Source organism: Eublepharis macularius, chromosome 13 (genome assembly GCF_028583425.1).
Source record: "Eublepharis macularius isolate TG4126 chromosome 13, MPM_Emac_v1.0, whole genome shotgun sequence".
Taxonomy (NCBI): Eukaryota; Metazoa; Chordata; class Lepidosauria; order Squamata; family Eublepharidae; genus Eublepharis; species Eublepharis macularius.
Genome location: NC_072802.1, coordinates 21600296 through 21725842, shown reverse-complemented (window position 1 = coordinate 21725842; position 125547 = coordinate 21600296). Strand labels below are relative to the sequence as shown.

General features: G+C 45.4%; 4 protein-coding genes across 10 annotated transcripts; 1 reads left to right on the top strand and 3 right to left on the bottom strand.

Annotated features, from left to right (window-relative positions):
• Positions 1-6279: 6279 nt before the first annotated feature.
• On the bottom strand, positions 6280-12808 carry LOC129341591 (DNA-directed RNA polymerases I and III subunit RPAC2-like). The gene is made up of 5 exons (XM_054996865.1): positions 12706-12808; positions 9240-9337; positions 7773-7849; positions 7079-7161; positions 6280-6435 (listed from the first exon to the last, which is right to left on the bottom strand). The coding sequence occupies exons 1-5, from the start codon at positions 12748-12750 to the stop codon at positions 6388-6390; spliced, it is 351 nt and encodes a 116-aa protein (XP_054852840.1). The 5' UTR covers positions 12751-12808; the 3' UTR covers positions 6280-6387.
• A 310-nt stretch (positions 12809-13118) lies between these two features.
• Positions 13119-25537, top strand: VAMP7 (vesicle associated membrane protein 7). Its single transcript, XM_054996959.1, has 8 exons — positions 13119-13225; positions 18086-18244; positions 19014-19071; positions 19499-19636; positions 20294-20384; positions 20907-20974; positions 23133-23225; positions 23808-25537. Exons 2-8 carry the CDS (start codon positions 18099-18101, stop codon positions 23874-23876), a joined length of 663 nt encoding a protein of 220 aa, XP_054852934.1. The 5' UTR covers positions 13119-13225; positions 18086-18098; the 3' UTR covers positions 23877-25537.
• Positions 25538-26944: 1407 nt separating this feature from the next.
• LOC129341364 (SLAIN motif-containing protein-like) lies at positions 26945-44298 on the bottom strand. Of its 3 annotated transcripts, none has more exons than XM_054996519.1 (9): positions 44162-44298; positions 39821-40547; positions 37692-37825; positions 33973-34122; positions 30636-30776; positions 29457-29771; positions 29180-29317; positions 28772-29090; positions 26945-27992 (listed from the first exon to the last, which is right to left on the bottom strand). In XM_054996519.1, exons 2-9 carry the CDS (start codon positions 40519-40521, stop codon positions 27938-27940), a joined length of 1953 nt encoding a protein of 650 aa, XP_054852494.1. In that variant the 5' UTR covers positions 40522-40547; positions 44162-44298; the 3' UTR covers positions 26945-27937. The 3 variants fall into 3 exon arrangements, with proteins under 3 accessions (XP_054852494.1, XP_054852495.1, XP_054852496.1); XM_054996520.1 differs by lacking the exon at positions 44162-44298 and adding an exon at positions 42972-43032; XM_054996521.1 differs by lacking the exon at positions 33973-34122.
• A 4332-nt stretch (positions 44299-48630) lies between these two features.
• ZNF185 (zinc finger protein 185 with LIM domain) lies at positions 48631-122406 on the bottom strand. 5 transcript variants are annotated; one of them, XM_054997051.1, is made up of 31 exons: positions 122235-122406; positions 97616-97725; positions 96743-96824; positions 94376-94511; positions 91693-91767; positions 90820-90888; positions 89263-89301; positions 89094-89162; positions 87284-87352; positions 84031-84108; positions 81791-81874; positions 80360-80398; positions 78566-78649; positions 76138-76215; positions 75363-75449; positions 73911-73994; positions 73107-73178; positions 70405-70509; positions 69860-69955; positions 68787-68885; positions 68541-68636; positions 66407-66508; positions 65757-65834; positions 60943-61203; positions 57652-57747; positions 56579-56692; positions 55550-55618; positions 53618-53698; positions 52037-52139; positions 51348-51446; positions 48631-50516 (listed from the first exon to the last, which is right to left on the bottom strand). In XM_054997051.1, exons 3-30 carry the CDS (start codon positions 96765-96767, stop codon positions 51348-51350), a joined length of 2487 nt encoding a protein of 828 aa, XP_054853026.1. In that variant the 5' UTR covers positions 96768-96824; positions 97616-97725; positions 122235-122406; the 3' UTR covers positions 48631-50516. The 5 variants fall into 5 exon arrangements, with proteins under 5 accessions (XP_054853026.1, XP_054853025.1, XP_054853027.1 ...); XM_054997050.1 differs by lacking the exon at positions 97616-97725; XM_054997052.1 differs by lacking the exon at positions 97616-97725 and having other exon boundaries at positions 48631-50258.
• Between the last annotated feature and the right edge of the window lie 3141 nt (positions 122407-125547).

Here is a 125547-nt window from a genome sequence, read left to right as displayed (position 1 = left end):
CCACAGAGCCCAGCAAGTCATACGGCTTGTTTCCATGATATTTGGTTTGGCTTTAGGCAGAGGAGACCAGAGGGAGTCTTTATCAGGGGCAGCCAGAAATGGTCACCTTAGCAGTAGATTGTGTGGTAATAAAGTTATGGCAGACAACAGGAGGGAACGTCCAGTGTCAGTCGCTTTCTCTCCTTTCCAGCACTCACACTCACAGGCCCTTCTTTCCTGGATTTCCATCCACTGTATGCATGATGTTTTTCACCACTTTGTGGAGAGGTCTAATCTAGACTGTTCCCCCCTCCCCAGTTTATACTAATTTTTTAATTAGAAAGTAACAGATCCCAAATGATGCAATCCTTTTGCAGACTGTGAGGTGGATCCCACAAAGCCTTCCTGTAGATGAAAGGATTTCTACCTATGGAGTGCAATTTCTTTTCTCCACCCTCTAACAAATTCCCCCCCCCCAACAAAAATGGGAGGGAGCCTTTTGGGCTGCCGCAGAAGGAGAAACAAGGGGACTGTTACACACCACAGGCAGAAATCCTTCCATCTGTGAGAATGCTCCGTGGTAGCCACACCTATATTCCACCCTTCCCCAAAACTTAAATTCTGTTTTCTAAAGCTAGCTTAACCAATTCTGCTTTCTGGTTCCTGGGGCTGAGGAACTCAACAGAAGACATATCAGCCTTTAATTTGCATTGAAACTCTGCTTTTGCTAGGTTGACGTGAAGATTATTTCTCTCTCTTGTCCCTTTGGGAGACATTCACTCTGTATAGCTCATGCCTGTTAGAGGGCGACATTGTTCTCCTGCACAGTCTTGTAAAGGTCTGGTTCAGAGCCATCTCTGCATTTTTCAAACTCCTATCTACCTTCCCACGAATTTTCAGTTGTGACTATCAAGGAATGTTTTTAAAAATGGAAGTAAACTGAAAGGAATAGCTCCTGGGGGGACACCGTTTTCCCACTTTCATCACTGTCAAGTAGTGACTGATACTGCTGGATCAAGGCTCCAGAGCCCAAGATCAGAAGTGGGGGTCATTCTATGAGTGCATAGAGTGCAGGGAGGGGGAGCAGAAGTCTTGGAAGGGGGGGGAGTCAGAGTAATCCGGGGGCCAACGATGGTGTCTTTCGATAAAACTTCGCTCAGACAGCTTTGGAAAGAATTAGTTCATAGAACAGTGACTGTAAGTCACAATAGCTTAGTGGAGCCTCCAAGTCCAGAGGCAGTATGCCACTAAATACCAAATGTACCAGGGAAGAGGCCTCCTTGTTCCCCTTGCAAACTTTCCAGAGGCACCAGGAGGCCTGGTGTTCAAAACAGATTCATTCGGGGCACCATTTTCCCCTCTCCTCCACCAGGTCACTTAATTCCCCAAGGCATCTCCTTCTGTCCCTGACCAGCAACCTAAGCTCTCAAGTGGGGGGACAAGAGCATGAATCCTGCCTGAGCAGCTTCTCCTTTGCCCATTTTTCTTTCTCCAGTCCCTAGATGTCTCTGAGTAGGGCCGAATTCTGCAAGGACAAGCCTTGCAGAGGAAAGGTGGGTCGAAACAGGGAAACCAGTCACTTTCTTTTTATCCTGTCCTTGCAGGGCAAGGGCAGCACGCATTGTATTAGCCTTCCTAATATCAGGGCAGTATTGTGTGTTGTGAACTTCCAGCAGTTCTCCAGGGTGTCTGGGAGGGAAGGCACTTTCCGCACACTTTCAGTGGAGATGTTGAGAACTGAACCCGAGACTCTCTGCACGCAGTGTTAGCCCCCCCCACCCCGCTCCCACTTCCAAGGGCAACCAGTAAGCTGATCCGGTGGAGGGGATGACATTGGAGGCAGCATCTGCTGCTTCGTCTCCCTCACTGTCCAGACTACCTGGCCCAGTCCCACATGTGTGTATATATATTGTACAGAAAGTCACTTAAGCTGGAGTGTCATTGAATTAATAACTGGAGGGGGGAGACAATAGAACAGTTTGACGTACACCATGCATTCGGAGTAGTCAGCTCTAAACCTTTGCTAGGCAAGGGAATGCTAGGGCCAGCCCGGGAAAGTGGTTGTTACTTGCTTGGCTGGCACAATGGACCTGGTCCTTCTTTCACAGCAGGCAGGTGGCCAGTTGGAGACCCAATAAAATTTGAACCCATGACATCTGTGAATGTAATCACGACCCCAACTAGATGGTCATTCTCATTCCAACATGCCTGCAAAGCCTTTTAAAAGTCTTATTTAAGGGGGGGGCATTATAAAGTACATGTAACAGAATCAATTTATTGTGATTTTGCCTTTCTGGTAGGTTGTATACCATATGTAGACTTGCTATCTTTGGATTAAAGTTCATTGACTGTATCACAGGCTTGCTCCATACAAAATGCTGGTTCAAGGATGCAAAGATTAATGGGAGTGGCAAAAGGCGTGCCAAGCCAACCGCTCACTTAGGAAGGGCTTCTTTTCAGCCTGCCGTCTTTCAAGGTGGATCTCTGCGGGCATCACTGGGGAGGGTTGGTCTCTTCCTGGAATGGCCTTCTACTTTCCTAAAGGACCAGCCCTTACCTGAGTGAAAAATCTAAAGTCGGTGCATGGTCCCACATTAACAGAGGGGGCTGATGCACCAGCCATTCAACCAGCACCTTGGGATACATGAAATAACAGACAAGCGCCTGTGCCTTTTCAGAATTTGACAAGCAAAGAAGGAATGCATTTCATTCTCTTAACATTCACACCAGCCCTCCCTACAGCTCTCACTTTTCTAATTTCCTTAAATACTAGTAATTGGTAATAAAAGCAGACCAGGTCTGTGTGCTGAAAAGCAGGTGGCAAAAAAAAGAAACAAAAAAAGGACGCTGTACTAAGCACATAGCTCACTGAGGAAATAAGTTTTCATTTGTGGGGTGGGGTGGGGGGGAAGCAAGCTTTCAGTCCTTATGGCAACAAAGATAAGCTCGAAGTCGTATGAGTCCTGCAGGCCAAAATCCCAGAATGCAGAAGTGTTACTGAATTAATTTTTTCCTAGGAGAAAAGGTGGCTTTCCATGGCTACTAAAACAGTACTGCAAAATAAGTAAAAATTTGGAAATCAGTGTGTATAATTAACAGAGCCTCGGAAATACATTCGCAGAAATTACTAGCTGGCAAACGTAACGATTAACTTGCCCATGTTTATGCTGGTAATTTGTAGCCCAAACAGGAAACACGACGGAGGATCAAAGATTGTGAGGTTTCTCTAGCTAGTTATCTGCTTGCAACCTTACAAAGGGGTGAGCAGGCAAGGGGCTATTTACAAGCCTGAAGGGATACACATTTCAGGTTCTCAGTGCCATCCTAAGCAGAGTTACTCCAGTCTAAGCCCACTGAAATCAAGTACAGATCTTTAGGTTTTCATTACGGAGACCTGATTACAAAAACAGCACATCAGGATCTTTTTCATCTCCTTCCTTCTTTTCCCCTGAAAATGTATTTGTATCCTGCTTTCAACTACAGTTCCTGAAGCAGCTACATTATTAGTAAAAGGTAAGTTTCTACTTCAAAAAATAAGTACACTTTTCAGTTTAAAAACCGTAACATAAATGAATCTGTGAGAAATGGGATGAGGAAAGAGAGAGGAACAGGTTAAAAAAGAAAATCTTGCACTCAAGCAGGGCTTTTTTTCTGGGAAAAGAGGTGGTGGAACTCAGGACCGCACAATGACGTCACTTTGGGTCAGCTGGAACAAGGGGGGAGTCTTTTAAAGTTTAAATCACCCTTGGCAATAATGGTCACTTTGCCAGTGGTCCCACCCCCTGATCTCCAGACAGAGGGGAGTGTAGATTGCCCTCCAGCAATCTAAACTCCCCTCTGTCTGGAGATCAGGGGGCGGGGCCTCCGGCCATGTGACTATTTTCAAGAGGTGCCGGAACTCTGTTCCACCGTGTTCCCGCTGAAAAAATGCCCTGCACTCAAGTATAAAACATCCAGAAAAATGCCCATAAATTGAAAACATTGGAGAGGGGGAAAGGGAGAAGCGGAAGAGGCAAGCCTTGAGCCTCAGCAACAGGTGCACATGGGTGTCTTTATTCCCCGCTCTCTGCTGGCTGCAGTCACAGGGCAGTTGGTCTTATAGAGCAGCTTGGACGACCGCTAAGGAGATGTCACTGGGGGGATGTAGAGAGGAGAAACTGCTGGGAAGGGTTAAACGGCCCTCTTCCCAACACCGCCCTGCAGACCCCCCCCTACTGTGCCTGAATCCACCTCCAGATGTTTTACATGGTAAAATAAAACCCATGGGGAGAATAGTCACAGAACTGCACGTAGCAGGCAGTTGCACCTTAATTTTTAAGGAGAGTCACCCAAACTACATTGTCTGCCCTGGTGACTAATGGTGTAAGAATTAGGAAGGAGCTTTACTGAGAAACTCGGGGATTCGCATACTCCCTGACTGGAGGCCAGCAAAAGCCACTGACCACTGACCCATCGCTGGGAGCGTGCCTGTCAAATTTGTAGGGGAAGGAACCGACTCCTGGCAAACGGCAACATTGGAGACCTTTGCTTTCCACCCAGCTTGGCGTTAATAAAACATGTCCACATCCCGAATGCTCAATGCTCTTCTTATTCTAAAGGGGCCTGCTAAATACTTAATACTGCTGCCCATTCATCTCACATACGACTCCAAAGAACACAGGCAATCCCACGAGTCCATGCAGCTGAAATATGCGGGGACAGAGCCAATTGGAAGCCCCTCTGTGAAGGTACCATCATGTGGCAGAACATTAGTGAAACTGCCTTGCCCTGAACCAGGCCACTGGGCTATCTGAGCCAGTACAGCCAGCTCTGGCTGGTAGCAGCTCCCAGAGGTCTCCAGCTTGGGTATTTCCCAGCCAAGATTACTAGCAGATGCTGGGGACTGAACCTGGGACCTTTCACACAGGAAGCAGGAGCTCTGCCACCGAGCTACAAATCTTTCTCCCTACTAGTGGACGATTATACAGCAGCGTATGGTCTGTTCTGCTCATTCGGATGCAACAATGCCATCAAGGCAGTGAATATCTAGTGTGTATGTTTCGGCCCATCTTAGCCATTCCTTGCAATGTTTTCAGCTACTCACAGGGAGAGCTCTGCTTTCCCTATCCATTCAACCCCCAAAGTAGACTGAACTCTATTTAGAGACATATATCCTGTTTTTTCTCCCCAGTGGGGACCCAAAGTATCTTACAACATTGTTCTCCCCTCCTCCATTTTCCCTAACAACCACCCTGTGAGGTAGGTTAGGTTGAAATGGACTGGCCCAAAGTCATCCTCAGGCTTCCATGGCAGAGTGAGGATCTGAACCTGGGTTTCCCAAATCCTAGTCGGATGCTCTAACCAATATACTAGCTGGCTGTCATTTCTGGGATTTGTCTCAGTTAAGTATTATATTTGCTTATTTTGCAGAACAGCAAATGGGTTGGGGGGGAACAAAAAGGCATTTAGAGGGATAACCTGCTCTCCTCCCCTCCTCCCGCTCTACTACCACTTCCCAGCTTGCAAGATTCCACAAGATGCTGCTGGGGGGAGGGTGCAGCTGATACTCTCAGGATGCTACATGTGTTATGCCCCAGTTCAAAATCCCACTTCTGTTCAGTGCGGCCATTTACATAAGCTCAGAGAGCTAATAAAACCATTACACACCTGAGGTCATTGCACCATAAAGCACCATCCTTCAGTCTGATGAAAAGTTGTGATGAAGCTGAATGCTTGCGCACTGTTTTGCGTCATTCTGGTTAGTCCTAACAAAAGGTATTGGGTGGATAATGACTCGGTTTTTGATTTTGGATCAGCACAGCTGCAAACTACTTTTGACCATCATTCGATGTCGGAGTTAACCCCTGACTTGACCACTGCTGCCTTAAAAATATCCCCCCTCCCAATTTAAAACTACTCAACACCCCCATACAAAGATTATACAATTTTTTTTAAAAATCATGTATTTTGTGTTACTTTGTTAACAAACAGAGCTTCTACTTTCTGATATTGATTCACCACAAAAAAACGATAATCAACAGCGAATGTCAGCAATCACTGAAAAAAGGTTTGTTGAAATTTACTGGTGAATGTCAACGATCAGCGGCAAAAGGAAGATCAGCATTTACTGTTGAATGTCAACAATCTTCTGTTTCCAAATGACTACAATGTGTAAAAGTTCTCTTAACGTACATCTGCTACCTAACTCATAATTATTTGATACAGAATATGCTATTTTAACATATAACTTCCCTATACAAGCTATTTTTAACATGGGCTGAGAAAGAACAAAGAATGCAGATTAGATGATTTAGTATTTATTAGAAAAATCCACCTCCAGTCCATAAAAAAATAAAAAACTGCCCCCAAGTCACAACCCAAAGACAGCCATTATGTACAGCGGTGCGTGCCACGTTGCCCTCACCAGGGCTACTCCATGCTCACATCCTTCTGTGTCTTGTACTCCTCCACGCTTGCCTACAAAAACAGACAGCCTGAATTGAGAACACACGATCTACTCTCTGTTGACAAGTACCCTCGGTCTCTCCTCCTAGAGGGGAACGAGGAGATCGCTGCATAGGAAAACCAGAGTACAGAATTTGCAAAGATGACCCTGGATTTGAAAAGGGCACCTTCTGTGATCAGGATTAAAGAGACATTCTGGATCAGACTAAAGTCCAGCGCTCTACTGATGCAGTAGGCTATGAAGCCCACAAGCCTGATGCCTGAAACAGCACCCGCCTCTTTTCCCCACATGTTCCTCAGCAACTGATTATAAAGAGGCGTATGGCCTCAGGTACTGGAGGAAATCCAACATGAGTAGTAGCTAGCCACTGATAGCCCTGTCCTCCAGGAATATATCCCCTTCTTTTTTAAAGCCTTCCGAGTTAGAAGCCATCACCACATCCCGTGTTAGCAAGTCCCACAATTTAACTGAGAAAATTTCACTAAGAAAAGGATCGGAAATATGCTTGCCACAGCCCTCCCACACAGAAAGGGCTGTTGTTCTTCTAGTCAATGCAAGCTCTTGGATTCCAAGGATAGTGAAACCAATGCCCACTTCTGACAGAGAAGAACCGTATTTAGCCTACCTCAAGGGGGAGACTATGGCGCAACTCACCTCGAATTTGCTAAGCACATGCTGGCAGACAGCTGTGAGTTCTTCCAGCCCCTTCTGAAATGACTCGACAGCAGGGAGGCCTCCTGCGAAGAAGGGGGAGAAGCATTCAGCCTGGAGATCTGAGATCTAATCACACTCTTCAGAGTAATTTACATTGTTCCCGCACTCTGTCCTCACAAAAAACCTTGAGAACTAGAGTGACTACCCCCAAGGCTACCCAGTAAGCTGAGTGGTGCTTTCAACCCCGATCTCCCAGCTCCCAGCCCCATGCTCTAACCACTACACCATGCTTTCTAACTCAGTCCTGATAAGTTGCAATCCAAAGCTACCCCCAAGCAGAAGTTCACAACGATACCTCCCCTAACCCAGTGGCACTTCAAATGTCTAGAGGTTAGTCATCTTCTGCACAAAAACGCGTTCACCCCAATGGTCAGTGATTTCTGAGGGTTGTAGGAGCCCCATTACGGCAAGCTGCCAAAAGGCAGCTCTCCAGAAAGCGATGGACTTCCTAGTGAGAGCACTGATTGGGCGTGGAGAGACATATGAAATGGCCTTGACCCCCCAAGTCAGACCAGCGGCCCTCGAGCTCAGTGCTGTCTACTCTGTCTGGCCTCGAGCTGAGAAAAGCCTTTCTGTAAAATATCCAGCAAGCCGGTTCCACGGTCCCTCCAGCGAGTAGGCCCATAGGCTTCACCTTTGGTCTGGATCCGGAAGTTGATTTTGCTTTCAGAAGGATGAGTGATGCTGTAGCCACAGAACTCCACGTCGGGACTGCAGAGAAGCAGGTGCCCAAAGGAAGAGAGAGAGGCAGAGAGAATCAGCAACGTGAGCTCATGGGAGCCAGGGAGACCAAGGTCTAAGATGGAACAGGCAACTTCCACGCAAGTTGGGTTTCATGCACAGAAGCTTTGCGTCCACTTTCTACAACAAAAAAAGCACCCATCTGTATAGATGATGCAGAAAAACCTCCATACAGCAGTCCAAATTGTGCAACAGCCAAGTCCATAAAAGTCAGCATTTTCAGAAGCGTGCTTACCCAGGCCACAAGAGCCCTGCTGGATCAAGTCCACCATGCAGTTACTGTCGCCAATCAAACACCTTCCTTGCTCCTAGAGAAGCCGCACAAGCAGGGTAGGAAAGTAACAGCCACCCCCTACTGTTGCTCCCCCACCCAGCAACTGGTACTGAGAGGTACACTGCCTCTGCACCTGGAGGTTCCATTTGACCACATGTCTAATAGCCATTGAAAGACTTCTCCTCCAAGAATCTGTTCAATCTCTTTTTAAAGCCATCTCAGGCCCAGGCTGCATGTGCAGACAGCAGGATGGGATGTATCACTTCAGAACCCAGGAGGCTCTTAATGTTCCATATAAAAACTCCCAGCAAATTAAAAACAAAACAGCACAGAAGGTTTCTATCTTAGACCTTTGTATGCTGGACTAGTTCTCCATTTAACGTAGGAGACCGTTGCAAAACGCGATCTCTCATCTGCAGTGATCCAGTCCACCTAGGGGGCCGGTCTGCTGCATATTCAGTTTATTTCCTTTACTTATAGCCCTCCTTTCTCATTACGGCTCAAGACACAGGACAAGATTAGAAAAACATTGCAATAAAAAGTAGAAGACATCGCATAAACAATTCAACAACTGGATTATTAGACAACAGTGCACTAAAAACCAAAAGAATACATACAATGAAGTGTGCAATAAACTACAACTCCATTCTCTTTATAAAAGCAGCCTATTGACCATATAGGCTAGGCTTATAGTGGCTACTACAACGACATCCCTAGTAGTGAATTTCATAAATTAGATTTCATAAAAACATACTCACATAATAGCCAAATGTCTCCCCTTCCAAAGAATAAGCATTTCACCTAAGCTTTCCTGCCTGGCCATATACAGAAGATTCTTGTATTTCCCCAGGCAACTTGCTATTTGCAAGCTTAGCATATAAGAGGTTTGGTGGCCTTGTTCTGAGCCTGGCTCAATGCCAGTGATTCAGAATGAATATGATCCCTCCGCCAAGGGGTTCCTGAGCTACCGGCACCACATGCAGAAGGTACATGTTCTCTGCAAATGCTGGTAATTCTACCAAGCACTCTGCATTCCCGCCCTCATGTCCACCACCCCATCATTTAGGCAAACAGGAACCAACTTACTCTTTCATTATCATGTACCGGAGGGAATTGCCCAGGGTGTGGTCCTCATTGTGGAGCACGAATGTGACACAGCTTTTATCTGCCCCATCAGCTCGTACCTGCCAGGTGGGATAAAATATACCCAGTCAGATCCCTGAAGGTCTTCAAACCTGCCCTATCACAAGAGTCGAGAGGCTGGTTCTGATGGTCAACTTGGCTTTTGAACATATGAAGCTGACCCTTGGTCCCTCAAGCTCAGGACTGGCTGCTCTGATGGGCAGGGGTCCATCCACCTGCTCTGACGGGCAGGTCTCAAGTCTTTCCCAATACTTGCAACCTGGAAATGCTGTGGATTGAACCAGGTACCTCCTTATTGCAAGCAGATTTTTCTGCCACTGAGCTGCAGCCCTACATTAGGTCAATAGCAGAGCTGTACAGAGCCACTCAGACCCCATCACTCCACATCCTTGGGAAATGCACCACACCACAGATCACAGCCATGTTTACAGGGTCATTTAGGGCTTAGCAAGATTCGTGGCCAGTGGCACCTTGAAGACCAACAAAATATTCAGGGCATACGCTTCCAAGAGTTAAAGATCCCTTTGTCAGTTTAGGACTTGGGACCCAGGAGATCCAGCTCATGTCATAATTGAGAGCCGGCATGGTGGTCAGAGCGCAGGGAACAGGATTTGGGAGAAACAGGTTCGAATTCCCATTCTGCCATGGAAGCTCTCTAGGTGACGTTGGGCCCATCACACTCTTTCAGCTTAATTCACTTCATCGGGTTGTGGTTGTTAGGATAAAAGGAAAGGTGAGTTGGGCGCTGTAAGCCACTTTGGGTCCCCATTGTGGGGGGAAAGCAGGATATAAATATCTATGTAAATACAGCACTTGTTCCTTGTCGATCCTGAACCCTCCAGCTTTCTGAAAAATTGAAATAAAGAGGAGGATCTGGAGCAACAATGGGCAAATGAGAGCCAATGTGGTGGAGTAGTTACCGAGTCAGACTAGGATCTGGGAGACCCAAGTCTGAATCCTTGCTCTGCCAGGGAAGTTTTCTGGATGACCGTGGGCCAGTCGTACCCTCAGCCTAGCCTACCTCACAGGGTTGTTGTGAGGATAAAACAGAGAACAGAAGAATGATGAAAGCTGCTTTGGGTCCTCACTGGGGAGAAAAGATAGGGAGTAAATAAAGAAAATAAAGTAAAGCCAGGGATCTCAGCTCCTTAAAGAGATGGCTTCAACAATGTAGAGCTAGCAATACATCTATTTCACAAGCAAACATGGCAGAGATTCTCATAGGCTGGGGAAATCTGGGACTGATTCCTTGCTTGGTTCATGACAATCTCTGGGTGACTTTGGGCCAGCCACTTTCCCCCAGTGCAACCTCAGTCACTAGGCTATTGTGGGGAAAAAATAGGATGGCTGCATCCATGTACACTGCTCTGAGCTCCTTGGAGAAATGCACAAATATTAAGCTTGCAGCAACAATGGCAGAGGCAAAAGCAGCCCCTGTTTGAATTGTTGCCTTTCATATTGCTGGAAAAAATGCAGCTGTGTGTGTGTGGGGGGGGGGGGGGGACAACAACTTTACCATTGGGCTGAATTTGTATATTACGGAATTTCTTGATGCTGACATCTAAATTGTGGAACTGTGAAATCTAATTCTCAGATGCAAGACTTGAGCCTTTTAACAGGGACATACTTATGCAGGCAAGCGTTTTGCAGTCAATGGTCCCATTTGTATTTATAGGTAGCTGGATTTGTTGTGGCTGCCTTTTAGTCTCTGCTGCATAGAGGGCACCCCTTTCCTGCATGAGGACGAGTAATCCAAGAGCCCCCCACCCTTGAAGTCCTGGACAAGGGAACAGAGTCACTACCCTCCACCCCCAATTTTGGATCAAAAGGGATACAGAATTGGCCATGCATTGGGGGATAAAATGCCAATCAAGCCCTGGAGAACCTTGGGGTGCTTGTTGGCAGGAGTTTATCTTAGATGCCTAGTAATCCCTTCAGATCCACCCAGCTGATGCCTGTGAATGCTGCACTTCGGGCTCCTAGATACCTAAACTGATCAGTGTCACAAAAATGAAAGCAGGTAGGGAATCTGGACCTTAACTATATCAGCCCAGTCCTATCCAATCAAGTCCTTTGTCTCCTTGATTTTAACAGAATCAAGCACCCTCCACACCCACCCAGCCTCTCAGCAGCCCCTGGTAGCCCAACCCAAAACTGGATTTTTCCAGCCCCAAATTCAAACCCTAACGGTCCAGAGGACCAATAGTATAAAAAGGGCTCTTCTGCCCAGCAATTCAGATTTACGTACCCTCGGGAAAACTACTCTGCCTGTCCCAAGGACTGTCTCCCCTCTCCACGATCTTCAAAGGATTCTAGACCACATCACAGGTGAGACAAAGTATATTTTATATTCTTCCTTTTATTTTCCTCTAGACTGCAGTTATTTCCACCCACCCCATCTTACCTAAGTCTAGATTGTGCACTAGCTTTCTCTGATGTATTTGATACTTGGTTGGACCAAATGCTTAGTTCTGCATTCTCTCCCCCCATATAAGTAAAAGTATATGATTTAAATGACTTTCGCCTCTTTCCATTTTTGGGAAACAGTGCCATGCTTGACCCATATCTACAATGGTGTATACAAAAAGCCAGTTCTAATGCTCTATCTCAGTTCCATCTTTTTGTGCTCCACTTTGAGAAGTGTTATGTTTCCAACAGCGCAGTTCTAAGAGAAGTTACACCCTTCTAAGTCTACTGAAGCCCATTGGCTTAGAATTGTGTAACTCTCTTTGGACCACACTGTAATTTTTGCAAACAACCAGGTACGGCAACAGTGGCCTAATTGTGTGTCCCTCCCCACAACCCACTTGCCCGTCAGTCAGCATTTGGCAGTCTTGCACACAGACAGCACGTGAACCATGCAGTCGTTTCTGGCAGGAATATGAGCAGCTCCAACAGAAACTTAGGGAATTCCCGGAGATTTGGGGGCGGTGTCTGGGAAGGAATGTGAGTCTCCCCCTCTGAAGCCGTCCTTTTCTCCAGAGGATCTGGAGATCAGTTGTAATTCCAGCAGCCCCCCCCCACCCGCTCCAGATCTCACTTGGAGGGTGGCAACGCTAGCAACCCACCAGGCCAGAGTGATTATTTTATTTCTAAAGCTGCCATTTTCCCCAGGGAAAGGCTGGGGATCAGTTGGAGATCAGCTGTAATTGTGGCCTGGAGATCAGCTGTAATTCTAGAAAATCTCCCGCCGCCACGTGGAGGCTGACAACCCCACTTTCACAGGAAGGATTGCTCCCCCTTTTTGCTAGCTTAAGCGGAATCCCCAAAGGGGCGTGCAATGAATCTCCACGTGTAAAAAGCATGGCCAGGCAGAGCTTCGCCGGTTGAACCTCAGCCTGCCATGCACGCCATTCTGCACCATCACCATTACCAGCTACTATCACGACCACTCTCAACCCTCACCCACCATCTGCAGCACCCGCGGCTTGGTCGCCCCCTCCTCGTCGCCCATCTCGCCGGCCGGCCTTCCACGCGCAAAGGCTCTTGGGAGTCGTAGTTTGCAAAGCCAGGAATGGTAGGTCCCGCCTACCACTGCGTATGGGTCCGGAAATGCGCGCAAAGGGCCTTGGCTATTGTAGTCCTACCTTGGACTACCAAAAGGGCTTCTGAAGCAAGAGGGGGGAAACCTGACAAGAGAGAGCCGCTACCAAGCAATACAGAAATGCTTGTGAAGAGAAGGAAACGGAAAGAGTGGCAGGGAAAGTGGTGGGGGGCTCTACTTCCTTGGTCGTCCAATCCGGCCTCCTCTCAAAGGCTCTTCCGGTCGGAGGTTCGGCGGGCGCTTACAATCTGCGGCCGCCGAACTCCATTTCCCAGACGCCCTTCGCGCTCGGGGGCGGAAGTTCACGTGCTCTTTGCTTATCCTGTGAGAGACGCGACGCCGCTGAAGGAGATTGAAAGTGGGGTTCGGGCGGGCGCCCAGCCAGGTAGGGAGGGCCCGCCGGGGGAAGGGGCGCTCGCCTGCCCGCTGAGCCCGCCCGTAGGCCGGGGGAAGTGGACGGTGAACCTTAATACCTTCAGTATTGATCACGGTTACTGTTCTTTGCCACTGCAGCTCTCACTTGAGAAAGGGCCTTCTGGTAGTGGGGGTTGTTGGCGTTGCCAACTTCCAGGTGGGGCCTCGTGGATTAAGGGGGGGTGTTCTTGAAGGGAAGAATCCTCCCCCCTCCCCACGGAGGCTCGGGTCAACTCCTAGGCCAAGGAAGTTCAATTTCCTCGGTTGTAGCCATAGCAACGCTCTGGGGTGGGGCTTTCCTCCCTCTCTACACCCCCCCCCACCCCCCTGGCAAGGCTAGTCGTTGCAGTGGGAAGGCATGTGCCTCTAACGCACGCCCCCTTTCTTGGGGCTGTGGCTTTCTCTAGAGAAGGTCCCTGCTTCCATTTCTGTTCTAAAGTATTGGGGGAAATAGACTTTTCTTTGCTCGAGAGTTGTGGTTGCTTGCTCGTTAGAGTAAACAGTGCTGAGGTGTTAGCTTTGGGAGAGGGAGCCGTAATCCAGTAGGGGAGCAAATAGTTTGCATTCAAAAGGCCCCTGTTCAGCCGTTGGCATCTCCAGTTAGAGCAGTGTTTCCCAGCCTTTTTGATATGGTGACCTACTTTGAAGTGAGAGCGTACACAGATCAGTAAAACAGCAAAAAGTCCGCAGACCCACTTTCACAGGCTTTGCAGCCCCCTTTTGGTTAAGGACCTACAGGTTAGGAACACACTAGTTAGGTAATTGGGGGGCGGGGTCTGCAGGTCTGGAGAGCAGCTGCGATAAGAGTACACAGGACAGAGCTGGATGGGGTCTGGCTTGGCTTGTGTTTGGCTGACGCTGTTGCCAGTTCCCTGCTCAATTTTCACCACTCAAAAAGCTGCCAAAGGGCCAGTGTGGGGTGTCTGGGCAGGAACTAGAGCTGCCATCTTAATATAAGAGTGGCTGTATGGCTGAAGGAATAAAGGGAGAGGAAAGGGAAGCTGGCAAGAGGGTTTTCTGTGGCTTGATTGAGAGTAACCTTTGGCAGCTCTCTGTAAATCTACACTCTACAGGGCCGAGGGCTGGCTTGACTTTAGGGTGGGAGGAGAGTTGTGTTGTTTGTTGGGAGTGATGTTGCAAGTGCTGCCTAACAGGTGGCCATTAGGGCCCTTGTGTTACTGTGTTCATCAGGTCATGGTGGCCCTGCTGGACTATCCTTACAAGCACAAACATCCTACGAACTCTTAAGAGAACCTCCAGCAAGAAATGAGCAATGTCTTTTCTGAATAAGAGGTTATATGGAAAGTCTCTTGTACGTGAATGTGCACCTCATGAAAGGAAAGTCCTCAGCAGCGCCCTGTTGGGCAACAGGTCTTTAGCAATTTGGGAGATGAGGGGGAAACAAAAGACAGTTAATGTGGTATATTTTCTGTGGGTCTCTGTGTAAAAAGCAAAGCTTAATGGGAGCCAAGGTTGTAGACCCTGCACTGTGGACTTTTGTTCAGTGCAAGTGCTACATTTGGGAATACCTGGAATAGTAATCATAAATAGGATTGTGTGTGTGCGTGTGTGTTCCTTTTTGCCATATCTAAGGACTGGGGAAGGGCTTTCAGTTCATGACCTCAGACCAAACATCCAAAAGCTGAAGTTGTGGTTTGCATACGCACAGCGCTTCAAATTTTGAAATCAAGCAGGGGAAAATTCATAGAAAGCAGCTGTGAAAGCTGCAGAGTGAAGACACTTGTAATGTTTTAAAAGTGGTGGAGGCAGTTTCATGGTACCTCCCCTGCCCTCAAAGAAAATGCACATTTTCCCCAGTTCTGCTCTTTATTTCCTTCATTGAAGCAAATTATATTATGACTGTAAAAGGTTCCTGTTGGCTACTGCAGATGCTATTGCCAATTGATCCTTTTGTGGAGCTGTCTTACCAATCCAATATTCAACTTCTTGGTATGTTTAAATCACTACAGGTGAGGTGAGGTACTAAAATAGCATAGGACTATCTTGAAGAAGCTGTTGAACAGGGTGGTGTGCACTTTTGGTAATAAGTGTGTGAAGAAAGCTGTTTACACTTTATCTTCATCCTTCTAAAGATAGGAAAGAAGGAAGCACGTGCTGATTACCCCATTCAAAACTGGTGTGTGGGTGTGGGTGTGGGTGTGTGTGTGTGTGTGTGTAGGAGGGCACTGTGCTGTCTCAAGGTTTTTGTGATGGTGTTTCTAAAGCCACCAGTCTGGAATACGATACGTAGGTAGGCTGTGTAGGGATGCTCTTTCTGTGGATCTCTTCTCCCTCCAGCCCCAGTTAAGAGACCCAATGGAGCATCTACATATTAGAAATTTACATTAGTTGGACTGGATTTCAGGGGTTGGGGCAACACGGGGGTGTGTTTTGGATGGCTGGGAGTGGGGAAGTTACATACTTAAATAATGCTGTGATTGAAACAGCACTCTAGGAGATGGAGTAACAGGAGTGGGGGGGGGGCTTGACTGCTAAACCTTGTTCCCCAGTGATGGACTTCCTGCTACTTTTGTGACTGGCGCTTTGTTTAAGCTTCACTTGCATGGGTGGCTGTGCAAGTATATTGAGCAGTCAGGTGATCAGCTGGCCTGAATCATGTGCTCCCTCCGTGCTCCATAGATGGTGGTGTTTTTGTTGTGTTGAGGGACTCTGCTGTTTTATGAGGCTGGAATGGCACTGCATCACATTCATCTTTGTCATGAGGTATAATTGCTTGTAAACTGTAACTTCCTTTGCAATACGGTAAGCTTATTGTAGTGCCTCAGATACTTGGGCTCTTGAAAACAGTATTACACTCAGACTAGTACAAAGTAAATGGTTTGTGGGCTGGTGCTACAGCCAGCCAGTGCTGGTTTTTGAAAAGGCGGCTTTTAAGGACAGACCGTGCTAGATCATCCAATGTGAGTGTGTGCAAATAAAAGCACAGGAGCCCAAACAGTCCTCAGCGGTGGCCTCGCTAGTAAATGGGTGTATTATGCAGAATGTACCACTCAGGGGACTGGTGCCTCTTCTTTCCTGTAAATTCACATTCTTCTGGGTGCACATCAAGCCCAGAGGAATCTTTTGGCAAGCGGATGCATTGGGGGATGTGAGGGTACAGGGAACTACAAACTTTGCGTCTTTCTGGCAAAGGCTTTCCCCTTTCTGACTGGTCTTGCCAAACAGCCAAGATGGGTGACAGGGCGCAGGGTAGCTCAACCAGTTGGTCACTTCGCCAGAATAATCATAGGTATACTTGAGCTTACTGAGCCCAACGGGTACTGCCCTTGAGGTGGCTTCTTACCACAATTGCTCTGTGGGCTGGGGTCTGTCCATAGAGTCCTGCGGGAGTGAAGCATCATGTCTTTACCTTGGCTCCAGTCGTTTGGCCAGCGTCAGGAGCACTTATGTATGTCACAGCTGCCAAATGAACGCAGCTTCAGGTTGCCCTGACTGTTAAACTGTCAATTTGCTTCTTGCCTTTATGGCACACTTTTCACCAGGCACCTCTCTGGTTTCCTGATTATCCTTTTTGAAAATATTTATATCCAGGGTGGATTTGATTTAAATCACAATTTAAATTGCTAGTCAGTAAGAGTCTTGATGGTTGTTTGTTATAACCTTAATATTTGCAACCCTGATGAAGTTTTCATTTTTCAAACAGTAACTTCTTAGGTTAGTTTTATAGTTATATCAGAAAACTAATGATTAGATCTGCGCTGTGACTCACACAAGCTCATACCCTACCACAAATTTTGTTAGTCTTATAGGTGCTACTGGACTCTTGCTCGTTTCGAATGAATTAATGGAATTCTTTTATAATTTTTTTTAGATATTTTATGAATATACAGCCTCATACTACAAAAATAAGAATTAATTCTTATTTCATGATGAAAAACCTTTGAGCTATAATGTATCATAAATAGAAAACGATCTCTAGACAGATTTTTTTCCTGCACAACCATTTTATCAATTTTTAAAAATCCATTATTTATTTATTTATTTATTGTAAAAAGCATTGATTTTTATCCACCCTGTTTATACCCTGCCTCTCCAAATAAACATTGGTATAAAAATTGTCTTCTGGATAAAAATTCTAAGAACACTTAATAGAAAGACCAGTGCTCCACACCATCCCCATGTGGAACATGACCTCCCTCTGGTGGCAGGAACATGTAAATAGGCTTCTGTGTTGGCCAAGAGAGGATTTGGGGTAGTTAGTTACAGTCTCCAGCAGTACAGATTCTGCTTCTGTGAGCCAAGCTACAAGTGACGAATTACGCTTGTCCGGCAAGTGAACAGACTCACGTGTATTCCCCAGGAAACAAAAAGGAACTCTGCCTGTGTTGCAAGTCTGATGGGCACTCCTGGCCTTGGCTTGCCACACTGGCCAGCAGTGTTGAATCAGGCGATAAAACTCTGTGGGGCCACATGCCCTTTTTTATGTGCCCGCTGCCTGGCATCAGCTGCATCAGACCAACATGCCTTTGTGACTGCTGACCTCTCTGACCAGAGGTCTTGGCACCTCCCTTCTTCACACCAGGTGCAGCACAGAGTTCTTTAGAACCTCCTCCTTGCCCTCGCCCATTTTAGGTGAGGGCAGGGAGGAATGCACGATTGCAAAGTTTCTCTTCTGATTTTGTTTGCTTGCTTTGCAAATTTCTTCTGATGACAGATAAGGCTGAGCTTTTGCAGGATATCCAAAAAGGGAGAACTGCCGGCTGTGCAGTTCTTCCCCCTTGCCTACACTCCAAGGTTTAGGGGCAGTGGCTGAATTCTGGTTTGGCTCTGCTGGGCAAGTGTTCTTATTCTTTCTTTGCTGTCCTCTTAGCCACCCTGCAGCTATGGCCATCCTCTTCGCGGTTGTAGCCAGAGGCGCCACAATTCTGGCCAAACATGCTTGGTGTGGAGGGAACTTCCTGGAAGTGACAGAACAGATCCTGGCCAAGACACCCTCGGAGAACAATAAACTCACCTACTCGCACGGAAAGTGAGTACTGCTCTTTGGAGAGGGGAAAACAGGCTTGCTTACTTTGTACTGTTCCCGATAGTCAACTGTGTGCTCCTTGAATGTCTGCTTTTCTCAGCAGCTTGCCAAACCTTTGCACATACACAACTATCTGATGTGCAATTCACTGTGCATTTTAGACTGCAGTGGGGAGGCGAGAAAGTCATACTCGTCATCAGTATGAACTCCTTGGTGCCTGTGGAAACACTCCTGTGGATCCAACCCACAAACGTGGCATAAATGGTATAAGTACCAGTCTAGGATCCGATAAGTTCAGGTTCACATCTCCTCCCTGCCATGAAACTTACTTGGTGACCTTGGAGTCTACGTACTCTGAGCCTACCTCATAGGGTCGTTGTAAGGATGAAATGGAAAGGGGAGAGCAACATATACTACCCTGAGGTTCTCAGAAGAATGGGATAAAAATGTCATGTGATTCTAAACAATTAGCTGGTGAATGTCCCAGACAGCAGGAAGTATATATGCATGCTGTGATGGGAGTACTTGAAATACCCACTTAGTGGCTGGTCCAATTGCAGAGGTATTTATAATTAATTTATCACGGTCAGTTACAGGTTTCTTTGTTTTTTCTCCACTCCCACTGCTTCACTTGGCTAGTCTTAATTTTTTTTTAAAAAAAGAAAGAAATATTGACTTAGTATATGGTTCAATATGTCCTTGTGGTTGCTAGTTTATCAGATCTCTCCTTTGCCTATATAGATCTCTAAACATGTGTCTTGTCTTGCCCTAGTTACCTGTTCCACTATATCTGTGAAGACCGGATTATATACCTCTGCATCACTGACGATGTAAGTATATGATTTGAAACTGAGGTGTGTCCCTTTGTGAATGCCCGTGTTCATTGTCACTGCTGGAAATGCATGATGGCCTCAATCCACAGGGTGTGCTTTTTGAGTGTCCATGCTTTGTACATGCTCCAGTATATTCAGCAAGACCCAGGGTCTAGGTAAAAGGTCAAAAGAGTGTCTGCACTTGGGCACATTAAAGATAGTTGGTCTTTCATGTCTGGCTCATGTAGCCTGGTCAAGCATTCTGTTCCCATCCATGGGAAGCCAGAAGCAGGACATGAAGGTGATGGTCTTCCCGTATTGCCATCTGGTACTTGAAGATAGACTGTTTCTGTACATGGAATTTCCATTTAGCTGTTATGGATAGTAGCTGTTCCTTTGCCTATTTCCATGAATGAGGTGTTCTGAGGATATCTTCTCCCTTCAGAACTTCGAGCGTTCCAGAGCTTTCACGTTCCTGAATGAAATCAAGAAGCGATTTCAGAACACCTACGGTTCTCGTGCACAGACGGCTTTACCATACGCCATGAACAGCGAATTCTCCACTGTCCTGGCAGCACAGCTGGTGAGATTCAGTGATAACAGCCTGCTTAAAACTGCATGCCGATTAGAGCCCCTGAGGAGTCAGCTCTTGGCTGATCTTTCTGTGCCTAGATCAGTGGTCTCCCTCAAGTCTTGATACCTGAAGCCCATTTGTTTTCAGATCAGACTTGGAAGTCCAGTTTACTTCTCCACCCCCAAAGAATCATTTGCTAATATATTCTAAAATAAATTACCTGACCTCAAAAGGTTCTGCATGGGTGGCTGTTCTCGCAACTGAAAGGAGGTAGTGAATTGTGCCAGAGATGCATTAGGCAGCTACCCCTCTAGTACTTTGGCCTCACTGCAGCCTTTAACTAATTTATTTGTCTTGGGAACGATAGGGCCCCAAGTTCATTTCAAACTGATCCTGTAACCAGTGGTTTTCCCTGCACAGAACTGGGAAGCCGAGGGAGATTAGAGGTGAATAGGTGTTCTGAGAGTTGGAGAAGGATGCGGGCGGGGGTGGGGAGACACCCTTGCACGGCTGCCGGTGTTGGGGATTCAGCCCTTTCCTGGAAAGAGCTCTTCAGGTTTCTTAGATTATCTATGGAGGATGGCTTCAGTTTTGCCCAGCCTCCCTCTTTGCCGTATTACACACAATCCAGACATTTGTTTCTTAAATGCTATTCCCTCCTTACAGAAATACCACTCTGAGAACAAGGGCACCGAACAGGTGGCAGAGACTCAGGCCCAGGTGGATGAACTCAAAGGGATTATGGTCCGCAATATAGGTATTTGTGCTCCTTGCTTATTTACACGCAGGTGTGAGTGTGTGTGAGAGGAGATAAGCTTGAGTAGTAAGATCTGCATGCTTCTACTTGCATCTTACTTGGTTGTGGGAAGGGGACAGTACAGGAAACTGGAGATGGCTTTGTTTTTTCACCTACCTGGCCCAGGGAAACTCGTGTGTCATGTGGGACTTACCTGACAAAATTGGCTGGGACAAAATGCAAGCCTGTTGTTTTGCTAGCTCTGCCCTTACCTTAGACTGGTTGGCAGGGTCTGGCTTCAGCTCTGCTGCTCCCTTGCCAGGCTGTTGGACCTTCTTATGTCCTTTCTGTACTTCCAAAGAGGACCTCTTCTTCTGGGAAACCCTCAGTCAGGGGTCTTGCGCTGGGGTGTAACTATGTTCACAAAGACTTGGCCAGGAGACTGAGAGCATCATGTTGTGCGGAGAGCTTCCTACTTGGCAGGCCACAGGAGGGGAACTGCTTTCCCATTCACATTCTCACTGCTCTCTTTTCCTATTCTAGATCTGGTGGCCCAAAGAGGAGAGAAGCTGGAGTTGCTGATAGACAAAACTGAAAATCTTGTGGATTCTGTAAGTTCTGGAAGTAGTGCAGGGAGCTAAACATCTAAATTCCTCAGAGTTCCATTAGTAAATGTGAGTGTGCGGAAAAGGCAAGGCTGAAAGGGAAGACTATCCCACCCTTTGGAGCATGTTGTGTGTATGGCTGTCACAAGGAAATAGTAAGGAAGGTGCCAGAATGAAATACTTCGGGCACTTTATTCCTGAGCCATTTGGACTGGCTGTTCTTTAAAATCCTGGTTGCAAGTTTGCAGGTTACACAGTATGCTTTTGACCTAAAAGTTCAGAGGAGCAAAATAACAAGGGTGGTGAATCTTTTGCTCTTTCTTCTAAGTGAGACAACAGTTGGCAGATGCTATTGTTGGATAGCTAGGTCTTGTCAAAGATTCAGCAGACAAAAATGTGAGATGTGTGTATTTGTGGGGAGGGGGGAGCGCTCCCAAATCAGCCATTGAGCCTACAATCTATCAAGAGCTAGGTCAAGTGCTTCTGTTGGCATCCAGCAGAGGGTGCCAAAATTCCTCTGCTCTGCTGTGCTCTGTCCAGACTTTCCACCTCCTTTGTTGGGCTGCTCTTACATCTTTTGGGGGCTGTTGATCGATGGAAAGGAAGGAGGTTGAAAATATGCAAGGAGCACTTTTCTGTCCTTACATCTTTGTACTACCCTTCCTGAAAGGAATTTGGCATGATGGGGCCACTATGAGGTCATTCCTTGTAATTTTGTAGCAGGGCAAGACAGACAGCTGTGGCTGCCGGACAAGCTCAAACACTGAAGATATTCAGCTGATTTAAGCAGGCAAGCTGAGGCTGTGCCTTCATAGGAGTCCACTCAGGGTCTGATTCTAAGTCTTGGAGCTTCTCCTGGACAGGTTTTTGTAGGAGGCAGATTGAATCTTGCTTTGTTCCAAGTTTTTAAGCCATGATTTGCTTGATACTTGATTTGCTCCCTCTCCTCCTCAATTGTGTTAAACTTGGTGCTTGTGACTGTTTTCCCATTCATTTTCCAGAAGCTCACTCTTTGCAAGAAGTGGGCCTTGCCGTCTTTTTTGTTTGTTTGTTTAATGACAGGCTATATACACTGACAACATATATGGACAGGAGCAAACTCCCCACTGCCTGTAGATTGCTGAGTATGCAGCAAGAGTCTCAGTATTGCGTCTGGCTGGTTCTTTCATCCATAGAAACCTGACCCAAAATCTAAACTTGCTTTGAAAACTTACCAGATGATGCCTAGGTGGTTTGGCTGACACAATGTAAATTATTGGAGGAAAAAAATTAAGTATGTAGGAATATCGCTTTCCATGTAAATTATTAAAGCTTTTGTGATGAAGCTTTTGAACAGTTCTTAGTAAGAAGAGTATTTTACTATGGGGAGGTCGTACATCCAGGTTAATCAGGACCAGTCCAGGATATAGTTGTTCCTGTTGAGTTGTACTATCCATTTGAATTGGTAAACTCTGGTATTTTTATCTTGAGTCCTTTTGGAGAGGAAAGTGGTATATAAGAGCCATAAATAAACTTACAGAGGAAACAGGGAAAAGGTGGAGGGGACAGACTAGCCCATGTTGGGCGTTTGTTCACTATATATTAAAAGCAGGCAGGTTAAAAATGAACTGTATGAAGATCTTTGTCAGCAGCATGTCTCTCATGTTCCCCCACCTGTGCAAGCAAGGCAGGTGGCTACAAGGGCAGGCCTTCTCATGATTGTGCCATGTTTGTGAAGCTCCCTCCCTATGTTTGTTGTCAGACACGGACAGTTTTCAGACCGTAGCCTCCCAATTTAATGTAATGGCTGCTCTTCTATCATGTTAAATATATTGACGTTGCTGAGCTTTTATTGTTTTAAGAGCCAGTGTGATGTAGAATGTTGGACCAGGATCTGGGAGACCCAGTTTCAAACGCCCACTCTGCCAGGAAAACTCGTCACTCAGCCTAACTTTCCTCTCAGGGCTGTTTAAAACACAACAGGGGAGAATAATGTTGTAAACTGCTTTGGGTCACCATGGGGGAGAAAAGCAGGGTATAAATAATCCAAAGGCTGCTTTTTCCTCTCTGGGATTCCTGATCTATTATTAGCTGTTGTCTTAACTATGGATGAATGATGGAGTATGAACATTTAAAACGGTACCTTAGGATGCCCATTAGCAGCTCTTCTGTGCTCTTTTTGCAGTCTGTCACCTTCAAAACAACCAGCAGGAACCTGGCTCGAGCCATGTGTATGAAGAACCTCAAGCTCACCATCATTATTGCCATAGTAACAATTGTAAGTTTCTTTACATATTGAGCCGGTGCAGGAAGGGCGCCTGTGATGCCCTTCCTGGTTCTTTTCCCTTCTGCCATTGCCCCCTCCTTTATCCCTCCTTACCTTTCTGCAAAAACAGTGCAATGAAGATAAAAAGCAATATGCTAGCCCTTATTGAACAGTGCATTCTGTTCATATCCTGAAACCTTTAGTTGTGATTCTCCCTGGCCAGAAGTAGGGTCGCTAGCACTGCTTTGGCAAATGCCAGGAGATTTTGAGGGCAGTGTCTGGGGAGGATGTGATGTCACTTCCAGGTAATGCTCTAGGAATTCCCCCTAATCTCCTTGGTAAAGATTAGGAGACATTCCTAAGGCATCACAGTGGAAACCTTTTCCCAGCTATTGTTTCTTCCACTCCTTGGTATCTCAAGGTGGACAACTGGCAAGTCTAGCCAAGAGTGCTGGCTTTCCTTAGAGCACCTATAATACTGCCCCAAGTGGTACAGAAAAACCAGAATCAACAGCCTTTGCTGAAATGTAAGAACTTGAACTAAACATGGGTCTTGCATCATGGGGGAAACAACTTAGTCCATTTTCCACACAGGTCATAATCTACATCATTGTGTCAGCTGCCTGCGGAGGGCTCTCATGGCCGAGTTGTGTACAGAAGTAGCTGTTGGAACCGGCTGGCTGCATACAAGAGCACATGTGAATGAGAACTTATGTGAAGGAATGACCCTCATAAAACAAACTTGGACCTCCTAGCTCTTCATCCTTCCAGGATACTCAAGTCTTTTTTGCCTTATCACCCCCAAAAGAGCCTGCAACCCCAAACTACAGCCTTCAGGGGTAGCATCTCTATTAAAACCTACTTGAAGGGAGCTTCGTTTGTCTTCATTGCAGAGCTTCCCCAGGTGAAAGAAAAGTTGTTGGGAGGGTCTATGCATATGTCTGTGTTATCATGCTTTGCACTTTACTGTCCTGAGACCCTGCTGGAGGGGAATGGGAAGAGCTGAAGGCGACTTCTCCATAACTGGTCCTTGGGAGGTTAATTGCAGAGGGAAAGGAGACCACTGGACCAAAATGGGTTTCTGTTCATTTATACTGGCCCAGGTAGATGTGATAATTGGCTCCCTCCCATGCTTACTTTCCCAGTGGTGCCTTTCCTAAGCTCCTGTTGGGATTTAACTTTGTTCATGAGGGGGCACCCCCTTGTGACCTAGGGAAGGGGGTGTCTGTTCTTGGGCATGGTGGCGGGGTCTGCTTTGTGAGTGTCTATAAATGTTTCATGTAGCTGTAACAATTTGCTTATTTGTGGTTTTGAAGAGCTCTTCTGTTGTGCCTGATTTAGGGTGTCTTTCTGCCTGTAATAGGGGCTCCTCTCTGCACTGGCTGGGGCCAACAAGGGGGCTTAAATAACTGCCCTTGTTGATTAAAGCCCTAAAGGAAAGCAGCTACAAGGGATGCTGTTAGCTAACTCTGAATACAAGGAAGCTATGCTTTGTAGCTGGGCAGCAGTAACTTCAGCTGTCATGCCAGAAGATCCAGTGGGGTCCTAAGCTGCTGTTTGACTGGGGGATGGAGTTAGAGAAGCTTTGAGTGCTTCCAGAAGTTGTCACTAAATATTAAAGCCCTACATGGAAGTTGCTGGTGAAGTGCTTAACGTTTTGGAAGTCTTTTTCAGAGCAACATGTCAGCGCCAGCTGCTGCCAGAGATGGGTGACTTCAAAAGTTACGCACACTGCTGTGTTGAGGACAAATTGCTTAAAAGCGCCTGCTCAGATATGAACTTGCCAAATCTTTTGCTCCAAATGCTTGGTACTTTTTCCGTTGGAAGAGCTTACAGCTTTTCCCAGGCAAGACCACAGATAGCAAGCACTTTATGAGAAATGAGTGCTGATTCAGTATGTTGGAACTTAGCTCTGTTGGCCACATACATTTTGTGCCCCTTTCTTTTGTTGCAAATACCAGAGGTTAGTAGCTCGGTCTGCAGTCAGTCTTCATCCTTAGTAAGGCATTCTTGACCCTCACTGGTGAGCATTGTGATTCGCTTCACCTATTGCTACCATGATGGGAAGGGTTGGTCTCTTTTAGCCCCACTCAGTTGTCAGGCTCTGTTTGAGAAGGACACCCCCTCCTCCTGTTTCGTCCCTCACCTCTTCCAGGCACAAGTCAATGTTGAATTAATTGTGCATGTTTTAAGGCTTGTTAGTAACATTTTTTCTATTATTTTGATTGCCTTTATATGTATTCTAAAATAAATGGCTTTCTCTTGTTTTAAAAAATTCACTGATGCATTATTGTAAAATAAAGCTTATCTGTTTGAATAAATTTATGATATTGGGGACAGTTGATGTGAACCTTTATCAGGTATGAGGGGGAAGAGTATACTGCTGAAGTTCTGCTGCTACTGCTTTTCTTCCAGGGCAGCAGTTCTTAAAGCTACCTCCATGTTAAGCCTCTTTAACTCACAACATATTAGCTATCAAGATGTTTTAACAAGAAGTAGCTGTAATTATACATGAGCTTTAATGTCCTCAAACTAGCAGAATTTAAGTTCAGGTAGAGAGCAGCAAGATTTTCAGAGTATAAGATTTCAAGATCCAAAGCTTCCTTCTTCAGATACCTGAAGACTCAGGTCCAGCTGTTCTACTGCAGACCAACACAGAACTACTGGAAACTTAAAAAGGCTTGAATGCAAATTAGCAGAGTTTTACTCCCACAAACCGTATTTTCAGGCTGCAACCTGCATTTTCTTCCTTACATAGCAAGTGGGGAATCTGTATGAACTTCTCTGGATTGTCATCTTGAAATCCTTTCAGACAGCAAAACCTTTAAAAAGCTGCTGAGCTGTGGGTTGTAACCAGGCATAGAGCTGAAGGGAAGGGTGCCAAAGTCAGTTACCTTTTCCTGAGCTTCAGTAGGCACTTAAGTTATATAGCAGCTTTTGTTTCGAATAAGAGTTATGTTAAGCACAGTTTGTTCTGGAAGCAATTCAATCACCTCTTTGCAGAAATCCATGGCCTTTCGATGGGGTACTACTGAAACTCATCAGGGGAAGTAACACTCCATATAACACAAAAAAAATTTATTTATAAACAAGGCTCTAACTTCTGTGACTTCATAATTTCAAATTTTTCCCATGTGCAGTGAAAAAGGCTTAACCTATACTAATTTCTATATTAGATTTCCTCATTCCTCTTTCCAGCATGTTTTTAGTCTTGATAGTTCCAGCTACTTAACTGCAGTAAAAGAATTGACCATTTGTAACTTTGATTTTACTAGTATAGTTGAAGTTTCTATAATCTGTCCCATATTGTTGGCCTGACATTCTTAATAGACTTTGTTTATAAGACCAAAAATAGAATTGAGAGGAAACGGTACCTAGTAATTAAGAGTGAGAAATAGCAAGGATGCCTCCCAGCAGTCAGAAGAACCTGTTATCCCCACAGCCCAGAAGGAGAAACTAAGTGTTAAACTACATTAGGCATACATTACTCAATCATTTGGTATCTTGGTCAAGTGACTTCAATAGGTGAGCTTTGATTTTATCCAATACATTCTTCATAAGGCTCCTGGTCTTCCTTGCAATAAAGATCCACCCCCCCCCCCCAGCCAAAGTACACACAAAGATATAAAACAAGCAGAAAAAAATCCTTTGTCTAGAAATTCAAATCACCTCAGGGTAAGGTAAATTCTTTTGCAGGGAAAATGCCATGATTATCTGCACATCGTTCATCAATTACATACAGGCCAGTGAAAGAAGAGCAAGACACACTGTGCTACTGAAGGCAAGGTTTTACTAACCCCTTCACATTTATTAACTACAATATCAAGTCACATTGGTGGCAGAAAATAGGCTGGCAGGCCAGTTTGCATTCTCAATATGATTTGTGTTCGGGTATTTAGCAGCTACTGATTTAGTTTAAAAACCAAGTTCCTTCATTTAAAAAAAAGACAGTAGAAAGAGTTATACAAAAGCAGAATGTTTTTGCATCTGGGATTGGGTGAGGATAACGGGAGAAACACTTCAGATATGTGGTGAGCTTCTGGATGTGGCACCACCACCCAACACCAAGGTCTTGCCCAGTTTGAGAGAGCAAGTCATGTCTAAATGACTTCACAGCAACCCTGCACACATGATGGCACAAAAGTCTTACTGGTGATGGTACTTTTGTGACAGGAGATACAAATTTTGTACTACCAATAGATATAAAAACCTGATTCAACCTCTACAATAATAAAAAGTAGTGAAGAAACACCTAATATAGGACAAGTAAAAAAAAACCCTCTGAGTCTCCAAGAAGAAAATCTGATGCTCCAGGTGACATTTTCCAAGAGTATTTCTAATTATGCCCCAAAGTGTCAAAAGAATCAAAGCTGCTTGCTAGCACAAGAACTCCATCGCACATTATTTCCCTCTCTGTGGGCACATGGAGGAAAAAAGTTCCAAGAGTGGACATCAGAGCCATATGTATGTACTCCATATACAGATGCTACTATCAGTCCTCTTGGCTCAACAGCAAGTACAGCAGGAACAAAAAGGCAGTCAATTGCCACCATCAAGTCAAACCGAAGGCGAGAGGTGGTCTGAGTTCGCATAAAGGTTGTCCGAGTTGGTCAAGTCTGGTAGCAATGGGGTGGGGTTTCCACAGCTTCCTGCCCAGCCAGCTGGGCTTTGGTCCACCTACCTCTTCACCAAGATTTGGCTGTTCAGCATTTCTCCACATTGGCTCAGTAACACCCATCTTTCCAAGAGTCATCAGCAGAAACACCAGCCTTTGGAAATCTGTTGGAACATATAGATTTGGTAGTTTAGACAAAATATTCTGAGCATTGTGTGATATTACTTCGTCTTCCACCTTTCTTCCAAAGAAATCTAAGTACCATACATCGCTCTCTGCCCTTTTACACTTACAAGCCTATAAGGCTGGTTAGATAGAGTGTCTAGCCCAAGGTCAGTTAGTGAACTAGCAGGCAACTGAACGAGGGTCTGCCCAATCATAGCCCAACACTGTAAGGTCTACCCCACACTGCTTCTCAAGAAAAGAGAAAGTGCATCATCAACAAACCCACAGGATGTATCTGTTGCATTCACTAAAGATGGGTTTCAAACACCCTCTTACTCCCATATAAATCACTGGGGAAGCAAAACTCCAAATTTTTAGGTGCATGTTTTTGAAAGACGCTGGTTTTCAAAAACATGCAAGCGTGAAGTTCTCTTAACAGCCCTGTAGCTATCTGGCACCAGGTGTCTTGTTTGGCATTCACACTGTTTTTGACCCAGTCCTACAGAGGTTAGCTTCACACAGCAATACAGTTCAAACACTTCCTATTTCACTCTCGATAGGCATTCTTCATTCACTGCAAATATCCACTCCCTTTTTAGGACAAAATTATACAAATGGTATTTCACTGAGTAATTTGTTCAGCATTAGCAAGCTGACAAATGGGCCTTGCTGTAAGCTCAAAGAAATGAGCACTCAGTTGAGATGATGGTCAAACATATAGTACAAAGAATAATGCCCAGCATACAGGACATACAGTGTCATCTCATTTTGTTCTTACCTCTTGGCTGGCTGGTTCAGCTTGCTCTTTGGAGCAGGTGCTCCCCCTACAGACGTTCGCGTTTTAGCTGCAGAATTCTTTGCTCCTGTGGCTACACTATTTCTAGCCATAGAACTACTACTGCCTGCAGAAGCTGGGTTGAGTGTGGAAGACTGTAGCTTTCGAACTCTACCAGTAGGACTTGCATAACCAGTGGCTCTAACGGGCTGTCGTGGTGTTAAGAGAGCATTCGTACAGGAACCCGCTTTCATCGGCTGTCGGACTGTTAAAGGAGACTGCCCAGAACCAGAGGAGTATCGGAGCTTACTTGTTGTCAGACCTTGAAATGGAGTGAGAAAGAAGGCATGAATAAAACAATAGGGTTTTAGGTAGAATAGCAAACAAATTACAAGAACATTCACAGCTTACTGCTTGATGGTTGTTGGATTCTGGAGAGTCGGTTACTAGGAACCTGGAGATCTGACTCCAAGCTGCGGCTGTTCCTTACAGATTCCAAGGAGCGCAGGCCTGTTCTGGCCAAGTTAGGCATGCTGTGCCGCAGCTCCTCTGTGATGAAACAGAAATGACAAGGAAAACAACTGCTTCCGTGTATATTCATTCTCTCTCTCACACACACTTACACACCCTCTACTTGCCAAAGCTATGCATTCCAGAACCAGGCAAATTCAGCAGTTGTATCACATACCTTCATTCCCAGAGTATTTCAATCTGTCTTGCATAGAACTTTGCATTGTTCTCCGTGGCGGCCGAATCCGGGTGCCTGCCACCTTGCCGTAGTCTGTGTTTGTGGATGGGGACTGGCACCGTGGAGAGCTGAGGGGGGATGGGGAATATCTGTGGCTGCTATGATAGGAAAGGGAACAGTCATCATCTTCATCCTCCAAGCTGTATGTGTCAAAGTCCTGGTCACTGTAGGTGCCTCTGCGCAAAGAATGCAAGGAGGCACTGGAGCTGCGGCGAGAAACGGAGGCTGAGCTGGAAGCGCAGTCCTGACGGAGACCTAAGTATGGTCACAGAGGACACAATCATTGCTTGATCACACTAAGGTTCTTGTCTGACAGCAAGAGTTCCCCGTTGCCCAGCTTAAGTGGTCAGTGCCCAGTAATGATCTATTTGTGGCTACCACACCAGGTGGGAAAGCCTCTTTATGCTTATCTTAATAAAGGTAGAGCAAACAGCACAGCTATTGTTCCATATATCTGGAGGTGAGGTGCGGGGGGCGGGGGGAGGATTCTTCAGCAAATCCGCTTGTGTTCCTAACCACCTCAAGAATCTGGTTATAAAGATACCTAAACTGGCACAAGGTAGTGGTGATTATGTGTGGGGGCAACATCTGAACAGGATTCTTAATTGGCAAGAAGGATAGTGAAATCTGTTAAGTACAGTTCCATTCATCCCACTTTCTTTTGTGGATCCTTGCTTTCCCCTTTTGATGGACTGTCTCCAAGTAACAGTATCATTAACAAGCAGCCAGCCTACACAAGTGTATCTTCTGCTCCTGTTCTTTTCCTGTTATCTATTAAGAGGGCAATTCAAGTTCTACACAAAAGTTTCCTAAGTTTTCAGATTCAAACCAACAACCCAACCTTCTGTGCTGAAAACTGCCAATGTTCTAGAACAGCTGTAATGAGCTTGGCAAGCCTTAGAGATCACCAGAGATCACTCCTCTACTTACATCCAGCACTGCTAAGGATAATGACATTCAGCTGCCTGGTATAAGTGGTCAGTTTATGCAGTTACTTAAAATGACACAAAAGGAGAATAAATGTCAAATGAGTTTATTTTGGCATATATGGGCTTTATAAAATTCTGTGACAAAAAGGCAGACCTAATGTAGAGAAGAGATTAAACGGCTTTCACATACTTTCTTCCTGTAGGCGGGCCATTACTTGGACATCAGTCAAATCCTGCAGTTTGTATCCCATTGATATGGAGTCATCTGATGTACTGAGTTCACTTTCAACAGAGGACTGAGAACTTAAAGCTGAGTGCATACTCAAATAACCTTTCAGAGGTGGCAGGAAAGAAACAGAAACCATTGTTTTAGAAAATATTTTAAATAAATATTCAATTAAAAGTACTCTCATCTTTAGTAAACAATCCCGTTTTAGTCTAGCAGTAAGTACAGTGAAGCGTCAAAATAAATTGATCAAGTTTACCAGTTGGGTTATCTAGAAATTAGCTCAAAATGCAAGCAGCCTTTCTTATCCAGATTATAAAGGAGAAAGACATCTATATATAGCATTCTCTTTGCGTGTGGTTAACACACTGGATCTCAGGACACTGACAAAAGGCCTCTACAACCTGTTGGAGCAGGAGACGACTATAGATATGAAGGCCCAGCAGGGAGAAAAGCTAGAATAATACATGCACCCTTTATTTTCAAGTAATTCCTCCATTTTCCAATGGAAAAACTGGACATCCTAAGATACTTGTTTGCAGACATGACTTATATATTACAGAAGACATCCTTCTCTTAGCCAAAAGACATGCAGGCCAGTAATTAACATGGACTGGCTCTACCAGATGTCCAACTTCATCTTTCAAACGGGCCTGATCCCCTCTAAGCATGACTTCCTTGCCTCCCCCATCCCACCAAACCCCAAAATGCTGCTCCTGGGGAGGGGGGCTCAAGAAGCAGCATGAAGGAAAAGTTGGAGGCTTAGTGCGGCAGAGGAAAAACTGACAAAAATCGCACACACATATTTGCACATGTGGATCTTTTTGACAGGATCTAACCCCCAAAATCTCCTCCTAGAGTTTGGACAGGACTTCTCTAAGATTATCTCCTCCTTTTCAAATTCAGAGACAGATTGAATCAAGGTTAAGACTCAAGAATTTTACACAGTGGTTTTGGGGGGCATTTTTGGCTTTGACATCTACAGTTACCAAGATTTAAACACTGGCTTGCTGCTTGAGGGCAATTCTTACATGTCACATCCAAGAAGGGTGAGTAGCTATTTACTAAGGGCAGGGATACAAGGAAATTGGGAGTTTATTCATTAAACAGGAACCCAAGTTAATTATAGAGCAAGAGTTATGTCTAAGCAGGATGTGCCTTAAAAGTCTCACCTGAGCAGTCTTAAATTTCCAAGACCCTTAACACAAACAGCTGCAGTCATGTTGACTCCACAGAATAACGTAAAAATTAAGACAATATAGAAGCAGATTAAACAGCAGTAAATCTTACCTGTTTTTTACCCCAAACTCCTGACTACACTAACTAGGACAAGTCTTGACAAATTTTCTTTGGCTCTAGGAGCCAGAGCAAAAATTTAGAAGGGACTTGTTTTTCATATATTAACTATCATACTTCCTAATTATTGCTACCACAAAACCCAATCCTAACCTCATCAGTTTCTTGTAATATTATTAAAGCTATAAACAAATGTGCGTGTATATATATAAAAACAAGCAATTAGAAGAATTTCATACAAATGTATTTATGCCATACAAAACATATTCTGATATGAAATGATTGATGGATACATTTTGTATTTCTCATTGAGACACATTACAGTAAAGTTATTGCAGAAGTACTAGGCACTAAAGTGAAATTTCTAGGCGCCATGATAACCCAGCACCTGGGGTTTGTGCAACCCTGGACTAGGAAAACCCAAATCTGAGCAGGTCAGTCTATCTTTCAAGATGCCTTAATCAGCTCATGTGTATACATGAGCCTGTCTCTTCATCTTCCCTTAAATCTACAGTTTTAAAGTAGAATTTGGCACAACAGGATAAACAGGCAGAATCTAATAGTCTACTAGTTCATCTCACCAGTCCCTAAAAAGAAATTGGAAGGCTTCTTGTTCTATATAGGCTTAACTACCGGATGATGTAGATGAAGACTAAAACCAAGTTGTGCAGGGGAAGCAACGTGAAGAAGCTTTGAACCACAGATCTAGCAGGCAAGTGAACAGTCCAATGAAAAGATGCAGAAAGGTTTCAGGAACTTTTAGTTTACTTCTTGTACAATGGCACTGTTTGTAGCTTGCCTCACCAAATGCATCTGATAGCATTTCTCATGTAGGGGAGTGGGGGTGGTAGCCCTTTCCAATGTTAAGGGGTGGGGGTTCTTATGAATTGCCACCACCCCTCCAATACTGTGGAAGGATGCTGATCAGAAATTCCTAAGTCTCTAAAAAGAAAATTTATTAGCATGTTCTACAAGTATAAAGTTTTATATTGCCTTTTGACCAAGCTGGTTCTCAAGCAGAGTTACCCAAAAAAGGTTAGTGAAGCAGATCTTTTGTTTCTTTTTCTATGCTTCAGAGAAAGAAGCATCTCTGCACATTCAAATACCAAAGGTCATGAGATACCATTGCTTCAGTGTTGCTATTCCCACCTATGTATTTCTTTCATGAGAAACAACAAAGGAAGTAATACAATGAGTGCTTTAACAGGTTAATATCCCGGTGACAGCAACTGGATTATACCCATTCTTAAATTCTTCTTCACTCCACCCCAAATATTCAAGCAATATTTTGAGAACTGTTATTACAGCCTCTTATTTGGTCCTGGATTTTGAAAATCAAGCACAGAAGAGCGTAACTTTAAAATCAATTGCACACCAACATCTAATCCGTGAGCATGCTAAGCACCCCATTTAAGAACATTCACCCCCAGGGTAAACATTAGGAACATTGCATGGTTAAGCTGCTACCACCTGTAAATAACCGATCACACCTCTCTCGGAAAAAGCAAGCAGACTTTAGATGGACCAAACGCTTTCAAAACCTAAGCAGCTGAGATAACTCACAAACGCCCATTTTATTTATTTAGGATCTGATGATGGCACATGCAAAGCTGACCCTAAAACACAGGAACTAGTGTGCATGCGAGTGATAATTCTTCAGATAAAAATGAAGCAAGAGATGGCACTGAAAGAGCAGCACACCATGTCTGAGCACCCGGTTCTGCCAGTGCTTTATCCTAAGGATCGATCAAATGCCCTGGGAATGAAAGCGTTTGATGCACCCCATAGGCAGACTTTCCATTTAGAGCTTTCAAAGCTACCAAAGGCAGCACAGACACAGAAGAGCATTTGAGCTAGAAAACTTCCCGAAGCACTGGGCGAGAGGAAAACCTAAGCAACCGTATTAAGAGCGGTTTAGCACATGCCTCCTCCACACCCCCTCACCCAACCCCATGCATTTCCCACTTCCAGTCCTCTGAAAGGGTCCCCCAGCATCATGCCATACCTGAGCTGCCACATGTTAGTAGCGGTTTGTTAGTTGATTTGTAGTGCCCAGGAGAGTTTAGTGCATTGCTACAGGACCCTGTGTCTGTATTCAAGTTATGCACACTTGGAGACGCCAGCGGACTGCAATACAGGGATTTCCACCTACTGGCTAGAGGAAGATATAACAAAACCACGAAACAATACAAGTTAAACACATATCAAGAAGAGGAGGAGAGACACAACATGTCAAATGACTATTTGCATGCATTACATGCCAAACACACTCACCCCTGATCGGGATACAAACCAGTCATTAGATTTCCAACTTTGACTGGCAAAATTAAAATGTCTGGAATTAAAACAATGAGACAATTCTCAATTCTCTACTTGTGGTTCTAAACCCCACAGACCTGCAAGTATCAGATTAACTGTGATTTCTATTGCCTTATCTTGTTATGTCTACCTCACACAGCCTCAAGGCAGCTTGACAGGCTACACTCAAACAAGAGCAGTACTGCCCTTTTCCATACTTCCCAGGTAACATACAGAAGGGGCTGATGAGGATATTCAGTACATGGATAGATAATTCATCTCATGTGGGAGATACACAACACCCCCTTCAAGTTATTTGGAAAGTCAGGAAACAGGAATCATGAGTCCCAAGTAGGGTCACCACCATTCAAAGAGGTCGGGTCCCTCTAGCTGTCTCTTTATCTGTTTGATCTGCAGAAATTATTAGGTGGTATTATTTAGCTCCATGCTATGAAAAGCTTTAACAGCAGATTTCTCTATATTAAAGAGGCAAGATTTTTTTCCTGGCTGGTTAGCAACCTTATACCCAAGCAAGCTACATTACTGTGCAATGAACATACATACTAGCAAGCTCACCAGCCTTCCTTTAGCAACAAAAAGCAATTTTGCTCCTCACTTCTCCTCCTATCCAACACGGCACAGAACAGATTATTATAATGGTTAGACACAGTAAGTATAGTGTTAGATGTAAAACAAAGGTATGTTCAGTGTTAATCGGCTATCCAGCATGTATTGGGGCCACACGTAGGTAGAGCTGTACTGTGGCAGTTTCATTTATGAATTCAGCGGGAAGATAGCTTTGGCCACATCCTCTCAATTCTCTTTAAGGTGTTTTAATTTAAAGCACAAGAAATAGTTTTGGAAGAACTGCTATAAATGACAACTGCAAAAACCACATAAGTGCTTGGCACATAGATGTTACATTTAAGGAAATTTCCCATTGCTACCTGTGGCTGAGATGCAACAGCACAAGTTCAAAGAGAAGCAGAATTATTAGAGCAGAGTACAATCAAGGTCTTATTCTAAATGATTTTTAAATTCCTCAGCTCAAACTGCACTCCACACACAAAACGGGCATTTTAAGATTCTCTGAAAGCCAACTGAATACATTCCAGAGTGGCCAAATTGGCCTTAAAACAGAAAGTAAAAGCAGCAGAAACAATAATAAACGATTTCAGCTCTTGTGTTTTCTCCTGCTTAGTCCTCCCAAGGATCCAGTTACAGGGTACAAATACAGAATATTTTGACAGTGCAAAAACATGTTACATTTCCCTTAAACACCCCTTTATCAGCATCAGTTGCTGCTTTTTTCAAAGTAGGTTAGTATTCTGCCATCAAGCACGTGGGAATTATATTGCACTTCTGCTTCTCTGAACACTCTGACATGATGGCAAGACTGGCGTTTAGAGAGAGATGTCTCTCTTTACCAACCATCAGAGCCTGACCTGTATTCTATAGCTTGGCTAAGTTTTGGCCTACTGCAATCCCTTGTGGCCTGGTGTAGAGGGGGAGGTGTGGACATGGGGTGGAAATATGGAAAATTCAGGAGGGGGACTCCATTTCTGTTCCCTCCCCCAACACAATGTGGAAAAACTGGATGTTTGAGGGAAATTTCTAAAATCTCAAAAGCCATCAGAAATATCAGCAAAAAACTTTCAAGGTGTTTTTTAAAAAAATATTACATAGTGAATTCACACTGCAAATCTTAGAACCAAGAATTAAAGACAGTAAATTTAGTGATAGCACTTGTTACTCCACTTGACTGGATCACTAAGGAAACAATACTCTTATAACAAACTGGAAAAGTACTTTCCGATGTATAGATATCTGATCCAATCTGAGAATCTGCTCAGCATTATTCTAGCAACCTGCAATATTTTAAGATAAATACATTTTTTCATTTGACTGATTCCCCCTGCCTTGGGTTTACTGAGGAAAGGACAGCTACTAAACAAAAAAATAATAACCACGGTGGCAGAGCCTTTATACAACAAAGATTTCTCTTGCTTTTTTCTGGTGTCAGTTTCCTGTCATCTTCCACACTAGGTCAGATAATCTAATGAATGTTTGAAAAAACACATACAAAAGTCAAGAAACAAGCTAACACATGAAGATAAATGAGAAGCTTGTTTCAGTTTGAACAAATATTCAATCTGAAGTTTAAAGTCAAAGTGAAAGCTCAAGAAAAGAAGCTATGGATCTTTCAACCACTGGTTCTGAATAAAGACAAAACTTGGCAAGCGGTTCTTTAAGGATATACTGTATACTGCAACAGAAATCTAATAAGTTAACCATCTTTATATACACTTACATAGTAAGTGTCACAGTATAATGGAACAACACTACAATCTTCAATAATATTATGAGGTATAATGGAATATCCAAATTTATTACTACTCTTTAATCACATTATAGGCATGTTTATTTTCTGAGTTTTTGCCCAGTTCTTTTCTTTGCATATAAAATGCTGAGGTAATCTTTAAGTCCAGATAATAAATCTACCTTTTTAGTATGTAGTTTGATGGTTTCTGTTTTCAACTTGTCTTTGTTTTTACCAATTGGGAAAAATGGAAAAAGTTATTTATGATATGGTAGCATGCAGTTCCCTCTCAAAATATTATAATTGTTTTAATGAAAAGGGATTTATACTTTTAAATTCCATAAATAAACCACGCTATTTTACATCTATATATGATGCAAATTAACTGCTTTCATTTAAAAGAACTGTGCTTGAAGCAGAGATTACAACAGCTGCTACACACATGAAATCCATTGCATGACATTGCAGCCTCTGATGATGACAATACACATAAGAATCTTAAACACCACAAAATTTAGACACCGAGGAAAAAATTATTACAAGTCTACAAGGTTTTCAGAGAAAGGCAGTATGTTATTTTAAAGCAGCTTAAACAGAAATTATTTCCTTTAGGAGTTGGAGAACATTTAACAGAGATTTACATTTAAACTTGAGATTTCTGAAAATGTTTGCCTTTGGACAAGGGTGGTATCTTAGTGTCACTGTGATGTCAGAAATCTTCATCTGATTAAGACACCTCTACTAAAGGATCATGTACACCATCTTGCTTACAGTGAGCCTAGTAAGATTATCTCCATGGCGCCCTGCCCAGCACTTAATGCTAATGCTATCTGGTTTAGCCAGCTCCAGCAAGAAGCCTAGAGAACAAAGCAAAAGATCAAGAAATCAAGGCTCTTTGGCTAAACACATTCTGCTCCAAAGTTCAAAATACTTAACAAGGAAATAACTGAATCCTCTAATGATTTTTTCCTCAAGCTCTTTGGATACTTTAATCTGTGTTATATGATCAACAATTCCTAAAATAAGCCAATGACAGAATGTTGGCCCTCATATTTCTCAAGGTACACATAATATACTATGTAAAGGAAATCAATTAGCTCACTTACCTTGGTCAAGCCTATTGATGAGGGTGCGGCAGGCTGCCTCTGTCTCAGGGCTTGGGTGATCCAACACCTGCCTGCACCATTTCAAGGGAGATTCCTTTTCATCTATAGATGACTTTCTTGGTGAGACATATAGCCTTAAGTAGGAGGATGGAAGTTCAATATCAATTCAAAAATGAACACAATAACTTTATCAACCCACCCACCCCTATAGAGTAGTTTGGCTGGTAAAGTACAACACAGTTTGTTTTATTAGTTTCAACCAAAAAGTTTCCAAAGCAACTAGTAGGATAAAAATCAAAACATTAACAAGCTAACAGTTACTAATAAAGTTTCCAAACTAAAATCCAAACATTACACAGTGAAATAAAATAGCATTTTTTAAGCTCCAGAAGACTTTGTCTAAAGACAGATTAGAAACTGGTCTATAATTGCCTCAATCAGTAAGACCTAATGTTTTTAAAGGGGGTGGGGTAAGTAGTGTATCTTTTAAAGGCAAGTACTATTTATCCCTCTGCCAGTGTTGCACTCAACTACACACGTACATATACCCGACATCTACTGCGCTGCAAATTAGGTAAAGCCGTTTACTAGGCCACTTAAAACATCTTGTGCCCCACTCTTGACGTGTTATTTTGTAAACTGAAAGTCTGGTGAGGCTCAGCAGGCAAATGTACTGCTGGGACGGAAATGATCTTCTCATCTGGTTGCAGCTTTTTTCCACTCAGACTGTTTGTGGCCTGAGTAGATAAGCCATACTGAACACGCCTTTTAGTAAGACAGAGTCAAGGAGAAAATGTTAAGCCCGCTTTAAATAGAGGTTCAGATTAAGAACACAAAATACTACCAACAACATACAGAATAAAAAAAGGAATCTACAAACAGTAGGCGAGTTGTGAAAAAGAAAATGAATTACAACAAATCACAATGCTGGAGCTTAGCTCTCTGAAAGTGACATTTCAGCCAAAAGCGAAAAACATCTTGATTAGCTCACAAGAGGGAGGGACTTAAACACTATCAGAATGAAGGATTTGCTATTTTGTTTCAGTTAGCAGTTGTTAACATGCTTCATTTAAATTTTAACATTATAGGTAAGATCGTAATTTAAAGATGTGCTCTCTGTATCTCAGGAACGTACTATCAATCTGTATTTGAATCAAGAAGTTATAGCCTGTAAAATATTTGGCTGTAAAATAAAGGAAGAAAATACTCAGTAATTTAAAGTCAGCTAAAGGATCTGGTTCAAAGTCTTGTCTTCGTGCTGAAATGGCCTCAGCTTCTTATTAGTTCAAATGCTGGGGGGGGGGGGGGGGGGGGTTTGCTAGTGAAAAACACAAGCAGCAAGGAAAACGCACGCTTCCTAGCAATTATGTTTAAAATAGTGGATACTGAGTACGTATCTTCAATAATGAGTTAGTCAAGCCTACAGCTATTTGTAAAATAAATCTTAACAGCTCTTAGTTATCATCAGGGGTGGGAGAAGAGTACTGTAATCAGAAAAACGGGGGGGGGGGGAAGAGTCTCAAACATGCTCTCCCCTGGTGCCAGTCCCCTCTTCTGTTGATCTGCTTTTCAACTTTCTATAAGAGTTTCCTTCTTCCCAATTCAAGTTGAGTTGCTATATACTTATTTCTCCATGACACTATTGTAGTCTTCTTTATGGGTGCTTCCTTCATATTAATTTTTATATATCTACTTCTGTACCTAACATGAATAATCACAGATTGATAAACTGCTTTGCTTTCTACTTAGGAAATATTAATAACATTCAAGAACCCTGGCTTCCTCTCTTTGGAAAAGAATAAATGCTTTTTTAATTTAACACATTTCTATACCACCTTTTCATTTACATAAAGCCCTGTAAGCAGGAAACAAAAAATTACATTTCAACATTAAAATATTTAAAATAAATTATGCATAAAATAAATCAATAAAAGCACCAAAACCAGAGAAGAGGGCCAAACAGTTATTGGGGATATACCAAACAAACCAAAAAAAGTTGTTAGTTTCATCTCGGGTTATTTTTTCATCCTGTTTTTTTTTTATAAACAGCTTCAGAAGTGAAGATTGTAGACTAGTCTCCTTTTAACATTAATATTTTGAGCTACAATCTGACAGTTCATGATACCTACCAACTGTCCTCTTCATCAGTCCCATACTCAAGCTCTAGCACTTCCACCTTATCCAGAGTTGTCTCACTCAGAAGGTCTTCTACAGCTGTACTTTCTTCACTCATTCTCACTATTGGCTCAATGCCTCCGATGGTGAAGTTTTCCACATGCACTGTGCCGCCACAGTCCCAGCTGGAGAAGCTGGTATTATCATCACTGCTCTGCTTTTCTGTACTGCTCACAAAATGTGTGTTGGAAGATGCTTTCCCAGAAGCAGTGGCACAGCTATGCTGCACTGTGGCCTCTACATCTTTTTTCAAACAGTCTTCTCTCTCTTCTGCTTCCGACTTCATTTTACTTAGTGCAGAGTGCAGGTCTGCCACCATCTGCAACTCTTGCTTATCCATCAGAGCGTTGATGCTATTATTCATTTCCATTCCATTGAGCCTGGAATTGCAATTATCTACTCCAGCAGCAGCCTGGCTCAGCAGTTTTGCCTCTGGCACACTTCGGAGGCTTCTAGTTCTCAACTGCTGATTCTGGAACTCAAGTCTTCTTACAAGTTCCTGCAGCTTCCGTACCTCCTCCAGTTCCGTGCCCACTTCATCAGTCATTGGTTCTGCACCTGGACCCATTGCAGAGCCTTCTGTTGAACCTCTGCCCAGCTCTGTTCCAAGACTGTGGTCTGGCTGAATTACAGGGGCACTCCCAGGAACAACCATCTTCACAGAACCCCTGAAGAGCCTTGCTAGAAAAATGATTACAGAACAGGAAAGTTAAAAATATAGTAAGCATGCCGAAGCTGAACATACAAAATATTCCAACAACTGAATGTCCTCAAGGCGACTTGTGTTAACACTGACAATACACAAAACCAGGCTTTTATTAGTCTGAAGGCAACATTTGCAAGAATAGTACACTATGCTTACACTAGACACGAACTTTATCTGCCCAATATAAACAATCTTCCACATTGCTGTGGAGAAAGGCAATTAAACTAACCTAGTGTGTAAGCAGCTATCCATAAGGGGCAATATAAACTGAATGCTCTGTAGTTCTATTGACTACACAAAGAACTGTCCACAGAAGTGGTTTCTCAAGCAGGCAGTTTTAGTGCTGTGAGGTCAATTTTGAAAGAAAAAATGCACTTCTGACTTAAGAGTTCTGCACTGCAGCACCAAAATGACAAAAGCAAGCAAGCAAGCAAGAGAAAAGCTACCTGAGCAGATATTTCTCTTAAGCTCATGCTAAAGATTGATACACCATGGAATGATCTTTCAGCCACATCCTGAAGAAGAATTTCTAGTCACTCATGAATTTAGGAGGTTTGTAGTCCAGATCTTCAGTGTTTAACAAAAAAAAGGAAAATGACAATGTATTTGCCCTGTTTAAGACCTGAAATGTAGACTTACTAGACCAGATATTAAATCCATGAATACTAATACTGCATTTAATAATTGGAGTACTTATAAAAATATTGTGCAGTAGCTACACAAATTACAATTTTGTGTAGAAACCATATCAGTTCTCTTAGGGATTAGTGACAGAGGCTAGGATGGAATCCTGAAGAATTGGTTCTTTCCTTCATCCCCACTCCTCCATATATTAAGCAAGCAGTAGCCCATAAATCTATCTGTACAGGTTTGCTAAGAAGTGATCATACATTAAATTGAAATATAATACACTAGCAGTTCAGTTACATGGGTACATATGAACCATAGATAACTTTTTAATACACTTCCCCCCCCCCCCGCCGAAACAGTTGAAAAATGTTAAGCCAACTTGCTCTAGTACAATCACGTGAACAAAGCTTACAATGTACATTATGATTTTGAAAAACAAATTACATGCCTACATCTTTATTGGTTGGTTTGGAGCAATCTACAGAGTAGTTATGTTTATACAGACATGGGTGTGTGTGGAACCACCTCTGTCAATTTGCTTTAAACAGAGTACACAAATATACAGACTCACATGAAAGCTAAAAGCAATGCCAAGAAGTATGCACTAGGTCTTTCATTATTGTCTTTCCCTATTATTATAGATGCTATGCACCAAGAATTATGACATGAGAAAAACCAGTACAATGTCAACCCAACCTTCTGTATATCCCGTTACTACCAAAGTTTTACATTAGTAAAACTTTTTACAGGTTTTCATATGTTTATCTATTCAAGTGTACAAGTTTTGAAAAGCAAAATCGATGTTACTCCTAAAGCTACTCCTATATAAAAACTCTTAATGCCATTTCAAGATTTTTAAAAAAAGTTGTGTGGCAAATGAAAATCACTTGATTCTTATATTCAAGATGAAAAACAATTGAATTGACTGCAAATTAAACATTTTTAAAAATGATACCTAGTGAGAAGAGGTAATGAGATAAGCTTTGGTAGACAAGTTGAGAAAAAAGTAACACACAATTAAATAATACTTTGGAAAATCATGATTTTAAAAAGGCCTTCCAAGGAAGGCTGCTGGATGACCTTGAGCCAGTCACACACACAGCTTAAACTACCTCACAGAGTTGTTAGGCTAGAATAGAGAAGAGCAGAAAGGGGAGAAAGGAGAAGTATAAATAAAGTAAAATAAAACAAAACAAATCAATTCATGGCAAAAACAAGAGGAAAAAATTCAAAGCTGCAACAGAAGACTGGTTTCAGGTTTTTTTAAATGGACTCCACAATGCTTTCCGTAGAGAATAGCTCTCCTTCTTCGCCTACTTAACAGAGACAGAATATGAAGAAAAAACCCTGCTCTCTCCATAAAGCGTTGCATCAATAAAATATCCCGGCAAAAGAGCAGTAAAGGTCTTAAAATGTTTTAGTCCATTTTCTAAATATAAACCAGTCTCTTCCAGGAGCCTTCCCTCATATCGTTACATCCAAACTAAATGAAAAGTATGTCTCACACAATGCTAAAAATCCCCTCTGTCTCTCAAAGTACCCTAAAGTTAGACTCCTTAATATTGATTGTATGAGATATGGCAAAATAGAAAAGTGTCGCCCCCCCCCCCCTCCCAGCACAGTAAGTGAAGGCTAAGGTTCGGCTTTTCTGTTCCTGTATCTCAATGCACTCAAAAGCAGAAACGGACAATTTTTCTCCCTGCCTCATGAGATCAACTGCAGCTCCCAGCACCCATCTCCTCATAGTCTTCAGAAGAGGAAATCCTTACCAGCGCATCTGTCAAAAAGGAGTGCAGCAGCCTAGTCTCGATTGATGACCTCATAAGCCAACAGAGGGGGAGCTGCCTGAAGCTCTGAAGAGAAATCCCCCAGACACAGCAGAAGAAGAGCAAGTTACTGTCAGAAAGAGGACCCAGGGCAGTCACCAAAGATCTGGGCACAGAGTCCCTTCACAAGAGAAATGCTGGAGCCCCCACCCCCATCAGCAACATTAAGAGCAAGGTAGCTTCCTCCCAGGATTTAAAAAAAAAAAAACCACCTTCAGCACAACCCCTCCTTTTTACTCAAGGAAGGAATTCAGGGCAACATACAGGATGCTCTCCCATTTCAACTAAGCTGAAGAACATTTTCCTGGGAGTGCATGATTAAAGTCCAGTTGCACCACTGAGGCCAACAAGATTTCCAGAGGATGAGCTTTTGAGAGTCAAAGCTCCCTTGTCAGATACAAGGAGTGGGAAAAGGTAGGAGTCTTTACAATCTGTGAGACCCTACCTTTTCCAACTCTTTGTACCTGACAAAGGGAGCTTCGACTCTCAAAAGCTCGTACTGTGGAAAACTAGTTGGGCCAAAGGTGCAACTGGACTCAAATCTTGTTCTTCTACTGCAGACCAGCACGGCTTCCCACCTGAACCTATTCTCCTGGGAGTAAACCCCACCGAATAGAGCTGAGTAGGTTTCCCAGCAGACTTGTTCGTACTCTCTGCCATCTAAGCTCACATCCTTCCCCCTTTTACCGTCCCTTCTGCCCCCAATGTGGAACTTTAACTGTAAGCTACTCGGGGCAGGGACTCACATCCATTCGCTTGTGGTTCTCCCTAAGCGAACAGAAGATATCAGAAAGAATGAAGAGGGACCAAGGCGAAGCCCTCTCCCCCCGCCAAGAGGAGGCAGATACAGGCAGGTGCCCCGCATCCCCATCTTCCTCAGAGCTCCAGGAGGCGGAGGGGCCCATTCCCCAAAGGAAGCAGAAGAATTTCCCCGTTAGAAAAGCTGGGGATGCCCAAGCCCGCTCCCCCCTCTCCACACACAACTGACCGGCGGAGGGGAGGGGAGGGGAGAGAGGCTGCAACGGCCCCCATCAGGCAGCGGGCCTCACCCGCCCCACCTCGGCGCAGGAGAGCGAACGCAGGGAGGTCCCGAAGGCCCAACGGCGGAGGGCCGCAGAGGAGCTCCGACTCACCTGCCCAGCGCCGCCCGAACGAGCCGGGGCGCTCCCACAGCGGCCGCGGCGAGCCTTTATAGCCTCCTCATCCCTCAACCGCGCGCGGGCTGCGCGCGCTTCCTACCTGCCGCGCGCGCGCGCGCGCTCGAGCTCCCGCTGGCCGGCTGCCTGTTTTCCTCTCGGTCCTTCCCCTCCCCCCACCCTCCGCGACCCTACGGTTAAAGCTTCATTTGCATACCAGAAGGGAGGAGGGCCAGTCAGAAGAGAGCGGGAAAGGAGGGGGAAGAAAGAAAGGCGAGAAGCCCCGCCCACCTCCCGCTTTCAATCCTGGCCGGGGCGCGCGCGCTCGGCTTTCCCGTCTGCGCTTGCGTGGATGCGCCGGGTAGAAGAAATTGGCCAGGCGGTCGCGAAGCGGTTAGCAGTCAGCCACCTGCTAGGGGGGGAGAGACGGTTACGCACATGTATGTATGTAAATGACATGCAGATCGGGACCTGGTGCGAAAGTGAAGGTAGCGTCTATGTTCCTAGGCTTGCCAACCTCCAACTGGGGGCTGAAGGTAGGGTTGCCAGCTCCTGGTTGGAAAATACCTGGAGATTTGGAGGGTGAAGCCTAGGGAGGGCAGGAGCTCAGCAAGTTATAATGCCATAGAGTTCAATCCCAAAGCAGCCGTTTTCTCCAGGGGAACTGATCTCTGTCAGCTGGAGATCAATTGTGGTTCCGGGAGATCTCCAGGCCCCACCTGGAGGTTGGCAAACCGGTCTAGAGATCTGGAATTATAGCTGATCACACCACGGAGATCAGTTTCGCTGAAGAAAATGGCTGCTTTGGAGGATGGACTCTATGGCATTATACCCCACTGAGGTCCCTCTCCCCGACTCCAAGCCCCATCCCTAAATCTCCAGGAATTTCCCAGTCCAGGGTTGGCAACCCTGTTCCTGCTGTTGCAGCTCACCTCTTTCCTTGGCCAGGCTAGGCTGCAGTTAAAGCTGCTCAGAGTCTTGTGGCACCTTCAAGTCTTACTTGTTATGGCAGAAGATTTTGTGAACTAGATCCGACTTCATCATAAGCCGTCATGCATTTGGATGAAGTGGCTTGTAAGCGTACAAAAGCTTCTACCACAATAAATCACTTCAGGCTTGGAGATGCTAATAGACTCTTCCTTGCTTTTACTGCAGCAGACTGAAACGACGGCCCTTCAGAAATCTGTTAGTGCCTTTCTTTGCTTTTATCTGTGACAGCACACTTGCTTTTCAACTTCCAACTACCCCAACTTCAGTTTTGGCCATATAGGCGTATCCAGGGCTTTTTTTCAGCAGGAACTCGGTGGAATGGAGTTCCAGCACCTCTTGAAAATGGTCGCATGGCTGGTGGCTCCGCCCCCTGATCTCCAGACGGAGGAGAGTTTAGACTCCCCTCTGTCTGGAGATCAGGGGGCGGGGCCACCAGCCATGTGACCATTTTCGCTGAGGGCAATTTAAACTTTAAAAAACTCCCCCCTTGTTCCAGCTGACCCAAAGTGCGGTCCATTGTACGGTCCCGAGTTCCACCATCTCTTCCCAGAAAAAAGGCCCTGGGTGCATCAGTATTGTTTCTCTGTCTGAGTAGCCTTTGGTGCATCTTGAAATCTGTTTTGCACACGATGCCATTAATCCAATTAAGTCTGGAACACATCTTGAGCAATTCCACTTTAAGACACTTCAGATAAACAACTGGGATTTTTCTCCATTGTGCCTTGAAATGCCTCCCCATCCTCCACTTTTGCACACTCGTTGTGATGTATTAGTTGGCCCTAATAAAAAGGTATTACATGACTTGATTTGGGAATCTGGGAGCATTCTAGTGGCACTGCAGCCACTCACACATCTTGAGCAAAGATCTTTCTGCCTAGTAAGGACGGAGTTTCTCACAAACCTCCCAACAAAACAGTTTGTTGCTGTTCAGTAAATGCACACTTGGAAGGTTGCACTTCTAATCTAGGGAAGTTGTGTATTTTGAATATTCGGGACACTGTGGCCTGTATCCAACTACGCAGTCCCTCCAAAGGAACAGCACCTCCATTAATGGAAAGGGCGTAGAGATTTCTATCAATTCCCTCCTCCTGCTTCTACCCCCCACTTGCCTCTTACTGTGTTTGTAAAGGTCAGCTGATCCCCAGGAACTATTGTGTGTGTGGGGGGGGGGGGGTATTAGTGGGCTGCAGTAGGAAAGTTGAATGGAAAAGGCCCACTTGGCAAAGTCTGCAAACAGTTGGACGTGAGCCCATATTTTGTACATGAGAAATACACCACGTTCTCTCAGGTAGATAAAACATTTGTATACCTTGCAAACACTTTGTCTTCTAGCCCCTCTATGCAAAACTGTTTCTCTCCCACTGTGTATCCCTGTATCTAATAGGCAAAGAGCGGCCTCCAGTGCAGGTAACCAAATCCACACAATGGGACCGGCAACAGCTATGATTTAGGATTCATCTCACTTTTTAACCCCCCCCAAAAGGAAGTAACCCCTCCCCAAAGCAAACTGTGCGTGTGCAAGTGTTGCAAAGAAAAAAACTAGTAGTAGTAAGATGGAGGGCTAGAGCTGGGGGTGGGGAGAGATCCCGTGGTGGTAGCAGTGGTAAACAGGAAAGCCTGGGGTGGTATTGAAAACTTGCACAGGATAAAAAGGAAACTAGAAGTGGCACTGAGCAGTGCAGGGGGGGAAAGGATTTCCTTTCCTCTATGAATTCCCTTCCTCCTTTATATTAAGTTTCCAGGGTGTTTCATGCATTCAATTAAGTAGGCTGTGGCATATGTACTTGGCACAAGCTGATCTCTCCCTTTATTGTTCCAGAATGTTCTCAGTTCTGTGTTCCACTCCTCCTGAATTCCTAAAAGTAATTCCAGTTTTAGATCATTCGTAGTCTGCTGTAGCTTTCATCTCTTTCAGTTTCATCTCCCTTCACATTAACTGATGCTCTGAGGTGCATGGATAAAACACTGCAAAAAAGCAACCTCAATTGGAACAACAGGTAGGATTGTATCCAGAAAAAAATTGCCTGCGATTTTTTCTGATGCACACATATGCTCCTAGGGCATGAGTAAAACACAACACATATTTTGCAGTATTTGATTGGAACAGAAAACTTGAAATAGAGCAATGGAAAACTTGGAATAGAGCAACGCGAAAAATACTTTCCAGATATACTGAGATTTGCATACATTTAGGCAACTCCCACAGAGTGTTTGGCGGGGAGGGGGTCTCTTTTTTTTTGGCACAGATGACGCAATGCAGAAGGAAGGAAGGAAGGAATGCCTTGGGCATAGGAACAGAACATACAGACCAGACTGGGTATTTGTGGCAAGTGATTGGAAGTGGTACAGAACAAAAATGCCTTTCTCATGCCTGTGGGAATTACCTGCTTGAGCTGACGTTTTACTAGGATTTATTCTTGTGAGAATCCTGGTGGATCAGATGAAAAGTCTTATCTAGTTCAGCATCCTTTCCCTAAAACTAGCCAGACAGGTGTTTTGCAGAAGCCCACAAGCAGGGTGTGAAGGTGTTCAGACTCCTCTGCAGTTCCCCCGCCCCCCCAGAAACTGAGAGCCAAACTAAAAGTGACGTCTTACACAGGTTGGACACTAGTCGGCTTCCCTCAAGTTTTGATGGGAAATGTAGGCATCCTGGTCTTGCAGCTGTAATGGAGAGCCAAGCTGCAAGACCAGGGCGCCTACATTTCCCATCAAAACTTGAGGGAAGCCGACTAGTGTCCAACCTGTGTAAGACGTCCCTTTAGTTTGGCTCTGATATTCAGAGGCATACTGCCTTTGAACATAGGGGTTCCATTTAACCATTACAGCTAACAGCGGCAGACACATATGCCCTCCAGGAATTTGTCTGATCCGCTTTTCAAACTATCTAAACCTGTGGCCATCACCAAACCCCGTGATAGTGGATTCCATAAATGAGTTGTGGTTTGTGTGAGGTGTTTCCAGCTGTGTCCTGAATCTATGACCCACCGATTTCATTGGGTGCCTATAAATTCTTACGTTATAAGAGAGGGAGAAGTATTTCTATCCACTTCTTCCACGCTATGCATAATGTCCCATTATTTCACCTGTCCCTTCCATGTTGTCTTGCTTATGAGCTTCAGTTTTTCAATAATCATAATACTGAGAAATGTTCCCCCTGCCTCTGAAATGGTGGCTCTTCCCCAATTTTGCTGTACAGTATTTACTAAAAAACATTTTTATTCCAACTTTCCTCCAAGGAATTCAAAGCAACACACATTATTATCCCTTTCTGTCTTTTCACAACAACCTTGTGAGGTAGGTTTGAATAAAAGAGAATGACATGGTGGGGGGGATTTGAACGTCTCCAGGTTCCTAGGTCAATTCTAACAACTGCAATGTGAACTAGCCAAGTATTTTTTTAAGGTTTCCATATTTCCAGATCACCGAGAAATAACTACACAGACCATTAAATGAAGAACTCAGAACCCACATTTTGCATACAACATTTCAATGTTTATTAGAATTGTATGTGGAGGTTAAGAATTTGTTGCAAAGAAAACAGACTGGCAAACCAAGACAACAAAGCAAAAATCTATAATACCACCCCTCCTAACGGTCCCTTCCCAAAACAGTTTAGGATGACGTGTGTTATTGAGGAAACCAAACAATCCATCAGTCAACTTCTGAAATTTCACCCATTGCTGGGTAAAACACGCACAGGTTTTAAAACACCTTTTGGAACCTGGGGAGAGGGAAGGCTGCAGAAAGGAAGTCAGCTGAAAGGTAAATATTGACCAAGGATACAAACAAGAGGCCTCATCAAAGTTGCTGAAACAAGTATTTTATCAAACACTGGGTAGTATGCAGTCATTTCATCCTATGAACTGGTAATTTTGGATATCTGGAGATACCTTGAAAAGATCTAACGACCAAATGAAAGGAGATCAAAGCTTTGTCTTGAAAACAAACATTCGTGTGGTGGTAGAGGGTATTTTAATTTCTCCTTTGTAAAGGGCTTAACAATCAGTATCTCACTTTCTTCAAAACAGTTCTGCTAGAGTTAGATCACTTTTATTCCTGGGAAGCCTGATTAGAAAAAGATAAACAGAGCCAAGCTGAGCTAGTTCACAAGTGCACAACCAACACCTGTGTACGCCTGTGTACTCTGTGGCTCACAGCAGGATGCGCAGCTCGACTCTGTTGAAAAGCACTTGGTTTCAGGTGATATCAGCTGAGACTCAGGATGGTTGATTTCATATATGCAAAAAGGGTTCAAGCCTGTGTGAAGATCCATGGAGGGAGCGAAATGGGCCCACTTTACTGGGACATGAAATCGGAGCCACCTAAGCTGTGAGCACATTGCTATCATTTGGGTCTACTTATTAAGACAGGAGTCCAGACACATTTTAAATTTAATTCAGCATGAGCCTTCTGGAGTCATAGCTAGAATACATATTTAAGGTGCCACTGGATCACCATTTCATTTTTCTGCAATAGACTTAACACGGCTAATCTGAGTCTGCTTATATCATAGCAGAAATCAAGTCCCCACATCAGTGCATGGTTCTTGAATGTGCATGTATAGGATCGGTGCAGGCTGCGATACAAGGTGGTACAAGGCTCAGAGAAAGGACACTGGAGATCCGCACACCAATCATTTCTTGGTGCTGTCAATCATCACATGTCAAACAGGCACGGCAGCATAAAGGTCAAAGGTCACAATCCTGCTCTAAGTTCTACTGCAAGACTGCCCAATACTCTGTTTTCATATCGGGGCTATGGGCAAAGACTAATATTGCAGACACAGGCCGTGTCAAAGAGATTAAAGAGAAAAGGTCTAACATATCTGCTTCCAAGCACAGTTGCCAGCCAAAATATACTATATATACTGTATAAATATACTATATATCTTTTTCCTTTGCAGGGAGAAAAGCAGTTTGGGAGAGTGATTTTGATAGGGGAAAGAGTTAAGCATCCCACACACAGCCCAAGCCACTGCTCCAGTCAGATTCAGAGTTCCGTGGCAGCAGTGATAAAGCCAAAGGAAAATCTGTCAGGAGGCACTCCCGGGGGGGTCTTCTTCTGCGCCTGGTTTCTCAGAATTGCTGGACACCCACAAATCTCCCTGAAAACAAAAGATCTGCTCAGCACCTGAGGATTTCAGCTGTTTCTTTGGTAGGTACTCCTATTTTGTTTGTTTGTTTGTCAAGATCTGCCCTTATTCAGTAAACTAGTGGACATGAATCACTTCCCCTGGGGGAAAGGTGGTAAAAGATAAATCACGGGAACAAAACAAATGCTGGTAAGGCACTGAAAATATCCCGGCTCATGGTGAGGCTGCAGGCAGGCTTCTCTTTAGCTGCCTTTTCTGACCTGGGAAATCCTAAAAGAAAATAGGAAAGAGGATAGATGAGCTGATCTAAAGATGTGTTCTACAAGCTACGGCACAAGCCAGAAACAGAGTGGATGGGGCATCACAGACTGGTGGTAATATGCCCCATGCAAGAGTACTGGCAAAACATTACAAACCCATCTGCCAATGTCAGGTGGTAGCCAAGGAAGGGGGAGTGCCATTCCCATTCTGGCTCATGCCAGAAAGCAGCAACGTAGGAGGAAGAGAAGGACTAATGCTGTTTGGACAGCTACTTAGAATTTTTAGAATGCTTTGGAGTTTTTAAAGCAGCCTACATATCCCAGACTAGCCTGGCCTCATCAGAGCTTGGAAGCTAAGCAGGGTCAGCCATGGTTAGGATGTGGATGGGAGACCACCAAGGCTGCTGCATGCAGGAAGGCAATAGGAAACCACTTCTGTTCCTCTTTTGCCTTGAAAGCCCCTTGATGGGGTCACCATAAGTTGATTGCAACTTGATGGCCTTCCCTTCCCCTTCCCATGAGTGTTCAAACCACTTCATGTCCATTATCTCAGTAATCTATATAATAACCCTGTAAGGTAGGCAGGTACTGTTATTTGCATGTTCCAGACAGTGAGCCTGAAAACTCACAGAAAAACTAACAGAGCAGTGACTGGCGAATTACACCGTCCATAAGGGAGGGGGAAAGCCATTGCAGTTAAGAAGCCAAGCTGCAGCAAAAACCAGGGTAGTCCCAGGTGATGGATCTCCCAGTTTCTTCTGCTTTGGCCCTTAGCCACTGAGCCACTGCAGTGTGTTTTCCTTGTCCCTGCCACACCCACCCAAGAACAGGCCCAGCTTACCTAAAAGAGTTTCTCATAGCATTTGTCACAGTGGACGATGTCGCGGTGAATGAAGATTTTGTCCAGCAGGTCTCCCATTGGTTTGTGGCAAATCCCACACTACGGACAGAGAAAGGCAGTCACACGTTAGGCAGAATTAATACATACTGATGTTCTCCAGCAGGGTTGCAATTAGGGGTGTGCAGGGCCAGGTCGCTTCGGGTTTCCCGAATCAGAAACCCGAAGCGCACACCCCTAGTTGCAATGTTCACCCTTCTGTTTTTGTGTGTGTGTGGTTTGAGGAGAAAGGTATTTCACCAGGGTTGCAGGAGGCAGTAGCTTAGCTATAGAGTACATTCTTTGTGTGATGTAGCAGTTCAGGTGTTGGACTGGGACCTGGAAGAACCAGGTTCAAATCCCTTCTCAGCTCTAAAGTTCACTGAGTGACCTTAGCCAGTTACTTTATCGTAGCCTGACCTCCCTCACAAGGTTGTTGTGAGGATAAAGGAGAGAAGAGACACATAAGCCACTCTCAGCTCCTTGGAGGAAGGGAGAGAGAAAAATGTTATGGCTTCATATGTATAAAGTAATGATCAGAGAATATGGCCCTTTTTTGTTTTGTTTTTTCACATGTTGTTAAGAGCTTTTTCTCTTCCCAGCTTCATACTATCATTCTGCATAGATGACCTTTAGCAAAACGGAGCCCTTACCCGGAAACAGAATTCGTGGCAGCAGATGTTCAGTTTCTCGATTTTTATCTTAGGACAATTGCGAATCTCCCGGCCACAGGAAGTGCAGATGTCTTCAGAGGGCCTGAAAAAAAAGGGAAGAAGCTACGAACCAAGGGGCCACAAGTAAATTCTTCACCGTGGCCTCAGCGACAGGGCCAGCTCACCACGCAAGTGGCCCGAGCCGCAGCTGGGAGCATTACAATCCCAAGAGGATGTCTGCTGCCAACACATGCCTGGAGTTGCCTTGCTCCCAGCTAGGGCTGGCTTGGGAGGAGGTGATAGGTGGGCCTACGCCTGTCATCACATCCCCGACCTGTGCTGTTGCCTAGCCCCAGGGTGAGCTCCACTGGTGCTGGGGTTTATCTTGCTCCTGGCAGCACAGAGGGAGCTGAGCTCCTGCGGCACTGAAGAATTCCTTGATCTAGTTGGTCCTGCCTCTCTTTTTGAGTCTTTCTGAGGGCCTAAGAGGACGAGATGCTGGAAGATCCATGACTGGATAGTCAGTACGGATCTTCCTCCTTCTCTGTCTTCTGTAAATAGCAGTTGCAGGGAGCCCCAGTGTAGATCAAGGCCGTAGGGGGAAAGGGGTTTAATTCTTCCCCTACTTAGGTTTTCCTGTTCTCAAACAATCTCCCCCAGAGCTGCTTTTTATCTCATTGAAGGGCACATTCAGACAATCAGTTTGTTTTGGGACAAATATGATCCCAAAAGGGGCTGTTTGAGGTCAGGAGGGAGAACTTAAACCCACTCTTTCCCTGTGCTCCAGATCTCAATCATGAGCCCTTTGGTTGTTATTCAGTGAGTGATATGATTTGTTTTCATAGGATGCTTAGGCTGATCATAGGTGGGGAAGGCAGACGGAATCTGAGAGCCAAGCTACAAGTGACGAATGACACTTGCCTGGCAAGTGAAGAGACTCACGTGTATTCCTCCCTGTTCACTTGCCATTCACTTGCGCTCCACTTGATCAAGTGGAGCACAAGTGAATGGCAAATGAACAGGGAGGAATGCACGTGAGTCTGTTCACTTGCCAGGCAAGTGTCATTCGTCACTTGTAGCTTGGCTCTGAGAGCCTGTTTTGGCGTTTGGCAGTCCTGAGACTCATCTAGTAGGATGTAAGAAGAGGTTGCCAGCTGCACTCTCTTCCTCACCCTCCATTATTTTTGATCACTCTCTCCAAGAAAGCCAAAGATAAGACTCCTATTTCCCTGCAGCAGGAAAGCTTTCTTCCTCTTTCTTCCTAGGTAGGGCCATCAACCCTCACTGCCACTGCTTTACTATTGGCTTCCCTGCCTTTCTGCCTGCTTCCTCCCCAATTACAAAGCCTCTGAACAGCTGAATATAACAAGGGAAATGCGTCTTGCACCAGAAAAGAGGAGACAAGAATAGAATTGGCGGGAGTGACCCAAGAGGGAATTTATAGAGAAACGCGAGATGTTGCATATCTGTTCAACAGTGAAATGCCATCCCCATGTTGTGATTATTTTTCAGGTTTTGTTCTTTGTGAGTTTAGAAAGGTTTCTGCCACATCAGCTTCCAGGACGATAAGTGACCTTTTACCTCATGGGTGGGCTGCTCTGCAGGCAGCTGCCAGTGCTGTAGTTTGATCTCTCCAGTGTAGACAAGTCAACCAGGCTGCGGCTGGTGAAGGAAGGTGAGAAGATCATTTTTTTACTTTCTAATTTCCCTTCAGTTGTACCCCACTTTCCTCCCTAGTGGGGACCCAAAGCTGTTTACATCATTCTTATCTCCTCCATTTTATCCTTACAACAATCAGTTGAGGTAGATTAGGCTGAGAGTGTGCGCCTGGCCCAAGGTCTCCCAGCAAGCTTCCGTGGCAGGGTGAAACTTGGGTCTCCCACTTCCAAGTCTGACACTTTAACCACTACACCATGCTGCTCTGATAACTTGAAACTCAACAGTTAGCAATTGCAGACAGCGTCACTGACAGAAATGGAGAGAAAAAGAGAGCCAGTTTGGTGTAGCGGTTAAGAGCGGCAGGGCTCTAATCTGGAGACCCGGGTTTGATTCCCCTCTTCTCCGCTTGAAGCCAGCTGGGTGACCTTGGGTCAGTCACAGCTTCTAGGACCTCACAGGGTGATTGTTGTGGGGATAATAATAACATACTTGGTAAACCACTCTGAGTGGGTATTAAGTTGTCCTGAAGGGCAGTATATATATCGAATATTGTTGTTGTTATTATGAAGATGCTGGGCTTCCTCAAAAAAGCCCATTTCCCATTCCCTTCAATGCCCATTACATACGTCTTCCCCAATAGATCTCAGACTTCAGCAACCCAAATTTTAAAAATTTTCCATGGATCCCCAAACCCTCTCCCCCATCACCAAGACAGCTCTTTTGCCTCAGAACTGGCTTTCCTGCCCTTCATTCCTTCTTCCTCCACTGTGTTCTTGGGCACTTCCCAGTCCAAGTGTACACAACAGTATGTCTGTGCGGGCCTCTACCCTCATGAGCCACAGGGCTCTTACAAGAGGTCCGAGGGCTCAGGAGGACTGCCTCAGTCATTTCCCAAACATTTCTCCCCAACCACTGCCGCTGTCTACCAGCCAGTGGCTTAAGGGCAAATAGATGTCCCCACCCCACGGATTTTAGCAAGATGGTCAGATGCGTCTAGCAGACTCATGGAATAAACCCTTAGTTGCCTGTGGATTCCTGTTTGACAAAGGCTATACTATTTGAAAGTGATTTTTTTTAAAAAAATGCCACTGGTACTCATGATTATACTGCAGTCACAATTTGTGTGAGAGGTGTTTTGTCAAGTGGCAGCCTTACGTTGACCCCTGCTGGGGTTTTCAAGGCAAGAGATGAACAGAGGTGGTTTGCCATTGCCTGCCTTTGCCACTGGATTCCCACAATGGCCTCCCATCTGAGTACTAACCATTTTCAACCTGTAGTAATAGTTGCAGAGGTAGCTCAGTATCTTGTCTAACGAGACTGGCATATTTTTAAACAGCCCAAAATGTTTATTTATGTATATGTTTATATCTATGTATATGACCACTGTATGCAATTTCTGGAAGGAAAGAGAGGATGGAGTGTATGCAAAATGTCCTAGAATTGTTTAACAAGGGATAAGCAAATAATGATATTTTAATTTTTTAAAAATCCAAGTACTAACTATAGCTGGCCCTGCTTAGTTTCCGAGATCTGACAAGACTGGGCCATCCAGGTTAGGGCTACGTTCACAATAAGACCCCTCAATAGCCTCAGTAATTTTGAAGCCAGTGCTATGACGAACACCTGACCTGTCCATCATTTGTCATATTAAAACATGGCCTTGTCCTGCATAAACATCATCCTGTGTAGCCCGTTTTGGTACCAAAATGACCTTATGGCATACCCATTGAACCCAACCCATTCCCTCCCAGAAGCTCTCACACCACGTGAAGCAGCACATGAACCCTTCTCAGATTTATGTACCGATGTGGCTGTCATAAACCCGCACGTCTTTTCCCCCTTTTGTTCCCTTACCTGTTACAGCGTGGTGAGGAGGACAGCTCTGTGCTGTTGATGGATTCCTTCACAAAGAGGAGGCCTTTGCTGCAGAAGTGCCAAAAGAGTGACAGAGATGCTTGCATCAGAGAAGCTGGTCTAGAGTGTATAGTCAGCAGGGCTTTTTTTCAGCAGGAACGTGGTGGAACGGAGTTCTGGAACCTCTTGAAAATGGTCACATGGCTGGTGGCCCCGCCCCCTGATCTCCAGACAGAGGGGAGTTGAGATTGCCCTCCGCGCCACTGGCGCGGAGGGCAATCTCAACTCCCCTCTGTCTGGAGATCAGGGAGCGGGGCCACCAGCCATGTGACCATTTTCTCCGCGGGCAACCCACTGAGTTCCACCACCTCTTTTCCCAGAAAAAAAGCCCTGATAGTCAGTCTATGCATGGGTGGGAATTGTTAGAAGGACTTCTTGTGGCAATGTGTACCATGAAACTCCTTAGAAGTCCAAGGGCCAAGCAACACACAATGCCCGAGTTCAGCAATTGGAGGCCCAATGGTCATTAAAAGCAGCCATGAGAGAGTGACACGGATCAGGGCTGCGGCAGATAGAGAACAGCTGTTCGGTGCTGTTTCCTTGCAAGCAAAAATGCTCCCCCTGGATGTTTAAGCCCCAGGTACTCTTTTTTCTTTTTTTGAGAGGGGAAAACTCCCTTTCTCCAGTGTCACGGCCCCCAACGGTGGCAATGGCACAGAGGCGAAACCTCACCCTTTTCCAGCACTGTGATCCAAACTGTATCAGACTTTGTCCGCATTTGCTTTTTACAAGTCAGGAACTCCAATCAGGGAACTCCCGCCCTACACGTAATTTGGCCCTAAGGGCTACAGATGATCTGGAGCTATGTGCTTGTCTTGTAAGAGCTTCGCACATAGCAACTGCAGCTGCACAGGCAGCCAGTCACCTGAACTACCACTGGGTAGGCTGTGTGATAATAACTAGTGCATTGAACCCATAACCACAAACTGGAGAAAGAGCCCTTCCTTCCCTTCCTCCTCCGCTCATTACCTCGATGTGGTGGGATCCGACTCATAGCCAGAAGCTGAGGGGTTCCTGAGATAAGAGGAAGTGCTTGAGATACTGGAAGTGAATGCAGCTCTCTCCTCGAACCCTGGCAGATATCTGGCAAGAGAAAGGAGGCTGGAGGACTATTGTGGACAAACCTTCAGACCAACTGTTATTCTTGCTGTGTACATTTGACTTATTCACATCATTTATACCACGCTTTTCTTCCCAATGGGGATCCAAAGTACTCTCTCTTTCCAAAGTAGCCAGAAAGGGCCCAGTGCAGACCCTTTACAGATGCTCCACAAAGAGGGGCACACGTGGGCAGAGCAATTAAAAGCAACATGCACAATGGAAGTAGGAGCTAAACCCACATATACAGGAGAATGATGCTGTATATCATTCATAACTGTAATATCAGTGACTTTTCTTGCCTGACATAGAGGAAAGTCTTTTCTTAGAGCTATTCAGAGTCAACAGCTCTAAGGCTCAGAGTTATGAAGATACACAGGCAGGGCTTTTTTTCAGCCGGAACGCAGCGGAACAGAGTTCCGGCACCTCTTGAAAATGGTCACATGGCCGGTGGCCCCACCAGCCATGTGACCATTTTCGCCGAGGGCGATTTAAACTTTAAAAAACTTGCCCCCCTTGTTCCAGCTGACCCAAAGTGACATCATTGCACAGTCCTGGTGCACACTTTGGGCATGCGCATGTGGTAACAGGGGCACAACCTCCCGCCAGAAGGTTGTGCCCCTGTGCTGGCAACTCACTGAGTTCCACCACCTCTTTTCCCAGAAAAAAAGCCCTGTACACAGACATGATATTGATTACATTTTTATCTCAATTTTCTTCTAAGGGGCTCAGAGTAGTTTCCATGGCTCCCTTCTCCTTTCTGCATTTTATTCTAACAACAACTCTGTGAAGTAGGGCAGGCTGTGAGAATGCATTTGGCCCAGTTACCCAGCAAGCTTCATGGCACAGTGGAGATTAGAATTCAGCTCTCCTAGATCCTACTCTGATGCTCCAACCACTATACTCTGCCCCTCATCTAATCCTGTTCACAGCCCCATCATTACCTCCTGGTCTCTACATCACAGATGTCCTTGTAGAAAGGCATTCTGTGACTTCTCAATGAGCTGGTAATCTGGCTGTCTCTAGAAGTGGAGTAGGACCTGTTAGGAAGAATCAGATACATGAACAGATCAGTGGGTTAGGAGCAGAGCAAGGAACCTGAGAGCAAAGGAAATGATGCTTTTTTGAAAACTGGGTTTCTTTGAAATATTCTAAGTGGGCTTTCAAAAGGCACATGTCACAGTCAAGAACTCTATTCTGGTATAAGTGTCAATGTGATGAAAATGATGGCGCTCAATCAGTCTATAAAAGATAAATTTGCACATGTGCCTAGTTGCAATTCAGATGGGGGTCACGTAGGAAGGGGAGATGGGATTTAACCCCAGTTTGTCTTTGCTAATCGAAACTGAGTTCCCCATGCTGTTTCTACCATTTTAAAGGGGGAAGGAAGGAGGAGATTTTTAAAGGTCACAACTTTTTCCCCCTTTTAAAATGTTCAGAAGTGCAGGGAGCTTGCTTTTGATGAGCTAAACTGAGCAAGGCTTGAAGGGTTAAATCTCTTCTCCCTTTCCCTCCTGCTCTAATCCAAATTGCAGCTATGCTTGAACACAATTTACCTAATGACAGAGATCTGTGATCTTCTTTCATATCTACTGGTACACTATTTAAAATGTATGAAGGACTGGCATCAGGGAATGGCCGAGCTGGGTACCTGCCTATTAAGTGATAGTGACTCGAGCTCTCCATTCCCACTGGTGGAACTGCCCAACAGCAATAGAGACTGCAGAACACAAACAGAATCACATCCTCATCTGCCTCCTTGTGCCCACCTCCACTCTTAATGCAAACTAGAAGATCACTCCATTGGTCCCTGTGATATCACAAGGATATGGGGGGAGGGATCTCTCATGTCCTAAAGCTGACATGAGCAGAGTCTGAACATTTGGAGCTCTCCACACGAGACATCTTACATGGGGATGCTCAAGTGTAGGGAGACACAATGTTAGCTGGGAAACGTAGTTTAAAAAGACAGAGCCGGCAGAGATTGCTCCTCAGACAGTTTGTTAATTTCATCTTCTCCTCCCCTAAGGCTCCCCTCTGTCTTTTCAAACTACCCTCCTGTAGAGAGGTGAAATTGACAGAGCCTTTGGGGAGGTGAAGATGAAATTAACAAACACTCTGAGGAGCAATCTCCACTGGCTCTGTCTTGTAAAACTATGCTTCCTGGCTAACATTGCATCTCTTTACACTTGAGAGTCCCATGTAAGATGTCTCATGTAGAGAGAGACTTGGGTGTTCCTTTTAAAGGCTCTGGCCTTTAAGGGGGGGGGCATGAATGGAAGGAGAAGGATGATCCAGCAGTAGAGCCTTTGGACAAACTGCGCCTAGAAGCCTATCAAAATGGGCCACCAATCCCTGTCCACCTAGGACCTGAAAAATCTACTTTCCACCTTTCTAAAATATTGTAACCTCCAGCCCAATGAAGAGGTCTCTGGTGAGCCCAAAAATTTGCACAGTGTTTTGTGTGTTCCCAATAAAAGGTATCCCACCAATTTCTTTCTTGTTTTGTTGTCCTTGTGCTACATGTTGCTTGATTCAAATATTTCTATCCTGCTTTTCCCAAAGGCCACATGGGGGCAAAGAAAACTCATTACAAAAACACAATCTGTGTGTGAAAGCCTCATCAAAACAAAATAACAGGAGAAAAAAATTAAGGAGATCCCGAGAACCACACAGATCATTGCCAGCCCAGCAGCAGCAGCAGTGACCAGTTACAAATCAAAACAGGCCACGCACCTCAATAACTCTCTGAAAGAGTTGTGCCTTTGCCTGCCACCTGAGTGCATAGAACACACCTGGAGAACTGGTGCCTATTTGCCATAAATGATCCTGGCTTCTCTCTTCCAGGTAACTGCCTGATCCCCCAGGCCTCAAGCGGCAGTCTTTCATCACTGCAGTTCTTCCTCCAGCTATCACCTCCCTTGCTACTGTGAATGTGCTGTGGGAAATGGGATGCCACAAGCCTTATGGGCTCCAGTTAGGACTGGTCCTCACCTTGCATCCATGTTTGGCCATCCCAAACTATTTTTATTTTACAGGCTGACCATCTCCTTGCTATAGTATTCTAGATAGGGAGATTTAGCTTTCCCTTCCCCTAGCCATTGTAAAACTATAAATACTAGCAAGATAGTGTTACCAGCTTTGGTTGGGAAAATTCCTGGAGATTTGGGGAGTAGAGGCTGGGGAGGTCAGGGTTTGGGGAGGGACCTCAGCAGGGTATAATGCAATAGAGTCCAAAGCAGCCATTTTCTCTAGGGGAACTGATCCCTGTAGTCTGGAAACCAATTGTAATTCTGGGAGGTCTCCAGGTCCTGCCTGGAGGTTGGCAAGCATACAGCAAGGTTACTCCCTCTCTCCCGGAGCAATTTTATGCCATTTTTTAAAATTTGTTCATGGGAGGCTGCCCTGTTCAGAGAACGAGTACTAATCTATTCAATTGTAACAAAGCTGTCACTTCCCCATTCCTTATTCTACAGACAACACAATGTGTGTTGAAATCAGTGTGCATAGTAGGTGAACAGTCATGAGTGCATTAGCCCTACCTCCTGCCTTTCCATGAATGCCAAGCATGGAATCTATGCACATGGGAAATGAATGCATTACCTGTGATTGTGAACACTGTTTTTTCAAATGCCCCTGATCCCAGGGGCAGAGCCAATGCACATGCCCTTCCTATATGTGAAGATGCCATGCTCAGCAGCCGGCTCTCGTGAGTAAATGGGAAGCAGGGCTGGCACGCTCATGCCTGCTCCCTCTCTATGTGAGTTGATTTCAGTGTGCGTAATGTCACCGGTAGAGGACTAAGGTCCATTCTGCGTGGGCTTCTTTTATTTCATTCATTGGAGGCTGTGTGCTCTCTCTCTGCAGAAATGGGATGCATATCAGAACATGACCCATCTCTAGACCTCCCTTTACATGTTGACTGGCTAATTCAGCTTAAAGCAATGGAAACATCAACTGTAGAAATGTGTGCCAGTTCGACCTTCTTACCAATCTAAAGCCATCACCGTGAACTTATCCTTCCTCTGCTCCTGGGTTTTCAGTTGTACCGATCAAGTCACAACTGTTGCCCTCAGGGTCAAAACTGACTTCTGTCCCTTTGGCCAGACCAGTTGCCCTTTTTTCCTGTGCCTGGTCTGCAAAATTCTCAAATCGGAGTCCCATATACATTCCCCTCAACTCTCCATTGAAGATTTCTTGCTACATGTTTTGGGCAGTGTTCACAGCCTCTTTACCTTCCACTACCAAAAGCTGGGTTGTTCAGGTATGATGCCATCCTATGATTCATCTCCGACATGTTAGTGTTGTACGGTTGGTTGCTCGGATAAAATGGCATCCCACAACTTGTCCTGCTGGTGTAGTAGGATGGGCGGTCCAGATATGACGATGTCCTATGGCCACTCGCCAAGGCACTGCGTTTGCAAGCTAGGTGGTCCAGATCAGCTGGCATCCTATAATTGCTTTCCAACATGCCAAAAGTAGCCCTTCTGGAGAGACTAAAAGAAACCCTAAATTGTCACTGTTGTAAGATCTCTGCCGTAATTAATTACTGGAATAGTTAATCCATAGACAGAGAACATTTCTGTTTATCCTTATGATGAAGGAGTCTAAATACTGAAGCACCATACTTGCTTGGAAGAAAAATGATGCCATCATCTAAATTCTGGAGATGATGTGACAAGACCACGTCTGTATTAATAAGCGGTGGAGGAGAAGGAGGTAAAATTCTCCAGATGGAAAGCAGCTGAATGGAAAAGAAAGCCACATCTGTCCTCACTTCAAGAGACAATGCCAAATAGTTTGCAAAACTGCAAACTATTTTAATGCTAAGAAGAGAGAAGAGCCAAAGAAGACTAAGCCTGCAGTCCCAAGCATACTTACTTGGAAGCGGAAAGTGTTTGGGACTGAATCCAAGGAAATGTGTTTAAGATTAGGTACATGATGGAGAAAGAAGTATGTTTTCAACCAAAGCCAAATGGAAAAAAGGAAGGAAGAAGGCACCACTAAGAACCGGGCCAGTTCAGTTAAGATGTATTGAAGCTAAAAAGACCAAAGTAGTTCCAACTAACTTGCATTCCAATTCTAATTGTAATGGTAGCTGAATGACTTTAGTTGCACTTGGGGATCCACGTGTATAAAGGAAGGCAGAAATGGGTGGGACAAAAATACCAAATTATCACATCTCATGAAGTGTGTTCAGTAAAGAGTTGTTACAAATAAGGGCTCCACTCAAAGAATATCTCACTTTTTCAAATGAATTCAGTTAGCAGGATCTGAATTTATACCCATGGATATGGAAGCAACAAGTTGCAGAAATCTCAGAGAATTCTTCCATCTTGACAAAGTTAATGGAAGATAGAGTAAGCCATGAGAGAACAGAGCAGGGTATAGTTTTTACAAGTTAGCTATTGAAATGCAGGTTATATTTTCTATTAAAGGGAATGAAGGATACACAGTGAAGACAAACCTAAACAGTAAGTAGTAATGGTTTATTGTCAAGGATATATTCTGTTCTGCATTCACATTAACCCCTCGAGTGGACAATGGAGAGCACGTTTGTCAAAATTACTAGCAACACAAACTTAAGAGGAACTGCAAACAATAGAAAGGATAGGATTACTGTTCAAAATCAGAAGGTGGAAAATTTAAAAGCAATGTTTAAATCCAAAATAAGACAATGACGTTGCTGAGAAGGATCTTGTAGATTATAGGGAATTACAAAATAAAAACACTGGTAAAACTATTGCCAAGGAAGAAAAACAATGTTCCACTAGATGCATTGTATTTAAGGCACTGGAGTGAAGTTCCACAGGATGGCAGTTGTAATAATAAACCCGATCATGTCTGTCATTTTAAGAAGATGATCAAGAAAATGATGAAGTCAAAAATAACAAAGTTTAGAATGTACGATTACGAGAAAGGGCTGAAGAACTCAGAAAGCTGAGCCTTGATAAACTACTAATTCACATTCTCCAAATACTTAGAAAGAAGGAGGGCAACTGTTTTTCTCTTGCCAAAAGAGGGAAGGAGAAGAAGCAACAGGATTTATGTTTCATCAAATTTAGGATAAATATTTTGAGCCTTTCCCTAACTATAACTACACAGCATGCTGCAAAGTCTCCATAGTATTGGACATTTTAAAGAGAGCACATAAAGCACAGCCAGGGATGCTCCTTGTGAATTCTCTTACTGTCTTGTGATTCCCCTTATCTGGGACTGGAAGAATAGCAAACCTAAATGATGCACCGTTTGCAATGAAGAGATTGCAAGCTTGATTTTTATGTTGTGACATTCCTATTCATAGTACTACGTGGGCCTCGGTCCTCATCATGACCTCTGCCATTAGAATTTCACTGCAGAACCTGGGACGGATCTGGCAAAGCGGGATGATGCCTGTTGGTGGGGAGCTTAAAACCAGACTTAATACCATGACATCTGTGAACAGTTTTCTCCTGCTTTTTCAAAAGTGGAAATCACTATCCTGGGGTAGAGGCTCCTGATTTGGATTTAATTCCAGATGAGTTAGCCTTTTTAGTCTGTAGTTGCAAAATAGTAAAAAGTTCAGTAGCACCTTTAAGACTAACCAACTTTATTGTAAGCTTTTGAGAACCACAGCTCTCTTTGTCAGATGCATCTGACAAAGAGAGCTATGGTTCTCGAAAGCTTATGCTACAATAAAGTTGGTTAGTCTTAAAGGTGCTATTGGACTCTTTACTGATTTGGACTGGCTCTGTGGTACAGGCTGAGGGGATGTTTGCTCTTTTCCTCCCGTGCCATTTTCCAGTCTCAGTTGCTTCCCGCCAGAGTTGCTATTTGACTTGGAAGGGGGCAGACCTACAGGAATTCATATAACGTGACAAGGGGAGCACGGTCTGACTTCGACATGGCAGGTAAAAGAATCCATGCAGGACAGTTAAGGTTGGGAAAATGGCAGGGGGTGGAGGGAATTGACCCTTTTGTGCTGCTGTACAATCCCAATCCCAATATAAAACAGGCTTCCTTCTGGGGCTGTTGAAAGTCCATAGGAGACCTCTCTCAACACTGCACTTGGCTCGTAGCCCAGTTAGGTCATTAGAGCCAGGTCCAATCAGTTCATCTCCGGTTAAAGGATCTCTGAGCCTGACTACATGTTGGGTTGCTTATGGATCTGCTCCTGTCAAGCAGGCATCACCTACTACTTACCTGATGAAATTTAGATCTTCATGTGTGGGGAGCTCCATTTGAACTGGGACCATAGTGCTTAGGGAAAGGGGACTTAAGCTTTCCACCTGTGCCATATTCCTGACTCAAAACGGCCCTAGGAAGCCACTATTTGCCCTGTTAGGGAAGCTTACCTATTTCCCATTGATACATGTATAGCCCATCAGTACATGTTACTTTCCCCATGGGGGCAAATAGTCCCCTGGGTCATGTCAGGTGTAGGAAACAGTAGAGGGGGGGGAGCTCACCTCTTTGCATGCTGTGATCCCAGTCTGAATCAGACCCCCCCCCCCAACATACCTGAGATTCTAAGTCTCAATAGGTAATATGCAGCATATGTCTGCTTGACATGACTCTTAAGCAGCATAATGTGTAGTTAGACCCTCAGGTAGCAGATATTGAGAAAGTCTTTAATTTTTGCCTGAGAGCCTGAAGAGCTGCCACGTGTAGTACACAGCATAGATGAACCAACTACATGTCTTGCCATAAGGTTGCTTCATAGGTGTATCCCTTTTTTTCCTCACATTTATATTTTGCCCTTTCTCCAAGAAGTTCAGGGATGATCCTAAGTTTTTCCCTTTATAAACAACTCTGAGAGACAGAGAATGACAGCCCAAGATCTCAGGAGATAGATTGGAACCAAAGATTCTTCAACTCCATCTCCGGTACACTCTATCCACTACACCACACTGGCTTCGCTTTGACATAATACTGACCTACCATATAGGGCTGTTGGAAGGACTAGGTATTGTATGCAAAATGCTATCCAAATCTCAGTTTAATTTATTATTATTGGTTTTACTGCATTAAGATAGTGATGAGGAAAGCTTTGCCTATTCCGTTTCTGCAAACCAGGCACAAGTGTGGGGGGGGGGGAGGGGGGGAGCTTCACAGTATCTGCCACATTTTTATCTTTCCTTTCTTCTTAGGATCTCACAGTTTCATACCTGGTTAGCCTCGCAAGAATCCAGAGAGGGAGGGTTCCGGCAGAGAGAGGGAGAAGCTGGCCCAAAGTAACTCAGGGCCAAGCTACAAGTGACAAATGACACTTGAACGGCAAGTTCACTAGGTGATCAAGTGGAGCGCAAGTGGAGTGCAAGTGAACAGGGAGGAATACACGTGAGTCTGTTCACTTGCTGTTCAAGTGTCATTCATCACTCGTAGCTTGGCTCTCAGCAGGGCTCATTTCGAGGGGGAATGCGCAGGAACGCAGTTCCAGCAGTTCTCCAAAGAGGTCACATGTCAGGTGGCCCCGCCCACGTGACTTTCAGCCGTTTGGGGCCCATTTCGGCCTGGATTGCAGCCGAAACAGCCTGGATTGGATCAGGGCCAGGTGGGAGAACCCTCTCCTGCCCAGCACTGACCCAATCTGGGCCATTTCGGCCCCAAACCAGGCCCCAAATAGCCCCAAATGGCCACTTTCGGTCATTTAGGGCCCCTTTTGCCATTTTGAGCCCAATTTTGGCCCCGAATGGCCAGGATTGGGTCTAAAATAGCCAGGATAGGTGATGTCAGGGGGTGTGGCCTATGCAAATCAGTCATGCTAATAACACACTTCCAGTGATGGTGAGGGGTGTGGCATATGCTAATGAGTTATGCTAATGAGTTATGCTAATGAGTTCCTCCAGCTCTTTTTCTACGAAATGACCCCTGGCTCTCAGTAAACTTAATGTCCGAGTGAGGATTTAAACTCGGATCTAACCCACTGATCACTACACATTTGTATGCACAGAAAAAGGTGCATTTCACTACCATCCCAAGTCACAGCAAGAACGTCTGGCTACAAGAAAGACAAATGACACAGACAAATGACAACCACCAGGTGTGGCAACCTGCTACAATTTCTTACCTGCCAGTATCTGAGTCTGACCCATGTTCTCCTTGTTGGCTCTCTGGAGTGGCAATGCTGTTCTCGGAGAAGAGGGAGCTGGACCAGTCAAGGGAGAGAAGGAGAAACGAGCATGTGCACATGATATAAGGAAACCAGTTTTAAGCAAGGCTAACTATTCCTCCCTATGACTGCTGTCCTAAGAAGGAGCATGGGATTAGCAGCTAGAAAAACACCATCACCTCTAAATCTACCCATGTGAGTGGAAAGGCATCGTGTGGACACTTTAAGATAAAGGATGGAGGGCAACCCAGGTCAGATTCCCCAAGCAACTACTGATATGCTTCATAGAAGCTTCCCCACTGGGATAAATAGCAACTTCTCATAGTTGTTTCTGGTTAAGACAATAGCACAGGCAGGAGGCTTAAGTCCCCTTTCCCAACCTGAATCAAGCCTGCACGTGCTTGGGAATTAAATTTCGAGCACAGACTTCCAAAAGAGAATCTGGTCAATGAAACCGGGGTGGGAGGGATACATGGGGAAACAAGAGCTTTGTAACATGTGGTGAAGCTGTTAGGTGCCTTTCACTGGAAAATCCTGGGACTGAAGGTGGGACTTGCTGCACGCAAAGCAGGTGCTCTACCCCGAGCTCTCTGTAATCCAGCACTTACCTGGCGGTCTCCAACTCTGACTCCTCACTTTGGGCAGCTCTTGGGAGCTCAATTTGGGTACCAGCAGTGCTAAGAATGCCTTGACTAGACCATGAGCCGGAGCTACCAAGGTGAAGAGAATAATATTGGCAAATCTTGCTCGTTGAGATTGTAAGGTCATAGGCACCAGTATCTTCATCTTTGTACAGCACTGAATATGCTAGGCACTGTATAAATACGGTGGTGGTTCAGAGTGTGAGCTGACCTGAATTCAAATCTCACCGCATTTCATTAATCACTGGGATCATATCTCTTTAGTTTAACATGAATTATATTGATTGCTCTTCTGTTTCTGGACACAATTCAAAGTGTCCTAAATATTTAGGAATTCATGTATTTAAAGAACAGCTTGCTCCCTTATGAGCCCACCTGAGAATTAATACACCATCTGCAAAAGTGAGGCGAGTGACCACGAGCCAAACTACACGAGACGCCAGACACATGTTCTTCATGTGTCAGGTCTCGCAAAGTTCCCTGGGAAGTGTAGTCTTACAAAGAACAGCCACTTCATGCGATTCTCCACCAGGGGAAGAGCAATGGGAGGGATTCTCTCTCTCTTTTTCAAAAAGGCTTGGCTGGAGTTTTCCTCTGGGAGCTGGTGGGGGAGGGGAAATGTAACAGGAGGCAGGAAATCCAGGGCAGCAGCTTTTTGCAAGAGAGAGAATCCCCCCCCCACTCTTCTCCCTGGTGGAGAATTGCATCATGGATTCTCTCTCTTGCAAAAAGCCGCCCTGGATTTCCTACCTCCTGTTACATCCAATCCCGTCCCCCCACCCCTGAGCTCCTGGAGGAAAACCTGAGACAAGGCTTCTTGAAAGAGAGAGACTCCCTCCCATCGTCCTTCCCCCTGTGGAGAATTGCATCAAGTGGCTGTTCTTCGTAAGACTGCGCTACCCAGGATATCTTGCAAGACTCAACATGCACTCAAGTATCTTGTGTAGTTTCCCTTTACCAGAGATAGGGCCTTTCCCATACTGGCACCTCAAGTGTAGAACTCCTTCCCACCAGCTTTCTGCAGAGATCTAGTTTATTTCAGGTGCCAAATTAAGACTTTCTTATTCATTTTCGCTTTTATTTTGTTTCTGTATTGTATGGTGGTTGTTCTTTTGGAGACTGGATTAGTATGTGTGTGTGCGTCTGTGTGTGTGTTGGCTTAAATTATTTCCTTCCCTTCCCCCAGTTGTTCCTGTAGCTATTGTTGTTTATTTAAAGTATCATTTTAACAGCTTTTTGTATGGGGTACTTTTAACTATTTTTTACTACCAAAATATTGTTACTGAGGCCAAGCTACAAGTGACGAATGACACCGGTTGGACACTTGTCAGCTTCCCTCAAAGTTTGATGGGAAATGTAGGCATCCTGCTCTTGCAGCTTGGCTCTCCGACTGCTGTCCAATGGACTTTTCAACTGTCACTTGTCCAACATTTCGCCAAGCTGCCTACATTTCCCATCAAAACTTGAGGGAAGCTGACAAGTGTCCAACCTGTGTCAGGCGTCACTTGTAGTTTGGCCCTGAGTCACAGTATGATGGGAACAAAATCTGCTATAAGCCTTATGTGAAAACGCCCTTGGATTTCTAGCCACACGATATGGAAAACCACTGAAATGTTTCTTGAGGCAAGATTCTGCCTACTTCTTTACATTTCTCTGGACTGAGAGACAGCATTCAGATGCCCCCTCCCCAGGAATTTCTCTGTTTCCTGTGATGCAGCAGGGACATTTCTTGCATTTGTAAGAGCCTTGGGGAGAAATTTCCCCATTATATCCCAGGTGCTTGCATCTCTGGGACATGGTGAGAAGTTTGGAGGAGGCAAGTGGAGAGGGATCAAAATGCCAACTATCAGCTGGTAGTTGGCATTCTAATCCCTTTCCTTGGGAAACTTCTTACCACATCCCTGGGGGGCACGCAATCAGAACATGGGGGGGGAAATCAGTTCCAGTGGGGTAGGTTCTAGCTTTGGACTGCACCACACTGCTCTCCTGGGCCCTACATAGTGCAAAAACAAGAACAAAATCTACATAATATCTTTTATTAAGACTCGCCCACTTTTGACTAGGACCCACACACGTACTGCACCTCAGACTGTTTTCTTACTTTGCTGGGCGAGCTTCCACTTTTTTATAATCTGTCTCACTTGGGCTCTCATATGCTTCTTCTTGTGTGGTTTTCCACTCCAAACCAGAAAAAGATCTGTAAGAGAAGGGACCGATTCAGCATCTCAGGACTGACCATTCAGAATCTCTTGTTACTGATAAAATTGCTCATATATCTACTTCACTGCCATATCAACCGATTACTGCCTCCACCCCCACCCCCCCCAACATTCCCCTTCTTCTGTACCTTTTTGGGTCAATGTCCTGGTCATTGCTGACGGGGGTGGCTGCACTGTACCTCTCCCCATTGAGTGTATCTGCACTGTCTTTAGCAAAAGAATGAGACCTATCAGAGAGAGAGAGAGAGAAATAGCTTCTTCTGAGACGACCAATGGAGACAATGTCTGTATCACAGTGGTTTACAAGCCATGGCTTAGAATCTTCAGATGGATCACAGAGGCCCAACCTGCTGGGTCAGGAGCCCCTGTTGAGCCATCATTATATTTCCTGCTTTGGGGAAGAATGCAAGCAGGAGGGCCATGTGTGGAGAGCAAGGGAACCAGGCCTCTTGCTTCGCGTTGCACATCTGCTGTGGCAGGGCCGGTGCCAGAGGTTTGGGCGCTTGCGTTGGCGTGCGCGCCACGGACTGCGTGATGATGTCATCGCAGATGTCATCACGCGCCGCAGGGGGGCTGGGCGGCGCGCGGAGGACCGCCGAGCGCAGAAGCTGCAAGCCGGGGCTGGGGCGGCGCGCAGAGGCTGCTCCGTGCGCCACCCCAGCAGCAGCTCACAGCTTCTGCGCCTGGCTGGGGCGGAGGAGCGCGCAGCAGAGTTGGCGTGGCTGGCTGCAGCTGCTGCTGCAGCCAGCCAGCCCTGTGCTTCCACCACCACCGCCACGTGCCCCAGCCATGCGCAGAAGCTGCGAGCCACTGCTGGGGCGGTGCGCGGAGGCTGCGCCCGGCTGGGGCGTGTGGCGGCGGCAGCGGGGCTCAAGCAGCGCACAGAGGCTGCGCCCGGCTGGGGTGTGTGGCGGCGGCGGCGGCAGCAAGGGGCTGGCTGGCTGGCTGCAGCAGTAGCTGCAGCCCAGTCATGCGAGGTTCGCTGCGCGCGCCTCCACCCCCAACACCCCCTCCAGCGCCCCTCCAGTGCCCGCGCGCCCGAGGTCACCGCCTACCTGGCCTCCATGGGTGCGCCGGCCCTGTGCTGTGGGGAGGAACCGGATTGCACTGACCACCCTCACTGCAGAAGTCCCCCCCCTGCTCAGCTGAGAAACAAATTCAATCCATTTTCTCATCCATCCGCCATGCGCACAGTTCTTACTTTGCTGTGACTGGCTGGTCCTCTGTGACTCTTGAACTCGGGCTCTCATATTTGATTTCTTTGGAGAAGCTTCCCTCTTCATGATCTGGAGCATATCTGCCAAGGAAGAAAACGATTCCAGACCCAGAGTTGGCAACCCTAACCAAGAGTCAGTATAAGGCAGCTTGGTGTGTCCCTGTTTTCTCTTCCTCTTTAACTGCAACGCTCACACCACATTCTATTATTGTTAGGAGGAATCATCACAGAACCCCATGTAACACCTATTCTAGGATTGCCAGCTCTGGCTTGGGAAATCCCTGGAGATTTTGAGGGTGGTGCCTGGGGAGGGCAAGGTTTGGGGAGAGGAGGGGTGGCTACAGCAGAGTACAATGCCATAAAGTTCACATTCCAAAGCAGCTATTTTCTCCAGGGGAACTATGCTCTGTTGTCTGGAGAGCAGTTGTAATTCTGGGAGATCTCCAGCCACCACCGGGGGGATGGCAACCCTAATTTCCAAGTGTTACATGTATATATTGCTCTTATTGTTTTTACTGAAGCCTTTTCACCTTGCGGAGTCAGCACCGTTATCATTCAGGTGTTCTCCAGTCTTGGATCGATGGTGGGCCTCTGCTGCATGGCCAGCATCTCCGGTTCGATAACGAAAGCTGGTCCTGTGGAGACGAGCAATGAGGATGCTTGAATGGCTGGACCACTGCAGTTAAAGCCTGATGTGGCCAATAGCGGTCATTGCATGAGACTTCTTTCATGGCTTTTTTTCTGGGAAAAGAGGTGGTGGAACTCAGTGGGTTGCCCTCAGAGAAAATGGTCACATGGCTGGTGGCCCCGCCCCCCTGATCTCCAGACAGAGGGGAGTTGAGATGGCCCTCCACGCCGCCAAGCGGCGTGGAGGGCCATCTCAACTCCCCTCTGTCTGGAGATCAGGGCGGCGGGGCCACCAGCCATGTGACCATTTTCAAGAGGTTCTGGAACTCCGTTCCCCCGCGTTCCCCCTGAAAAAAAGCCCTGGCTTCTTTGTAGTTTTTGCTTTACTTACAAATATACATGAGGCCCTCCTACAAGGTAGGAGATCCTCGATCCCAGATCAGATCCGCAGAAAGAGAGATAATTCTGGAAGGGTGAACTACACAATATGGCCAAACTACATGATGTTTTTTTAACGAGCCAGTTTTTTCCCCACAGCCACACAGAAGTTGTGGGAGAACATCATTTTACATGTTGCGGGGAGGGGGCAATTCAGCTCAGGATTGTGTCGTGTGAGAAGGAGGGGTTCCTGCCCCCCATGATTTTTACCTAAGCTGAAATGGTCCCAGCGGGAGGTTATTTGCCCCATTTTGGAATTGCATATGAACAGAATGGTACATGTGGAGCTTCAAAAAGCCCCAAACCAAGAGAGTATCACGGTAAATAACAATAAGTCTACCAAACACGCTGTGATAAACTGACTAGAAAGAAATATGCAATCCAATTAAGGATTTTGGTAGACTTTGGTAGACTTAGAGCTTCAAAAAGCTGCAGTCCTGAACTGGATCAGGCCCCTGCAGACTTTTAAAATGATGTTCCCCACTTGCTGCTCCGTGACTGTGGGGTAAGCAAGTTGGGAATACATGTTGTTAGTCTTTAAGATGTTACTGGACTCCTTTATTTTGCAGATACAGATGAATGGCCAAACTACCAGACCCAACTCATTAAAAAAATATATCATGTATTTTGGCCCTTAGTTTGTAATGCCAAAGTAAAGGCGTTTTGTAGCACTTTAAAGACTAGCAATCTTCCAGCATAGGCTTTTGTGAGCCAGAGCTGGCTGCATCTAATGAAGTGAGCTCTGACACATGAAACTGCATGCTGGAATCAATTTTGTTAGTCTTTCAGGTGCCACTGGACTCCTGCTGTATTTTCAAGACAGTCTGTACTGTACCCAGGGCTTTTTTTCTGGGAAAAGAGGTGGTGGAACTCAGGGCGGAACTCAGGACCGCACAATGATGTCACTTTGGGTCGACTAGAACAAGGGGGCAGTTTTTTAAAGTTTAAATCGCCCTCTGCGAAAATGGTCACATGGCCGGTGGCTCTGCCCCCTGATCTCCAGACAGAGGGGAGTTTAGATTGCCCTGGCACAGAGGGCAATCTAAACTCCCCTCTGTCTGGAGAACAGGGGGCGGAGCCACCGGCCATGTGACCATTTTCAAGAGGTGCCGGAACGCCGTTCCACCACGTTCCTGCTGAAAAAAAGCCCCGACTGTACTGTGCTGCAGGGTATTATGGCCAACTCTCAGTGCTTTCCCATCTGCCTCTCTTGCCTCTTCCAAACGGCTGGTTCTTCAGACAAAACTCACACAACTGCTCCCTCCCCATAGCAGCAGCTCAGCCACGTCTCAAAGCTCTGACGGGTCTTTCAACAAAATTGCTATTAGGAAACCAACTCCTAACAATTTGCTCCCCCTGAGAAGATACCCACAAGCATTGAAGAATACGCTCTTTTGCCAATGACACTGAATCCCTATCAGGCATAAAATTAGGCCAAATCCATTCACAGTAATCAGATCACAAAGCCAAGTGAATAACTATTTGGTTTAGGAGGTGGGAAGATTAAAAAAAAGAAAAGTTGGGTAGACTTTGGAAGATGGATAGAAGGTGGGTGCTCAGCATTACTGCAGAGTAACAAAGTGCAGATGAATACATTTTAGGGTTAATCAACACATCAAGTATTTGTGTGATCACATCTGCCGTCCCCATTCCCAATTTCCATCCATTGACTGACTCCTCCGAGGAGCTTGGGGCAGCACACACAGTTGTCTCTTCCCTGTTTTATCTTCACAACAACCCTGTGAGATAGGTTGGGCTGAGAGTGTGCAACTGGCCCAGGGTCACCTAGCCAGCTTCACAGCAGAGTGGGGGTTCAAGCCTGACTCTCCCAAATCCTAGTCCAACACACACACTAACCACTAAACAACACTGGCTGGCTGTATCTTTGTAGACATCTTTTCAGGCGATGCATGTTATGTAGAGAAAGACTGGAGTCGTATATGGAGGTCATGGATGGGGCCAACAGGTGCAATGCAGACCCCCCATACAGCAACTGAACACCCCCAGGTTTTAATAATTTCATGTCCTAAAACTCATACTCTTGTCCTCAGTACAGGTGAGAGAAATAGCAGTTGTTTATTCTCCACTAACGTGGCTGTGCAGAAAGTAAAGAAGGGGGGCATTGGCTGCTGCCATTCATATGGTACAGCTCCACAGCGGGTATTACCTGTCCTCAGAAAAAGTGGAATCTTGCATTTCAGAGTTTGATGTGGGCAGGAATCTTCCTCCATTCTTCTCACTGTGGAAATGAAAGCAAAAGAAGCTGAGAATTGTGACTCAGTTCTCTTCTGCTCCATCCAGCTCAAATGACTTTAACAATAAGAAAAACCCCACAGCATGAATGGGGATGCCAACAGGCCTGGAGAAAAATGCCCTGTCCCTTTAATAGAGGCTTAATGTACGGGCATCTGAATTTTTTCATGGCATGGAGGGCCAAGACATTTTTTTCTTTAGGCAGTTGACAACATTAAGCAAGAGTCTGAGTGGCTAGGGGTACCAGCGTCCTGGAGAAAAAGTATGTGGTTAATTTATTTTTAATTTATTTATTAATTTATTTTATTATTGTTTATTGTATGTTGATTTTAGAATTATTGTTTTCTTGTTTTTATTGATTTTAACTGTTGTTCACCGCCCAGAGCCCCTGAGGATGGGCAGTTTATAAATCAAAATAATAATGATAATGATAATAATAATAATAATAATAATCTGTTCCTTTGATGGAGGCTTAATGAGATGCTATCTGCCAGGTGTAACTTATTTTCATGCCAGGAAAAACTTCACTTGCCCATTTCCACATTAAACATCTGTTAAACAGACAGAACATTTTTCTCAACTCGACCCAGAAGAGCCACTGCCAGTCAGAAAAGACTAAAGCAAGCTAGACGGGCCAATGGAAAAAGGCCCCTTCATGTGTACATTGCCTGTGCACCAGAAAATGTATGTAAGTGAACTACTTTTGTATAGACGTCACCTTCTCTTTGGAGGAGAACCAGAGACCTTTGGAGTGGAGTCGTCCCAGGAAGTCAGATTGAGCTTCTCTTGATCCAGCTTGTTACTGGGAGAAGAAAGCAAGATAGGAACACAAATTTTTGAGTGCAGCGCAGTATGAATTAGAAACGGCATCCCTTGCTGGGCTGCTCAGCTTAATAAAAGCAGGAATGTGTGTATTATAATATTTTAAAATTTTTATTTCATATTATTTTCCCCCAGTGGGGACCCCAAGCTGCTTACATCATTCTCCTCTCCTCTATTTTTTTCCCTTGCAACAACCTTACGAGGTAGGTTAGGCTGAGAGAATGTGATGGCCTAAAGTCACCTAGCAAGATTCCATGGCAAAGCAGGGAATCAAACCTGGAGTCTCCATGGCTCCAGCCCATCACTCTAACCGCTACACCACCTTGCTTTTGCATCATACAAGTATAGAAACTGATGCTGGGCACAGGATTCCACAGTCTAAGCCCACAAAGAGGTCAACAAAGTATACTAGCAGGAACGCTATTCAGTGGTGGTTGCCTATTTTCCACTCCCCACGCAACGGGCAGCCTTCTCGGTTTCCAGTGGCACCTGCTCATCTCCTTGTGGTGTCATTATTTATATACACACAACATTCCCCACTAACTGCAGGGTCAGGGAAATCATTGTTAATTTTGCTGATTTTAAAAAAAAATATTAGTACGAGATTTCCTGATGCTCATACCTAGTAAAACTGAGGATGCTTTCCTTTCATTTTTACAGCCATTTGTGAAGCCTGGTGAAATTGGCAGTGTGCGTCAATTCCACCAGGCTTTTGCAGTCTGTCCAGCTGAAAGGTGTGGTGGGGGGCTCTGCTAGTTTTATTGCTACTTTAAAAAAATAATGAATGTGGCAGGAGACTGGTGATCCTGCAGGGGCTAAAGACACAGAGTAACACCATCACCAGTCACGGTGCTGTAATACTTTCTCATCTGAAACGGCTACACTGAAATTACAGCACTTTAAAGAAATAATAAATCAGCACTTGGTGAGGGAAGATGGGGTGGAGGGAAGATGGGAATGCAGTTTTTTGGATAAATGTCTAGATTCTCAGACAGAAGTGAGTGAATAGCAATAAAACAGGTCAAAACAGAAAACCTGTTTCCATAGTTCTTAAAGGTTGCAAAGATGGGTCAGAAAGTCTGTGGACAATGCCCAGTGCCATCTCAGATTGTGGGCAGGTGGAGGACAGCAACAAGCTCAGGAGGTAGTGGCAGGTGCCAAGGACAACTCATCTTTCCTTTTCACAATAAGGGAGCGAAAAAGAATTATGCAAAATAAGCAGCTGTGTATAACGTCACTTATTTTCCATAATGTATAAGGGTTTCAGAAATTGATTTTGCTTGGCACAAAAGCTGTGGCTACAGAAGAAGAGAGGCACTTCCAGGAGTCCAGAACTCATGCACACTACCTGTTCTCCAGAGATGTGAAGTGGTTGAATGCTGATGAGTATTCAGAATAATGCTTGGAAGTTTGGGTCCTGCTGCCTCTGTCAATGCTGGAAAAGAGAGACATGGAAGAAAGAAGTTTCTATCAGTAATATGGAGGTGAGTATATGGCACGTTTTGTTCCTTTTTTGAGGCTATTTTGGTCTCCGGGAGCACGAAAGGAAAAAAGAAAATGTGGTCTGTCTGTCAGTTCTAGGGATGGCCGTCCAGGGCAGATAGATCCCCAAGCCCCTCACAGCAAGCACTCCAGTGCAATGGTCGAAAGGCTTTTATTTAGAGATCCATTAAATTCATGGGTACATCCCTAGATGGGAAAGCTGGCAGGAATGATTATACAGGCAAAAGCACTATCGATATAGGGAGCATCTTTCCCCCCCTCCCCTCGAGCAGTTTGCATTTAGGCACGAAAACCTAAAAAGTTACAAGAGAACAGAATAGCTTTGTCTAGGCAAGATTACAAAGGAATCGAAGTCTCTTCCTCTCCCCTGTGAAATGGTTACATTCTTGTTTTGCAGCTGCAAGGACAACAGACTACAGTTTACAGATAACATGCTGAGTACGTATCTTTGTGAAAAGCGTTAACAGGCAAGGCACGTTCGGTTTTAGACAGGCTAACTCTGGTATGAACTTATTATATGAATACAATGCAACTTAGAACAGTATTAACATGGCGTGAGATTAGAACATCAGAGAACGCATAAATGGCACAGATGGGTGCATACATGACACTGTCCTAACCTGGTGGTAGAAGCAGCATTGGATATTTTCTGGTCACTCCAGGGAGACCCCGACACGATCCTTCTTTCCCCAGTAGTGCTGCAAGCAATCAAAAGGGATGGGAGGTTACTACGCAGTATTTCTATCCTCTATAGAGACTGCTAACCTATAGTAGCTGCTGGCAGTGTGCTTCTGGTACAGTGTGTCTTTGGTATAATTCCATCTTAATTTGGGGGCTTCAGTGCCAAAGTTCATCCCGCAGCCTGCAGCTGAAGCAGAATTCAGCATGAAGCCCACATTTGGCAATATTTCAGAAATCATATTTGACTTTTTAATACCTTGGAGGAGAGCAGCCAAACTGCCCACTTGTAAGACAATGCTAAATATCAACATTGCAGTCTGCTAATTTCCCGCCCCCCCCCCAAATGGATTAACTGTTTATTTTTTCTTTGCTGATTTCATGGCTATGTCAGATTTTCCTGATGCTTTTCAGGTACTTCTGTGTTTGATGCTATTAAATCTGTGTTTTTATGCTATTCCAGTTGTCATAAACCACCCAAGGGGACCCCATGCTGAGAGGCAGTCTATAAATAGATGAAATAAATAATCAGGAAACATTTCTTAAATAAGAAATTAGTTATGTGTTGATTACTTCCTCTCTCCGATACAGGAACATGCACACACCATGAAAAGGAAAGCCATGTCAAGGAAACAGGCAGGCAGCTTGGCAGCCAAGTAAACCTCTTGCATCCCAGTAAGCTGATCCCAGCTATTTTCCTATCAGCAAGCCTGGTTACAGCTCCCTTATTTTTTAATTTTTTTAACAATTTAACAATATACCAACAAAAATATATACACAGAACAGTGTGAATATAAATTCAGAAGAGCATGAACAGAACCCTTAACACTGATGTTTATATACCAATCAGAGAAGCTGCAAATTGTGTATGGTAGAGAAGGTTTTAATAAATGGCAATAACGTTAAGGTTGTCTCGTACATGTTTTAAAACTTTATCTTGCTGTTCTATAAATTCCAGAAAAAGTGACCATTTCTTATAGAAATCTGATTGAAAGTTCTGGTTCTCAGCAAGTGAGATGTGGTCTGTGATTTTTTTCCCCTTAATGAGATATTTTGGTGAACCAGGGGTGAATTAGTGGAGTGGAGTGGAGTGGAGTGGAGTGGAGTGGAGTGGAGTGGAGTGGAGTGGAGTGGAGTGGAGTGGAGTGGAGTGGGAGCTCCCTTATTTTTATTTATTTTTATATACTTTATTTATACCCCACCTTTCTCCCCATAGAGGGAACCAAGGTGCCTTGCATCATTCTCCTCCCCTCCATTTTATCCCTCCAACAACCCTGTGAGACAGGGCAGGCTGAGAGGGTGCAACTGGCCCAAGGTCACCTAGCAAGTTTCCATGGCAGAGCGTGGATTTCAAAACTGGATCTCTCAGATGCTCGTCTGGTACTCTAACCACTACACCATAGTGGCTCTTTATAACTCGTGGGTTCCTGGATAGCCCAGGTGAGCCTGATCTCATCAGATCTCAGAAGCTAAGCAGGGTTGGCCTTTGTTGGTAATTGGATGGGAGACCTCCAACGAAGACCAGGGATGCAGAGGCAGGCAATGGCAAACCACCTCTGTTAGTCCCTTGCCATGAAAATCGCTCCAGGGGGTCACCATAAGTCACCTGCTATGACTTGAGGGCACTCTCCACCACCATATCCCATGGGAGTTGGGATATGTTGTATGGATGCTGTAGCTATTCAAAGGGGGGATTAGACAGATTTATAAAGGATAGGATTATCAATGGCTATTGGCAGTGATACAGGTGTGGGAGAGAGCTATTGCCTTCACGCATAGTTTAGGTGCTGCCTGGAAACATGCAGCTGATCACAGGATGCTGGGCTGGATGGACCTTGGCCGATTCCAGATGACTAACCTTAAGGCGCTTCATGCCGCCCTCTTCCGGATCGCGACGGGGAAAATGCGAAACATCGCGTTTCCTCGCGCGAGTTTTGCGCGATGACACGCAAAACTCGCGCGAGGAAACGCGATGTTTCGCATTTTCCCCGTCGCGATCCAGAAAAGGGCGGCATGAAGCGCCTTAAGGTTAGTCATCTGGAATAGGCCCTGGTCTGATCCAGCAGCATCTCCTTATGTTCCTACCAGGACGCCATGTGCCTAATCCCCAACCAGACCAGTGCAACCGCCATCCTCTCTTTAGCATTAACTATGTGATGTTCTGCGTTGCTTCTCTTGAGATAGGAGCTCTTTGTCAGTTAGCAGGGGGCTAGGCATTGCAGACCCCAACTTGCTCTTTGGAAGGAACTGGGAACTGGGGACTTGCATTCCTCTTCAGGCTCCCCATCTTTGAGCAATGGGGCTACATTATTGTGGGTCTAAAGAATCGCACCTGCTCGATCCCTTTTAATCTGGATAAAGGAATTTTACCTCTTCTCACGGCTACTGCTCCATGATGAAGCTGGCATTGTCTGACTTCTGGAGCGCGGGCCTGTATCATCTTCAATCTCAACCCTTCCAGAAAGACAAACATTTCCATTTACAAATCATATTATTTCCCTTCCCTTTTCATTTTCAGCATGGGGGGTGTTGTGTCTGTGGCAAATAGTCCTTCTGTTCCCCCTCTAGGGCTGGTAATCTCCAAGCCTGGAGAATTATAACTGATCTGCTGGTAGAGGGGTAATATTAACCAATGAGCAATGGGCAACTGCCCTAGAACCTATGCTTGGGGGGGCCTCAGCCACCCACAGCCACTGCCCCCAAAGGAGGGAGGAAAAGAAGAGCAGGGCCCTGCGGCCTCTTGCACCTGCCTCACCTGAGGACTGAACAGAGAACTTCTAGTGGCAGCAGTGGCCCCCATCCACCCCATGCAGGGCAAGAACTGTCCCTTGCTTGGCTGTGGGTGTGTGGGGGTGATTCTGAAGCCCCATCCTAGACTTTTGCCCAGGCCCTCAGAGTCATTAAGACTGCTCCTGTCAGGATAGAGATATCAGTTTCCCTGGAGGAAATAGCAGCTTGGGAGGGTGGACTGTATGGCATCACATCGCTGCTGAACAACCCCCCTTCCCCAAACTCTGCCCTCCTCAGTCTCCACCCCCAGATCTCCAGAAATTTCCCAGGCCAAAGCTGGCAACTGTATCCTCCCCTCCTCCAGCAAAACTTGGTGCTCGTTCTTGACAATTTCAGGTGGGTAGCCATGTTGATCAGCTGTAGAAGAGCAATTTGGATCCAGTGGCACTTTAAAGCCCGACTAGATTTCCAGGGTATGAGCTTTTGAGTGTCAAAACTCCATTCTTCAGAAGAAGGGAGCTTTGACTCTCAAAAATACTCTGGAAATCTAGTTGGGCTTTAAGATACTACTGGACCCAAATCTTGTTATTCTTAACAGGGAATCCATTCTGAGGACCAAGGAACTCGCCTATTTATGGATTGAAATATGTTGTCAAAACTACTGAAGTGTTTGTCCTTCCCCTCCCTCATATGATTGCCTGTTCAACCATCACGGCTTCTAACCAAAGAACTTTGGGAACTGATCTCCCGTAAGGATATAGAATGAATCCTAAGCATCCTCACAAGATTACATTTTCCAGAGTTTTTGATGGATGAGTTGTAACTAGAGGTGGGCACAAACCTGGAAAATACCAAACCATGCCATTCGTGGTTCGTCACGTTTCATGAACCACGAACTTTCACAAACTTGCCCCAGTTTGTGAATCAGTTTGTTTGGTTCGTAAAAACGTCACTTCTGGGGCAGCAGAAGGTCATTTCCAGGGCTGCAGAAAGCTCCCCCCCCCCCCGTTGCTTAGGAAACTGATTGATCGGTGCCATACTGTCTGCAGTGACTAACCAAAAAATGAAGCAAATGAACCAGCCTAAAGTTCATGGCAGTTCGTCAGAAATGGGTTCCGACGAACCACCGGTTTGCGAACCACAAACCACCCCGGTATATGATGAATTTTGGTTCGTATTTCGGTTCATGCCCACTTCTACTTGTAACACTTCTGAAACAAATTTCAGACTTAGTTTCAGATAATGCACACTTATCCAGTTTTCATAGTCTTCTAGGGTCAGTGTTTCTCAGCATACTACATCCTTTCCTTCTTTCCAGTTTGAAAACATCACAGAACATCCATCCTCACTCAGTGTAAGTCCCATAGAAGGGACAGCTTGAAACACAGTCTTTGCGCATAATGAGAGGGGCACTAGGACCATGGCCTCACTCACCTTTTGGCCATGAAAGATGGTACTTCTTGTGCTGCACTTCTGCAAAGTATGAGTATGAAATGTATGAAGAAGTGACATATACAGGACAAGTTTAAATCAGAATAGTGTTTCAAAGATTAGCATTTCCTGGGTATGTCTTGGGGCTCAGATGCAAGAGACCTGGAAGATCCTTGATTGGCTCTCCTGAAGTTTTAAATGTTACTTCAAAGCAGCCCTGTAGGGCTCAAATTGGTGCTATGACACTGGGAAAGGGGGCATTTCACTGAGGAAGCCAAGTTGTCCCATACAGGAGGGAGGATAAAAAGTCCCCCCTCCCAGCACCAACTTCTAGAATCAGCCAGTCAAGTAAGAGCAGAATCACCACCAAAGCAGGGCACCCTCCATTCCCAACCCAGGTAGCCTATCTAGAAAAATACCATAGTTGTTGATGCTGAACGCCACCAAGAAGTCCTGGAGAATCAACAGGAACGTACTCCTGTACTTTCCCATCTTTTCCCATACTGTCCAGCCTGCCAGTTAAGATCTTCCCCCTCCCCCAGCCCAATCCCCTGCTCTCTGAGCCTTCACCTTCAAAGGAGTGGCAGGTGGCAATTAGAGGCAGGGCACTTACAGTGGTGACATCTCACCTTTGGAATGTCCCCCCCCCTTGAGGTTTGCCTGGTGCTTACCATTAAGATGACCAGCCCTTGCCGGGCAATTCCCAGGAAGCTTTTGGGGGCAGAGACTCATGGAGTGACATCCAGTCATAAGATAACATCATTTCTGGGTGCATAACTGGATACTCTAGTATTAGCTCAAGAATCTATGATAACTAGGGTTGCTGAGCCAAGCCTGGCAACTGGTGGGAGAGTGGGGGTGGGTGGGAGAAAAATAAATAAAAATAAGGCTTCAGTTGTCATGTCATTTTGGGGATACAACCCAGAAGTGACAATGGGTAGCTGACACTGGAACTGATGTGCGGGCAAATAGCCTGGAGCCTTTATTTTTATTTATGTTTTCCTGCCACTGCTCGGCATAGCAGCAGGCAGCAGAGAAAGTTACCAGGATATTGCTCACCATAAGTGGGTAAGTGGCAAGCCTAATGATAGAGTTTCTTGTCAATGTTAGAGCATCTGTTGATGTTCTGACATCACTTCCAGTTACACAGCTGGAAATGACATCATCACAGCAAACACCACTCCAGACCCTGCATTTACTCCCACCGCTCACCAGAGGAAGGGCAGGCCACAGAGATGGGGGCCCCTGCCTAGGAAAGGGCCTGGTGCCAGGCCCAAACATTTCTTTTCACCTAGGTTTTAACTAAAGCACTTTTTAGTTAGACTCAGTATGACAGCTGTCATGGCTGGTTTTGAATTGGATTAGGTATTCAGCCACTGCCCTTATTGTTCTTGGCTCCCCTCCTACTTCCTCCTTTCCTCCCCTCAAACTCACCCATTGCTTTTCTTCGCAGCTGAAAGGACATAGGAACGTTCCTTGCGGGCTGTTTGCCGGAGTATACTGCTCGCTGCTTCAGTTCTGTGAGGGAAGGCAAAAGGCAGGTCACGGCAAGGAAACCAGACCTCTGGCTTCTGACCAGGGTATCCAGCTCACCCCTGTCAACAGGAGGGAGGTGGAGGGTGGCAGGAATTACCACTGTGCGCAGGCCCATCATCCCCAACTCCTGAAGTAAACTTACAGCGCATTCCAGAAGTGACAGTGTCGCACTGGGGCCTATTCTTTAAAAGCATAAATGCTCTTTTGGGCTGGTTGGTAAAGAATCGGCACTGACGCGATACCATCACTTTCAGGTCACATTGGAGGAGACATTATCAGCTGGGGACAATGGATGCACATATCCCCATTCTGCTGGCCAGCCTCCTCCACCAACCAACTGGTGATTGCTGGACAGAGGCACAGATTGCCAGACAGTTGTCCGCCATAAATGGGCACCTGCAGGGCTTTTTTTTCTGGGAAAAGAGGTGATAGAACTCAGTGGGTTGCCCTCAGAGAAAATGGTCACATGGCCTGTGGCCCCGCCCCCTGATCTCCAGACAGAGGGGAGTTGAGATTGCCCTCTGCACCAGAGGCGTGGAGGGCAATCTAAACTCCCCTCTGTCTGGAGATCAGGGGGTGGGGCCACAGGCCATGTGACCATTTTCAAGAGGTTCCAGAACTCCGTTCCACTGCGTTCCTGCTGAAAAAAAGCCCACCTGGAAAGCCTTCTTCTGGAGGTACCATTTCTGATATCAGTGTACCAGCCAGGGCCTACTTCTCACAATCAAGGCCAAACTGGCTATGTCAGGAGCAGTCACAGGTTTGCCAACCTCGGTGTGTGTATGTGGAGTTCATCAGGAATTACAACTGATCTCTAGACCACAGAGATCCGTTCGCCTGGAGGAAACAGCAGGTTCAGAGGGTGGACTTTATGGCATCACCTCTCTGCTGAGCTCCCAGCCCCATTTGAGTAAAAAAGCCCAGAGTGATGTCAGAAGGTCTCATTTTTATGAGTAAAAATGCTCCCAGTTGAGAAGCACTGATCCTTGGCTACTCTGCCACTTCATGTTTCAGCCTGACTAACTTCTAACGTTGGAGCCAGGTTGGCAGCAAAGATCCTTGGGGGAGGAGAGAGCCCCTGCTAAAGGGGCCAGATGCCGTTTTTCAGAGAACAGTCATCTTTTTTGAGTCCTGTCCTTGGAATTGTCCAGGGTCAGCTTCCGTCCAGTAAAATCAGCAGATCTCCAGACTATATAAATTAGTTCCCCTAGAGAAAATGGCAGCTCTGCAGGGCAGACTCTATGGTATCACATCCCTGCTGAATTCCCTCCTCTCTCCAAACTCCTCCTTTCCCAGGAACCACCACTAAATCTCCAGAAATTTCCTGAGCCAGAGTTGGCAATCCTAGTGAGGCATTGTGCCCATGTGAGTGATGGAGGAAGTTCAGACCCTCCCACCCACATACTCCTTTCAGTGTACAGATCAGACTCCTCCCCCCTCCCCTGCTTGATACATGAATGGGACAGACATATGAGCAACAAATTATCTGCCCCATCATATCTAGTTCAACCCTGTGCCTGGGCTGTGTAATTCCAGATTATGAGGGTTCATGTGTGATTGAATGCTACCCTTGAAAGAGATTGTAGGGTTCATGGAGCCAGACTACACTCCTTGGCCATTTTCACACTTCTTACCAGCTGTGCAAAATCGTGCAAAACTCCCAGAACTATGGCATCTTCCTGGTGTGATTTCCTGTCATGACTACAGTTTGTGGCACGAATCGCCAAAAAGGCAGGATTCACCACAAAGGATTCGCACCACAAACCAGAGTGATGACAGGAAATCACACCAGGAAGACGCCGTCGTTCCGGAAGTTTTGCGCGATTTTGCGTGGCCAGTAAGATGTTTGAAAATGGCCCTTATCTCCAACATTTAGATTTCTATGAAGAGGGAATTATGTTGATAGGGGCATTTCATCATGTGAGCCCCCAGCTCCACTCTAAAGTGGTACAGTCCTGATTTGGAGTTGAGAACTAAGCCCATATTTTGTTTGTGATCCTTTCTACCCCAGGCTCTTAATGCTGGTTATCTTAAATATTAGTGCGGGAAGGAAAAATAGAGTTTTCAATTATATTTGTTAAAGCTGAAGAGGATCCTCCTCAGAGGTGTGCATGAGGGCAGTGGCTGTGACCAGATACCTCTTTTGTTGCTCATCTGGAGAAACAGGGGGATCCACGTGATCTGATATTGTGTCTCGCTTGATGTTGTAAGGAGCTCTGGAGCACAGACAGGGAAGGAAAGGCAGGTCAAAGGTCAGTTTTCGCATCTCTGCAGCAGCCCCCAAACCAGTAATAGGGAGCAAAATGTGTTAGGCCCAGCACATGATATGACTGAGGCATTCAAGAGATACAAGCATTACTAGACCTTGAGGAGAGCAATGTGATGTGCGTGCATTTCCCATCCATACTAGTGGATGTATACAAATTGCAGCTTCCACAGGTCCACGCGGCTAGTTTATGAGGACCATGTGGATTTTTAAAAAGGCTCAGCTGTTTTAGACTCAAAACAGATGTGACGAAATACCTAGATTCAACTCGTGTTCTCTTACCTAAAGGTTTGTCGGGAAGTGTAGGCGTCCTTGCAGCTTAAAGTTTAGCATTTACAGAGCAGCAGGGAGAGAAGTGCAGGTGTCCTTGCAGCTTAAAGTTTAGCATTTACAGAGCAGCAGAGAGGGGAGTGCAGGTGTCCTTGCAGCTTAAAGTCTCCCGGTGCAGCCAGGCGTTGCTCTGCAGGGCCAGGCCGGGTGAGGGGAAGGGAAAATGCCGTGATGCACCTTGAGAGTGGGAGGAAAGGCGTCCCACGCCTGCACTTCCCTCCCTGCTGCACTGTAAATGCTAAACTTTAAGCTGCAAGGACGCCTGCACTGTAAATGCTAAACTTTAAGCTGCAAGGACGCCTACACTTCCCGACAAACCTTTAGGTAAGAGAACACGAGTTGAATCTAGGTATTTCGTCACGTCTGTCTTGGCTCTTACTTTACCTTGAAAGATCAGACTGGGGTCAAGAGCTGGTAAGAGGTTTGCATGTGGACTGTCAACTAATTCACCCCTAGACACAATTTCACTTTGGGAAGAAGCCCTCAAATAGTACTTTAATCACCATGTGCTTCCCTGAGCTAGTGTGGAAAGTGAGGATGTCCCTGGTTCAAATCTCGCCTCAGCTGAGAAACCATGAGGTGGCCTGAGAAACCATTAGGCAGCCATTGGTTGCCTTCAGACATAGCAACAAACCATGATTTGCTGTTATGAGAACAAGCCTTGTAAGTTCTTAGTATCTCCCATTCCACCTTCTTCTTCCTCTTAGTAATTGAAGACTTCTGGACTTTGAGATCTTTGAATAAAAATAATTTCTAATTTTTTTTACCCCACCTCAACTTCATTTTTCTTCTCCTTTTAGACTCTGTATCGGTGCAGCCCCATCACCTCACCCACTCATTTTGCACTTGTAACAAACCAGAGTTTCTTATGGCATCTGAACCACAAAGTATGTTTCCATTTCTGACAGATCAGGATTTCAAACTAGGATTAAAATGTTGCCTACAAACCAGGATTAAACTGTAGTTTAATCCTGTTTTGTAGGCGAGAAACAAATTTTGGTTTGTGGTTTGGATGTAATGGCAAACTATGGTTTGCAGAAAACTTGGAAGTTTTTAATTCCATAGCTATAACCAGGAAGCTTTCAGTTCCCACACTATGTATGAGAGGAGTAAGGAATGGAGAGAGGAGGAAGCACACTAGCTCGAGGGACATTCTTGTAATGAAAAACATGGTTTGTAAGTGACTTGACAGTGTATGACACATACTTTGTTACCTCTGGATGCAGCTATAATCACTGACTAATCGCAGCCCATATATCAAGTGCTTTGAGAATTATCTAGTGTATTTTGATTCCACCCTTCCTCCAAGGTGTAAATTATTCTCCTTTCTCCATTTTATGCTCACTACAACCCTGCAAGGTTGGCGAAGCCGAGAAAAGCCTTGGCCAAAGGTTGCCCTTCAGCAGACTCCATGGCAGCGGGGGAATTTGAACCTGGGTCTCTGGATCCCAGCCCAGCACTCTAACTATTACACCACACTGGCTCCCAGAGCTATATAAATGGTGTTATTTCTTTAACAGCTTGGGGACTGGGCGTGTGAGTTGTTGAAAAGAGAATTATTTGTTCTGTATTTGAAGTATGTCTCCTCTATTTCATTTCTGAATGAACTTTAGACCAAGTCTTCAAACTGCTGTTGGAATTATTTTAAAGAACAATTGGAGGGCTCTGGGGTGGACAATGGGAGATACATTCGGACATGTGGGGTGGGGTGGAATCTGGTTCATCCACAGACTTTGTACATCTCCTGATTTTGTCCACAGGATCTCTTATCATTCATTAACTATAGTTCCCAGGATTCCATGGGGAGAGGGAATGACTATTAAAGCAGCCTAACCAGTACAGACAACTGTAGTGATAGAAGGCTAAAGTAGTACCATAGACCAGTGGGTCACCAACATGGTGCCCGTGGGCACAGTGGTGCCCAATGACACCTTTCCTGGTGCTCGCCAAGTGTTTTTAGAAAGTGAGTGAAGCGAGGAATGGCTTTTGCAAAGCATGGCTTCTGATTGGCCACTGGAGTGTTGATGGGCTGTGCAGATTTTTAAAAACATTGCTTTGGCAGATGCTTCTTCCACAGCACAAGGAACTTCACAGTATAACTGAAGGTAAGCTGTAGTAGCCATTTTGTTGCTGCACCAACCTTTCGGTGCCAGAATTCCAAATGTGCCCACAGGCTCAGAAAGGTTGGGGACCCCTGCTATAGACTTTAGTGTTTCAGACTGCAGCTGAGGAGACCACTTTTGGAAACTCCCACATACCAAAAAAGACCCCACTCTCCTTGCAAAAACTAGCACACAAGGAGAAAAATTCTAGGTGACTCAGGGCCAAGCTACAAGTGACGAATGACATTTGAACGGCAAGTGGATTGAGTGGAGGGCAAGTGAACAGGGAGAAATACACTTGCCGTTCAAGTGTCATTCGTCACTTGTAGCTTCGCCCTCACTTGCCTGTAGTGCTTGCTGGTTTTCCATTTGCGGGGACCTTCTAAATGCCAGGAAGCTTTCAAAAATGTGATTTCTCATCTACAATGTGAAGCAGTGCCATCCGTTCTACCTCCTCGCCTCTGACCAAGTCTGAATTAGAGTGAGCTTGGGTTGTCTGTCTACAGTAGGCCACAAATCCCAGCAACACATTAAAAGACCTCCAAGGAGAGCTGTTTGTAATGCATCAGAATGACCCATCAACTCTCTGTTCATTGCTTAATTGAGCCTGTGCCTGTTTTGACCCAGGGGAATCAAGACTACTGTTTAGGGCTTCTTCGTTAATGGGAGCAAACCCCAGCTTGACACACTCACAGTCTCTTATAATCCTCCGTTGACATCTTGTACCCAGAAGAGGAGCGGGGCAGGCTGGCGCTCTTGTCGCTGAAAGCAAAGATACACAACGATCATTAGAAAGTTGGACAATGTAGGAGGGAATTTGGCCAGGTTGCTGTTTTGAAGAACTGAGCTTTGGATCGTTACATGTTCCCCTACTTTGCCCAAGTGACGGGACGTTCCAGGAGTAATTCTGTTTGGGTTGGTTTTCTTTTGAGGAGGACACTCTGGAAACTTTGGAGGAGCTTTACAAATTTCAGTAGAGTAGCCATGTTAGTCTGTTGTGGCAAAAGCAGAAAGGAGGCTTTGGACACTGGAAAGATTTATTCCCAGAGAGGAGCCATTCTGCTGCAGCCATGTGGCACTTCAAAGAGAAACAAATGTTTGTTCTAGCATATGTTTTGGTGGACTAGAGCCCACCTCATTAGGCACACCAGATACAGAGGCCTGCATCCTACCACTCAAAGAGCAAAGTTTCAAGCCTTCATCCAGTCTAAGGAGGCTTCCTCCCAATTATGTGGCTCTTTCTCCAGCTGAAGAACAAAAGAGCCACTTAAGCTAAGCCTTTTAGCTGGAGGAACTTCCTCCAGCCTAAGGCAGGATACAGCCCTTTGTACTTGTCTTGATTATATTTGAATTTTACATCATTACCTTTCACCCAGCATTTCCTGCATTTCATGGCTCTTTGAGCCTACTGTTTTCAACTTTCCCCCCTTCATAATGCATATATACGTCTGCCTATAGAAGATCCACTACGTGCGTCTGATGAAGTGTGATCTAGTCCATAGATCCAGAGGAGTTAGCTGTGTTAGTCTGTAGTAGCAAAATAGAAAAGAGTCCAGTAGCACCTTTAAGACTAACCAACTTTACTGTAGCATAAGCTTTCGAGAACCACAGTTCTGTTCGTCAGATGCATCTGACGAAGAGAACTGTGGTTCTCGAAAGCTTATGCTACAGTAAAGTTGGTTAGTCTTAAAGGATCTAGTCCATGAAACTTATGAAAAAATGAAAATACATTAGTCTTTAAAGTGCCATATGGATCATGTTTATTTATTTGTTAGAGCATCTAAGATGGGACCCTTTCCCCCCCTGTATCTTTGCAATATTTGTTTTATTTACAAATACACACAAGGAAAATTATTGGAATGCAAAGATGCACTCCTGCAAGGCAGCATATGTTTTGGTGGACTAGAGCCCATCTCATTAGGCACATCAGATACATCATCCCTCATATCCTCAGAGAAGAAGAGATCCTGCACACACAGAGACAAATGCACACACTCTTAGCTTTTTGTGGCTCTGTCTCCACTTCTCTCTGTTTCTGCAGACTGCCTTTGTGCCTGTGCAAACACACACCTACCCCCTCCCCTCAGTTAGAGTAGGAGAAGTCACCCTCTCCAAGCTCTGATGGGTCCTCGAATAAGACAGCTATCTGAAGGCTATCTCCAGACAATTAGCTCCCATTGTGAAAACATGTGCAGCCTTTAAAGAACATTAACATTCTGGGGTCAAAAGCTCTGACTCCCCATTGGTTGTCACTTTTTCCAGGCTCTGTTGGGTCCTTGAATAAGAGAGCTATCTGAAGTCCATCTCCAGACAATTAGCTCCCATTGAGAAATCATTTACAGACATTGAGAAGCATTAGCATTCTGTTGTCAAAGGCCCCCTGACTCCCCATAATGACAGACTCAATCACAGCTCTCGTTCAGACAGCAATCTCAGCAGCAATAAAGGATGCAAGTAAATAAATATACAAAGCCCCTCGCTATCCGTGAGCAACCAGACTGACCTTTTCTGTGAACCATTGGGGACTGTGTGTGAAGGAGCACTCTTATCAATAGTCTTGGTAAAAACTCCTCTACGGGGAAGAGACAAGGTAAGTTAACTCCAAGAGCCACATTTCCCATCAGAAGCAAAACGCAACCCTTTCTTGGCCCTTTCCATTTTTGTATGTTTACCTGATGAGATAACCAGAAGATGCTGTTGTGTTGTGGGACCTGAATGGAGAACAGAAAAAAAAATGTTTTCCAAAATGGAAAAAAAGATAACAGATATCAACAGTGGCTTCCTAAACAGAATTACACCCTTCCGATCTACGGAAGTCAACAGGCTTAGAAGGGTGTGACTCTTCTTAGAACAGCAATGTAGCTCTTTGGGCTTTTCCAGACAATCAACTTTGCATAAATGAGTCCGCAATGGCTTTTGAGTTGCTGGAAATAATCCAGGCGTTCTCCCCTGAGAAAGCACTGCTCTTGTGGGAAAGGTATATTTCCCTAGTGCTCAAAATGCAGGAGACCTTTTGCACTTCCACTGCAATGGTGAATGTTCCATAGACTGGCTACTCAAATGTAACAAGTTCCTACTGGACAGCACCCATGCCATCTTCCTTTCAATCCCCCCATTGTTTTGAAAAAGTTTACTCATTACATTTTATTCTTCTTTCAATACAATAAGAATTTTTTAGAGCATGAACTCTCTGTACTGAAGACTTGGGGCCCAGCTACAAGTGACAAATGACACTTGAACGGCAACTGGATCGAGTGGAGAGCAAGTGGAAGTCAAGTGAACAGGGAGGAATACACCTGCCATTCAAGTGTCATTTGTCACTTGTAGTTTGGCCCTTTGAGTGCTTGTAGGTAAAGGTGAAGGTAGTCCCCTGTGCAAGCACCAAGTCATTACTGACCCATGGGGGGGACGTCGCACCACGTTTTCTTGGCAGACTTTTTACGGGGTGGTTTGTCATTGCCTTCTCCAGTCAGCTACACTTTACCTCCAGGAAACTGAGTACTCATTTTACCAACCTCGGAAGGATGGAAGGCTGAGTCAACCTTGAGCCGGCTACCTGAACCCAGCTTCCGCTGGGATCAAACTCAGGTTGTAAGCAGAGCTTGGGCTACAGTACTGCTGCTTACCACTCTGCGCCACGGGGCTCTTCTTAGAGTGCTTGTACTGCCACTTAAAAAAAAGTTGTGTACACCAGTAAGATTCCTAACATCCTTGAATTTCAGTACTTCTTTTGGTTATTCTTTAAAGACTGTGTGCTGCCTCTTGGAGGTGCTCAAGCACACCAGCTACAATTATTTTCTCTCTTTTTTAAAAAGGGAAATATGCTACATACATACACACTCACACTATTTTATCCCTCTTTCAGTATGGCCTCTACCCCATCCTGTCTAGAGTATGGTGGTTCTTTGTGGGTCTGCCTGTAAAGTTTTTAAATGCAGTCAGGCCATATTTTGATTAATTGCCCGTATTGGGAAACTTCCATGGAGGAAGCGCCTGCAGTGGGTTGTAAGGATTCTCCCAATGCCAAAGACTGAAAACCAATCAACTTTGCCATGCAATGACTTTTTACAGTTTGACCAACATGCCTACCAAGGCATGAAAAAATACACACATAAATATTCTCTATGGTGCATAGCAATAAGCACAGACTGAAATCCACAGGTACAGTACACAAAGCTAAACAATACTTTAGATTTAATGTATTTCTGGCAGTGAAAAAAGACACTCACTTTTTGGAAGGTTTATTTGCCAGAGGGGACTGTGGTTCAGCTTGAGATGATAGTTCCTCAAAGACTGCCCTGTGAGAAGAGGAGAGAAATAGCATCAGGATATCAACATAAAGGCAGGATAAAACACCGCAAAGGCATGATGGAAAGGGAATACTATGATGTGTGAAGAGAAGGGATTATTCTTATATAAACAGACACTCAGCAAAAAGCCTTTGATTGCTGAAAGATTATAGAGCTATCAGCCACTGAATAAAGCATACGAACATCTGGCCACCAAGTTCAGCCTGGCCTCCTCAGACAGGCCACAATTGCCCAAGGATTCGTGAAGGTCTTTTCCGAGATTTACTACCTGAGAAGAAGACCTCAGGGATTGAATCCGGAGACTTCTGCATCCAAATCATGTGCTTTACCAAGGCCATTCCATGCCTTGATGGGGCAGGAGAAAGCTTTGCTCTATGCATGTTTCCTTCTTGAACAAAGAGGAAGAAATCAAAGGCCATTAAATAAGCATTAGGCTATGCAGAAGCTTAAAAACCATAATCCCTTTACTTGACACAACATCATAACATTCTCATTAAAATAGGGAACATTCCAGTCTGGAGAGCTGTTTTAGCAATTAAGTAATCCAGAAGTCTAGAGTAGAAAGCACAAGGGCCTAGAGCTAACCACTGGGCTGGCTCAGATTTTGCTTCTAGATAATATAGATGTTGACTGCTGTCTGGTACTACTGTACTACCAATATTACCTCAAAATATGTATATAGGATTAGAGGGCTGGAAGACATCTGCCATTACACTCCACATCTATCATCCCTAACAGATAGATCCCTTCCAGTCATGAAGGAGGTGAGAGCCACAAAATGTCCACAATCACCTGTGATTTAGAGGTGAAACTTTTGGTGAGGTAGGAGATCTCTCGCTGGTCTTCCTGCTCCTTACTGGCGAATGTCTGACAGGAACGGCAGAGATGGCAGGGAGAAGAGAGAGAAAAGAAAAATATAACCCTAGTAACAAGACTGGTCAAATGTGCTTTGGTCTTGTTGAGTTGGACACCACATTTCTGGTGACAGGGCTGTTTGTGTGTCATGATGAGAGTACGGAGACCAACAAGATTTTAGTTACTTTGCTCAAAGAATTTTATCCTGCTAGGCCCAAGATATCCTCAATCTAAGGGTCAAAACGGACAGAAACTCTGGGGATTCCATGAACGACTCTTCCCAGCAGCTTTTAAAGCTCAATTACAGCCCTCCATTTTGTGATGCTTTGGTTAAGGTGCTTGGTTAGGAGGATCTGGTAGCCCCCAGTCCAGATCTCTACCCTGCCATGAAACTCATTGAATGACTATGGACCAAACCCTCACCTACCACACAGGGTTGTTCTGTGGATAACATGTAGAAGAAAGAACCATGTATATTAATCTGAGCTCCTAGGATAAAGGGCAAGGTAAAAACATACCAGACATATCAGTGCATGATCCCAAATAAAATTGGGATTGCATGGGGAAATATATAACTCTAGCGTTGCCAACTCCAAGTTGGGAAATTCTTGGAGATTTAAGGGTGGAGCCTGAGGAGGTAAAGGTTTGGGGAGGGAAGAGACCTCAGTGGGGTATATAGTACCATAAGGTCTACCCTCAAAGCAGCTTTTTTCTCCAGGGAAACTGATTTGTGTAACTTGGAGATCGGTCATAATTCCGGGAGATCTCCAGGCCCCACCCCTTCTTTGATTTACAAGAGGTTTAATAAATAAAAACTCCATTCCTTATGCTGTTACAGCACTTCAAAAGGTAAAACATGAGTACCATTATTTTTTCTTCCTTTAAAGAGTTAATAGCATGCAGGGAAAGGGTGATTTTGATCAGCAAAACATATGGGGTGAGCTCAACAATAAAGACCTTATTGAGTCTTTGGGCACTTCGGCTTCGGGTACTTCAGGAATCTTGAGAGAGTGTAGGGGGTGCTACCTACAAAATGGCTGCCATGGGAGTTTTCCCCAATTACAAAATGGTTGCCATGGGAAACAATCACAAAACTTTGGGAGGCACCATTTCAAGCATCACTCTATGAGGGGGTCACCTATTTTGGAATAGGTGTTCCCAGGGCTTTTTTTCCGGGAAAAGAGGTGGTGGAACTCAGTGGTGGAACTCAGGAAGGCACAATGACATCACTTTGGGTCAGCTGGAACAAGTGGGGAGTTTTTTAAAGTTTAAATTGCCCTCTGCGAAAATGGTCACATGGCCAGTGGCCCTGCCCCCTGATCTCCAGACAGAGGGGAGTGTAGATTGCCCTACGTGCCGCTGAGCTAAACTCCCTTCAGTCTGGAGATCAGGGGGCGGGGCCACCGGCCATGTGACCATTTTCAAGAGGTGCCGGAACTCTGTTCCATCGCGTTCCAGCTGAAAAAAAGCCCTGGGTGTTCCCAGCAGACTCAAACATGGCATCTCCTTGTATTAATCTTCTATAATGAGGTGGAAGAAAGTTAGGACTAGTTCTGTGCTTTGGGAAGGAAGCACTTTGTAGAAGAAGCAAGTGAACACCGAGAAACACACCAGTGGACACCACGTTGGAGGCCACTGGACAAGGTAATCAGTGATCTCTGGCATGTCTAATGTGAAGTTAGTTAGTAGGGAAGTCCATAATCCTAGCTGAGTAAGATTTGGGTCCAGCATCACCTTAAAGACCAACTAGATTTCTCGGGCATGAGCTTTCACGAATCAGAGCTCCCTTCATCAAATACAAGGGGGGGAAAGGAAGGGGTCCCTATAATCCAGGCAGAAGGTGGCAGGGCTCTTAGCTCTGTCTGCACTTTCAGAGAAGTGAACCCTCTTCATTGCTTCAGATGGTCAATGACAGGACTTTTTTCCAGCCGGAACGCAGTGGAACATCATTCCAGCAGTTCTCCAAAGAGATCACGTATCTTGTGGCCCTGCCCTCCTCATTCTATTTCCTCCCACCCTCAGCTCACAGCTTCAGGCTCTTTAGCAGTGCCCAGCAGGCTTGCTTCAGGTGCTTGGTGGGGAAGTCCCCACCAGGCAGCTGAAAAGCCAAGGCTTAAATGCCACTTTCCATGCTGCTGTGCAGCAGCATGGAAAGGGGCATTTAAACCTGGCCAGCTTGCTTCAGGTGCCTGGCAGGGAAGTCCCCGCCAGGCAGCTGTCTTTTGTTTTTATATCCTCTAGGGGATGGCTCTGCCCTGCGTGATGATGTCACTTCCCAGAAGTGATGTCATTGCGTGGTCCCTGGAGTGCACGCTTTGCAGTCGTGCAGTGAGTTCTACCACCTCTTTTCCCAGAAAAAAAGCCCTGGTCAATGACATGCTAATATCTTCCTGGAGATATTGGCTGACCAGCGGCTGCTTTCTTTTGTGAGCAGGGCTGTTTGTATACCATGGCACAACACACAATTCAGAACATGTTGTTTGGTGCACTTCAGGACTTTTCTTTGAGGTGCAGGGAGGAGATGAAGATGTTATCATGTGGTGGCTTCTCAATGGATAGAGCCACAATCATGGGGGTGAATCCTGGTGAGTGGAGGAGGCAGCTGGATGTGTGTACTCACAATGGACTGTGATTCTTCTCCTCCTCCAAGTCTGATTTCTTCTGGATCCAGCTCTTGTCACTCCTCAGCGTTGTCCGCACTTTCATCTGCGTGAGAATTTTCTTCCGGTCTTCTTCACTGGGTACAATGACGCCATCTAATTAATAGACAAAGGAGAAGTTGTGGACAGCTGGAGCAGACGGTTAAACAAGCTATCTGTTGGCCATAAGAGCATAAGCTACAATACTAAATGGGATGGATTCCAAAACACCAAGATACAAAGGGAAAACTCCCAGGAACCCCTCAACTGTATACTATATATATCAAAATTTAATTACACTATCATGATCCAAATACAAAGATATACACAATTTCATACAATGTTACAATATTACAAAGACTCATTCCATAAATACAGTCACATATTATACATTTCCAAGGTGCTGTAATAGACAGAAGCCAATTCTGTTGCACAGTTAAATCCTTTCCTATGCCAATGGCTTGAAAGGAAACATATCACTATAGTCAAAAGAGGTGCGAATTGCAAATAGCTGCAAATTTCATAGTAGAAAATCTAAATGTATAATATGTGACTGTATTTATGGAATGAGTCTTTGTAATATTGTAACATTGTATGAAATTGTGTATATCTTTGTATTTGGATCATGATAGTGTAATTAAATTTTGATATATATAGTATACAGTTGAGGGGTTCCTGGGAGTTTTCCCTTTGTATCTTGGTCATAAGAGCATAAGAACATAAGAAGAGTCCTGTTGGATGAGATCAAATAGCTCCAAAATGCCAGCTATTACAGTCAAATGCAATTAGGCAAATTACACACTTGCATGAGGGCAGAACCTAGGTTCCCTTCATACAAAACAGATGTCTGATCCTGCTTATTAGTGCCAAAGCAAGGCTCTACAGAGGAGAAGGAGAGCTTACTCTGACCCAATTGTAGGCTTGTGCAACCTCAATTTGCCTGGAGCTGTACAAGGAAAAGAGATGGGTTTAACTCTTTGGCCTCCACCAGGGGTCATTTCGTAGAAAAAGAGCTGGAGGAACTCATTAGCATAACTCATTAGCATAACTCAGCATAGGCCACACCCCTTGCCATCACCATAAGTGTGTCATTAGCAGGACTGATTTGCATATGCCACACCCCCTGACAACACCTATCCTGGCTGTTTTGGACCCAATCCTGGCCATTCATGGTTGAAATGTGGCCCAAAATGGCGAAAAGGGGCTGAAAATGGCCAAAAAGGGGCCCAAAATGGTCAGGATCAGGCTGCTGATGAGCGGGAGAGTGATCCACCACCTGTCAGAGGCCCGATCCAGGCCATTTCGGCCCCAATCCAGGCCAAAACAGGCCCAAAATGGCCGAGAGTCAGGTGGGTGGGGCCACCTGACATGTGACCTCTTTGGGGAACTGCCGGAACTGCGTTCCTGTGTGTTCCCCCTCAAAATGAGCCCTGGCCTCCACTAGGTTTTGCCCTTGCAACTGGCTCCCCCTTGACCTTTTCATATCTTAAAAAGAGAAAAGGCAAATCCTTTAAAAAGATACATTTCCTTTCCTTTAAAAATGCTAACCCCTGACCTGGTTGATTCAGGCAAGCTTGATCTCATCAGATCTCAGCAGCTAAGCCGAGTCCGCCTTGGTTAGTAATTGGGTGGGACACCTCCAGTGGAGACCAGGGTTGCAGAGGCAGGCAATGGCAGACCACCTCTGTTTGTCCCTTTCTGTGAAAACCCTTGCAGAGGTCACCATGAGTCAACTTAACTTGATGGCACTTTCCACCACCACCACCAAAACACTAATAAAGCAGACAGCACTGCTTCAGCTATTAAACCTGAGTGGAAGCTGAAGTGTTAAGCCCTGCGCCTTCCCCACTCGGCTCCAGGGCAAAGTGTGGGAACCAACTTGAATGACTGAGTTAAGCTTCATCTGTTTGTCAAAGGATTACTAACAGACTAACCAAGGATGATCCGGAGATGTTTTCTCCTGTGAAGGTGAGGTCCAAGGCCCGTGTCTTGTAGATGAGAAAAACAAAGTCTAGGGAATCTGAATCTAGAGTTAGAGCCGGACTACCTTCACCACAGGAGGGCTCTGCTCTGTCTTTTAAGAATTCTCAAGTTTTCCCCACTCTAAACAAGCAGAGAGAGATGGAGACAGACATGCGTACACACATGTATCTCTTTCCTTAGAGGCTAATTCTCCCTAGAAGTTGGGAGTGGGAAGAGCAGGGGAAATGGCTCTGCTGATGTGCTTTAAAAGCAAACAGATGCTGCAAAGAAAGTGCAAGTCTCTGGAGCTCTATCATCTTCTGATGAACACCTCCTGGATTTCTCACCATTCAGGGACATGAAAAACTCTCAACAGTATCCATTACCTTTCACTGAGCTTAGAGACAGCATGGTGCTTGGAGGATTTCTTCTGCGTCTGGTTCCAAAGTTTGTGGTAGAAGATTACAGCTGGGGAGGGAAGAAAGAAATTCAGGTTATTAATGGAATTATGAACAATTTCTAGGGGAGCAGACATAGCACCCATATTCCCAGTGAGAGTTTGCTCGGGACCTTCTTATTCCTTACTGCATAGTTATCTCACAAAAGTCTTTGCACTGAATGGCATGCTCTCCAGTAGTCTATCAATGTAATAGTGATAGCAAAGGGGAATTGCCCAAAATGGCAGTAGGCTTTTGCTGTATGTATTAGGAATATGAAAATATTACATTTCTTAATGTAGCTCCCTCCCTGATTATAGCAACAGTCTCTTGAAAGTGTAAAAAAGGACTCCAGTGGCACCGTACAAAATTTATTCCAGCATAAGCTTTCTTTGATTAGGGCTCACTTCATTGGATGCATTGAAGTGTAAATCCACCAGGCTGGTTTATAAACACCCCAGAAAGGTGGAGGGGAAGTGTTACAAACGGAGGCTAGCTCAAAGAGTCATAATCAGTTCACTTAGCATGGGTGTGAGACACTCCCCGCTGTTATTAGATAGGCAAAATGTAAAAACCTAGGATGAAAGGAGGGAAGCGATAACTGATAAGCATCCCAACAGTGTGTCTGCATCCCTGCCTTGGTGGGGGCAGGAAAGGGGAGGAAGGGACAGGAAGGCTGGGTATGCACTTAGACATGGACCCAGTTTTTAAATCATGTCTTGGGAATGAAATAATGTATTTGCTTGCTGGCAGGTCGCAGGCAGCACTTGGCAGAATCCAGAGACTGCATGGCAATCAGTTGTGCAGCGGCATGGGACCTACGTGTTCAGAGACAGGAGTCCGCTGAATACCAGTGGCTGGGCTGAAGCAGCAGGGAGAGGCTTTGTTCTCTGTGCTGATGATGTGGACCAACAGGAGCGTCTGGTCGGCCACTGTGGGAAGGAGGATATAGGACTAGATGAATGACTGGGCTGCTCCAGGAGAACGGGGTGGGCTACAGCTCAATGAAAGAACTTCTGCTTTGGATGCAGAAGTTCCCAGGTTCAATCCCCAGCATCTCCAGTTAAAAGTAGTAGGTAATAGCTGATGTGGAAGACGTCAGCCTGAGACCCTTGAGAACACTGCCAGTCTGAGTAGACAATACGGACCATGATGGACCGATGGTCTGATTCAGTATATGGCAGCTTCGTGTGTAAGAGTGCCAAGGCGTGCAAGCATGCATGTGTAGAGGGGCTCCAATAACATGTCCCAGTGTCCACAGAGCCTAGCTATGATGCTGACTGTACATGTTTGGCCGCATGACATCCTATGCACAAAGCTGATAAATTCTGGGAAGCACCTTGCAGAATCCGAGGCTTTTTGGTTACCGTTTCCCTGACTAAACCTGCAAAACGCAAGCCCTGTTTTCCAAGGAGTTCCTGCTGGAGCTGAGATTTGAACCAGGAATTTCTCTGCTTGTAGCTTTTGCTAGACAGGATGATGAGCTTGGAACATCTGGGATTTTATAGGTCCAACCCAGCCCTGTGAATGATCGTATTTGCAACTGACACTATTTATGGCTTCTGCTTTCTGGGCTCTGTCCCTGGCCAATCACTGTCCCCATTTTCGCCCCATTGAGGAATGCCTTGTTAAAAATGTGAGCGTGAGTTGCTAGAGGTGTCATTCTTTCTCTGGAATGTGGCGCAGATGTATCATCCCTAGTGTCAATACGTGCACATGAACACTAAGACCTCCTACAGCACACGGCCTGCCATCTGACACACTGACGCTACTGATGTGTACTCTGAAATGTCACCTTGCCTGTTTCAAGACAATGATGTTTTTCTTGCATGCCTTTAAACAGAAGGATATACAATCTCCTGGCTTTCAAATCGGTGGAAGGCTAAGCGCAGAACAGAGCATACAGAGTGTTGAGTACAGCGCTCAGCAATGCCGAATAGTGCCTTGGGAAGTGGTCCTAGGTGCCCCCAGCCCAGGTCCTTGTTTTGCCAGTGAGGGTGAGGGATTTGTGGAACGGGCTTCCTTGGGAGGTGGAGGGCTCTCCTTCTTTGGAGGTTTTTAAGCAGAGGCTAGATGGCCATCTGAAAGCACTGGTGATTCTGTGAAACAAAGGCAGATCATGAGAGGGCAGGAAGGGTTACATCAGTGCGTAGTTAGTTCTCGTGGCCCCTTCATTCATGCCCAGGGTAAGGCCAATCGCCACCTTGGAGTAAGGTGGCAGTTTTCCCCAAGACAATTTGGCTAGGGATCCTGATGGTGTTCTGCCATCTTCTGGGCATGAAGCAAGCATTACAGGGAGGGGGAGGGTAGTTGTGAATGTTTTACATTGTTCAGGGCGTTGGACTAGATGACCCAAGAGGTCCCTTCCAACCCTATGATTCTATGATTTATACTGCTGGCATCTCAAGTTGAGAGACCTCTCCAGCCTTTATCCTGCTCAGTCTCCTTATCTCACTGCTGCCACAGCAGGCCGCTAATGGAATAGCAATCTTTAAAAGTTACCATAACCCCCTTTTATCCGCCTGGGTCCTAGGTATGAGAGTTGAGATGTTACAAAGCATGATCCTATTGATATGTTAGAGGATATGAATGACAACCATAGTGCAACAGGGATGCGCTTGGCTGCAGACACCCCAGCATCCTCTGGGATGAGGCTCTGGCCCAGTGGCAGAGCATCTGCTTTGCGTGCACGTTCCCAAGTTCAAGCCCCAGCATCTCCAGATAAAAATCAGGTAGGAGGTGGTGTGAAAGACCTCTGCCTGAGCCCCTGGAAAGCTGGTTATAGTCAGAGCAGACAATGCTGACCTCGATAGACTATGCTGTGGTCCATTATACGGCAGCTGCACATGTATGTGAGCTGTCATCTTCTACAAGGGCATTACCTCCATCACAACAGCCTATTTAGTTCGTTCTTTCTGTCCCCTCTCTCTTTCAGAGCTGTAGTGCCCCCTGAAAGAACATGCTGGGTACGCTGAGACTCTCATCAACAGATCTAAGCCACTGCACCACCCTCCCCCCCCCCCATTTAAATCTGGAAGATCTCATCCCAGACATTCAAGCTGCACTGGAATTTCTGGCTTTGCAAATGCATGCAAACCTGGGCATGTTGGAGGCACTTGTCAGGTATGGCTTTGGGGAACAGGTAATCCTTCCCACCAGTTGTTTTTCTGACCATGACTCATGAAGCAACAGCAGTTCCTGCCCTTTCTTGACAGTTTGCTCACAGTATGGCACAGGTACAAAGATCCTGCTGAGAAATGGCAATGAGGTGGGGCTCTGCAAGACACAGAAATCAGGACGGGTGGGCAGGAGGAGGGAGAGGAGAGGAGAGGAAAACCTCGTTTGTCTGAACACTCTAAAGGTCAAATGAGATGTGCCAAAGGTAGCCAAGTCTGTCTATTTATTTAAGCATCTAATGATATCTAGGATACTGTGTTCATTCCTTATTCTTTTGGGACACTACAGTCCCAGTCATTCCTTAGTTAGAAGCCATGGTAGTTGAACTGTCAGTCTTATGGGGGAGGGGAAGGAGAAACTCTTCTGTGGTATTTACAACATATTTCCCAAGATCAGTCCATAAATAGGTGGTGGTCCTTGGTCCTCAGAATGGATTCCTTGTCAAGAATGAGCACCAAATTTTGCTGGAGGGAGGGGGGCAGAGTTGCCAGCTTTGATTTGGGAAATTCCGGGAGATTTGGAGGTGGTGCCTGGGACGTGATGCAACAGAAGGACGTGATGCAACAGAGTCCGCCTTTTGAAGCTGTCATTTCCTCCAGAGAAACTGATTTCTGTCGCCTGGAGGTGACTTGTTCCTTGAGGATAACTCCCAGTCCCACTTGAGGTTGGCAATCCTATTCTAGGATCAGAATCAAGCCGAGGGTTTGTGTGTTTATTGAATTGGTCAGGGCTTTTTTTCTGGGAAAAGAGGTGGTGGAACTCAGTGGGTTGCCAGCACAGGGGGCAACTCCTGGTGGGAGGTAGTGCCCCTGGTACCACATGCGCGCGCACACGCTCTCAGGACTGCACAATGATGTCACTTTGGGTCAGCTGGAACAAAGGGGGAGTTTTTTAAAGTTTAAGTTGCCCTCGGTTAAAATGGTCACATGGCTGGTGGCCTCGCCCCCTGATCTCCAGACAGAGGGGAGTTTATATTGCCCTCCGCGCCAAGTGGCACGGACGGCAATCTAAACTCCCCTCTGTCTGGAGATCTGGGGGCGGGGACACCAGCCATATGACCATTTTCAAGAGTTGCCAGAACTCCGTCCCACCGCGTTCCCACTGAAAAAAAGCCCTGGAACTGGTTATGAGCCACTTTGAATTCCAGGGCTGAAAAAAAGCCCTAGAATTGGTTATGAGCCACTTTGAGCCACAATAATCATGGTGTCCCCTGCCTAGTTTGGCCCTCAAGAAAATGAAGCCTGGCAGAATAAATAGGAAGGCCAGATGAACGGAAACCTGCTTCTAGAACAATCTCCATCACTGGCCGCTCCACCTGGCAGCCATCAGATGGTAAGGCAGCAAGGCCCTCTCCACTGGTTTATGTTCATTGTTTCAACGCCACTTTTCTGCCCAAAGGGACCCAAAATGGCACCCAAAAAAGAGAAGACACTCAAATCAATACACAAAACAGTAGAACAGCAGACTACATCTTGGGGTGCTCCTGGAATTGTAGGTTGGCTCCCTTGAAAGCCTGAGCTAAGATCCAAAAGTCCAAGAGCCCTTTGACTGTTGCCCTTCAGCTCATAGCCTGGGACTCAAGAATCTGGCTGGAACTAGTTATCAATTGGCTCCTCCCCAGGGCTTTTTTTCTGGGAAAAGAGGTGGTGGAACTCAGTGCGTTGCCCTTGGAGAAAATGGTCACATGGCCGGTGGCCCCACCCCCTGATCTCCAGACGGAGGGCAACCTAAACTCCCCTCTGTCTGGAGATCAGGGGGCGGGGCCACCAGCCATGTGACCATTTTCAAGAGGTTCCGGAACTCGGTTCCACCGTGTTCCTGCTGAAAAAAAGCCCTGCTCCTCCCATTCCCCAACAGTGGCTTTCCATGGCCACCCATCCTGGTCATAATGTTAAATTGAATGCATATAAATCTGCTGTTTTTCCTCTTTCCTCCTGTCCCCTTTCCCTTTTACCTCCTCTCTGTTAGATCGAAAGTCACTCCGGCAGGGATTTTGTTCTTTGTTCTCTGCTTATTAGAATTTTAAATCATGAAATCATCATCATCCAATAAAAAGGGATGGGAAAGTCAAGCTGTCTGTGCTTAAAAACAAAATTATGCACCAAGGAGAAGAACTAACCCGATAAATTATGCAAATTGGGCATATTTGCATACACGCTCATATTTTTTTTAGAATTTATTTTACCTGCTAGTACTGAAAAGAGACAATGCTTTGCAGGGCACTGAAGCTCTTTTATCCAGAATACTGGAAATCCTGCTCACCCTCCCCTGCTCTGGGTTCTTTGACCTGATGTTACCCATCAAAGATGCTGCCAGAATTCTCTTCTCCGAATGTCTCCCTGCATTTGGAGGTTCCAAATTTCTAGGTCCAGTATCCAGAGTGGAGCCAATGCATCAGGAATCTTTCAGTTTCAAAAAACCTGTGTTTCTTACATAGTGCACTTTTAAACTCTTTCCACCGTCTCCTTTTTATTACTGTTGCAAGCATAGATAAAACACCTGCAGTTTGACAAGCAGGTTGCCAAAGTGGCCAAGAGTACCTTCTCTTGATGGCACCTGGCTTGCCAACTCTCTTTTCCATCTTAGTCTCAACCCCACTGGCCATACTGACCCATATTTTTGTAATTGCAAATCTTGATTACTGTAATCTGCTCTGTGTCGAGCTGCCCTTGAAGATAACCTGGAAACTGCAGCTGGTTAAAAATGCGGCAGTCTGATTATTGCCAGCGGCCAACCGCTGGGAACATACATTGCTCGTCTTTAAACAGGTACTGTGGCTTCTAGGTAATTTCTGAGTCCAATTTAAGTGCTGGTTATTATGACCTATTAAACTTTTCATGGCCTACAACCCACACATTGAAAGGACTGACTCTTCCCGTATGCCCCCTTGCCACCAACTTAGGTCTTCAGGCTGCAACCTTCTGGTTGTTCCTCCACCCAGGGTGACCCAGCTGGCATCAACCAGTATCTGTTCCTTTTCTACTGCAGCTCCCATTCTGAAGAATAGGATCCCTGAGTAAGTGAAAGGAGGACATTTGTTAGGAATCTTCAGAAGGTATCTCTAGGCCATTTTATTCGCCAGCACTTCTAAAGGGGGTCTCAGCTATAGACACCTTTCGAGGGGATGGGCGTATCTGGGGTTTTAATTGGTTGGTTTTAAATTGTGATGTTTTAGATGTGAAATGTAAGCTGCCTTGAGCCATAAGGTAAGTTGAGACACATATAACTATACCTTTATCTCTTGATGTGATCCGACACATGTTTGCATTAAGATTCTTTCTGTGCAGTGTTTTATGGGTGCGTTTAGGCACACTTGCAAAACACCACAAAAAGGCAATCTTGATATGATTATTGTATTGTATCAAGATTCTTTTTGTGGGGTGTTTTACCAACATGCAAGAGTGCCCATGTGCATCAGGATGACGCCAGGCAGAAAGAGGCTAAGATGCTGTCATTCATCCAAGCACATCAAGACCATTTTTTGCAGTGTTTTATCAATATGTATATGTACATGGGTAGTGAAAGGAGACTGAATAAATTAAAAGCTGCAGCAAATTGCTCTTATTCAAATTCTGGCATTCATTTTAGAAATGCGTCTAGTTAACTGGAAAACAGAAGCAATGGATGCAGGGTGGGGCAAACCCACAGAACAATAAAGGAATTAAATGGGGGAAATCCACTCAACCATGCATACTTTCAAGTCTGTTTTGGAGCCTTAAGGCACCTTTACAAATGAATTTCCAAAAGCTATTATGCCCCACACATTTTCACTATACTGCATAACCACACACCAGTCACCTGTATCATACTGACAACAACTTCCTTCACAAGACACACAAAACTGCCTTATATTGTTGTGTCAGATCTTTCCCCTCTCAAGGACAGTAATGTCTACTCTGGCTGACACTGACTTTTGGGTCTTCCACATTGCCTACTACCTGATCAATTTTGCAGGAGATGTCAAAGATTGGACCTGGGACCTTCTATCTGCATGGCAGGTGCTCTGTCAGTGAGCTACAGAGTCTCACCTGCCTGTTCACCTGCCACTGATTTATAATTTCCACAGGCAACCAGGTGCATGACTATTTGCAAGTTTGCTTCAAAGTCTAGCCAGAGACAGTCATGCATTTTAGCATACCTAGCAACCAGTGGGAGACCAGGGGGAGGGAACGGCTCTCAATAATGGTATGACATCACTTCTGGGAAAACCTGGAAGTCATTCTTCTCTACCATATGGTTTAACCATAGAGTTTCCAGTGATTCCTAGAGGGGCATGACATCAATTCTGGTTTTTCCCAGAAGTGACATCATACCAGGCTTGCCAGATCACCCATTGTAGCAGAGGATCCCACACCCCAGCCTCCACACAGCCTCTTCTCCCCACTTCTGGCCATAGAGGGAAAAGGCGAGAGGCAGCCTTGAAGCACACAGGCAAAGTGTGCACCCACCCATCACATCAGAAAATAACATCATTTCCTGGCATAATTGGTGGGCACAGTAGTGCACACTTTACGTATGCTTGGGGTAATTATTGACCCCTTCCCCGGGGGTCTGGCCCCCAGGGGACCTGGTAACCCTGCATCACAACATTGGCCTGATGGACAATTTTTTCTTTTCTTTTTCTGTTGCTGCTGCTGCTCACAGTGGCAGCAGGAAACACCAGCTGGGAGTGCCTCGCCCCCAACCCTAGCATGAGTGCCAAAAATCCCACAATATGAAGATGCTGCTGTGCTGGCAAACCTAAGGATAGAGGGACAATGGACGTACTTAGCCGGACACAAGAAGACCACTCTTCGCCCCAGTGGTGCTTTTGAAATCTTGGGGGCTTGCCTCAGTTGCACGGGCAGAGAATTGGCCCTGCGTCCTGAGCAAAATGGTCTGGCATGCCACTGCTTGGCACACATGCCAAGGGGTGCCCACTCCCAGACTAGACATTTCTTGGGGGGGGGGTTGTTTGGTAATGAAAGCTTCTTAAGGTTCTGCATCCAATACGAGTTTGGGTATTTGTGCAATGCAACTGAGGAACACAGGGCACACATGACACTTAATATTGTCTTTCCAGATATGGCACCACCCATATACTCCATTTCTGGTATTCAGTGCTTTGCTGTAATAGAAACTGGCACATTTAAAGGGAGATGGGTGGGGATCCCAACCACGTGCAGCCAATGTCCTCAGTGAAACAAACACCTGCTGATCAAGCTAGTTCCTGGAGCCGAAACGAAAACCTCTCTTTCCTGTTCCCCAGTCATGGTCACCCCTTCTCTGACAGAAAATAAGACTGTGTTGTGATGTGGAAACAAGCCAGCACGTAAATGTACAGAGGAGGACCAGGCTGGATAGGAACAGGAAGAGCCATCATCTTAGTGAGAGATTGTTCTTTCACCTGCTTTGACAGGGATCAAACTATCCTCCTCTTCCTCCTCCTTTAACCTTTTCCTCACCGCTGTTTCCAAGATTGTATTCACTACTGAACCTCCTTATGAGAACCCAGTTCAAGTACCAAGCAAGCCATTATTATGAGGTCCTTAACTCTCCAAATTTCCCAGGGATGGGCCCTGTGTTCTGGAACCGGTCCCTGACAAATCACCGTCTATTGTTGCCTTTTGGGAATGTCTTGTTAAAATTGTCTTTGAGTGGGTTGGTAGCTTTTTCATTCTTCAGAGTTCACTTTCCTCTCCTGAGTCTCCAGAAATCGAGTGATTACGTCTTGTCTCTAACATCAATGCATGTCAGTGCATGTGTATAGACATGAAGTTGCCTTATGGCGCTCTGCCTGCCATTGCACATGCTGTTAAGGCTCATAATTAGGGACAATTATGGGTTTTTTCTCTTCCCACCAGTATATATTTAAGCTAAAGAACAAATACCGTCTTGACTTTTGCTGCTATTCACAACAGAGAGCAAATGGATGCAGCGGATTGCAGATGTAGTAGAGCCTCCCCCTATGAGCAACCGGTCACATCCTTGATGTAGTTGTAAAAAGCCTCTTCCTCCTTTCATCTGGGAAATGTTGGAGGGCTTGGAGCTCAGGTAGTAATAATAATAATAATAATAATAATAATAATAATAATAACTACTACTACTACTACTACTACTACTACTACTACTACTACTACTGTGCTTATATACAGCTCTTCTTGACAGATTACTGCCCTGTTCAGAGCGGTGAACAAGTTAGAGCCAAGCTACAAGAGATGAATTACACGAGGAGGAGCACATGAAGGGTGTCACGATGTTAGCAGGGAAGCTGAGGGCCAAGCTACAAGTGACGAATGACACTTGAACGGCAAGTGTATTTCTCCCTGTCCACTTGCGCTCCACTCAATCCACTTGCCGTTCAAGTGTCATTCGTCATTTGTAGCTTGGCCCTCAGTTTTAAAAGAGATCTGAAGGTTTTGTCAATTTCTCCTCTCTACAGAGCCAGGGAGATGCTGCAGAGGGTTTGTTAATTTCCTCTTTGCCTCCAAAGGATCTGTCAGTTTCACCTCCCCTTCTAAGAGTCCAAGAGGAAATAAACCCTCTGAGCAGCCATCTCCCTGGCTCTGTAGAGAGGGGACGTTGACAAAGCCTTCCGATCTCTTTTAAAATTCAGCTTCCCAGTCAACATTGCGACTCCCTTCACGTGCTCCTCCTCATGTAATTCGTCTCTTGTAGCTTAGCTCTTAGTGTTATTATTATCCCCACACTAGTGCTGGGGAGCTGGGGCTAAGAGGAGTGGCTTACTCAAGGCCATCTTCTGAGCTCATGGCAGTAGTGGCATTCGAACCAGTAGAGTGCTGATTCGCAGCCAAACCACTTAACCATTGTGCTACAGCAGCTCTCTGTGCTACAGGTAGGCAGGCTTGGTTAGAAACCTTCCATTCCTATCCCACCAGGGAATCACCTGTCCCTCTCAATGATCAGCCTAGCTAACACCCGCTGGTGACCAGGGGAAAGACAAACATTCCCAAAGGGCCTCCTCCAACATTCCTTCTGTTCCCCCAAATCTGTTCCTCATTCTTTTCATCATATTTGCAAAGCCAGCTCAGACTCTCTCTGCTGATTACAAAATGATGCTTCTTGTTGATTCTGTCTAGATTTTTGACTGGGGGGGAAGATGGTTCTTGATAACTACTTTCTCCTTTCCTGTACGCTGCTGAATCAGGAGCCCAGAGTCTTAAGCTTGGGGCATGAGAGGCTGCAAGCAATGCATGCGCTGAGCTCAGCACCCCACCTAGAGCTGCTTGCTCCTGAGTGACATCCTCCTAGGCAGATCAGTTGATATTAGAGACCTGCATTACCACCATTCAAAGCCCAAGGTGTAGAATCTTGCTGACAGCTCATAAGCCTGAGGTGTGTGGTAGCCAGTCTTTCGGGCACATTTGTCACGACAAGTCAACTTCAAAGGATGAAACTGGGTACACCCTGTCAGTCTCTGTATGCAAGGAACCACCCTGACTTTTAGAACCTTTCCTAGGTATATCGCACTCCCCCCTTTTTACTTTCTGGGGAGATTTGAGGAGATGCCATTCGGCAACATGCCCACTTAGGTCTGCCAAATATCTTCTTATGGAGCTGTCCTCCTTCGGGGATGGTTCCATGGAATCCACAGCAGCCTAGGCTAGCCTGGCCTCATCAGAGCTCAAAAACTAAGTAGGGTCAGCCATGGTTACTACTTGAGAGACCACCATAGAAGACCAAGGTTGGTACATGGAGGAAGGCAATAGCAAACCACCTCCGCTCATCTCTTGCCATGAAATCTTGTTGATGGGGTTGCCATAAGTTGGTTGCAACTTGATGGCTCTCCACCACCCCCATCCCCAGATTCCATAAGAACAGTCAGTCTCTAAAATGGTCTTCCAGAAGCAGGACACAGAGTACCATTTTGGGTCAAGTTTTGGAAACTGAGCAAGGCAACCTCAGCCCAGTAAGCTTTTAGTAATAGACATTGTGGTCCTAAACAGCATTACATCCTTCTGAGCCTGTTGTCCTCAAGGGAATTAGAAAGGTAATTGATAACAATAATAATAATAACATTCGATTTATATACTGCCCTTCAGGATGACTTAAAACCCACTCAGAGCAGTTTACAAAGTATGTGATTATCATCCCCACAACAAAACACCCTGTGAGGTGGGTGGGGCTGAGAGACCTCCGAGAGAGCTGTGACTGACCCAAGGTCACCCAGCTGGCTTCAAGTGGAGGAATCAAACCCGGTTCTCCAGATGAGAGTTATGTACTCTTAACCACTACACCAAACTGGCTCTCATTCTGTTTCAAACTGCTTTGGCTGATCCTGCACACGTTGGATAATGCACTTCCAATCCTCTTTATAGATCATTTGGAACAAAAAATCCACCTCCAACGATTGATAAAGTGCATTGAAAGTGCATTATCCAACGTGTGCGGAATCAGCCTTTAACAGTGCAATCCTAAAAAGAATTACTCCAGTCTAAGCCCGTTAGACTGGAGTAACTCTTCTTAGGATTGCTCTGTTAATGTTACAGTTAATGAGCATGATTACTGCTGAATCCTATCGCTTTGAAGTTTGATTTGCTGATAGGTTGTGTTTTTCTTGATGGAATTTTTCACCTGCTGATAGTCATTTGTGGGGCCTGGGTTGGTATTTGGTGAGGATAGGGGGCGGATCTATGTTTGTTGTGGGACAGTGATTCTTAGACTGTGGATCGGGACTCAAGAAGTAGGTTGTAACTCTCTTGTAGATGAGTTAGAAGGCTGGCAGGATGGAGGAGGCACAGGATCTGTGGCAGACTTGATGGCAAATTTGAGTTTGTCTCTGTGTAGGTGTGAAATGGCCAAGAAAAACAGCCTGCTGCTCAGCAGTGCTACATATTTTGTGAACAGCGAATGTGAAAAAACAAATTATAAACTTGATCGGTGCTAACTAATGAGAGATTCCTGCATTTTTATGTTGAGGAAAGAGAAAGTAGCAGGCAGTTGATTTGTAAGCGGGTCCCAAAAATTACATTCAGTTTAGAAGTGGGTCTTGCTGCCAAAAAATTGAGAAACGTAGTTTGTAGGGCTGCATTTATTGTTTCATGTGTGATGTTTTACTGTTTTTCTTTTTATTGCTTGCTGTATTGTTGCATTTTATGTTGTTTTGGAATTTGCTTTGTGTGTAATAGAAGTCAGGGGCAGACTGTCCATTTAACTTTCAGGTAGGGAAGTGGGAGGCCCAGCACCTACCTGCCATCCTGTGGTTGCGCGTGCACTCCCACCCTGTGCGATGATGTCACTTCTGGGAAGTGACATCATCATGCAGGCTGGGAGTCATCCTGGGAGCATTCCTGCACTCTGCAGAGGCCCGATTTGGGCCCGATCTGGGCAGATTCGGTCCTGATTCTAACCAATTCAGCCCTGATTCTGGCCAATTCGACCCGGATTGGGCCTCTGCAGAGCACAGGAGTCCTGCTACACTCCACAGCAGCCCGATTCAGGCCAATTTGGTCCCGATCCAGGCCCAGATCGAGCCACTGTGGTGTGCCAGAGCATGCTGCGTTGCCTGGGAGCACACCCCAGGAGGCTCGTCCCCCCCCCTGCCAGCCATGTAAGTGGGAGTGGGGGATCCCCCACCCCCAGCGGGGTACTGGCAACCCTACTTTCAGAGAAGGCCACTGGTAGGCCACTGCTCTGGTGTAAAAATTGTTAAATAACTATCTTCCTTTATACACATGTAGAACACAGGGAAGGCAGGACACAGCCAGGCACCTTTCCGCTGTGCCTGGATTCAGCTCCAACTGGAAGCCTTTCCAACTTTCAGACCCCATCAGTGGAGCCATCAGAGGGAGAGGATGTGGCAGCTAGGCCCTTTCCATAATGCCTCGATGCAGCTCTATCATGCAGAATGCGATCATTTCCTCCTGTCTTTCATTAACTCTTTTGTGTTTAAAGTATTCTGTTTGGCCTTTTTAAAAAATCTAAACTATTTTGAGACACGTGTTAGAAAAGTGGTACATGAATATTGCAAATGAATAAAACATACTTACACACACCCCCAGCTTCCTTTTCAGATAGCAAACGTTGCGGAGCGTGTTTTAAGTTGCAACTATTCTACGATAATTACAAGGAGATCCACTGTGAGATTAAGCATACTATGAAACTTTGTCTTCTGATAAAGAAACAGTGGCAGTTGGTTGACTAATCACACTGAGTCCAAACAGTTCAGAAGAAGCTTGAGCAAAGAAAATGAGTTCCAGATAAGGAAGGAAGGGCAGAAAAAATGGCGAGTAGGCAGAAAAGGGCCTTAAGCAGTCTAGATGTAGTTATATTTCAGATCTTCTTCCTCGCCCTCCAAGCCTGGACTTAAGCCATCTTTTGGGATATTCTCCCAGTCTCACCTGCAGCCTCAGGGACATGATAAGAAGGGCTTTTTTTCAGCTGGAACGCGGTGGAACAGAGTTCCGGCACGTCTTGAAAATGGTCACATGGCTGGTGGCCCCGCCCCCTGATCTCCAGACAGAGGGGAGTTTAGATTGCCCTCCGCGTTGCTGAGCATCGTGGAGGGCAATCTAAACTCCCCTCTGCCTGGAGATCAGGGGCGGGGCCACCAGCCACGTGACCATTTTCACCTAGGGTGATTTAAAAAACTCCCCCCCTTGTTCCAGCTGACCCAAAGTGACATCATTGTGTGGTCTTGAGTTCCACCACTGAGTTCCACCACCTCTTTTCCCAGAAAAAAATCCCTGATGATAAGCAACCACCAATCCCTGAACTTCTATGCCTGATACAATCAGAACCCTTCAAGAGCAGATGGCAGGAATCCTTGCGAGGCCCAGCAACTGTGTCGCTAACTTCTTGTTTCTGAAAGCTATAAAACAATTTGACAGGAACAACAAGGTGTCCAGTTCCCCTTAGGCAAAGATCATCAAATGATGTGACAAGCATTGTCCCAGGCCAAAAGATAGACTGGGGGGCACACGACACACTATGAGAGAGATCTGACTTCTGATATCACTGTGTTTTTGTTTTTATTTAAAAGCATCTGCAGGGTATCTTCTGTGAACTTAAAAGAATTGCTGTCAGTTGCAGTAGACAATACTGGACGGCACAGATAAATGACCTGACTCAATAGTCCCCAATTTCATTGAACCTGTGGATTCTTTTGGGAATGGATAAGTAGGCATCACCACAAAATGGCTGCCATGCAGGCTGTGGCCAGTCACAATATGTTCGGAGGTTCCAAGCCAAGAATCCTCCAATGATGGAGGCAGCTGTTTCTGAATGGGTGCTCCCTGCAGACACAGAGGCAATGTCTCCAGGGTTCTTCTGAAGCATTTCCTGCTCCGATTAGGTAAAGGAAAGCTGGGATTAGTTCTTTACTTTGGGGAAGAAGCAAATACGCACCAGGAAGCCCATCAGTGGACACCATAGCAACCATGGTAGGGTTGCCCAACCCCCAGGTGGGATCTGGAGATCTCCTGAAATTACAACTGATCTCCAGACTACAGACATCAGTTGCCCTGGAGGAAATGGACATTTTGTAGGGGGGAGTGCATGGAATTATACCTTGCTGAGGTCCCTCCCCTGTCACCTCCAGGTGCCACCCCCAAAATCTCCAGGAATTTCCCAAGCCAGAGTTGGCAACTGTAAATCATAGGTACCATTTGAAGATCAGTGCAATATGGGGTAGCTTTATATGTACATTCCTCTTGCTTTTTCTCTTCCAGTGCTTTAAGCCCTGAACAAAGACGTCTAACTTCTATGAACATCTCCCTTGAAGGGGAAAAAAATAAGATTAAATGAGTTGTTTATGCTTAAGAGAGAGGTGGATTTTCCTGACTGTCAAATATTACTTGTGTTGTTTTTTAAAAGAAAATGCATAAACTTTGCAGACATCTCAAAGGTCAACTCGCCTGCAATGGTAGGAATTTTCTAGGCTAGAATTAGCTCTGACAGTTGTCCATCCAGTTTCCTCTTCAAAGGAAGAGTTCTGATCTCACAACATCTGGAAACTATTTCTGATGCCATCCGAAGTCCAACCATATGCTGATTACACTCCTTTCAATAGCTCTTACTCTCTGTGCCATCTATTAGGAAACCTTAGCCTGGTCCCTGGCTTTTTCAGGCATTGCCCCCAAACCTTTGCAATGGCCAACTAATGGAGGTCTGAAGAACACCTTCTCTTGATGGCCAAAATCCTAGCACACATTCTGGTGCCGTAGAGCTTTCTTTGGGGTTGGAAGGGAAGACAGGGTTGGATTCTACAATTTCATTCTGTCCGTGCCCATGCTTACTCCAGTGTTTTGGCATCACTATGTTTTGTGTCAATTCTAGATGATGTGGCTTTCTCCATGAATATGTTCGACAGTCTAATTTACTATATTTGACTGTAACGATTAGATGTGAGTCTGGCCTGTTTGGTTTGCCGCTGAGCAACTCGAAAGCCTGCCGGACAGGTTTGCATCACATATTTTCAAAACTGTACATGGACAAAAGCACTGTTGTTCCAAACACATCGGCATCCCTGAACATTACTAAGGACCACTTAACCAAACACCAAATGGTAGTTGGGTTTTTTTAACCCAGCTTTTCATTATGATTGACTTATATATACAATTCGTAATCAATTTAACTGTCCATTTAAACCATTTTCTGCCAACAGGAGCAGTTGTATGTGTGACGGGGGAAGTAGCATTCAATCAGGGTGTGTGAGAACACATGTGCACAAAAGGCCAACTGCACTGCACTGAACTGTTAGGTAGGACTACAGTGGTGCAATCTGCCAAACAGCCATTAACAGTTCAACGAACAGACGAACAACCCACTGAAAAACAGGCTGCTTGTTCGCAGCTGGTAAACAGGATGTGAGCTGAACCAGTGGGTGTTCAAGCATCTGTAGTGTCAATGAAAAGGTCTTTGCACTAGAGGATTAGGCAGATGGCAATAGAAAAAAACTGCTAGGATTCAACCCATAGTGCTTTTGCATTAACTGCTGGTGGCTTGCCTGTTTGGGGAGCTTGCAATGTTTGGATACTGATAGGCAAAGGTATCTAGATTTTGTTGTTTTTAATGGCTTTATTGTTTCATTGGTGGCGTACTTATTTGTAAGTTGCCCTGGGCCTTTTTGAGAATGGCCGGCTGGAAATGAAGAAGCAAAATAAAGCCTTCACTGCATCTATGGCTTATGGCTCCGACTGAGCAGCTCTGAGAGAACAGTGCTGGAAATCTGCCGTGAAGGAAATCCTCAGCATGAACAGGCTCAAGAAAAAAATCCGTCTGCTATCTGAGGAAGTAAGACTTCTGGATACATACTGAAATCCTGATTGATTGGGGCGGGGGAGATATGACAAGCTTCTGAGCTCCAGTGATTCCATCTTTTCCCATTAATTCAACGATTCTTATATTGGGGTGTGCTATTCCAAACTGCAGAGCCGAGACAATTCTGTTAGTAAGCATGGCTCTTTCTTCCTTTCTTGTAGAAAGATCATTTGGTGATCACGGAATCCTGCGACAGCTGGTCCACTTTGGTCTTCGTATTTCTTTACCTTCTCAGTGGTGGGAGCTTCACTTTGGCTGATTATTGGAAAGGGCAGAATCAAAGCTTCTTCCAATGGACACACAAAGTTGCCTTATACTCAAGCCATTGGTCCATCAAAGTCCGTATTGTCTACTCAAACTGGCTGCAGGACTTCTGAGTTTTAGCGACCGGTCTTTCACATCCCCTACAACCTGGTTTAGCTGGAGAGGCTGGAGATTGAAACTGGCCCCTTCTGCCTGCAAAGCAGATGCTCTCACACTGAGCTACAGCCCTGACACAAGCAAGCCACTTGGTCTGCAAGAGGTGCGGTTGGGTATTATATTAGACATGCCCACAGGGATGCTTCACAATCCAGAATCTGCAGCCTGAAGGAGAAGTTGGCTTCATAAAGATCTCTACCTCACCACTTATCATTCACTTGCTATTATGCCCAGGGACTAGCCAGAAGCCAAAAACTTACTCGCGTCTGTCCTATCACTTTTGCTTAGCAAAACCTGAAGCCTTTCTCGAGCCTAATGGTATATGAGGTAGGCTGGTTGGGTACACTAGAAGGGTGTGGGATTCCCACCCTGTGTCAGACAGTCGGGTGTGAGTTGTGGGACTGATTCAGATCAAGACTGCAGCATGCATGGAGAAGGGACTTTACTTCAGCTTCCCCCAAGGTATCGTTTCCCCAACCTAAAATCCAAGTGGAGCAAAGAAGTTCTTTAACAGGACAACAGATCTGTTTGCTGGGAGGGGGTGCTCTTTGAGGAAATCCATGTGCTCCCCCTTGATATAGATAGGTTTCCCCAACAAACCAAAGAGTAGTCCATGCCCCCCCCACCACACATAAACGGATCTGCTTCCCTATTGGATAGGCTCTTTGCATCCATCTCTTGTATATTTGCAAATAAAGCATATTACAGACACTCCAGCTCTCTGGTGTTCACCCATCCAGGGGTAAACAACAGTGCAATCCGAATCAATGTTATTAACTTCTATGTCCAATAAAGTCAATGGTCTTAGAAGTGTGTAACTCTGCTTAGGATTGCACTGTACACGTGGTAGCACTGCTGCTGGAACGTCTCATCACTCATGGAAATAGAGAGCACATAATGCTTCCTTCGACTGCACTATTGATTGGAAACGGTCTCTATTTCTTGGTAGGGATGCTTGATAAGTCACTGTCCCTATTCGGCCTTTTAGGGAGTCTTTGAAGGTGCAAAAATATTGTTAATGTGCCTACAGATGTAGAAGAGTGATCCGAATTCCCTTCTACCCCCCCCCCTTAACTGTCGAACTGAATAGCAAATGTTGCTAAACCCATTCAAATTCCAGCGATTCTGCAAGAAGCAGAGGAAAGCAGGTGAAAAAGGCAGCTTATAAATATTTTAAACAACTAAGCAAGTACAGCTAGGGCTGTCATTTGCCCACCACTGGCAGAATTCTTCTGTCCCCCGCCGGCACTCAAAGGGGGTGGTCAGGGAAAAATGGGAGGGGGCAAAATGGTGTTTACCACAGAGTTTCAAGTAAATCCTAGAGTGTTCAGCAACATGGTGATGTTACTTCCAGTTATGCAGCTGAAAGTGATGTTGCAGTGTCATGGCATGCTGTTCAGGTAAGTCTCCAGGGGTTTGCCAGCCAAAGGCAACCCTAAGTACAGCCAGATCAATTATCATACATGTTATTAAGTTCTGAAGTTTAAAGAAAAAGAAACTTTACTAGTCAGTTTTTGTGTGTGTCTTATTACATTTTCAGCTATTCATTTAGGGTAGCTTTGCAGCACTTTGCAACAGTTAACGTCAGCAAATGCTGCTTTCAGGTTCAGCCAGTTTGATACAATCTGTGTCAGTACTCAGGAGTGTCCCTAAATCAAGCTGGGTGGGTTTTCCTTTGTTTTCCTTTATACATTATATTTGCATATTGTTGATAGCTTTTGGTTAATAGCCACTGTCTGGAGAGACTCCATGGGTGGAAGGTTGGAGTTTGTGTGGAAGCGCATTATTAGGGTTGTCAGCTCCAAGTTGGGAAATTCCTGGAGATCTTGGGGGTTGAAACCTGGAGAAACCTGGAGAAAGTGGGGTTTGGGGAGGGAAAGGACCTTGGCATGGCATAATTCCATAGAGTCCATCCCCCAAAGTAGCCATTTTCTCCAGGTGAACTGATCCCTGTGGCCTGGAGACCAGTTGTAATTCCGGGAGATCTCCAGCTACTACCCGGAGGCTGGCAACCCTACGCATTATGCATTTCCAGTTCACATTCCATCAATTGGCTAGTAGGAGACTTGCCGTGAGTTTTGGATTTGTCTGGGGTGACACTAGACAGTGAGACTGGCATTGAAAAACTTGGATTTGTTGTCAAAGGGCCATGCTCTGTGCATTACGGTAACACTTGGGTTGGCGAAACTTCCTTGGATTTCAATAGCTTTTTCCTTAGCCAATCTAGTCTTGATGTTTAATAAATGTTTTAAAATTAAGCACTGAAGAGTTGATCATTGTGCTGCTCTCACAAGACAATCAGATAACTAATGCAGTGCAAGATAAACCTTCTGCAAAGTAAACTAATCCAGTATACAACTGTGATTAAGCAATGTGTCAACATGCAATATGCCAGTGAGACGCAGAACCTGAAGATTGCTTTAAATGGATGTATCAGAGCTCTGATCTATACTTGCAGGAGACTGAAGTGGTAGAATCCCACAGGGTGGAATGGGCCAGTCCACTTCAGACTGTAAGGGGAGGGGAATCACAATTTTAAATGCTACCATATGTTTCTAAAAAACAACCAACACATGGGAAACTAGCATAGCAGGGAATGGGCTGGCCTAGCAACTTTCTCCCTGTTGTGCTAGGAGGTTTTGGTGGGGGGGTTTACACGTGGGGCATATTTTGTACACAAGGAAACATTCAAAAATGGTCCATTGCACCCGGACTCTAAAGTAGTAAAGTCCATTTTATCACCTTGGAATCTAACACTTGATATTGCTGCATGGGCAGCCCGGATCTCAAGCATGGTTCACACATGCAGGAGAATGAAGGTGGAGAGTCCCAAAGTGGCAGAATGGACTTCAGCACTTCAGAGGGTAGATGGTGGATTCCATCTTTGGAAATCATTACAAAAAACTCAACGCAATTAGAAAACTATGACTGCAGGAGAAAAGATTTGACCTTCCTCCTTTCTTTGAAGTGCTGGTTTTCTTTTTGCAGGGAGTTCTTTTAAACATGGGAAAACATTTAAAATATAGTCCCACATGAGGTATTTGCCATTTTGACTGACAGGATAAATAGAGTTGCCAACTCCATGGAGGGAAATTCCTGGAGATTTGGGGGCAGAGCCTGGGAAGAGCAGAGATTGGGGAGGAAAATGAGCAGGGATGTGGTGCCATAGAGTCCACCAGCAGAACTGCTCTGTATAGTCTGGAGGTCAATTATAATTCCGGGAGAACTCCAGGCCCCATCTGGAGGTTGGCAATCTGAGGAACAGTGGAGAATATAGCAAGTAGGACTGCCAATCCCCACCCGCAACAGAGACGCTCTGCCTCTGACAGCTTTATGAGAGGCCAAAATTCCTGCTGGTATTGCTGGCACTTCTGAGATGCCTCACCCCACCCTGCGAAAGGGTAATTATTGTTGCTACATGCAATTAATTCCAAATGATTATTAAATGGATTCTGCTTAACAAGGAAGGAGACCCAATGGCTGCCAAAGTCCACACAACAGCTTGAACAACGAGTCAAGGGAAGCTTTCCCCACCATTAGGACATCAGCCACATACTCCAATTAGTCAGAGAGGGTGCAAAGAGAATTCCTTGTTGCATTCATGTTGGCTTCAAAAATCTATATTGCTGAATTATTTCAAAACCCCAGTACCCTAAAGATAGACTGACAGGAAGACTATGGCTGTATTCAGACACTCTGACAAACTGTGGTTTATGAACCGTGGTTTGATCCAAGCCCAGTTACCAAAAGGAAGACAACACTGCATATAAGATAACTACCCCGCTTTCTATTAATGGTTATATACAAGAGGATTTTTTAGTACTGTACATAACTGTAACTTGTATGTGAATTTAAGATGCTCCCCTCTTTTTCTTGATAGCACATGAGGATAAAAACCTACTCTTCCTTTTAGCTAAATGTGGTTGTTTTTGACATCTGAATGGAGAAAGTCAAACAAGTTTGGGTTAGTTGGTCAGCAGCACCGAGCAGTGATTAGAGTTTGTTAACTACATCATGTAATTAATAATTGTGGTATGTTGTGACATCTGAATTTACAAACCACAGTTTATTGACTGGCACTGTCCTTTGAGGCTGCCTGGCCACACTTTATTGGAAGAAAAAGAATATTGTACACCCTGGAAAACTGAAGATATGTTCTTAAGTGTGTTTAAGGGACAGGTGTAGAGAGAGCAAGAAAGATGTATGGAGGAAACTGAAAAAATGTAAAGGCTTCCTTGATGGATTTGATCAAGCTCTATGTAATCTAGCAAGCCACCTCCGACAATGACCACTTGCTTGGAAAACTCACAAGCAAAGGTTAGCAACCGTTCCTCTAATATCAGATGCACCTGCTTCCAATATGTAGTTTAGCTATTACAGCCAACTAGAGGAGAGTTTTCAAAACGATTTGGGCATTTCAAAGTCCTTTTGCTTAAGGTCTCCAGGCAAGCAAACACTGGAAAAAACCAGACTTCTGTGTCCAAAGAGTTCTTGGGAAACGGCTTTGGCCTTCACATACTTCCCCACATCTAAACCAAGCCTGGCTCGGGACCGAAACATGGAGGGCAACTTGGTCTCCATCTCCTGAGGCCATCTTGAGGACTTGTGTTAAGGGATGAGTGTGGCTAAGTCCAAGGTGCCCTTTTCCCTTAACAGGTTTGAGGTTGAAGTGTGGAGGATAAGCAAGATGTCTCTTTGATCGTGGGGCTGGTGGACTGCAGGGGAAGTATGGCCCCTTTCCTTCCACCTTGGCCAGCAGATAATTTATTCCTGCATGTTGCATTCCGCTGGCAAAAGCGGGAGTCAGCATGCATGTGCACCCCTCTCAGTCCAGAGTGTTGTGGGATCATTTCCTGCATTTCCACTCTTGTATAGGAACTTAGCTATTTTAGGGAGACAGAGAAGTCAACAAGAAATCTCAGGAAGGGAAAACAGCACTCCTCAACTCCCCCTCTGAGATTCTCGGGATCGTGAATTTAGTAATTTTCCATGTTTTCCTTTTAACTGCCTTCCAACCTCCCAGCATTCTATGCCTCTAAGACCTTGCTCAGGGCCAAACTATGTGACAAATGACACAGGTTGGACACGTGTCACCTTCCCTCAAGTTCTGATGGGAAATGTAGGCACCTTGGTGGAATGTTGGACAAGTGACAGTTGAAAAGTCCGTTGGACAGCAGTCGGAGAGCCAAGCTGCAAGACCAGGACGCCTACATTTCCCATCAAAACTTGAGGGAAGCTGACAAGTGTCCAACCTGTGTTATTTGTCACTTGTAGCTTGGCCCTCTGTCTTCCTTGGGACATTTTGAGGATTCTTTCTTGTTTCAGTTAATTTACAAAGTCCGATTTTTCTGCACATCCAGGGAGTCTCTAAGTATTTAGAAATAATTACATCAGCTGTGGGTGGCCTGGTTTTGCCGCTTTCATGATTAGCCTCGGGCCCCGGCCCCTTCACTATTAAATATGATAGCTGGTGTCAACCTAGCCTCTATAAATCCATCTTGTCTTAAACAGCCATCTAAGCATAAATCAAAGCAAACAAACAAGCTAAAAGAAACATCTCAAGTTCACTGGTAGCAAAATGAATGATGCATATCCTGCAAAGTACCCAAGTAGTTGATCAAATCAATTAGGCACCAGCCTGGCTCAGCATATGTGGAAAGAATCACAGACAGCATTACCCACGCTGGAGTCAGCATTGTCCAAGTTTCAAAAACAGAAGAAATGGAGGGATGAACCACCCTGGGCAGCAGAGGACAGAAAGGGGTTGTAATTGAGGCACAAATCAGAGAAAGGCAGAGGAAATTCTCAGACTGATCACACAACTCAGGGGCATTTCCCCCATCTACGGGCCAAGCTACAAGTGACAAATGACACTTGAACGGCAAGTGAACAGACTCACATGTATTCCTCCCTGTTCACTTGCGCCCCACTTGCTCACGTAGTGATCAAGTGGAGCGCGAGTGGAGCACAAGTGAACAGGGAGGAATACACGTGAGTCTGTTCACTTGCCATTCAAGTGTCATTCCTCACTTGTAGCTTGGCCCTAAGTGACATTTGTTGGAACAGCCAGAGCTCTAATAAGCAAATTCCTTGCTAAGGTAATCAAATTCTGGGATCCATAAAAATGGTACACATGTGCATATGTTGGCTTCATTTGCACACAGTGGCTTCATGTGCATCAGTTGTTCCTCTTCTACAAGCTGAAGCCTCCCTTGTAAACCAGTGGGAATCCTACACAGATCACCAATTTTCAAGACCTGCTATGACTATCAGCTACCTTAAGGACCAGAAACTTGCTTGTTCAGTTCTGCATTCAATACTAAATGCAACACTGGGCCAAATCACAGTTAACACACACACGCCACCTTCATTTTTACATGCTAGGGTATGTTTCCTACCACTCCAGTAAACAAAGTTTGAAGCCTTCTTTCAGTCTAAGGAATCTTCCTCCAAATTAAGTGGCTCTTTCTCCCACAGAAGAGCCAGTTTTAATAGGAGGAAGGCTCCTTAGGCTAGAGGGAGTTCCTTCATCCTAAAGTAGGATACATACCTTTACCTGCACCCAATAAACTCAGAGATCTGCTGCGCTGTTTAGAAGAAAATCTTTTTTCCTAGAAGCTGACAGCTGCAGAGAGCACCCTAACGGAAGCCAACTTCCTTCCTCCTTCATTCAGTCATAAAACAAGCTCTTGTGCCTCTTTGCTAGGATGACAGCTAGAGGCGTTGGGTGTGGAGACAGAAATAACTGGGCTTGTGGTCAGGTAGAAAATTGGACCAAGGGAAGGGCTCCACAGCACTGCCCACATTGCCTGTTTCTCCCTTCCACAAATATTCACTTCATTCTCATTGGAATGGCACCTCAACCCAAACGGTGAGAGAATTGCCATGCCGGATGCTGCAAATATCAAATCTCCCAAGCATTCCCCCACAGCAGTCTAACACCAAGCAAGAAGCACCTTTTATACAAACGAAGTAAAAAAATTCTCTCCACAATGTGATGCTCTGGTGTTACATTAACCACCCCCTTTCTTGCTGGGTTTTGACTGTGTCATGCCAGATACAAATGCCACAGGTATTGCTGTTAACATTACTCCCCCCCCCCTTTTTAGGGGAACTGCACCAGTTGAATTTGGGCCTGTCACAGAAGCTGAGGCAGGAATAATAATCAGTCCATAGCTGCAGTTAACCACTGAAGGTTGGCTCTTAAAAGCAGAGGGTGTCAGGCATACATCTGTGTTATCTGAATGTATGGCCAGCAGCCCATCTCCCTTTGAGTTACAGAACGGATTTTACCCTCTTCAAGCAAATTTCATTGCAGCATCCTTGGGGAAGTAAATATTTTTTTATTGTATCTGGTTGGGACTTCTGCCAAGTTGGACAGCAGCGCAGCACTAGGAAGATCAGTGCACACGGTGCAAGTGTTGAATGTTGACTGGTGAGACCTGGGTTCAAATTCCTACTCAGCAATGTAGCTCATTGGGAAACCCTTCTCCAGTCACCAAGTCACAGTACAGCATACATTGCAGGACTGTTGTGAGGCTAAAAGGTGAGGAAGGAACCCTAAGTACGTTGCTGTGAGCTATTTGGAGAAAGAACCAGACAAACCCCCCGTGGAGGGGGGGTTAAACCATCGCCCCTATGCAAACACAGAGGCATGTATGAACTACTATGCAGTATGAACTGTAATATTTCATGCTTTTAAATGTTTTTAATGTATTATTTAATGCTTTTAAATGTTTTTAATGGTTGGGTGATGTTTGTATTTGTTATCCGCCCTGAGCCTGCGAAAGCCTGGAGGGCGGAATATAAATATAATAAATTAAATTAAAAAATGTGAGACTGGGGAAAGTCAAGGTGCTGTAACAGTTAACTGGGCCATGGAGATCTGGATTCACAAGGGTCTCCTCTGCAGCAAAGCGCTCGCTCGGCCTACCCTCCCTCACAGGGTTGTTGTTGGGATAAAATGGAAAGGAGACTGCTGTGATCCACCTTAGGTCCCTGCTGGGGAGAAAGGTGGCGTATAAATTGAAAAAGTAAAAAAAGTAAAAGTAAGTAGTAGAATTTCATTTCCTTGGAGGAAAGGAGAAGCATGTCAGGAGAAGAACAAGAGCTCAATAGCACTTATAAGACTAACATTTGTGGTAGGGGATGAGCTTTCGTGAGCCACAAGCTCACTTATCATCTGAAGAAGTGAGCTGTGGCTCACGAAAGCTCATCCCCTACCACAAATGTTATTAGTCTTATAGGTGCTACTGGACACTTGCTCTTTCCTACTCTTGATCTAGGTCAGGAAAAGGAAAAACAGAAATTATCGCAGAGCAAGGAGGGATGAGCCAGGCCAGCGCCCTCCAAGCTTGCGTGGGGCGAGGGGGTCACGCCAGTCTTTTCAGATCCAAAGGCTGAACAAACTCCAAGATTCTTCCAGCTCCTCTCGAGCGGGGGGTTTCCACACCACGGGAGGGCCTTTGTCCCGCGACCCCTCCACCCACCCGCTTGGTGCAAACTCCAGCAGGGCAAACCGAAGGAGAGAGAAGGGAGCGCGGAGAAGCGGCGGCAGGCGGCTGCCTCCGGCCCCGGTACTTACACGCGCCTGGCCCTCTGCGACGGGCGTCGAGCCTTGAACCCCCGGTCTCCCCTCCGCGGCCCGGGCGCTGCGCAGCAATGTGGGCACGGCGGGAGGCGCCCCAGCCAAGGCTGCCTTGCCCAGGAAGGACCGGCCTCGTTTGGGGAGGGCGATGAGCCGGGCTGTGGGTGTGTGTTCTGGCCCCGCAGGGGAGCAAACAGGTTTCTCCCTTCGCAGCCGCGGAGAGTCTCCCCTGCCTTCCCTCCACCCCCCCCCCTCCGCCCTTCAGCGAGGAGGTGCCGCCGCTCCCCTGGCACATTCCTCGCATTCCCTGCCCTGCGTCGCGCAAGACATCCTGGCCCGACGGGGAGAATTCCGGCAAAGCGGCGGTCATCGGCGTTGGCCCGATTCCATTTGGGGTCAAGGCAAGCCACTCGCTCGCCAGATCTCTGGCACGCATCCCACCCCCAGTGCTGCCTGATCACCCCCTCCCCAGGCATAGCCACGGCTTGCCACTTGGCAGCGCCCATTGGGTGACACTGCCCTGGCGCTGCTGCCATCCAGTCTGCACCAAAAACAGCATTTAAGATTCCTTAAGTAACATAGCACCAGGGCTTTTTTTCACAATTCCTTTACTAGGGCCAGCTGTAAGGGCACAGAGGTGTAAGGAGGCATTCTAATTGATCAAAACTGCCTATCATGTTGGATGTTCAGCGACTCCTTTCCCTCCCCCCATCCCAAAGTGGGGGGAGGATGTTGCCAGACTGAACGACAGGAGTCCTAATCCGTTGCTCGTGACAGTCTTAAGGCCTGACAAGGGGCGTTAGGCAAAGACTTAACTAAGCTCGGTGCAAAATGTTCTTGGGTTGCGCTGAAGGCTACAGGAATACAGAGCTTTCTCTTTGAACATCCATCTAAAGCCAGCCGTTACTCGACTCTGCCTCCAGTCCTACTCTGTTCTTTGGGAAGCAAAAGAAAAATATGATGGTGTTGAGATTTGCAAAGCTGGATCCGCAAAAGTCCTGTCGAGTGAGCTTGAGAAAAGAGAGAGATAGGCCGTTTCCACACACATTGAATAATGCACTTTCAATGCACTTTAGCAATCCTTTGGAAGTGGATTTTTTGTTCCACACATGGAAAAGCAGTTCCAAATGTTCACTAAAGAGTATTGAAAGTGGATTATCCAACGTGTGTGGAAGCAGCCATAGAAAGTATAAAATGGGCACATTTTGTAAATCCCCCCTCAAAAGTATTTTCTGAGTGCCCCCACCGATTTTGTATAACTATTTCCAACATCACTATATACCAAAGGAAAACATGGATCTGCCAGCAAGACAGCAATCCTAAAGACACTTTAGGAAGAAGCCCCACTGGATAACATGAGACTTTCTTCTGAGTAGACCTGCTCAGGATTGCTTCCTATGTGTTTCACTGATGCAACAAGGGAAGTTGTGACTCCAGGTTCATCTCCATCTCTGTCACACACACACACACACCCCAATATCTTATGGCACCATGTATGAGGCTTACCAGTATCCAATGTTCTAAACAGTAAAAGGCAAGAAAATATTACCAAGTCGTATTTATCAACATGTTTTTAAATGGACAGGAAATTCCAGATGTCCAACATGTACATTTGCCATGGGTCAGCAAAATCATTTTTCCTCTCCCCAAATTGTTTTTCTTTCACATCTTGGGTCTTCTTTGTGAGTTTTGAAGTCACCCCCCCTTTAATCACTGACAATCCAGCAAAACATGCAAGAAAACCCAGGTCACTTCCTTGACTCCCCATCTCAACCTGCTAAGCAGTTCATACCAGGCCTTCACAATTTATAATTCATGGGGCCATAATTCAGTGTTAGAGCCTCTGGTTGGCCCGCAGAAGGTCTCAGGTTCAATCCCCTGCACCTCCAGTTAAAAAGAGGTGATGCAAAAGACCTCGAGTCTGGGGAGATGCTGCCAGTCTGAGTGGAGAGCACTGACCTTGATGGTCCAATGGTCTCACTCAGTAACCCTGTTCACATGTCGCAGTGAATGCACATACACTCTGCATGCGTGTGCATACATCTGTTTGCAAGAAAGAGCCAATGCACTTTACAAATCAAACTGACGGCCAGTATCTGCATAAATGAGGTGTTTAAAAGCATACTGTGCAATGCTGTACATGAGTTAAATATAGCATGAGCATTACGTTTAAAGCAAAGTCCATGTGCGTTCACTGTATCTTGCGAACAGCTTCATAAGTTCCAACCAAACGTAGTTCCCCAGCCATGTATGACAGCAAACTAAAAGACTAAAAAACCCTCAGTGGCAACGGAAGCTGTTTGAGGAATAATTTCCGCTATCCATTTTGCAATGTGGTTACTCTGCTAGTCATACTATCTAGATGTTAGGACCCATATTAATTTACTTGCCTTCGTGAACCGTTGAATTACTGTGCTGGCACATTTCTTGAGTAACAGATAACATCATACAAAGGCGATATCTTTCTGACCATTCTATATTTAAATGCCCCCAGACTGGAGATGCCGGGAGCCCTGCAGCAAACACATTTGAGAGGCTAACACACTGGGCTCAAGTGCTGAGATCGCCTGTGATTCCTATATCCAGTCTGTTCACCTGTCCACAAACTGGCTTGAATAGCTGTCCCCTAGCAGTGGTGCAGGAGTTCAATAGAGCCAACATGGTGTAGTGGTTAGTATCAGACTAGGAATTAGGAGAACCAGGTTCGAATCCTCACTCTGCCATGGAAGCTTGCTGGGTGACTTGGGCCAGTCATACGCTCTCAGCCTAACCTACCTCACAGGGTTGTTGTTGGCATAAAATGGAGGAGAGGAGACTGTTGTAAGCCACCTTGGGACCCCATTTGGGAAGCAAGGTGGGGTATAAATGGACAAAGTAAAAAAAGTAAAAGTAAGTAGTGGGGTTTCATTTCCTTGTTTTGTGGCGGCTTCTGCATCAGTACAGCAGGCAAGAGGATTTACCCAAGACATGGATGGTTGGGTCGGGTAATTAACTGATGTGAGGGGAAATACACTTCCTAAAAGAAGGTGCAAAACACACACGTGCAAGAAATAGCATGGATAGCCCACTTAAGTGAACGCCAAATGGAAAGGATTTGATGGATTCATATTATTGGCTGCCGAGCAGCATGCATTGACAGCAGATCTGTGGAGGTGGGGAAAGTAGGATTCCCATTGGGTTGGGCAAGAATGTGCATGTGTGAAGCACCGCTGGTTGCACTGTATTGTACTGTTTGAATATGTGAAAAGGAGCCTGAATGAACAGGTCTGAACTCTCTGATGAAAAATCAGCACCCTGTTCACAAGTGGCG

What these genes read in the sequence shown, in the direction of transcription:
- LOC129341591 (XM_054996865.1), bottom strand. Translation starts at nt 12,750, where the DNA reads ATGGGCGACGAGGAGGGGGCGACCAAGCCGCGGGTGCTGCAGATG. An exon ending in AGCCGCGGGTGCTGCAGATG is followed by an intron (nt 9,338 to 12,705) that starts GTGGGTGAGGGT and finishes CCCACCTGGCAG; the next exon opens with GTACGAGCTGATGGGGCAGA. An exon ending in CGGTACATGATAATGAAAGA is followed by an intron (nt 7,850 to 9,239) that starts GTAAGTTGGTTC and finishes GCTTCTCTGCAG; the next exon opens with TCCCGACGTGGAGTTCTGTG.
- VAMP7 (XM_054996959.1), top strand. Translation starts at nt 18,099, where the DNA reads ATGGCCATCCTCTTCGCGGTTGTAGCCAGAGGCGCCACAATTCTGGCC. An exon ending in CTCACCTACTCGCACGGAAA is followed by an intron (nt 18,245 to 19,013) that starts GTGAGTACTGCT and finishes GTCTTGCCCTAG; the next exon opens with TTACCTGTTCCACTATATCT. An exon ending in ACCTCTGCATCACTGACGAT is followed by an intron (nt 19,072 to 19,498) that starts GTAAGTATATGA and finishes TTCTCCCTTCAG; the next exon opens with AACTTCGAGCGTTCCAGAGC.
- LOC129341364 (XM_054996519.1), bottom strand. Translation starts at nt 40,521, where the DNA reads ATGGTTGTTCCTGGGAGTGCCCCTGTAATTCAGCCAGACCACAGTCTT. An exon ending in GGCCCGCCTACAGGAAGAAA is followed by an intron (nt 29,772 to 30,635) that starts GTATGTGAAAGC and finishes GACCATACTTAG; the next exon opens with GTCTCCGTCAGGACTGCGCT. An exon ending in GAAATACTCTGGGAATGAAG is followed by an intron (nt 29,318 to 29,456) that starts GTATGTGATACA and finishes GTTTCATCACAG; the next exon opens with AGGAGCTGCGGCACAGCATG.
- ZNF185 (XM_054997051.1), bottom strand. Translation starts at nt 96,767, where the DNA reads ATGCTGTCTCTAAGCTCAGTGAAAG. An exon ending in GAGAAGAATCACAGTCCATT is followed by an intron (nt 91,768 to 94,375) that starts GTGAGTACACAC and finishes CGTTCCTGTCAG; the next exon opens with ACATTCGCCAGTAAGGAGCA. An exon ending in ACGGAGGATTATAAGAGACT is followed by an intron (nt 84,109 to 87,283) that starts GTGAGTGTGTCA and finishes TCTGTGCTCCAG; the next exon opens with AGCTCCTTACAACATCAAGC.